A 144,179-nucleotide genomic window follows, 5' to 3' on the forward strand; every position below is an offset into this window, starting at 1 on the left:
ACCAGATTTAAAAAAAGGGGGACGAGAATTGTTATAAGGACTTGAGACATACAAATCAAATGCAATTTATGTACCTGGTTTGAATTCTAACTTTTAAAAAGACTTCTTTATCTCTTCATGACACACACGAAGAATCGACAGAATATGCTTTAAAATAAACCATCAGTAAGGTGTAGGGGGGTAAGGACAAATAAGATTGGCCATATCGATAATTGCAAAAGCTGGGTGATAGACATTTCAGTATAATAGTCTATTTTTCTGTATGTTATGAAATATTCCGGAAGTTAAAATAAATTCTTTAGGAAAAAGTGCTGTAGAATATAATTTCATGCAGTACTTCTCAACTTTTTAATATCATAGCACTATATTCAAAACGTTAATATTTTAGTGGGACACAGGGATAAATGGACAAGCTGGTTGTAGCCAGAAGCAACCAACTCGGGGACATAGGACTATCCAAGGACTCGTCTGGCAGCCCTGAAGACTAAGGGAATCAAAATTTGGGGGTCTCTACAATCCATCTGAGGACTGCTTGAGAAGTTCTGAATGGGGAAAGCTACTCATGGAGTAGTGTTATGTGAGAAAAGCAGGCCATTAACATAACATGCACCGTAAGAGCCCATTCTTTTGTGTGTGAACAGGATGGATGATCTAGCACATTTTAATAGTGGCTACCCACTGGTGTGGTCTTACGGGTCATTTTAACTTTCTCTTTTCACTTTTTTAAAGTAAATACTCTACAATGAAAAAAAACCTCCTAAGTTTCTTAATAGTAGTTCTTCACGATCTAGCCTCAATTTACCTCCTTTCCGGTTACATTTCCAATTATACTCTGTATGTACTCTAATCTTTCTCAGGCACTTCACAGCTCCGTTCAAGAGTTCCTTACGACAAGGAATGTCACTTCTCTCTTTTCTGTCACTCAAAAGAGTCCTCCCCTTCAGAACTGAACCGTGACTGGGCTCACACGTTATCTCCTCCATGAAACCTTCACGCCTCCATCCTCCCGCCCTCCCGTCCCCACAAGGTTCCATTCTAAGTGTTCCCGCGCTGAAGCAATGGGGAAACTTTAGACCTGGAGTCAAAACACACAGATTGGAGGTTGACACAGGCACTTTCTTGGCCATGAACACGGCTGGGAGTCTGTCCTGTTCACCAACTTATCCTTAGTGGCTACAGCGGTGCTTGGCATGTGGCTGGTGATAAAGACAGTTGAATAAACAAACGACCTCGGGCAAAGTTCTTAATCTCAAGTCCTGACATCCTTCTGGGAATCGAAGATGTCATCTCACAGGGCAGTTGTGAAACGTGTATGTTTTTAATTTAAACTAAGAAAAGTTATACAAATAACAGCAACCATTTAAAGGGGGTGGGTTTTGGATACCAATATAATGCTCTACATACATTATACGCCATTTGATCCTTACCACAACCTTATAAGTTGTTATGGACTCTCTTAGATGAGAAAGTCAAGGCTCAGAGAGGTTAAATAACTTGCCCCAAATCACAGAGCTGGTAGGACTGGGACCAAGACTCGAAGTCATGGCGGACTACAACGCATGCGGTCTTCTTCGCCAGGCTAACGACACGTGAACCTTTTTAGGGCATTGTACTTTCTGTCTGCATTGTGGACACTCCCCTGATCTCCTGAGTGCCATCACTTAACTGTCAAACCCCTCGTGGGCCGGGCCCCTCGTGGGCGCCCAATGGAGGCCCGTGGGCAGCGGCCTCGCCTCGGCCACACCCGCCGGACACTCCGCGCGCCTCCCGGCCCTCCCCCCCGGGACCCACCTGGTGGTGCACAGCTGTGTCTCCCCCATGAGGTAGCGGGGCAGCTGCTCCCGGAGCTGGATGCGGCCCCGCAGGGCCGCCTGACAGAAGGTGCCGTCCAGCAGGATCTGGTACGGCTCGCGGACGCCGAAATTGTTGCGGAAGAAGCCGAGATTCTTCTTGGCGTGTTTCTGCCTCGTGATCTTCATGCCTGGCTTACCCGGACCGAGGCCACGGGAGCAACGAAGGGGCAACAAACGCCTCCCGCTCCACCTGCTATTGGCAATGCCGGCTTCCCCCGGAAGTGAAGCACCTTTGGCCCCGGAAGCAAACGCCCCTATCTTCCGGGCCTGTCCGCTATTTACGTCATGCCCAGGCGAGCGCGCGCTTCACGTACAGTGCCCGCGCTTGAAGGGGCGCGCTCTTAGGGGCGGAGCCTGCCTCTAGGCAGGAAGAGCTCTGGGCGCGCGATTTCACGCAGGGGCGCGCATGCGCAGTCGTGGGCCAGAGTAAAACAAAACGGGCGCGCTGGATTTAGCGCGTTTCTCGGGCAGCCTCTCCAAGATTGGCGCTATAATGATCAATGGTAACCGTGAGCCTTAATATGTTCCAGGCGCTGTTTTAAGTAATTTGCCCCGTATTATTTCCTTTCCTATTTATAATTCCCAAGTGAGGGACGGAAAGGGACCAAAGTATACTGGACAACAGACTCGGCAGCTTTGTACTGGTTGCCTTTCTGTAAAGAAGTTAAACACGTTTTTACTAAGGGCATGTGGGTCTTTAGCGTCAGAGCTATCACTAGAACCCAGGTCGCCTGCCTAAAGTTCAAATGTTCTTGCTACCCACCCATAGGAACTACACTCATTTGGGAGCCAAATGTCAGGGTAGAGGATCCCACTGTTTTACATCTCCTCCCCGTAAGGTCATCCTAAATGATTCACACGGAGTGTTTTGTAAGGAACTCCCAAGAGCTTCGTTTTCTAAGTATCAGAATCCCAAAACTGGAGTCCTAGTTCTGCCCCTAAACCAAGCTGTTTGACCGTGAGCGATTTCCCAGGAAAGCTGAGTTCAGCTTCCTCACTGTCAAGCTGGTTGGCAAGACTAGATTATTTTAAGAACGCTTTTTATGTCGATAGTCTCTGAGGTAGGAAGACTACATACTGGGCTAGTAACAAAGCTGACTGAAAGTTTAGAAATTACTTGGTCAACTTGATTAATGAAAAGAGTGAATCAGAAAATTTTGGGGTTCCCAGCAGCTAATTGCCAAGTATCCACTTCAATTCAAGGCAAAATAATCAAACAATGGGGAGTTTGGGATTTTGCATTTTTGTCCTGGCCTGGAATTGGTCCCAGATCTAGTTTTGGCTAAAGATTGAGAGAAAGAACCAATACAGAAAAGTGATTTACAAAGTGATTGAGATGTATTAATTGCATCTGTGGTTTTATTAGAAAATATAGGCTTTTGGAATTGGAACTAAAATCTTCTGTAATGTTAGCCCTGTCCTGGTTCCCAGCACAACATCCCTTAGATGGCTGCTTTCATTTAACTGAGAATAGATTTAGGGAATTGGAAGCCATGAGGAGTTATTGTAGGATTGGATTCATGGTTCTTGAATGTAATTGCTCACTGCTTTCCAGTTTGAATTGTCTCTTCATGCCTGTGTGCCAACCCGTTACTCCAGCTATACTCCCATCACGAAGAAATTATACCACCCCAGCCTTGCAAACCAGTACAAACATTTTAAAAAATAGGCACATTTCACTACTAGGAAAAATGTGGTGCAAGTCTAGGGATTTGAGTCATATTCTAGTGGGGTTTTTTTAATTTACTAAACTACGTCATGATTCTTTTCAAGCTTTATATATATGACAGTGGTATTTGCACACCTGGCCCTTATTTTGCAAACATTAACAGTCTATAACGGTGATTATTAAGGTTAAACAAGTTTTCTATTACAGCAGTGTTTCTCAAAACATCATCCTGGGACATGCAGAAAAAGCTCTTAGTGTGCTTGTTTAAAATACCCATTTCTGATTCAGAACAAGTATTGAAGGAGAGGGATGCTATTCAGAGAGGAAATGACATTTATTACAATCTCCCCAAATCATTATTATGCATGTTAGTGTTCCTGAAGAGCCATTTGCAGTAAAGCATCATTGTTTATTGAATGCGATATTTTTAATAAGTGGTCCATGGAATACTTTTTGGCCTGATGCCAAATGACTAGTATCAGAAAATCAATATTTGGCCACAACCAAGGGGGAAGCAAAATATTGCCATTATTGGATGAACTATTTGGATATGCTTAAATCTGAAATTTTACTTTGAAAATTATTATAATATCATTATTAAAAGTTTTAATAGTCATTGAAAATTTTTTTGACCTTCTAATGCAGGAACAATGATGTCTTGCCATTGCTAGCCGCTAGCTTTTTTCTCCGGTTACTGCACTGGACATTTTCCATGCCAAATAGACATTCACCTGAGGTAGGTAGGGCATTAATTTATTTTTCTTTATTTTTCACACTCTTCATATTCTTTATTATGTCTGGATCAAATATAATTTATAATGTGATATTGTTGTACATGATTTTGAAGTTTTTTTCTTCATGAAATTTTGATGAAGCCAAGTTGACGTGAGAATGATTTATTCTTGCAAGGTGTGACTAATTCCCAAACAAGACATTCTCATGAAAGATTCATGGTCTAAATAGAATTAAACAAGTAAACATTAAATACAGTTCATAAAGGTTATTTTGTTTAATTTCATAAATGCTAGTATACCAGATAATTCTTCCAAGATATCTATGGTGATATTCTTCTGCTTTATATCCATGTTTAAATATTTATAAACATTAGTTAACATTCATTACCTTAAAAAGAATACAATGTTCTTCCTAACATTATCTAGCTAACATACTCTCTATATAAATAATTGCCTTAAATAAATCATTTAAAACAACTTAGGTAAACTGCTTCGTATTGAGGACCTATTAAGTTCTTCACCAAGATCCCTGGGGATAGACTCAGTTCTGTACTAGCTTGCTGTGAATTTTCATATAAGCATAAGGTGTTAGGAAGGTTGGATCTAGAGGCTGCCGCATTTTTTAAAAAAATTTTTATGTTTTTCAAATTGCAAAAATAACACATGCCTGGTGTATCAAGTGGAACAATGGAACAACACAAAGATATTCGCGCCCTCTCTCCTTGCCCAGATAACACATTAACCACCTCCTGTGTATCCTTCTGCAATTTTCCATATTCATATACTTATATATCATTTGCATACATATATGCATACATATGTAGAGATTTTTGTCACTATGTTACTCAAAAATGGAATCATATATTTTTTTGTAAAGATTGGCACCTGAGGGGCTGGCCCCGTGGCCGAGTGGTTAAGTTCGCGCGCTCCGCTGCAGGCGGCCCAGTGTTTCGTTGGTTCGAATCCTGGGCGCGGACATGGCACTGCTCATCAGACCACGCTGAGGCAGCGTCCCACATGCCACAACTAGAAGGACCCACAGCGAAGAATATACAACTATGTACCGGGGGGATTTGGGGAGAAAAAGGAAAAAATAAAATCTTTAAAAAAAAAAAAGATTGGCACCTGAGCTAACAACTGTGGCCAATCTTTTTTTTTTTTTTTCTGCTTTATCTCCCCAAATCCCCCCTGGTACATAGTTGTATATCCTAGTTGCAGGTCCTTCCAGTTGTGGCATATGGGACGCCACCTCAACGTGGCCTGAGGAGCGGTGCCATGTCTGCGCCCAGGATCCGAACCAGCGAAACCCTGGGCCGCCGCAGCGGAGCGCGCGAACTTAACCACTCTGCCACGGGGCCGGCCCCTGGAATCATATTTTATCACTTTTATACATTTTGCTTTTCTCACTCAACAATCCTTAGGGAAATCCTCCTCACACACACACACACAAACCCCCCCCCCCCCCCCCCGAGTCGATTGGCATAGCTCTCATTCATTGTTTTTGATGGTTGTATGAAATTTCCCACAAAATCATCACGTGTAACATAATAGATGTGGCACAGACTGTGAATTGCCGTCCAATATGTCTTCCCTTCTTTCTGGTAATGCAGTCTTGATTTTATTCTAGAGGGTAATGTGCCAGAGAAGATAATCTGTTTTCCAGTCTTCTGGGCAGTTAAGTCTCGTCATGTGATTAAGTTCTAGCCCAGGATATGGAAGTATAAGTACGACAAGGGATTTCTGGGAAGGCGGCTTAAAGGATGCTGACTTAGCTTGGTAATGGGCACTTTTGTTTTTTCCCACTCCTTCCTTTCTACTCCCTGAAATTTGGATGTGATTTATGGAACAGTAGCAGCCCATTGTAGACCATGAGGTACCCTTGTAGATGGAGGCTATGTGCTAAGCTGGCAAAGCAGATAGGAAGAGTCTGGGTCATTTGTAACTGTGCAATTACCTTTCCAAATCTAGACTTTCTACCTTTGGATTTGTTTTACGTGAAAAGAAAAATAAACTTCTATGTTGGTTTTAAAAAATATTATTTTAAGTTTCTTGTCATTTTTTTGAGAGTTTCTTTTTTTACAGTACTATTAGGTTTGCAACAAAATTGAAAGGAAGGTACAGAGATTCCCCATATATCCCCTGCCTCCACACATCCATAGCCTTCCCCATTATCAACATCCCTCACCAGAATGGTACTTTTTTTTTTTAGCAAGAATGAACGTACATTGATACATTAAGTTTTTTATATGCAGCCAAACCTGATCCCAACTGATAGAGTAAGTGAAAACTACCTGCCAGAATTAGAGACTTTTTTGTGGACAGATGTCTTTGATGAAACTTTGATGTTGGTTAGTGTTTGCCAATACAATTGCCCTTTCTTTGAACAGGTTCAAAATCCTAGTTTACAAGTTTTCCGTAAAAGGTAGAGTCCTTTTTCAAAGTAAAATAAACTGAATCCTTTTTACATGCTATAGAAGCCATCTTGACATTTGTTTCTTTTGAAAGTATAAACAATTTGATTTGAACTGGGTCTGTTAATGGCATGTATCTGCTATTGAGAAAAGTTAGTTAAACATGAAGAACCCCAGCTGCTTGGGCAAGAAACATAAAGGAAATGTTAGTGTCACCCAGTAGTCAGTTAAAGACAGTAAGCGGGATTTCTGTCTGTTGGCCCAGCTAGTACCAGCCAGCTCTTCCTCCTGGGTAAATGACCAAGGAGAAACCATCTCTTAGAAAGTTTCAAAGGATTTCTGTTTGTCAAGGAAATTTCTAAACCAGACAGTAATCAGGAAGTGTCCATCATTAGTTGTCAGATGGCTGTAAAATTAGACTAGCAAATTTGCTTGCTAAAATAGTTTATGCAAATGAAATCATACAGAGAACAAATACTGCCATGTGAGATAAGCCGAAAGGAACTCAGTATGTCACTGTAATAGATCAAAATAGTGCTCTCCAGTGGGATTTTACTACACAATGTTTAATGGTATTAATTGAAGTGGTAAAAACAAAAACTGGTAGAGAGGAATGAAAAGTCAAGAAGTGGCAGCAACCTGCAAAATGTTCTACTTTCATGCATAATGAACTGCCATTTGAGATTTAATTAAATCAGAACTGAAACTGGTAAAGAAGTTCATACTGCATGGGGTCTTTCATTTTAACTTCTCAAAGCATTTTAGAAGATTAATGAATCTTTATAAAATTACTCTAGGTAAGCAAATATTATTACTGTTACTTAAAGGACTTTAAAGATTGAAAATTATGTCAGATTACGGCATTAAAAGGATTTTCTCAAAACACTATTTATTTATATTAAACAAAGTGTTGAAGACAATCCTTTCACTCATGGTTTCATATATATATTTAAGTAGCGGGAGGACTTCAGGGCTGAAATTAAACTCCTGGTGGCAAGAAATTAAACAGCCTTCCAATAATTCAGTAGAATATTATTTCAAAGTCTTGTATTTATAATTGAATTACACCAATAAGAGGTATTAATTACATGATATTATACAAAATAAAAGTCACTCAGAATGTGTGCAAATGTTTTCAATGCAAGATTACTTTGTTTTAATATTAGTTGGTAAGTCATAAATCAAAATACTGGGATGAGAAGGTCAGATGTTGTTTTTAAAATTTTTATTATTTTAGCAAACATATAGAAAATACCACATGCTGAGTCATACGTATAAATGAATATTATTTTCTTTTTATTGGCTCTCACTTTACTCCCTCTATTGTTCCTTTCATAATACCGAACAAATCACTTAGCTCTTCAAAGAACAACCTCACATAGTCTTGTTCCACCTATGTACACAGAAGGAGGCATATGACTTAAATTGATCCTAATCAGACTGAAGAGAAAGGCTTTTTTTCCCATGGTTGGGGAGAGGTTTCTTTTTCCTGCAATAAACATAAAAAAAGAAGTTCATTAGGCCGGCCCAGTGGTGCAGCGGTTAAGTCTGCACATTCCTCTTTGGAGGCGCGGGGTTCGCTGGTTCAGATCCCGGGTGCAGACATGGCACCGCTTGTCAAGCCATGCTGTGGTAGGCGTCCATCAGGGCCAGTCTTCCTCAGCAAAAAGAAGAGGATTGGCAGCAGATGTTAGCTCAGGGTTAATCTTCCTCAAAAAAAAAAAAAGGTGATTGTATTCATTGCTACTGGCAGCTATTTTGAGATTACTAAGGTAGCCAGTCTGTGGACAGAACCAAAACATGGGAGAAGACAGTCAAGAGAATCATAAAGATATGGAAATGGAGTCTTTATGCGGCTTCGTTTGGAATATGCCACCTAGACATTTAGTTATGTGATTGACAAAGTACATTTCTTTCTTGTTTAAAATAATTAAAAAATTTTCTTTACTTGTTTGTTTTTAGTTACTTGTAGCCTAAAACGTCCTAACTGATGAAATATTTGTAAATCTAGGCAAAGAAAATGTATTTTAAAAGGAAAAATGATATTTTATCTGTATAATACCTTGCTTTAAAGAAGCAAGTTCTTGTTTTAACCTAGACAACATTGCAAAGAGGCTGACATGCAGAAGTAATGGTTGCCATTAGCTGCTCTCAACTCTCTCCCAAAGGCATCTTTTCCACTCCTGTTAAATATTAAGCAAAGTGTTTACTGTTTTAAGCCAAATGATTTTCTTTGGCCAAATGAATATTTTTGGACTTCTAAAAAGTGTACTAATTTAATCTGGAATATTAGTTTTCCCCTATTTAGATATTGTTTCTTCTGGCTTTGCTTGCATCTATTTTTTTAATCTTAGACATGGCTCATTAATTATTGATGGCACCATATATTCTCTTGTGCAGGGTGAGATGGGGCAGTGATTGCCCTTTCCTCCCATTTCCACGGAGTAGAGAGCTTCTGATCCCCTTCTCATGAGTGAGTAGTGTTAGAGGGTAGATTTCCTGTTTCTCTCTGTACCCTATTACTTGTGACTCCCCAAAGAAGGAGAAGCTAATCTGATGTTTTGGAAGATCCCATAACCATCACATAATGGTATCTCCTTCTCAAGTGAAAAAAAGATCTCTGTATTCCTTTCCTAGAAAATAACCTACATAGAAGAGATAAGAACATACACCCTTACAGAATCTTTTGCTGAAAACTTTGATTGAAAATGGTGCTTCCTTGCTTCCTTTGTTTCTAATGGATACTAGAGAAGAACCACCCCTCAGTCATGTGTCATGAATGAACAGTTACTTCCCAGAGGGACGGTAAATAGAAAGGTCAGATTACTTTCTGCCCTCTTTGTTCATACCAAGGCTAGAACAGACACTGAGTTGGCCTTATAGAGGTTGGCTGGGAGCCCTGAGCAGAAGTGCTCTTTGTCTAACCTACTCAATTACCACCAGCACTGCTCGGCTCAGGCCCAAGACTGTCAGATGTTCAAAGGAACCTTGCCTTCCACAGAGGTCTGGAAGCAGGCAACAGCTGAATAATAATAAATTGACACCAAAAAACTCCTGTGGCTCATCTAAATACTGAATAGGAATAAAGTATTTTAAGAAACCCTTTGGCTCATCTTTGTTGTCTTGACTCTTTCATTTTATTTCATTGAAAGGGATTCAAGTAAGTCTTTGCCAAGTGAGGGAAAGTAGTTCCAACGCTGGCTGGTTCTAAGGCATGGACTGGTCACAGTCTGACATTCACTGGGCTGTGTTTTCCTACTGGGTAGAGTTACTATGCCACCAAAGCAGAACTAGCCAGACTGTTTATTTTTTCACTTTTCCACTCAGGTATGGCAGGCTCTCCTTTTTTGCTTCCTGTCCCCATGCAGTAATCACCCATGGGCAGGGCCCACAGCTTGCTTTGGAAGGTCCTTACCATCTTCTCTCTTTTTGCCTCTGACTAAATTTGAAATATTTCCAGCAAATATAGAAGTATGTTAAAAATTTAGTTCCTGTGACAAAGAGAATGAAGAACATATTGTTGGGAAACAGGGTAAATTTATTTTATTCACTAAATGAACGTCTGCAATGAAATTAACACCCACAATACCAAATTGCTTTTTTGAGAGGCAGAAATACAACTTAATGCTTATGATCAACCCTCTTTGGGTGATTGAACATATTCAGTATTCTGCTTTAATCTATTAGTTTAGATTATTAGATTATTTAATCTTTTCGGCATATTTTAAGTTTATTTTGTTCTTATTTTTCTAGAGTCTTGAAGAGGGAGCTTAGCTTATTGATTTGAGACATTTTGTCTTTTATAATGTATATATTCAGCTATAAACTTCCCTCTCAGCACTGAAGTGGCTGTGTTGCACAAATTTTGACATTTTATATTTTCATATTCATTCAGTTCACTATGTGTGTTTGTTTTTAAAATTTACCTCAAGACTTTATCTTTGATCCATGGGTTATTAGAAGGGTGTTGTTATTTTCCACGTATTTGGAAATTTTCCTGTTACCTTTATGTTCTGACTTCTATTTGAATCCATTGTGGTTGGAGAACATATGCTGAATGATTTCAATTCTTTTAATTTGTTGAGGTTTGTTTTTGGCTCAGAGTATGATCTATATGTTCCATAGGCATTTGAAAACAACGTGTATTCTGTTGTTGTTGGGTGGAATGGTTTGTAAATGTTGATTAGATCCTATTGATTGATGTTGTTGCTTAGTTCCTTTGTATCCTTGATGATTTTCTCTCTTATTATTTTATCAATTGTTGAGAGAGGGGAGTTGACGTCTTCAACTATGATTGTGGATTTGTCTATCTGTCTTTTCAGTTCTACGAATTTTTCTTCATATAAATTCAGCTCTGTTGCTGGGGCATACACATTTAGAATTGCTGGACGTTTTTGGTGATTGACTACTTTATCACTGCAAAATGTCTCTCTTTGTCTCTGGTGATTTTCTTTGCTCTGAATTCTCCTTTATCTGATATTAATATAGCCACTCCTGCTTTCTTTTGATTAATGTTTAGATGATATTTTTTTCATCACTTTACTTTCAATATGCCTGTATCTTTATATTTGAAGTGAGTTTCTTTTAGACAGCCTATGGTCAGGTCATGTTTTTATCCATTCTACCAATAGTTGTCTTTTAATTGGTATATTTAGAACATTTATTTTAATCTAATTATTGCTATATTTAGGCTTAACACTGCCATTTTATGTGTTTTCTTTCCTATTTGCTCTCTATTTCTATTGAATATTCTTTAGAATTTCATATTGATTTATCTTTGGTGTTTTTTAGTGTACCCTTTGTAAAGATTTTTAGTGGTTTCTCTAGGTATTATATTAGATACTAAATTATTCATAATAAATTATCACAATTTACTGTTAAGTCATTTTACCAGTTAAAGTGGAATGTAGAAACCTTACCTTCCTATATTTCCCTTTACCAGCCCCTGTTAATAATGTAGTTGTTTTAAATATTTCTTCTACGTACATTTAGAACCACACTAAATAATGCTATAATTTTTGCTTTACCTCTCAAAAATAATTTTAAAAACTCAAGAGGAGAAATAAAGTCTATTGTAATTACCCATATTTTCGTTTGGTGTGCTCTTTCCTCCTTAATAATGTTCCAGGGTTCTTTCTTTTATTCTTTCTTTTCTTTTTAGAGAACTTCTTTTGATCATTCTTTTAGAGCAGGTTTGAGGGTGACAAATTCTTTTAGTTTTCCTTCATCCAAAAATGTCTTGATTTCCTTTTTATCCCTGAAGGATATTTTGCCTGGATATAGGTTTCTGGGCTGATAATTCTTTCTTTTAGCAGTTTAAAAATATTATGCAACTTCCTTCTGGTCTCTGTGGTTTCTGATAGAAATCCACTTTAATTCTAATTGTTTTTCTCTCACAAGTAAAGTGTAGGGATTTTGTTGCTGCTCTCAAGAGTTTTTCTTTGGTTTTCAAAAGTTTGACTCATATGTCTTGGTGTGAATTTCTTTGGATGTGTCCTGTTTGGAGTTTGCTCAGCCTTCTTGAATCTGTAGGTTATGACTTTCCTCCTATTTGGGAAGGTTTCAGTTATTATTTCTTCAGGTACCTTTTAGTCCCTGCTCTCTTTCTTTGCTCTTTGTGAAACTTCTATGACAGGATTGTTATATTTTTTTCTGATAGTTCCAAAGTTCCCCGAGGCTCTATTCACTTTTTTGTTTTAGTCTACTTTTTAAAAATTGTGGTAAAAACATACATAACATAAAATTTAACATTTAAACTCTTTTTTGAGTGTACAATTCAGTTCCTTTAAAAGCATTCACATTGTTGTGCGACCCTTGACCCTGTCCATCTCCAGAACTTTTCTGTCATCCAAATTGAATCTCTCTCCAGATTAAACAACACCTCTCTATCCCTCCCTCTTCCCGGGTGCTGGTAACCACTATTCCACTTTCTTTCTCTACAAATTTGATTATTCTAGGTACTCATATAAATGGAATCATACAATATTTGTTCTTTTGTCTGGCTTCTTTCATTTAGTGCAATCTTTTCAAGGTTCATCCACGTTGTAGCATATATCAGACTTTCATATCTTTTTAAGGTTGAATGATATTTTATTGTATGTATATACTACATTTTGTTTATTCATTCATCTGTTGAAGGACATTAGACTTGTTTCCACCTTTTGGCTATTATGAGTAATGCTGCTATGAAAATTGGTGTACGAATACCTGTTTTAGTCCCTGCTTTCAGTACTTTTAGGTATATACCTAGATATGAACTTGCTGGATCATTTGGTGGTTCTATGTTTAATTTTTTGAGGAACTGCCATACCATTTCCCACAGCAGCTGTACCATTTTATATTGTGTTAATCTGTGTATAGAATGGGTACTTTTCATGTTCCGTCTCCAGTCCACCGATTTCTTTTCTTTTGTCCTTTCCATTCTGCTGTTAAGCCCATTCACTGAGTTTTTTAAATTTTTGATTATTGTATTTTTTAAGTTCTAAGTTTCCATTTGATTCTTATTCATATCTTTTATATCTTGGCTGAGACTTTGAATTGCTTTGCTGAGACATTTTAAAAATTTATTTCAAGTGTGTTTGTAACTGTTCGCTGAAACATTGTATGGTGGCTGCCTTAAAATCTTTGTCAGGTAACTCTAACATCTCTGTTATCTCAGTGTTGGCATCTGTTGATTGTCTTTTTCTCATTCAGTCTGAGATCTTCCTGGTTCTTGAGATGAGGAGTGATTTTTAAACTGAAACAGACTTTTGGGCATTTTGCTATGGAACGCTGGATCCTGAGACCTTCTGGTTTAGCTGACTTCCTCTGACACAGCTCTAGCAATGGAATGAGGAGGGAGTCTTTCTTGTTACTGACCCTTGAGGATACAAACAGAAGTTCCACATTCAGCCTCCAGTGACTCCTTCAGGGGTGGGAATATAACTCTTTGGGAATTAGATAAGTAATGGGAGTTCCAGCTTCCACTAGGCCTCTCCTGGATAACATGGGTAGGAGTGCCTCATTATTGCACTCTTTGTTTCCTTTGCTGACACCACTGAGCAGGTGGCCTCATTACCATTGTGATGAAATCCTGACTTCCCACTAGGCCTTCTCTGACATCACTTGATTGGTGGACTGGATGGGTACTTCATTACTGTCTAGCGAAGGTGGAAGTTCAGTCTCCCCACATGGTCTCCACTGATAGAGTGCAGAGAATAGACTTTTGTTGGAGCTTTTTTGGTCTGTGCCTACTGGTGTTTCAGGTTGTTGGACTTAGCGTCAGCTAGACTTTAGCTCCAAGTCTGGGATATATGTGGATACATATAGAAACCTGGGAAATCACCAGTGTGTTGTTTTTGGGTCCCAATTAGCCTAGCCAGTATTCCTTCTTCTTTGCACCTTTCAGAATCTTCTTCTATTTTCTTTACAAATAACGTTCAGGGGTTTAGTTGTCCATTCTGGGAGGAATAGGGAAAAATATTTCTACTTCATCTTCCCAGAAGAAGTTTGGATTTAGAATACAGTTTTAAGATGGAGCCTATAGGATGGATCAGAGTGGGATGTGAGGGAAACAGAGGAGTCAGAGATGACTCCAAGGGTTTTGGTCTCATCAACTAGAAGAATAGAGCTGTCATCAAATGAGATAGGGAAGACTGTGGGAAGAACATTTTGGGGAGGGAAGGGGTGGTATTTGGAGCTCAATTTTGGAAAGGTTAAGTTGGAGGTGCCTGTTGGACATTTAAGTGGAGATGCTGAATAAGCAGGTGGACATGCTAGTGTGGAGTTCAGTGGAGAGGTCTGAACCTCTGAGACATAAATTTGGAAATCGTCAGCATACACATGGTGTTTAGAGCCTTGAGAATGGATGAGATCACCAAGATAGGGAGTAAAGAGAAGGAAATGAGGATATACAAGCACCGCGCTGTTAACATTTAAAGGTTGGAGAAGGGTAGAGAAATCAGCAATGGTGACTGAGAAGAAAGGAACAGCCAGTGAGACAGAAAGGAAACCAGAAATCCAAGTGAGGGAAGTGTCATTGCTTCTAGGCCCTCCCTTCCTAGTTAGGGTGATCATATTGATTTCCTATTTCAAATTCTACGTCATAAGTCTTGTCTCTCTCTCTCTGTATTTATACATCTTGGCTCTGGGATATTTCATGCAGAGGGCCCATGTGCACTGCCTTGGTTCAGATTAAAAGAACCCCTGTAGTGTGATTAGCACACATGACTGGAAAACTCTAGTAGAACATTTCTAAGGACAAAAAATTGAAAAGATATTTTAAACTTTACTTAGTTTTATTAGTGGTAGGATTGGCATTGTGATTTTGAAACAAGACTATGTTATATGTGTTGTAGGACAAAGCAATTAATAAATTTATTATTGTTTGCAAGTAAGCTGGATGTTTTCTGATGTTCATCATTCCAGCTATCCAATGATAGGCACACACCTCCAGTTTTGGTTCTTCCATGAGGGATTTTCTTTCTTTTTCCTTTTTCTTTTTGGTTATCTTCATATTACTGATTTCTAGTATAATTCTACTATAATCAACCTTCAATACTTCTAAAATTGTGGAGACTTTTCTGTGGCCCAGAATGTGGTCTATTTTGATATATATTTCATGTGCACTTGAAAAGAATGCATATTAACTTTTTATTTTGTATCATTAGGAATTTGTCAGGTGTAACTATTTTTGTTCCCGGATTGTAATACAACACCAGACACCGCCAACAAAAACAACAAAAAACTTTAGAGCAGGACATGCCCTTCATGGTGTAGCTACTTCATCAGTTCTGCAGATATTTATTGAATGAGTAAACATTTCAAAGCAACGAATAGGAAAAAAGTCATTTGGAAGCAGAGAAAGAATGTTTTAAACTCCTTATTTAAAACGGTTTTCTAAAGCTAAGAATTATTTTATAGACTCGAAATGTATATTTCAGAGAACCTGCGTCATAAGTCAATGTGATTTTTAGGTAATGTGTTCTGTAACATTCTTCAGCGTTTTACGTAAAATAACTTCTTTGGTACTTTACTCAGGTAAATCCTACATGAACCTAACAGCGACAAAGGGCTATTAGTTATGGGGATCCTTATCTAAGTTCTCATGTTTTAATTAATTTCTGTGTGATCTAAGAGTCTAGAGACCACTATCCAGAATTACATAAGACAAACTGCAATATCAGCTCGCCACTATTTAACCGAATGACGCTGGACAAATCACGTCTCAGTTTCCTAATACGTGTAATAGAAATTAGTACAGCCCTTCATAGTTTACAAAATTGTGAATGTGGCTTAACAAAAAATATTAGAAGTGGAAGCATTTTCACGCGTGAGACGCTAGAAAAATGCGACCTATAATGCTATTATGATCAACTGCCTAACGGAGACTGACTAAACATAAAATAGAAAATTTTTTTAAAAGTCTACTTTTTCTTAAAAAATTCGGTGGGAAAGCAGCCGCAAACGCATAATGCGCATGCGCCAAGGATTCTATCGGGCGGTAGAAGACGCGACGCGGAGAAAAGAAGGGAGGCAGGGCTCCACGCTAGCTTTTCTTCTCAGCTCCGCCCCTCGAACACCGGACCGCTCTTGACGTCAAGTGACGTTATACTTCCGCTTCCGGTTACTCACGTTTCTCTTTCTTCCTGTCCGGCTGAAAAGATGGCGTCCCGCAAGGAAGGCACCGGCTCTGCCACCCCATCTTCCAGCTCCACCTCCGGCCCGGCAGGGAAAGGCAAAGGCAAAGGCGGCTCCGGAGATTCGGCCGTGAAGCAAGTGCAGATCGATGGCTTGGTGAGTGGAGTTCTGTCTCCCCCGGCACACGTGGGCAGCTCAGTTCCCAGCCCCGTCCCGCCATCCGCGCTTCCAGGCAGCCTCTCCTCTGGACTTAGTGAGGCTGGGCCAAGGTTTTCCCCTAAAATCCTCCTCTTTTATCTTCTCGTTTTGTTCGGGAGACGCAACAGTCTTCTTTGTCTTCTGACGGGGGAGATAAGGGCTGAGAAAGGGGATAGAAGCTAGGGTTGTGTGTGACGGATTCTTGGGGTCTTGTTTTGAGATGTCAGGGAGGGGAGAGTTGGAGGAAGAGTCTTATGGAGACAGGTGGGTGACGGAGGTGTAGAGAAGAAGCGAGGACTCTAGTTTAGGGCTTTTGCGAGGAGAGAGTAAGGTGAACTTCATTGCTTCTCTGTTGGAATCTGACATGAGTAACTTCCCAAGTGGAGATGCACTTTGTAGCCACTCTTGAGCCTGTGTTGCAGCGCTTTACCTCAAACCGCGCGCTTGCAATAAACATCTTTTATGTTGGCTTTTCCTTTCCTTATCTGTGAATGTTGGCGTGCCTCAGGATTTGGGTTTCGTCTTCCTTCTGTCCACGCTCTGCTTGGCATAGTGTAACAAAGTATAAAAGCACACCTCCGGAGCCAGACTGCTTGAGTTTGAATCTCAGCTCTAAAATTAGCTGAGTAACATTGAGCAAGTTAGTTATTCTCTTTGAACGTCATTTTCTTCATCTGACTTGTGTTGAGGATTAAAATTCGCTGAATATGTCTTTATAACTAGTACAATATCTGGGACAAAGCAAGCTACCATTTTATTTTAGCTGTTGCTCTTACTGTTTGTAGTCGTTATAGGAGTAGACTCTCTTTAAGGTATCGTCATCCTTTCTCATGGCTTTAAATATTCTTTATATTCTCATAATTCTTAGGTTTATATTTCTTGCCAGACTTGGCTCTTCACTGCTGCTCTTGAATATGCAACTGTCTGCCTGACATCACTATTTGACTATTTTATCGGCACCTTAAATTTGACATGTCCAAAATAAAATTAGTGACTTCCCTTCCTCCTTCCTTTCTCCCCCTCCTTGGTCTTATCTCAGTCTTTCCCATCTTAGTAAGTGGAACTACCATCTATCCATTTGAACAAGTCAGAAAACCTAGGCCTTAACCTACAGTTGTTCTTGTTTTTTACCCTCAACTTCCAGTCCCTTAGCAAATCCTGTTGGTTCCACTTCCAAAATATATCAAATTCATCTGCTTTGCCTCTATATGCCACCAGCTGTATCCACTTACAATAAAATACAGACTTCTTACCACAGTTCAAGGTCCTGCTGTTCTTGTCTCTTTCCCCATACTCACCTTATACTTTCTTCTAGGTTCCAGTCACAATGACCTTTCACTTCTTTGTTTTCTCTGCCTGAAATACTTTCTCAAATATTTCTTCCTTCTCAGTGGCTTCTCTTGATCTTTTATGTCTTGGTCTAAAGGACACCATCTCAAGAAAGACATTGCCTAACAAACTTGTCAAAAGTAGACCCCTCCCCACCACTCTCCATCACGCCACCCTATATTTCCTTCATAGCAGTCTTCCCTGCCTGTAACTATCTTGTTTGTTTTCTTGTTTTTCTCTCCCACCAGAATGTAAGCAACTGAGGGCAGGCAGGGACTAAGCTTTCTCACCTGTTATGTTCCCAGTACTGAACCTGTTAACTGACATAGATGGGATAAATGAATGAATAAAAGATTTCATTTTATTTTTGTGTTATTCCTAGTTCATGTCTTGATATCTTCTTTTATAGATTATTTAAATGCATCTTGTCTTATTCTCTTAGCCCTCTTCAGTCCATCCTTCATACTTTTATTAAAACATTCACTTAATGTAGAAGTTCAGATCTTGTTAACTTCCTTCCTGAAATGTTTTCACTGACTTTGCAGTGAATTTAAGGCCCACCAAGATGTTGTCCTTGCTTTTGTGTTTAGGTTTATTTGCTACTATTTCCAACCTTCACAGGAACTATACATTCCAGCCGCACAGGACTATTTCCTTAGCCTGATGTTTAATCACATTTGTTCTTGGCACCTTGATAGTGGCCAGGACCAATTTTTCTTCTTGTATTTTTGAACTTTTCGTTTCCTGCCTTTGGTTCTGTTTCATCACTTCTTCTGTATCTTTAGTATTACCTTTCCCTTATCATATGAACATTGTCAGGACTTTCCTATATTAAAATGTTCAGTTCTGTCTCTTTTTACTTAGCACTCTGTGTTCCGTCTTAGTCCGCACTTTTTCCCTCTTGAAGTCAGTGGTTAGAGAATCATCTGTATTTGTTGTGGTCTGTTCTTTGTTTGATTCACTGCTATTAGAATCTGCCACCAATTCTCTGTCTTAGTTTTTAAAAAGATCATTGATAGCATTAGCAGAGAACAGTAAAAAGTTTCAAAATATATATGCAAAATATTGTCTAAAATACATAATTTAAGTAATCAGAAAATAAACATCCAGTTACCTATCATTCAACTTGCGAAATAGAATGTTATGAGTACCTTTGAAGCCCTTTCTCCTATTTCATTTTTTCCTCCCATCCCTTCTCCCCACCATATCATCACTGTTGTGAGCTTTGTTTCCATGATTTCTTGGTTTTCTTTGTAATTTCACCGCAGAGTATTCCTAAACAATTTGCTTAGCTTTGCCTTTTTTTTTAATCAGTAGTTAATTGCTCCAACATCACTTAATTGTCCATGTTTCCCTCTTGACTTAAAATCACATACATGAGTGTGTCTGTGTGTGGCATAGAATTTCTTACTCTCCTCCTTTAATCTATCTGCACTTTCCTAAGCCAATGCTGCGCTGCTTTATCTATCGTGACTTTATAACATGTCTTAATATCTGGTGGGATAAAACACCAATCAGACGAGGAACCACCTTTCAAATCTCTCTTGGCTATCTTTGTGCACATCCAGATGAATTTTGGAATTGTTATCTTGTCAAGATCTTCCCAAAGATTTTATTTTCTTATTTTCTAAACAGACACATTTTCCTTAACCAAATCGGGTGCTTAAAGGATCCTTCATGATTCAACTAGAAGCTCCTAAAATTGAGTTCTAGGGAGGAAATAAAAAGTAATAACAACAAAAACCCTCATCACAATCACTTTTCTTTCAAATGTTTAATAAACATGATCCCCTTTTTTCCTTTTAACAACGCTGCTAGCTGCTAGGGATGTTTTGCTAAGCTCATCTTAACGTTAAGAAAGTGAAGTTTAGGGAGCTTTATTGGCTGAGAAGTTACCCAGTTGGAAGGGGCGTGAAGCAGGGATTATAACACACTCTCAAACTGGAACTTTTAACCCCTTTAGTTTATCTCCAGAGCAGTGGTTCCCAAAGCAGTGGACCAGCAGCGTCAGAATCACCTGGAAACTTGTTAGAAATGCACATTCCCTGGCCCTTCCCCAGACCTACCAAGTCAGAAACTTTAGGGGATGGAGTCCAGCAATCTGAGTTATAAAAGCCTTCCAGTGGTTCTAATGCAGGTGAAGTTTGAGAACCACTGGTCTAGAATCTAAAGACGAAGGATTAATAAGAGGGTACAAGAAGTATTGTGTTGGGGGGACGCAAACCAGAAAAGAATAGCACTCATTGAAATGAGCAGGAAGAAATGCTACAGACATTCCACTTTCTATTAAGTGACTGTGGGGCTGTGATGACAACAGTCACTACGTGGTTCAGAGGATAAAGAGTAAAACAAAAAGTGCTTAGCTAAAGGAGTCCCTTTACTTTTCTGATGAGGAAAAACTGATTAACTATTGAACTAGAGTGTATAAACATCTGTTAAAAGAACAAAAATTCAACCAAGTAAGGCAGCATCTAGCTTTACCTGTTTATATTAATTAATATGAATGAAATTTGAATTAAATCATAGTATATGTTCTCCTGTGTCTTGAGTCATACATATGCATATCTCACACCACGATTTTGAGATTAGTCCATTCTAGAGTGAGTATCTCTGCTTTTTTGTTTTTTACTTATTTTCTTTACTTTATAGCATTTCATTGTATGAATATAACATAATTTTCCTCATCTGACTGTTCATGGACAATTACATGGCTTGTTTTCCTTGTGTGAAACAGTATCTCTCAATAACCTTTTGATTATTCATTCCAGTAGACTTGCGATTGTTTTTTTTTTAAAGATTTTTTAATTTTTTTCCTTTTTCTCCCCAAAGCCCCCCAGTACATAGTTGTGTATTCTTCGTTGTGGGTCCTTCTAGTTGTGACATGTGGGACGCTGCCTCAGTGTGGTTTGATGAGCAGTGCCATGTCCACGTCCAGGATTAGAATCAACGAAACACTGGGCCGCCTGCAGCGGAGCGCGAACTTAACCACTCGGCCACAGGGCCAGCCCTGCGAATGTGTTTTTTAATGTTCCCTGTAGAGCGTCAGGGCTCACTATATCCTTTTGGAATGGAGGAGTGGATCTTCATTGTAGTCATGTGGTCTCATTGTTCCTAGATAAGATCAAGCTAATTCTTCATGTTGAACTGGTAAAACCCACCTCTTTCCCTAAACCAGTTTGAATCTTACCTTTCTTATGTACAGCATACCTTTTATATGGTCCCTGGACCAGCTAGATAAGCAGAATTGGCCTCACTTTGTAGCTTTTTAGAATCGCAGAAATACAGTATTTCAGAGTCTCAAGCCCCTCTCCTGACCTACTGTATCAGGTGATTTATAGCAAATTAATGTTAGAGAAGTACTGCTCTGGTCCACGTTGATCTCTTCCTTTCTCTATTCTTTTTATGATGACAGCTTGTATTGCTTGTTTTGGCATGTGATCATAGACTGTTAACTAATGGTTTACTGTTTATGTGTTTTTCCTTACTTACTGAGATGATAATCGGAAGACTAAAGTGTAAAACATTTCTGTCTTCCATAGGTCCAGTGCTTAAAACCCATTGCCTTTGAAATTTATTACCTTTTAAATTTTGTTTTCACCTTTGTGTAAAACGTTATCTTACTATTTAAAATTGTTAGCTACCTCATTCCTCTTTTACTGGAAATAAAGTAGAGTATGTTGTTAAGAATGAAAAAGTCAGACTTACGTATACTTTTTTGTTATTCAGGTGTTAGCTCAGATGTTACCTTATAGGGACTTTCTGATTGATCTAAAGTGGCCCCATTAGCTTACTGACCCTTATATCACCCTGTTGGGCCCTTGTTACTGTCTGAAATTTTTGTTTGTTTGTCTTCTCACACTAAAATATCAACTTTCTGGGGCTGACCCCGTGGCCGAGTGGTTAAGTTCGCGCGCTCCGCTGCAGGCAGCCCAGTGTTTCGTTGGTTTGAATCCTGAACGCGGACATGGCACTACTCGTCAAATCACGCTGAGGCAGCGTCCCACATGCCACAACTAGAAAGACCCACAACGAAGAATATACAACTATGTACCGGGGGCTTTGGGGAGAAAAAGGAAAAAAAATAAAATCTTTAAAAAAAAAAAATCAACTTTCTGAGAGTAGGACCAATGTCAGGTTTGTTTACTGCCATATTTACAAGTGTCTAACAGTGAGTGACACATAGAAAGCACTCCAATGGGTGAATTAATTAATACACAAATTTTCTTGACTATGAATCATGAGGAAACTGGGTTAGTAAGTGCTGTGTAGAAATTACTTGTCTGTTGGTGAGAAAAGAGCACAGCAGTGAGACTGGGAGACCAGTTAGCTTTATAAACTTACTCATATTTCTTAGTCTGTTTAGGCATCACTGTCTCATCTTTAAGAAAAATCACTCATGTTAATCGAGCACCTACTATTTACAAGACCCTGTGCAGGAAAGTTTGGTTAGATTATGTCTGATCCTCACAACAGCTTTGAGCGTAGATGTTATCTCTGCCTTATTTACCTGATAGTTATTCAGATCCAACGAGAAAATGTTGGTGGAAGTTCTTTGTGAGCTGAAATGAATAATTCAGATTTGTAAAGGGCTTATACTGGGCTGTGACATGTACCACTGTATATATTTTTTGACACACTGTATGAAGTTACAGAGTCTAGATAACAGCTTGTTAAACTCCCTGAAATGGAAGCTTTTGTCTGAAACCCTAGTCTCAAGTGGAAGATAGTTTGGTCTTTTAATGTTTTAACAACAACACGATTGTATGGCTCTTGGCTCCTTTCAATTTTCTGACTTCAGTGGAGAATAAATCAGTTGCTTCACATGTGTGAATATTTCAGTCAGATAACTAGAAACTCTGTCAAGCTCCAAAACTTTTACATTTTAGCCATTTTTAATTATAAATCTTTCTAAAGTATATTACATAAATTTCTGCATCTTTAGTCAGAGAATATTGAACACAGCGTAACCATGTTTTGATGACTTAGTATTATTATTGAGAATGTAATTTATTGCCCCATACTAGACAGGAGTCCTCAAGAATCCCTTGGGGTATTTACTTCTGTTTATTTCTATAATCAGTGTCCCCTGTCTTTGAATTTTAGATGTCTTGAGTAATTTATCTTTCCAGTTGGCTGCCTTCTTTTATTCCTGTTGTTGTTAAATTTATGTCTTTTACCCCCTTGATTTCTAGCTTTTCATTTGCTAGGGACGCAAAACCAGAGAAGCAGTCTTGTTAGCATTATTTCTAACACAAGGCTAAGTACACTCTGAATGAGGATTAAATTAAATATGCACTATGACATTTTGATTGCTTATTTATATTTTGCTTTGGCAAGTAAGATGTATTGCTTATAAATAATATTTTGTCTTTATATAGTATAAAAAAACACTTGACATACATTATTATATCTGAGGAGCTCCAGGAGCAGATAGAACCAGTATTAGCTGGATTATACATGTGATTCAATCGCTCATAGAAACTGAGTGGCTTTTCTTTGTTGTTGTTTTGTGTGTGTGTGTGTGTTTTTGTGAGGAAGATTGGCCATGAACTAACATCCATCGCTAATCTTCCTCTATTTTATCTGGGATGCCACCACAGCATGGCTTGATGAGTGGTGCTAGGTCCATACCTGGGATCTGAACCTGTGAACCTTGGGCCACTGAAACAAAGTTCTCGAACTTAACTACTATACCACCAGGCCGGCTCCAGAAACTGGGTGGCTTTTCGAGGACATGAAGTGAATCTGTCTTAGAGCTTGAACTCAGATCATATCTTGCCGTCATTGATTCATTCTGCTTCCCATTATTAATACCTGCTGCTTACGTTGTAAGGACTCAATAGATGTTAGTTTTTATTATATGCCACATACTGTTCAAAGTACTTTATATATATTATATCTTTGAAGCCATATAACAGCTCTTTGATGCAGGAACCGTTATTATCCACATTTTACAAGTGAGGAAACTGGGGTACCTATAGATTATGTGACTTGATGAATGTCAGGATACGGGGAAATAGAAGTAAAGGTGTTCACAAAATAATTAAACCAATGTTCCTTGCTCAAGCATCTGGAAGTGTATTTTCCGAGACTTCGACCTTTTATAAACTTAGACCTTTAAAATGTACAAGAAAGCTAATATATCAGAATCTTTGTATTTAAAAATCTGTCATATTCTAGGAGAAGATTTGTAGATAAAAGAAGTCAATTTAGTAAATATTCTCAAGTTTGGAAAAAGGCAGCATTTAGCCTATGGGTCACACGTATTAAGATATTGGGGAGTCAACAGTGAAGAAAATAAGAGGTATATTAAGGAGAGTTGGGAGGAGTACTGGTAGGTATTCCTAAATAAGGTAGTTTAACTGTCTAAGGTAGGCAAACCTAGTCCACCTGACTTTTCCATCTCAGGATGCTTCCAAGATTTGGATAAAGACCTCCTGGGCATTATTCCCTTCCATTATTGTGGGAGGGCTCATTGAAATCCATTGCCTTTTTAAAAAAAACTTTTTGACAGTGCTTCCTGTATTTATGGCATATATACCAGTGATGACAAGCTGCATTAGTCTTTTTTGTAACTATTTTGAGATAATTTAAGGTGGCCAGCAAACACAGTATTTCTGTGGAGGAAATGATTTAATAAATCAATTAACATCTCTGGGACTTGATTTCTTCTGCTTTAAAGTGAGGATAATGCATGGCCTTTCTATTTTGATAATGGAAACTTAATATACATAATTTCCTGTTGATGTTTAATCATTGTCAATAACCGTTTTGGTAGTTGGTATTGATTTTAGTAGGTGGTATTGGCTGCAGTGGGATTCCAAACCGAGTACTTTACCAAGCAAATGGAATATAATGAGAAATTTCAACTTGAGTAGTTGTAGCATATCTGGCCTAGATGAAATGGCATACATTATTCCTCAAATGCCTATTTTGACATTAAAAGGTGTGGGTGCCCAGTACGTTTTATGTCAGATTACTGGTTTCTTATCTTTTGCTTTCTTGTCACTTTTGGCTTCAGCTAGCTCTGGTAATTATAAATTTTGATCTTCTGCTTAATATCAAGGATTTCATGAGTTTGGCTGAGCAACTCCAGGTATTAACTCTTGACAGCATTTTTCTGGACTTTTACCTCAGTCCTAGCCCCGATATTGGGGAGAAAAGCCTCTACAAAGCATTAGGCTTTTTCCCAGTTCTTATTTTTGTGGTGAAATATTCTCGCTTTTACTTTACCAAGTCTACTTTAGATTGTTTTTTAGATGAAAGCTTCTGATTTCAGCACTTAAATGAAAACTTGGTTGCATTTGCTTTTCTCTTAGAAATTACTTCATACTTTTGTTTTTGTAATATAGCATTTAAATTATGGTACTTGGATATTATTTCATTTGGCAAGCTATGAGAAAATATACTTAAAGAGAAAATAGCTGTATTTTTTCCTGTAAAATACCGTTTATAGATCATTCTATAAAATGGTTATATCCTGTAAAGATTAGATTTAATAGCAAAGTATAGTGTAATTTACATATCCATCTGTTTGATGACAAAATGTACTTGTTTCATCCAAACTGAATGGGCTGAAATGGATACTGCAAGAGTATATGCAAGAGTAGTAGTCTGTATTTTTGTTGATGTTGGTACTGAGCCCAAGCAAACAAGAAAAAAAATCAGTTCAGCAAAATAGTGGTAACTCAGTATTAGTAAAAGTATAAAACTTTTTTACCCTTAGAGTCTGAATATCAGCTGTATTTTGGCATAAAGTTTTAAGATTTTATTTTGCCGCTAAATAGTACCTAAGTGCCACAGGTATTCATTTTATCCTGGTGATTAATATGAGATTTTTTTGTCAATAACTTTTATACTTCAATCCCTGTCCCCAGCTAGTTTCATTTAATGTAAATAGAAAACATTTATCTATCTGTGGGACGGTAGTAATGTGCTAAAATATGATTTTTAAAAACAAAAACAATATACATTCATTGTAGGAAGTTTGGAGAAATCACTAGAAAACCACAAGTAAATTAGTTTATAAGCTCATAACATGGGGGTGGATAGCACCCTTAAGATTTTGGGGTTTACTTTTCTAGTGCTTTTCTTATGCTTTAATAAATATGTACACTTGAAGTTAATGGGTTAAAGGCTAATAAATACATACACTTGAAGTTAATGGGTTAAAGGCTATGCTTGTTTTTAAGCGTTTTAAGCATGTTGCCAAACTGCTCTCCAGAATAGTTGTATAGTACAGTTTACTTTCCCACCTACAAAGTATTGGAGTGCTGTTTCTTGGCAGCATTGCCAACTGAAAGTTATGATTTTTAAAAATCTACGTCTTTTTTTTTTAAATTAAGTATGCATGTTAGTATGCTTGTTACAATGATTCAATTCAATAAGTATTTCCTGTCTATCACTGATAGCACTATCTGCCCAAGTCTCCCAGGCTTCTGGTATCATCTTTGATTGTTCCTCAGGGTTTCTCTTGGGTTCTCTTAAGATCACTTACTTAGTTTTTGAGTTTATAACTGTATTGTCTGCACTGTTCGTTTCTTACTCTCCTTTCTGAACTTCCAAAATCCTCATGTGACTGGTCTTACAGATTCCGTTTTGTTCTTGGCCATCCCACACAACGCTGCTGAGTAAATAATCATCTTCAGGATAGCCGGAGTCCTAAAATGCAAAAACCCATTGGAAAATCCCCATTACACAAGTAAAATCAAACTCTATAGCATGGCTTTTAAGATCCTCTTTACCTTTTGTTTTTAGCCTCCAAAAAGGGGCTTGTAGATACTGTTTTCAAGTTTGCTTTAAGGGTAGCCTTTAAAACAGTTAGAACCAAAATCTTTTCCTTTTGGATAGAAGAAAACTCCTGTTTCACATTTTGTGCAGAAACGCGTAGTCTTCACTTTTGTTCCAAAGGACCTCTTGAGCAAGAAGGTTAATAATCACTTTCTCCTGGGATTATTATGGTATACTTTTTATACTGGAGGACTGAAGCCCTTTAAATTTATTAGCCTTGTTTAATTAAATGCAGTCATTACGCTGGGTACACATGGTACACAAATCAAAAGGCGAAAAAGAGTAGGTAGTGAAAAGCAACTCACTTTCATTCCTGTCTTCACGCACCCTCTTCCCAGAGGCAATCACAGTTCTTTTTCAGTGTTTCCTTCTGGACCTATTCTAGCAAGCGCTGCCTCCTGTTAAGGAAGCAGAAACGAACTGTAATTGAAGCACCCAAAAGTCACCTGAAGGCCTTCCAATTAAGCAGTGGTCCATGCTCCTGAATATAAGAAACTTAAAGTGTGTTAGGAAGTAGACAGCTCGTAACAGTTTTGAACTTTTTTTGTTTTGTGTGAGAGAGGAAATGAATTTTGTTCCACCTAAGCTTTTTTATCACTCATTTTACTTTAGAAAAATTACCTTCCAGCTACATGTGGCAAAACTTGCGGATTGGTTATATATATTGGATTGGTAAAGTAAAAACTTAATGTTGTAAATGAAACATCCTTATCAGTTAACACTAATTGTTGTTATACATTTGTATGTTTGATTACATCATTGTACTTTCTCATGACTAATTTTTATGATGAGAGCAGTGCCGTTCTGTTGAATTTCTTGAGGCTACATTGCCCTTCTCCTCCTTTTCCCAACAATTAGTAGTTAATTTAACTTTAAAACTATGGACCATCAATGAGCATTAGATCTAAGAGAATAATAATGAAATATGCTCTTTCAACTGAAATATTATAGAAGTGATATTGATTAAGTGTATTGGAGCATTGTAACTAATCCCATATGTGTCAGGAGCAAAATATCTTTTTTTCCTATTGAAGTTACTTAAATTTCTTTGACATCAAAACTTAACAGCAGTGATTTAAATCCTATTTATTATTTGACTCAGTCAGTTATGAAATGAAACTCCTATCCCACTTGAGCTATAAAATGTGTTAAATTTAAGACGAATGCTGCTTTCTGCTTTTTGAATTTACATTTTGGCAATAACTACCTTCTTTGTTCAGTGTTAGAAAAAATGATCTAGGCTTAACCAAATAAGAAAACTGCCAAGTTCACAGATCAGTCGGTGAAAGAAGCCAGAATTAAATGAAAGTCTAGGTATTGACTTTACAGAATATGCTAAGGGGAGATTCTGTGGCATTACAGTTTCTTTGAGACTAAAATTCTTCTACAGTAATAGCTGTTCCTTGACAATGATTGATGTGAGAAATTTGGGCTGTGGGCCTTACCTCCCAGAATCTACGAAACTGGAGCAAAGCCAGCTCAAAATCATGCATCCTGTTTGACCTCTTCTCCAACTGGCCTGCAACTGGTGTAGTTTGGGCTATGTCTTTTTATTTCAGATTTTCAAGAAACTTGTAGAGCGGATCTAATTTTTGTCTTTAGCATGGACAATAGCATTTTTAAGGAAACTTACACACACACACACACACACACACACACACACACACAGGCATAGGTAGACAAATATTTTGAGTAAATCAACTTAATCTCTTTAATGAGATTTACTGAGACTTTTTAATGCAGATTGAAAGAATCTTGTCATGAAACCCTGTGATATTGGTTGTTAAAAGTCCAGATGATTGATAAATCTTAACAAAAATAGATATTTGATGTCAGGTGGTTGATTTTTAATGTTATATTTATGTCTTGTTAGCCTGAAAAAAAAAAATGTCTGAGAAGTAGACGCTGAACATTCCAGGGAGACAAATATCAGTGCCATGAGGGTACTTGGCATATTCTGGTCACTCACTAAGTATTTGTTGGATAGATGGATGGATGAGTGAATGAGATTAGATGAAACGTATGTTGTTATAATAGTACTTGTAACAGTAGCTAAATTTACTGAGGATTTACTAGGCACTGTGTGCTAGGCGCTTTGGGTGGATTATTTTTTAATCCTGGCAACAATGCTAAGAGATAGGTGCTGAATTACCTCCACAGAAGATAGGTGAGGCTAGGATAGATAAGGTAAGGACAAAGACCTGGCACTCAAACTTTATTTTGGATTCTAGTGCCAAGCCTTTCAACAGCTGTGCTATGTGAGTTTTCTGTTTGTGCAGACCAAAGATTCACATTTGTGGATTTACTCAAAGAATTAATTTTTAAGCTTTTACTGAAGTTGTCTTTCTCACTTGACCATTATTTTTTTTCAAAGATATAAAGATTAGTTCTAGAGTTACTGTGTACTAGACAACAAATGGAAGACAGCAGATAGAGGTTTGAATGTTGGGGCTTTAGCTGGGTTCCCTCACTGGTAAGTAATTCAGTTTTACCTCTGTCTTACAGAGCTTGCAGTTCAAAGTGGGCTTCTGCTGCTGGAGTAAGTTTGTTTTTACCCTTCTTAAAAATACAATATGCAGAAGAGAATCAAAACTAAGGGAGCAGTGTGGTCTGACTGCCACTGCGGAGTATGCCTGTCCTCTCCTGTAGAAGCAGCAAGTGGGTGGTAGAGGAAACTGGGCTTGATAGCCACACAGTTTGCAGTTCACGTCTATTGAGACAGTGTTATGCTTTGAGAGACATATCAGTGAAATAAATTAAAAAATGTTTGATGATAAGGTCTGAATGTCCAACTTCTGGAGTTGGGAAGAGAACTGTCTACCTGCTTAATGTGTTACAGATGTTGTAAACCAGTGCTGCCCAAAATGTGGGATGTGGTTCGTGAACTGCTTTCTGGTCTGCGTGAGACAAACACAGGATCGAGACTGAGTGTTTAGAAACTTTCTAGCAGTTTGATACTGCTGTGCTAGCCAAGCCTGTGATCCCTGGGCTTATATTTTCTCTGTCTTTTTAAAAAATTCCAGTTTTCTAGTAAGTAATCTTTATTCTTTTACTAAAATATTCATCTGTGATGGACTGGAGGAAAATGAGCTCTTCATTACTGATAGCTTGAGAAGCACTGTTATAAACTATTTTCATACCTCTTTTAGCTAATAGCATCTTTTTATAACCAGAGTATACTAATATTTAATAGAACCATATCTAAAATACTATTGTGATCACTAACTACCACTAGATTTGCTTTTTTTATTATTAGTTTTAGTGGTAAAACTTTAATAATTTCAGCATTGTGTTATCTGTGAACTGTTTAAAAAGATAAATAGATAGATTCAGTGTTTGCTTATTCTGGCTGCACAAAACAGGCTGCAACCTCTGAGCTTTCCCTCTGAACCCAGCTTACAAAAGAAGGTTAAAAATGGTAGCTGGTATAGTTGACAATTTAAAACTTCTTATGTCCCTCATCATTTTAACTGGGCTTTCAACAGATCCTTTTTATGTCATTACAGGGACACTGGGAAACCTGCTGCTTTCTTGGTGAAGATTTATTGCCATAAATTTGCACAAAGTTTAAATGGGTAGTTTGCTGATTTGTAATTGGCTTAGGTTAGGCTTCTCTTACACAGATCTCTCTGCCTGTTGAAAACCAGTCGATATATTCAGAAGTTACCTCTTTCACTTTGATGGTGTGTACAAATGCATATTTTCTGGTAATTTGTATATGTGTATGTGTGCAGTGATGTCTTTGAATAGAGTTGAAGAGTAACCATTTCAACAAGAGATGAGAATTTAAAGTCAGCAGGTGCTCAGGCTTATAGTGGGTGGATTTTTTCTCTTTCTTCTCCTTTCAAAGTCATTTAACCATGCTTCATTCAGCCCATATTTTACTAACATACCCGAAAACATATGGTAAAGTCAACATATATTTTGTCCACATCATTCCCTCAACTCAGCAGCATTGTCAAAAAAGGAGATTGGTTTGTTCTTCTTTGTGGAACTACTTTCCATGCAGTAAATTGCAGTAATTGCTGTATTTTAAAATGTTTTCACTTAATTTTTTATTTGATGTTTTTTGAATTAAAAACAAATACATGCTTATTATAACTAAGTAAATAATACAAAGATTCAAAAAAGAAAATGTGTGTCTTTCCACATCATTCTTGTTTATACACACATAAAATCATAACTGCGTTATATAGTAGGTTTTTATTACTATTAATTTTTCAAACTGTTTCTAACCCTTTCTGTGTCCTGGGTCTGTTTCGGAATCTGACGAATACCACAGACCTTTTTTCCGGGAAAATGCCCTTAAGTACACAGATAGAAAATATTTCTTATGCTTTTAAGAGGTTCTTAGGTCTTTTCAAATTCATCTGTGGCCTTCAGGTTTGAATATTTCCTTTTAGGACTTACACACTTTGAGAAGTATACTTGTTAATGTAGAGTTTTGGGAAGTGTAGACTTTTTTTAACCATGTCTTTTTTGGGGGGGGCGGTGGTAGACTTTTAAACATTTATCCAATTTCTGGTGAATTAGTTTTACATAAGAACATTTTTCTAGGTAACTGAAATTATCTATTACGTAATTAATCTCATTAAATTCCAAAATACTTTAACATAGTAGAACAGTTCTAAATGTTATACTTTGACTTCTAAAACCATACAATTTAATTTCTTGATTACTTAGGCTTAAAACTTGAGTTATTGTAAGCTTGTTTGTATATAGCTGTATAATTATATATTATACATAATGTAGGGATATAGTAGTGGTTCTTAACCTAGTTCCTTGGACTTTATAGCATTTCAGGAGATCTTTGAACTCTGAAATTGAAAGTAAAATCGGGAGTGGATGCATATATGAATTATTTCATCAGACTTTTTAGAGTGTATAGTGTTTTTTAAAGTTATTATTTCTACACAACAAAATCCACTCATTTTAAATGTACAGTTTGATGCATTTTAATAGTTGTAAGCAGTTGTATAATCGACACCACGATCAAGATGTAAAATAAAATAGTTGCCTTGCCCTGAAGAGTGTTCCCTTCTGCCGTCAGTATCCTCCCCCTCAGTTGGCCCCAGGCAACCACTCATCAGCTATAGTTTTGCCTTTTCTAGAGTTCCATATAAAAGAAATACAGTAAGTAAGATTTTGTTTGACTTCTTTTACTTACTCATGTTTTGGAGATTCCTCCCTGTTGTATGCATTGATATTTTGTTTCATTTTGTTGCTGAGTAGCATTGCATAGAATGGATATACTGCAGTTTGTTTATCCATCTGTGTTTGGTGGACCTTTGGGTTGCTTCCAGTTTTTGGCTATTATGAATAGCGCTACTGCGAACATTTGTGAACACGTTCAGATATGGAGTTTTTTTTGTTGTTTTTTGTGGGTATGTTTTCATTTCTCTTGGTTAAATTCCTAGGAGTAGGAATTTGGGTCATGTAGTCAGTTTATATTTAACTATAAGATACTGCAATTACTGTTTTCTGCCTTTCACCAACAGTTTTCATGGAGCTCTAGGTTTTTGTAAAGGTCTCAGTTTCTGCTTCTGTAACTCAGACAAGTCCAAGACAACATCTCCTGACCCAGGACAGACATTGGGTCGCAGCCCAGCTCTTAGCTGTTGGGGTATACCTACGTTTGATGTACCTTGGGGCACTGCTGTATTAACTCATAGCGTTAATTCTCTGGTTGGGAGTTTTCTCATCTAGCTTGGTTGACTTTCTTTTTAAACTTTTTAGAAATGTAGTTTATTCAACATTTCTATATGTACACAGGAATAGAGGGGGTTGATGTACTTCACACTGGCATATTGCAAGGCCTGGAAGTCCCAGATTCTTTCTTTCTTTCTTCTTCTTTTTTGGTGAGGAAGATTTGCGCTGAGCTAACATCTGCTGGCACTCTTCCCCTTTTTTTGCTTGAGGAAGATTAGCCCCGAGCTAAGAGCTCTGCCAGTCTTCCTCCATTTTGTATGTGGGATGCCTCCGCATCATGGCTGATGAGTGGGGTAGGTCCATGCCTGGGATCAGAGCTTGCAGAGCACACAGAATTTGGCCAAATGGGCAGCCCCTAAATATATTTCTTAAATAGTTTACTTTTTAATTCTGACTTCATTAGAGTTGCTACCTTTATTAGAGGAATTTTTGGGGGTAGCTTCATAGACCGTATTTATTAGGTAAATATTCACCCTGACACTGGTATTAGAAATATTGCTGATTAGGGGCCGGCCCCATGACCCAGTGGTTAAGTTTGCATGCTCTGCTTTGGCAGCCTAGAGTTTTGCTGGTTCAGATCCTGGGTGTGGGTATGGCACTGCTCATCAGGCCATGTTGAGGCAGCGTCCCACATGCCACAACTAGAAGGACCCACAACTAAAAATATATAACTATATACTGGGGGGATTTGGGGAGAAAATCAGGGGGAAAAAAAAAGATTGGCAACAGTTGTCAGCTCAGGTGCCAATCTTTAAAAAAATAAAAGAAAGATTGCTGATTAAAAGCCATGGTAAACCTTTCCTGAAAGGATTTTGTTGATATATTGTGTTTCATAATTCCTCAACAAAAATTATGAAATTGATAGTCTTGAATTATGCAATGGTATCTTAAGATTTAACTGTTTCTGCCAATAGATTGGGTTTGTTATTTGTATGCCAGTGCTTTTAGTAAAAGCCTGAAAGTGTACCGCTCCCACCCTAGTGTTCATCCATCTCTAGGCCTTTTTATTCTGCTAAAATACAACTTGTATACCTTATGAAAAGTAAATATTAGCATTTTTATTTACAAGATTTAAAATCCATAGTTGGCAAGTATTCTCTTCACCCAGGTCTTCATAGGGCTGACTGCTTGTTCTTCAGTGCTCGGCTCAGGTGTCATCTCAGAGAGAGAGGCCTTTTCTGGGTCACCCCAGTTAAGGTTACCTCCCCATTACGTTCCCCTGTTTATTTTCTTCATAGCACTTTTCACAGTCAGTAATCACATTAATTTTCTTAATTGTCATTCTGGAATAGTGGTTCTTAAAGTGTGAGAATGCCCAACACTTTTTTAGAGGGTCCCCAAGGTCAAAATTATTTTCATAATAATATTTAAACATTATTTGTTATTTTTACTCTGTTTTTCATAAGTATTCAGTGGAGGTTTCCAGATGCTACATGATGTGTGATGTAAAAGATTGAATGCAGAAGCAGATTTGAGAATCCAGTTGTCTTCTATTAGGCTAAACATTAATAAGATTTACAAAAATTTAAAACTGTCTATTCTATCGCGATTAAAATTTCTTTTTGAAAATGTAAATGTTTTACAAAAATGTGAAACTCATTTTTGTATCCTAATTAATTTTTTTGTTTTGGAAAATATTTTTCATTAAAATGTAATTTATGTTAGCATATAATGCATTTGTTATAGTTGTAAAGTGACTAAATGTTTTGAACATTTTTCAATTTAATATCTAATATGTAAATATCAATGTAAAAGTTATTTGGGGTCCTCAATAATTTTTAAGAGTTTAAAAGGATCCTCTGACGAAAAAGTTTGACACTTACTCTTCTAAAATATGAGCCCCGTGAAAGTAGACCTTGTGTGTTTAATTTAGGTTCATATTCCCAGTGCCTGGCAGAGGTAATTGGCCTGTAGAAGTTACTGACCAGTTATCTAGGTGAATGGATTAATGAGTGAACAAAAGAAGCTGAAAATAAGAGAAGTCTGGTGATTCTGTGCAGGGCTTCCAGATCTTTCTGTAGTAACTGGTCTTTGTAGACATCATATTTGATTGAATGATTGATGATAGAAAATTATCCTAATTCGTCAGAAAGCACAATCTTTATTTTGGCCAGATTAAATTGTTCTCTGTTATGAAACTGCAAGTTTTTTTTTTAAATTTTTATTGAGTTAATGATAGGTTATAATCTTGTGAAATTTCAGTTGTACATTATTGTTTGTCAGTCGTGTTGTAGGTGCACCCCTTCACCCTTTGTGCCCACCCCCCACCCCATCTTTCCCCTGGTAGCCACTAATCTGTTCTCTTTGTTTACATTTTTAAATTCCTCATATGAGTGGAGTCATACAGAGATTGTCCTTCGCTAACTGGCTTATTTCACTTAACACAATTCCCTCAAGGTCCATCCATGTTATTGCAAATGGGATGATTTTGTTCTGTTTTACAGCTGAGTAGTATTCCATTGTATATATATACCATATCTTCTTTATCCACTCATCTGTTGATGGGCACTTAGGTTGCTTCCATGTTTTGGCTATTGTAAATAATGCTGCAATGAACATTGGGGTGCATAGGACTTTTGGAATTGCTGACTTCAAGCTCTTTGGATAGACACCCAGTAGTGGGATAGCTGGATCGTATGGTAGTTCTATTTTTAATTTTTTGAGGAATCTCCACACTGTTTTCCATAGTGGCTGCACCAGTGTGCATTCCCACCAGCAGTGTATGAGGGTTCCTTTTTCTCCACAACCTCTCCAACATTTGTTACTATTAGTTTTAGATATTTTTGTCATTCTAATGGCTGTAAGGTGATATCTTAATGTAGTTTTGATTTGCCTTTCCCTGATGATCAGTGATGATGAACATCTTTTCATGTGCCTATTGGCCATCTGTATATCTTCTTTGGAGAAATGTCTGTTCATGTCTCACCCCAGTTTTTGATTGGGTTGTTTGATTTTTTTGTTGTTGAGTTGTGAGAGTTCTTTATATATTATGGATATTAAGCCTTTGTCAGATATATGACTTGCAAATATTTTTTTCCCCAGTTAGTGGGTTGTTTTTTTGTTTCAATCCTGTTTTCATTTGCCTTGAAGAAACTCTTTAGTCTGATGAAGTCCCATTTGTTTATTCTTTCTATTGTTTCCCTTCTCTGAGAAGACATGGTGTCCAAAAAGATCCTTTTAATACTGATGTCAAAGAGTGTACTGCCTACATTTTATTCTAGAAGCCTTATGGTTTCAGGTCTCACCTTTAGGTCTTTGATCCCTTTTGAGTTTATTTTGGTGAATGGTGAGAAAGAATGGTCAGTTTTCATTCTTTTACATATGGCTTTCCAGTTTTCTCAGCACCATTTGTTGAAAAGACTGTCTTTTCTCCATTGTATGCCCTTAGCTCCTTTGTCGAAGATAAGCTTTCCATAGATGTGTGGTTTTATTTCTGGGCTTTCAATTCTGTTCCATTGATCTGTGCACCTGTTTTTGTACCAGTACCATGCTGTTTTGATTACTGTAGCTTTGTAGTATGTTTTGAAGTCAGGGATTGTGATGCCTCCCATTTTGTTCTTTTTTCTCAGGATTGCTTTAGCCATTCGGGGTCTTTTGTTGCCCCCTATGAATTTTAGGATTCTTTGTTCTAATTCTGTAAAGAATGTCATTGGGATTCTGATTGGGATAGCGTTGAATCTGTAGATTGCTTTAGGTAGACTGGACATTTTTACCTTCCAGATCTATCTGTACTAACTCGTCTTTGTAAACATCATATTTGATTGAATGATTGATGATAGAAAATTGTCCTAATTCATCAGAAAGCACAATCTTTATTTTGGCCAGATTAAATTATTTTCTGCTGTGGAACTGAAAGTTTTTGATAGGACTTTGAGAGAGAGGTCTTAGAGATTCTGCTAAGTCTTCCTTTTTAGGAAGGATGGAAGGTTTTACCCATCATGCTTATTATTAACTTTCAAATTTTAGGTTTATTACTTCTGGCATAATTAATTTGGATATTTTAGACTGTTAGTTATATTTTATCCCATAATATTGAGAATACTTTCTTAGAAATTAAGTTCTTTGTTGCTTTAACCCTTTTAGGCAGTTAGGTTTTCATTTTTTTAAAAGCCAGACTTTTTAAAAAACAGTATTATGTTCATTAGAGATTACAAAATAGTCTGCTTTGCTCTTTCAAATTATCTGCACTGGATAATAAACAATAGTAGGAAAAAATGGTTCCTCTAGGGTAATTTCTGCAGACAGGACATCTGTTTACTATCTCGCAAGTTGAGATTCTTTGCTAAGATGTGCCCAACTTAAAAGCGTGCAAACCTCAGAAAGCGAGGAGATGGTTGTAGAGACAGCTGACCTATTCAGAGAACAATTCTTACTGTGCAGGGCAAATCAAGTAGGTTAATAAGCATTTAAACCCAGAATGTGACAAAGATTGGGAGATGTAGAAGAATTTGGTAATTCAGGGTTCTGCTGACCAGTTTATTTCCATTCCTAGAGGCATAATTTATATAATAATCTTCATTTACCCACTAATTTATAGGATAAATTAGCACTAGTTCATAAGCAGTCTTAAATATGGGGTCAAGCCATAAAGCATAAGTCTTGTTCTGCTTCTAAGACGGTTTGCTGGCATTACCTTTTCTCTCATTTCTATACTGTAGAGATTTTCCAAGTAGGGTTTGAGTTCTTATTAGGGGTGATATTTATACTTCTGTAAATAAAATGCTCACTTTTGGATCTGTATTTCTCAGTGTACTCACTTTTCAGCGGCACAAGGAGTCTTAAAACAGGAAAGGAAACCTGTGGTTTAACCAGTTGTGTGCATTGCAATCACCTGAGGAGTTACAACAAAACAAAAAAGGAAGGCTGGCCCATACAACCTCGTTAAAAGTGGGAATGAAGTAGGATGTTAGAATAACTTGGAGTGGGGCCGGCCGAGTGGTTAAGTTCGTGTGCTCCACTTCAGCAGCCCAGGGTTTTTCTGGTTTGGATCCTGGGCGCGGACACAGCACCGCTCATCAGGCCATGCTGAGGCGGCATCCCACATAGCACAACCAGAAGGACCTACAACTAGAATCTACAACTATGTACTGGGGGACTTTGGGGAGAAGAAGAAGAAGGAAAAAAAGGAAACTTGGCAACAGATGTTAGCTCAGGTGCCAATCTTTAAGAAAAAAAGAATCACCTGGAGAACCTAAAAACAAAAATGGAAAAAACCAAAACTGAAAGAAAAAAAACCCAGCCCAGTAAAGGAGCCCCAGCCCAGACCAGTTAACTCTGAATTTCAGGGATTAGTTCCAGGCATCAGTATTTTTAAAATACCAATGGCTCTAATATGTAGCCAGGGTGAAGACCTTTCTTCATTTATTTAAAAAAGGTCCTTAGGTCATTTTGATAAGCTGAGAACAAGTGATAGAGAGTTCCTGAGTATGTGGGATCATTTGTGACACTTAATAAATATAATATAGGAGTATGTTTTTGTTTTGGAGAACTATTAAGCTTTCCTTGTATCTTTTTAAAAGTAAGGACAGGGAGCATGACATCAATAAACAGGATTAATTAAAAATACATCAGCACTGTTTTATGGACAGAGGCATATGGTTGGCTGGAGGGAGAGAAAATGAACGTCGGGTGAGCATATCTGAAACAGGACTTTTGTGGCAGAACATTCCCATCTTGTGGCTTGTGAGAATAGTGCTGCTACAGATTAAAAGCTGTATTGCATTCTTGCAACTAATGGTGGTTTTCTGTTGATGTTACTTCTAGTGATCAGGGCACAAAAAATTTAACCAGCGGCACCATTCCCTCACTGTCTTTTGCTGCCTGACCCTGTGATCCTACATTGAACTTTTCTGACCACTCCATGCGCTGAGCTCTGCTTCTGCAGCTAAATTACAGGGACTTCTTCCCGAACTGTTGCCACTGCATTGTTTCAACCTTGTTATTATAAACACATTTGGAGTACCTAGTTACTCAGTTATTGTGAAGTAATTAAAAGAACTTTGGAGTCAGAAGTCAGATCTCATCTCCCTGGTTTAATAATTCTGTGTCAGATTATCTCTGTTTGCTCATCTGTCAAATGGGAAATAATATTACCGATTTCATAGAGAGGTTATGAGGATTAAATGAGTAATTGCATGTGAGACACTTAGTGGCGTGCTTGACATGTAAGTGATGGATAAATGTTTACCGTTCATTCCTTTAGCAAATATGTTTTGAGTATCTTTTAAAAAGTGCCAGTTCCTGTGTTGAGTGTTGAAGATGTGGTGAGTAAAACAACTCTTCATTTTTATGAGCACACTTAAGAGGGAAAACCATGCACATAACGTGTATTCTGTATCACTTATAGATACCAGTAATCTATGGAACGTTTTTATATATACAGCAAATTCTTGGTTATTTATGTAGAATATCAAAAGCCTGTATGTCGGTTAGTTCTAATCAAAAACTTCTTTTGACATCTAAAAGGCTCATAGTCTCAAGTTTGTAATGCAATTCCACTACATTATTTTTTGAACTAAAGAATTGAGATTTTAGTGTGTATGTAGGAAATAGGAATGCCATAAAATTTCAAAATAAAGAATGAGTCAGCTTGGTTTTAATAAAAATGTTTTTTACTTTTCTTTTTTAAATATTTTGCTGCTTTTTTTTTTTTAAGATTGGCACCTGAGCTAACAACTGTTGCCAGTCTTCTTTTTTTTCCTGCTTATTCTCTCCAAATCCCCCTAGTACATAGTTGTATACTTTAGTTGTGGCATGTGGGACGCCGCCTCAGCATGGCCTGATGAGCTGTGCCATGTCTGCGTCAGGATCTGAACCGGCGAAACCCTGGGCTGCCGAAGCGGAGCGCGTGAACTTAACCACTTGGCCATGGGGCTGGCCCTGATAAAAATGTTTTTAAATTTTTTTCTGAATGCTTTATTTCATCAGATTATATTAAAATGACAAGATCGTAAATATTAGAGTTGGAAATTATTTTAAAGATTGCCAAGCTTTTCCTGAAGGCTTTCTATTTTGGACAGCCTTAAATGCTAGAGAGAATTCATCCTTAAAATTGAAATCTTCTTTCCTGAAACTATCTCCTGTGGTCCTTAGTTTGCCTTTCAAACTAAGATATATCCTCTAGTGCCTCACTGTTTGAAAAGTGCTCTTTGTCATTATCTCAAGCCTGGAGAGAGATTTGAATTCATTGAATTGGTCCTCACCCAGAGTTTTAAGCTTTCTCTCCTAAAATTACCCCTTTCTCTGTATACTTAACCATGTTGATTGTTTTTAGCAGATAGTTAAACCACCATGCTTTCCCATCTCTCAGTTGGGTACTGTTAACTGGTAAATTTTCTCTGGTTATCCTAGCAAACTGAATATAACAGGTCAGTGATGCACAGAAGAGTTAGATGACCATTTCTTTTACTTGGAGCACTGTACTTCTGTTGATGCTATGTAAAATTGTATTGACTCTTTGGGCAGGCATATCAAGCTACTGTGCTGTATGGTTACAATTCCCCCCCCCCCCCCCCAATCCTATTACAGTTCACTTTCGTTAGAGTTAAGACAGTGTTTTAATATAAGATATTTTTGAACTGTGATAACTCATTTTTGAATATATATATTTTTCTCATTCCTGTTTTCTTTGTAAAAGGAAATAAGATTATTTTGGCCTGCCTCCTTTGTGAATCTGTGCTGTCTCCTAGTCATCAATATTCCTTTTTGCACACATAGGAACCAGCTGTTTAGGAATCAGTTCTATAATTTGTGTGAATATCTACATTAAACTCATATGTCTTTTAGCATCTGTCATTTAACTTTGATTTCGATGGTGGTTCAGTGATCTCATTAATAGGGTTAAGTATCTAGGAACCTAGGTTGCCTTGACAAATGACAGGTGTTTGTAATAATTCTTTATCAGTTTTGCTTATCCCCTCTTAGTCATCCATGTTTCTTCTATTTTTTAATTGTGAAAATAATTTTCCTTGGCAGAGAGGCAAGTTGAATAGGAGTTAAATAGTTCTGCTTTCTTTTTATTGACAAAATCAATAGTAGTGATCATTATTGAACTTTTAGTACGTGGCAGACCCTGTGAAAAATATTTACTATACATGATCTCGTTTTTAGTAGTCAGAAATGCTATGAAACAGCTCCATTTTGCAAATTAGAAATCTAAGACCTAGAAAGCTTAAATAGCTTTCCCAAGGTCACAGCTAGCAATGCTGAAGCTGGAACTCATACCCATACCTTCAAGACTCTTAAAACCCATTTTGTGCCTTTCAGGAAGTGGAGAGATCTTTTATACAGGGAGGCGTAAGGTTTGTGTGCTTAATTCCTTTCACCCTATTGAAAGTCTGCCAATCCTATCGGTTGGTGTTTTTCCACATTAAGCTCTTTCCCTGCTAACTGCTTGCTACCCTTAGGGGGTCTGGATCTTACTGATGTAAAGTCTTTAGGTCCATTCATCACAAAGTCTTTGCTTCACATCTATTACTAACTCATTTTAATTTTTAATTGAGTTATTGATAGGAAAATCATCTTCTTGTTATTAATTATACACACGAGCTTTGGAGTTTGACTTGGTTTAAATCTTGGCTTTACCACTTCCTGGATGTGTGACCTTAGCCTTTACTTAGTATCTCTCTGCTTCAGGTTTCTTATTTGTAAAATGAGTAGAATAATGCCTTTCTCCTAAGGTAATTGTGAGAATTATGTGATTCGATAACACATGTAAAATAATTAGAATATTGCCTGGCTCATAATGTTCAGTAATTGTAACCTGTTGTTATTAATTGGTCATTGATGATTAATTTCTATCAGTAATATATTTGTTTTAAATGAAACACTAATCAATAAAATACTAATAACCATTTTGTTGTTAGATTTATTTTTTCCTCTGAGAACTTTCCATTATATTTTAGATAGTGTTGTCCTTTAGCCTTCAGGCCAAGGTCTTATACTAAATACCACCACTCCTACTACTATTAGTAAATACTGTGTGTCAAGCACTATTCAAAGCACCTATTAACCTCACATTGTAGGAATTCATAGTATTGATTACTGTTACTGTGAACTTTTAAATTAATTGGCTGTTCGACCATGCAGTGTTACCTCTTTATCTGTATGGAAATATTAAAGGAGAGAGTAATATAAGAGCTGGTTATTCCATTAGAGGTTATTTGACGTAGTCTTCACATTGAGGAAAATTAGTTAGTGCTGGAGACTAGGTTCTCTGTGTTAGGTAGTGCTGGAGACTAGGTTCTCTTTATGTTCTCTGTTACCAATCAGATTCTTGTTGGATACACGTTCCTGTTGTTGCTTCCTCTGACTAATGAGATGCTCTGTTCAGGAACCTTCTTGAGATGTTGAGAATTTGTCAGGGCGTTCTACTTTCAGGTGTCCAGGTAATTGAGGTCTTTATCTCTGTCTTGTTGATGGTTTTATCATCTATGTCGGGAAGTTATTTTCCTGTTACAAAGGTTAACGGGATCACTTCTTCTGTGATAACCTCAGGTTGAGGTGATAGTGTTTGATTTTACCAAAGGAACTCCTGGAGCCTAGATCTTTGGGGACCCTTGACCTGAAGGTCATGAGTGCTGGATGTGGCTGTTACTGAATTTTCAAACTCCAGGAGTTTCAGATGTACAGTTAGACTATGTGAGCTTTATTATTTATGTAAGGGTAAAGGAAATGATTTGTAAGAAATTTGATAGTGCTATTAAGTAATTTTGTGGTTTTGCAAACTGACTAGTATGGTGTATGATCCTTTTCTTTGAAATAAAGAAAATATAGTGACAAGCCTGGTGGCATAGCAGTTAGGTTTGCATGCTCGCTTCGGCAGCCCAGGGTTCACCAGTTTGGATCCCAGGCGTGGACCTATTCACTGCTTATCAAGCCATGTTGTGGCAGGCGTCCCACATATAAAATAAAGGAAGATGGGCACAGATGTTAGCTCAGGGCCAATCTTCCTCAGCAAAAAGAGAAGGATTGGTGGCAGATTAGCTCAGGGCTAATCTTCCTCAAACAAAAAAAAAAAAGAAAAAATGAAATTAAGAAAGTATAAACAACAAGAATAGTTTTTAAGCTCCCTTCTGTGTTTTTTTTTAGGTGGTGTTAAAGATAATAAAACATTATCAAGAAGAAGGACAAGGAACTGAGGTGGTTCAAGGAGTGCTTTTAGGCCTGGTTGTAGAAGATCGGCTTGAAATTACCAATTGCTTTCCTTTCCCCCAGCACACAGAAGATGATGCTGACTTTGACGAAGGTAAGGATACTCATCTCAGATGTGTCTTTGCAGTGCACACAGATTTTAATACAATTTTCACCATAACCTTTGACAATCTGTTATTGGGAATCTATCAGGCTAGCCTAGGTCATTTGATTTTCTGAGTTTGTTGAAAAAATTATACAAATTCTTTGAAGTGAGGATTTATGTGAAAAGTTTTATTAGTTTGGCCTTTACTTATTTGGAATTTGTGGTTCAGGTTTTAGTAATTTCCATAGTGGCTGTGCTGATGTTACCTTTCTCATTATGAAATCCACTTACCAAATAACTTTACATTATAAAGGACAGGGATCATGATTGTGTCCAACATCCACTTCTTTCTTAGTGTTTTAACTTAATGTTTAAGAGATGAGTTGAACTATCTACTACAGAAAGCAAACTCTCCTTAAGTATTTCAAGAGCGTTTTACTTTTGTGCTACAGGGGTAATTGCTTTGTTAGCAAAGGCCAGTAGTAGTTAAAAACCTCACACCAAAGGCTGAGATCAGCATTCTAAAAGATTTTTAAAAAAATTTAGTTGAAAATAATTTCTTGCTTGTCTGAACTCTCAGAGCTCTTTTTCTGTATAACTTTTAGGTTTTTTATTGATAAAAACACATAACATGAAATTTACTATCCTAACCATTTTTCAGTGTATAGTATAGTAGTGTTAACTTAATATGCACATTGCTGTGCAACAGATCTCTAGAACTTTTTCATCTTGCAAATACTGAAACTTTATATGTCCATTGACTAGCTCCTCCCTTTTTTCCCCTCCCCCAGCCCCTGGCAACCACTGTTTTATTTTCTAAGTGTTTACTGCTTTAAATACCTCATTTGTAAGTGGAATCATGTAGCATTTGTCTTTTTATGACTGGCTTGTTTCACATAGTTTAATGTCCTAAAGGTTCATCCGTGTTGTAACAAATGACAAGAATTCCTCTTTTAAGGCTGAGTAATATACCATTGTATTTATATACCACATTTTCTTTATCCATTTATTTGTTGATGGTTATTTAGATTGTTTCCACCTCTTGTTTATTGTGAATAATGCTACAAATACCTCTTTAAGATGCTGTTTTCTGTTCTCTTGGATATATACCCAGAAGTGGGATTTGCTGGATCATAGGGTAATTCTACATTTAATTTTTTGAAGAACTTCTATACTGTTGTTCATAGTGGCTGCAGCAGTTTACATTCCCACCAACAGTGGACAAGAGCTTCAATTTCTCCACATCCTCGCCGACACTACTTATTTTCTGTTTTTTTGATAGTGGCCCTCCTAGTGGGTATGTGGTGATATCTCATTGTGGTTTTAATTTGCAGTTTGCTGATGATTAGTGATGTTAAGCTTCTTTTCACATGCTTTTTGGCCATTTTTATGTCATTTTTGGAGAAATGTCTATTCAAGTCCTTTGCCCGTATTTTAGGATTTTGTTGTTGTTGAGTTGAAGGAGTTGTTTCTATATTCTGATTTTAACCTCTTATCATGTATATGGTTTGTAAATATTTTCCCCCATTCTGTAGGTTACCTTTTCACTCTATTGATTGATTTCTTTGCTGTGCAGAAGCTTCTTGGTTTGATGTGATCCAGATTGTCTGTTTCTGCTTTTGTTGCCTGTGCTTTTGGGGTGGGATCCGAGAAATCATTGCCAAGATCAACGTTATGAAGCATGTTCCCTAAATTTTCTCATAGGAATTTTATGCCAGTACTGTACTGTTTTGATTACTGTTGCTTTGTAATATGTTTTGAAATTAAGAAGTATGAGGCCTCTAGCTTTGGTTTTCTTTCTGAATATTATTTTGGGTATTTGGGGTCCTTTGAGGTTTCATCTAAGTTTTAAGATGGTTTTCTCTATTTCTGCAAAAAATGCCGTTAAGATTTTGACAGGGATTACAATGAATCTGTAGATTTCTTTGGGTAGGATAAACACTTTAACAATATTAAAGTCTTCCAATCCATGAACACAGGATGTCTTTCCATTTATTTGTGTCGTCTTTACTTTCAGCAGTGTTTTGTAGTTTTCAATGTATAGGTGTTTCACCTCCTTGGTTAGGTGTATTTCTATGTACTTTACTTTTCTTGGTGCTGTTGTAAATAAGCTTGTTTCTTAAATTTTATTTTCATCATTCATTTTCTATGTAACTTTTATCCTGATCACTTTAACTTTGATAAAACATTACTTATTTCATTTGACTTGACATTTCTTGGTAACTCGAACATATAATAGAGTATATTCTTGCCAAGGTTAATACCTTGATTTTGCAGTTTGGTCTACAAAAATTATTTTTTTATGAAAATAATACCTCTATAGAAACTAACCAAGGCTATTTTGTTCTAGGCTCTTGAGTATTTGAGTTTTTAAAAACTTTTGTGCAGTCTCCTTTTTAAAAACTGGCCAAGCTCTTCTTATTTCATCTGCACTACTGTAGTACATATACCTCACCCAGGGTTAAGGTTGGGATTTTTCTGCAGTCCATTCTGACGGTATTAGGATATCTCTGTTCCTCTATTTACCAGCATATCTGGAGATGCTTAATTATATTTCAGTAATAACTATTTTTAGAGCTGGAAGACAAGGGGAGAAAACAAGGGATTGTTAACAGCATTTCCTTGGTCTATAAGTGAGGGGCCTGAGAGGTTCACTTGAAGTGACTTATTCAGTTTCTGGGTTAGTAGCACAGTTGGAAGTGGAATTCATTCTTGAACAGGTTATATTGTCACAAGTTTTCTCAGGTAATTAATTTATTTTATAAAATTCTCAATTTAGAATATCAGCAAAAAATAATGTTCAGTGCAATTATATAAATGAACAAAGCAAAGTGTATTATTAATTTTATGTCTTAATCATTAGAAGTTAACTTCTCTTATGGCTTGAGGTGATTGACCATATGCTATTTCATTAACATATACTTTTAACAAGCTCATTAAAAAATATTTTAACAACACTGAAATAAGGAAAAACTTCAGTTTAGCATTAAATAATAAAAAATTCCTGGGCATCGTATGCAGTGTATTGTGTGTACATTGCTTATAATCTGTTGTTACTCTGCACAGTTGAAGGTTTTATCAGTCCCATGTTATGGATTAGGAAACTGATGCTCAGTAAGACAAATAACTTGTCCAAAATCATTTAACTGGGGATTGGTAGGATAAGGATTGAAATCTGTGGCTGCCTGGTTCTAAATCCCATGCTTTTTCTGTTACATGGTGTTGCTTTTAGACACTTAGTGAAGTGGAAGCCAGTGATTAAAGGGTGCTGAGTGTAGAGCATCATTATTGTGTATCTGAAATTGCTTTTTGGCTAAAACAACTACATTTATTTCACCTGTAGAACATTTTCCCGTTTTCTTATATGTGTGAAAAATCTAAGACAGTGCCCTATATTTTTTCACAGCCTCGTGTAGTCTTGAATTTTAAGTTTTCACCTAATCCGTTTATTTATCTGAATGGGCATTAGTATGTAGTCACCATTAGATTTTTATCAAACCGAGATAAAAGCTAAATTTTCCCATTATCTCGGTAAATCTTAGAATAGAATAATCCTGCAGGTTGATGATTTTAAGTCATGCTGAAACCTGGTCGTTTTGCTTACTGTTTTTCTGTTATTTTATGCCTGCTAAAACTAATATTTATTCAGGGAAGGATCTTTTCTTCTGCCTTCCACCTTCTACTTTACTTATAGAAGTAAAATATCAAATATTTCATAATTTTAGTGATTACATATTTTGAGTTGCTTTGGGTTTTTTGGGGGCGGTGGGGTGAGTTTCTTTGTTTTTGTTTTGGTGCCTGATGGAAAGTGGAGATTCCTAATTAGTGGTCCAAAAGTGAAATGTTTTGAGTCAGAGGTTGGCAAACTGTGATTCCTGGGCCTGCTTTTGCATGTAAAGTTTTATTGAAATATTGTCTTGCCCATTCGTTTATATATTTTCTGTGGCTGCGTTCCTGCTACAGTGGCATAGCTGAGTAGTTGTGACAGACCATATGGGCACCAAGCCTGAATTTTTTACTGTTTGGCTCTTTAAGAAAGTTTGACCACCCGTTTTTTATATAGCACTTTTTCTTGTTATTTTCCCTCATAAGAATGAAGAATAAGGCAATAGATTTTTTTTTTCATCAAAAAGTTGTGACTTTTTGTTTGTTGTTTGTTTTTTCTAGATGCCGTGTTTTACGCTGACTCTGAGTCTAGAATGTATTGTGGGCACTGTAAGAAAAATGCTGATATTATTGGGTGTTTGTTTCACTGGTACACCTGGAAGATAGCGGAATAGGTAGTTTTTGCTTTAATTTTAATGCATTTTTCCTTTAAAAAACTCCCCACATATTATATTGTTCATATTTTAGGGGAGCTGTCTGTAGATAATAGAGAAGAAAGGCATTCAATTCCTGCTTGTAGATTTGTGACCAGGTATTGTGGAAAGGTAATGGTCTGAGGTCTAAAAACTTGATTGGGAATTTCATCTCTTCTTAGGATCTGTGTGACTGAACAACTTCACATCTGAACTGTTTTTCTGACTCTAATATGTTTTATTTAGCACATTTTGATTGCTCACTTACTGAGTACTAGAAACTAGCTGAGAGACAATTTCCTTCTGTGATTAACTTTTTGTATTAGTGCTACCTTGGATTAGGTTACAATAGGTGATTCAAAACCAAGAAAACCATTGTGGCATAAAATAAATTTCTTGTTTGTTTCTTTCCAGAAATTCACATTTTGTTTTCGCACATGTGCTAACTCTCCTTTGAGTGGTTTAAATATTGATACACTTTTATCTTATAGAGCTTACTCCAGTTGAAAGTGAGACAGCTTGCTCATATTAGAGAATATATGCTTTTTTAAAAAATGATTGGAAAACTCATATTAAAATTCCCATTAGGGGGCACTATTATCAAGCTTAGGAGAACTGGAGACTAATTTGTTTTTTCAGACATGCAACCCGAGGCTTGCTAAAAGGGAAAAATATTTTCATCTGATAAGATTCAGATACTCTTTTATACAACTGAATTCCTTAAATATGTTATAAAGAGCACTGAATTAAACACAGATCCAATAACTCACTGTCTTGTTTTTCAGCAGACTAAATCAATTTAATATTGCAGGTGATATAAGAAGCTTACTTTATTCTCTGTCAGAGCCAAATCTGTAATTTTCGTATTTGGAGTGGACAGATTTTTTATTTTATTTTCTTTAAGTCAGTCACAAAGGATGATCCTTCGCTTTTAAATAAGTTTCTTTCAGAAATGAAGCATGAAGACTGTGTTTGAGTGTAAGTGCTAAAATGTACTTAGGGGAATGAAATGATGCCTAACTTAGACAGTGTTAACGTGTGCAGCATATAATTACCCAAGTAATTCCACACGTTGAAGTGATATATACACACACACACAAGCTTGTTTGTTCATTTCAGGTACTTCAAAGTTATTTTCTTTTTTATTTCTCAAGTTTGGTGTTAGAGCAGGAACTACTACTATGGACTGTTAGGCACAATTATTTTGTTATCGTTAAGCTTCCGAAAGAAAAGCAGTGGTGTAGAGACTTAGACTTTTCAAAGGCTAAAATATGAATTGGCAAAAATGTAATGAAAATAAAATGTGTTCAGAGTAATTTTTCACAGCATAGGTGTTATTTTTGTATCACTGGGTTCAGAGAGAATAGGTTTTTATAGTTACATTATTTACAATACTTTCTACGTAACAGCGCTATATTTTATGTTGGAGAAAACTGCTTAATTACTTGCTTCTTGAAGTCTCACCTTGCTTCTCTTTCTTCTTAGTTTGCCTGCAGCTTATACCCAGAGCACAAGTGCTTGACACCCAGCCCATGATTACTGTTTCGGCTTTGTACTGCTTTTGAGTTCAGGGAACAGTTGAGTCAGGATAGAGAAAGGTTTTCAGATTTTTTAGACAGATGGGAACATTTTGTGAAAAGACATGTTTACTTATTCTTTTGTATTATCTTCTATCTGTATGAATAGTCAGTGATCATTGTGATTTGTTCAACAGATTCATTTTTGTAAAAGTCCTATTTCATTGCATTTTTAAAGAGCTTTTCTTGGTAGACATATTCGAAATATATATAGATGGTTTTGGAGTGTGTTTTGAAACTTATTGGAGAAGTAGGAGCATGTTTACTTTGTGACCTAAAATCATTGAGAGGAGGTGTGATAAATGCTTCAAATATATATCTCAGAAAAAAAATAGTTCTCAGTAATTCATTTTAGCATTTCTCCAGCAAATTACATTGAGTGGGTGGTGAAAAAGATACAAAGATCGAAATCCTGGTTACTGTTTTGAAAGATTTTAAGTGGGAGAGACAAGTGTGTAAATAAAGAATTGTGAAACAGAGGAATTGATACAAGTCTAGCGTGAGGAAGGAAAAAAAATAATGGGGACACCCAGATACGAGCTACTGATTCCTTTTGGGGGATGACTTCACACGGGAGGCGAGGTTTGATTTTGTAGGTGGATGTCAGTTGCAATTTTAAGTAATTCTTAAGGAAGTTATATTTTCTGAGTTTGTTCTAATTATTCACATTTCTCGGTCCTCATAAATAAAACAAGCATCTCTGGAAATAAAGAAAAAACTATTTAATAATATTCAACTTGCATCTTTATTGTTCAGAGATAGTTATGTTCCTTGACAATATCTTTCAAATTTTGTTGCTGATTTTGTATCCAGGTAGAGAAGTTGTTGTTGACATTGTGGCTCTCTTGGTACATAAAAGGACTCCTGGTGATAATTTAGTGCCATATTTATAGAAACTTGGGGCCCGTGCTATACTTAGCTCTATTTAAAATATTTAATAAATATTTAAATAAGATATTTAATACATTTTGAATACTTAATACAATATTTCATACATGTTTCATTTTAAATGGAACATTGTGTAGGCAGGTAACTGGAGAGTATTTTTACATTGAATTATGATATAATTCTCCTGGGGTACTGATCTCTTTGTTGTTATTCATGGTAGTATTTTGAAAATGTTAAACCATTCACATTTAATGATTTATTGCTGAATATTCAGGGTAGTGAACTTTAGATTATTGCTTACTTAAATTATTTTGATCGTTCAGAAAGCTTATGGTTTGTGATTTGAAACTAATTTAAAAACCTTAAACTTATTCTGTATGTTTCTTTTTGGTTTATTAAGGTAATTAGAATATGAGAAGTAAAATCCAAATATGAAATATCAATCCCAATATTTTTATGCCTTTTTTTCTTTCAGTTTGAGTGTGTCAAGATTTTAAATACAAGAGTGGGAGCAAAGGCTAGCTTCATTTTAAAAGCTTGAAAAATATTTTTGCATTTGCTTCATGTTTTAAAATTTGTTTTTTTTTTTCCTTTTTAAATGAATTGAGAAACTTCTGTGCATAGAGGGATATACTATTGGAAATGTGGTCAAGGTAAAAGATTTTTCTGCTAGAAGAAATTAAAGCGCTTTACACTGTACCCTCCCTTGGTCCCTAAAGCGTAAGTGCTATGGTTTGGAAAGAAGCCAAGTAAAACCTGTTCAAATTTTGTGCAGACTTAAAGTAATACTTTAAGATTTGAAAATTACAGGTGGATACAGTACTTAAATAGTATTTAAAATTCCTAAGTTTCCCAAGTCTAAAAATGTAATCCTTAAATTACTATTCCCAGTGGTTTAAGTTTTAATTAAATAAAAATTGTCTTACTTTTGAACCACAGCAACTTTAGATATAGATATTTGAATTTACTACTAAACTTTAAGGTAATAACCATTAAAAATGAACTGTTTTGGCACTAATTAAAATGTCAAAAAGCCACAGTTACAATGTGTAACCCAAGATCTTTGCTATTTCTGTTTTTCCAAAAATTGTCCTAACCAACACGGTTCAAGCTTGCTTCCTATCTTGCTCAGGAGAAGTGCTACCCAGCGTCACTTCCCGCGATTAAATATGTTATCTGATCTGCAAGTTTTGTTAGGTTGATAAATTAATTAGATCTGATGTTTTGATGCTAATACTGAGTTTTCCAAACTGCTGTTTATATTAAAAGAGTGATATTTTGGTCATGCCTGTGAAGTGTTCTGTTTGTTTTATATTTCTCTCCCTATGTGAAATTCTCATAGCTCTTGAAATTTTTATCCGTTTGGGATTACTCTTCATGGCTTACCTATTATCCGTTTCAGAGTGGTGTTTTCATACCTTTATCTCCTTTCCACCATGAGGATTATTTGCTGCCTTTAATCAGTAATTTTTACTCAGTACATTTTAGATGCTTTCTGATATATTTGAAAACAAAGCCAATATTTATTTTGACCTAAGTAACAATATAATGGCATAGCTTTATAATGCAACCTGCATCTGCCCCACCCTCATCCCCATACACATTCACCCTTTGTTTTTCCTAACATTTAACCTGCAGACATTTTAATATACAGACAGGCTTTCTTCCCTGCTTGATTGGTGAGAGGATTACAAAATGATTCTGGTGGTCTTTGCAGAAATTTATCTGTCTTGTTTCTGTTTTGTAGGATTGGATAGGTGATGATGTCGTAGAGATATTGTTTGGTGGCAGGCTACTAACCCCCAACCAACAACAGTGGCTGTAAGAGTCCAGCAGCAGAGTCCTAGTTGGGGCTCTTTGGACTTGGGGCATACTGTTGATAACCCAGCAGGCAGCAATGGCAGCAGCAGCAGTCGCTCCACAAATACCAGTTGTCCTCCAGCTGCTGTGGCTTCCAGGCTCATCTGCTCTCACTTCACCTTGTCTTTTGTTTCTCTTTCTTTATTCCTTTGTTATTCATTCATCAAATCAATATTTCAGTGGGAACTATCTACCAGGCATTTCCACTGGCCCTTGCATACCTACATCTCTGCTAAGGATATTTTGTGAAGTGTTCGTTATTTAGAAAACTTAGCTGTTCTAAGCAATGTATTTGACTGGAAGCATAGGGAGACTTGTTAGCACATTATGTTAGTGAAATCAGATTATTAGTATAAAGTAAAGATTATGTTGCTATTGAAGTGAAAGTCTAGAAAATATTTTATCGTAGTTGGAGAATGACTTGGGTTTACAAACATCTGCAAATCTATACATCTCCAGGTTGGCAATTCATAGTGATTCCATTCTTCTGTAAAATAATTTTGTTCCTAAAAATTTATAAATTCATCATCTCTTTTTCATTTTTATATTGGAAATATTTTACTTTTATTTTTTATCTCACTTGGTAGTGACTCCCAAAACTTTACAGTTTCTCTGTCAGTAATTTAATCTGTAAATAAATATACTCAGTTTTTAAAGTCTATTACCAAGACTTTTGGTAATGTGAATTATTTCTCCTTAATTTTAAAATCTCTTCTCTTTTTCTTCCTACCACTCCCATCACCACTTCCACCCTGAAAACACAGATAAAACAAAACATTAAAAAGATTCAGTTCTAGAAGAGAGTGAAGGGTTGTATGAAGAGTGGTGATATAATAATACCTTGATAGGTATTAGCTGTTTTCTCTGGTGATAAAATGAGGAATGGGATGGTATAGATATGATGTGAAACGTTAAGATCACTCTAAGCCGTAGCTGGGGTACTTAGCTGCTACTTTAGGAGATATTTGACATGAGCAACAGTGAGACTGATGTTTTGTCAGAGTCCAGATTTGTATTTCTCTCCAAATTGTCTCCTTGTCCTTCGGGCAGCCTGATAAAAAATTACAGTAGCCAGTTCCACGTATATGAAAATCATGTGTATACACATATACCATTATAGCTCTTAGTTGAGAAAATTTCTAAAATCATTCATCTACAGATCTTGCAAACTTTCTGAAAGGCATAAAAGGAAGGAAATTTAGACTGAATTCTCGCTTACTGCTAATTGTAATTATGGGTCTCTCAGCCTCAGTTTTCACCTTTGGAGAGTGGATCACAACAGAAACTTTTGTAATTCTTTTAGCAGATGGAAAACTGAGGCCTAGAGAGACCCAACTTTAAAATGAGTGGCTAGTCCAGAACTAGAAACCCCGACATGCTCGTCTAATATGGAATCCGTCACAATGTAGGAGGATTGTCAGAAATCCCAGTAGTTGGTCAAAATTATCATGAGTGAGTGAGATAGATGCCTGCCTGCAGTTGTCACTTGTAGGCATGACGTATTTACCTGAAAGGCTACTTCTTAGTGTTATCATTTATTACTTGTACAGCTGGAATCAAATGATTCTTGAAAGGTTCCTAAGTTTCTGTATGTATACTAGGTATTAAATGAAAATAAAGGGCAATTCTAACCTTCAGGTCAACAGAAAATTATTGGTGATTGAATATATACAGTTAGCTCAGACACTAAACCCATTTAAATGCTGAAAGCACAGCTTCTAGTATTATGCTACATGGAATGGAGAAACTAATTAAAAGTATAGATTGATCTGGGTAGGTTAGGGAGGAAAAATACATTCTTATTAAATGCCTTTGAATGCAATTACAAACAATAGTTTGAATAGATGGTTTAATTTGACTGAGGAAATCAGTCCTGACTGATGACACAGGAAGACTTTCTAGAATATATTGCTTTGCAGATAACTTAAACAGACAGTACTGATAAAGCCTGTCGTGAATTTCCTTCTTTACTGAGTACACAGTATGGTTAAGTGGTCTGTGGTGCAATGCCTCCAATCTGCTGTGAGTGCCATCTGTGCAAGCAGAGTGAAAGAGAAGCTAGCATGGAAGGGAAGCAGATCAGCTAGCTGTAAGGAATCTGTGTGAACACTGGGTGCCACTCGTGAAACACTCAGCAGTTAGTGGTTTTCCTTTGTAACCAGTACAACTAGCTGTCTGTAAACTGGAGGTGCACAATACGTAGAAGTCTCACAATTCACCTTTTGGATGTCATGGGACCTGTGGTTGAGACTAACTAGAAAATCCAGGGACAGTAAGCATGATCTCGCTTTTTCTTATTTTTCTCTATTTTTTGATATTATCTTTTTCCTGCTTCAGTGTTTGGCAACAGTGTTGAGGTAGATTTAATGTCCTAACATTTTTGCTGTGCCTAAATAGTATCTTTTTGGAAACAAATTATGCTATAAAACAAGTTTTCTGAGAAACATTTAAGTACTTTTTAAAAAGTCAGTAAGGCCTATAGATGGGAAAATGGCTTCAAAATCTTACAAGTTGTGACCAACAGGGAATCATAGGACTGATGGAGAAGTTGTGTATGGCTAAGAGGAATTGACTGACAGACTCTGACCTGTATACCTTTGTCAGTAGATAAATCTCTTATTTGAATCTGAGGTTTATAACTTGTAAAACAGTTCTTTTCGTGTGCGTATGGTTACCTTTTTGATGTAAACATGGGAGCCTTATAAAGCTGTGTTAACCGTGAGTCATCTGGTACCTCCTTAGGAATTAACATAACCTTATATAGATGACTAATAATACAAAGCCACCGTGGTTTCTGTGGTTTTACCAACCATGGCTCCAGTTCTAAAACATTTAAAATGAGACACGCTCCTTCTTTTAAAATTTTTTTCGACAAAGAGTTGTCTTATCAGAAAACTGCAGTAACTTAAGCAGATCCATAACTGGGGGGAATTAATAACAGAAAGTTTTTGTTGACACCAGGAAGTAGATTAAATAGTGCAATTGTCGTAATGAGTACCATGTTTGATAAGCCTGAGCCACCTGGGTTTTATTAGGCTGCTTGATACTTTGATCACAATATTATTTCAAGGCTTGTCTATTTAAATTGCTAAGGTTTCTCGTCATCTTTGTGATTTAGACCATAATTTCTTTCACTGCAAAGAGATCTTTTACAAGAATGGCTCTGGCCAAGCCAGAATTCTAGGGAGGTGCAAGTTCAATAGCTAAGTGAACCTTAGAATGAGAAAACCTGTTAAACATAAAATTAAAATCTTGAAAGCACAGCAGTTGAATATCAAGTTCATTTGACCTTGCTTCTCTTTAGCTTTTTGCATGGATCATGATTACATTTGTTTATTATATGGTAGTGGAGCTCTATAAGGATGTTTGGTATAATTCAATTAATCATTGATTGATATAAATGTGTGCATTTAATTCATGTTTTGAGAATGCAGTGTTGCTGTTGGTTTCCCTTCAGTTGGTATTAAGAGTTTTTGATGAACATCTTTGAGAATTTATGGAAGGATTTTTAACTACTTCACCCATAATGAATGAATTATACTAATCACAGGATTTAATTTGTTTGATAAATTGTTTTGCTTTGTCTTTGAACTTGAAATTTTAAACTTTAGTTATCCTATTAACATAGATGAATGAAATTTTTAGCCATCAAAATCAACAGACTTTCCTTCTATTAATTTTAGAAATAGTCTTTTGTAGGTAGTTAATGGTATCTTTGTTATGTAGTTAAACAAATGTTTAGATTTGGGAAAATAAATATTCATTTCAACTAGTAAAGGGAGGACAGGGAAGATTTAATACTTTAAGATATTGTTGTCCTTAGCATAATAGAAATAATAATCATTATTAAGTGCTATTTTGAATATTTACGTAAAACGCTTTGTACGTTTATTCATGTGCTCATTAATTTTCACTGTTTTGATTTTTGAATACTCTTACAATTGTAATTTGGCCTGAAGTTTCCATGTCCCAGTATAACTTTTAAGCCTAGTTAAGGGCACTTAAGAATGTAATGATCTTCTTTTAATATACCTGATTTGCCCTTGGCAGTGAAGGGAGTATGTGGAAGTGATAATCAACATTTTTGTTTTCCTTGATAAGACGCAGGAGAAAAGTATTGAAAAATAGGAAAAGATTCAAACATTGGACAGGTTGTTTTCCAAGAGTTTGTAACATTCTTATTTTTGGAAAGTAGGGTAGTACTTTTTAAGTTTTAGAGATATGTATGACTTGTTGATTCAGGAAAGATGAACTCATATACAAGGCAGAGGCATAAACTTAGTAACAAGTGTGTGATACAAGCATAGAAAAGTGAGAAGATGTGTCACTTAGAGCGAAGACTTAGTTTAGGGGAATGGTCTACAATAATAATAGATAGGGTCAGATTATGGAAGACTGTGAATGCTTGAGAAAGAAGCTTAGACTTGAAGCAGTTGTGTGTCATTCTAGGTTCCCCAGCAGAGGTGTGATAGTATAAAATCAATATTTTGTGGCTAGAGGCGGGAAAAACAAATGAATGGATAATGAAGAGTTTGAATGAAATGTGGGCAGCAGCAATAAGAATACTAGAGAAAGATAGAAGAAATGGCAAAAAATTGAGTTCAGGGGTATACACACATCTTGAGAGTTTGACTTCGTGTATCAAATACCTTTAGTATCTGACATCCTCTAGAGAAATTCCTGTTGGCTCCCTTTCCCTCTTGAATAGTTTGTAAAAAGCTCCTGTTCCGTGATAAGAATATGTATGACAGAGCAGATGGGTACAATAAATGTAAGCTGTTTATAGCCAGGTAGGGGATTCCTGCACTTATAACGATAACCAGTTTTACTAAAATATCAAGTATTTAAGATTTTTCAATTCAGGGAGCTGTTGGGGCCATTTTGAAAGTACAGAGATTGTTTGGAATAGGCAGTGTGATATAGATGTGGACTGATATTTTTAGGGCTTTCTAAAGCAGAGAGGATTTATCTGTATTATGAAACTCTAAAGGTCAGAGCTAAGATCTACTAAAAATAGAAATGAGTGAAGTAAATCTTCCAACAGAATAGTCCATTCATGGGTTGGAATTCCTTAGACAATTGTGCCCTGTCTTAAGGATAGTTTTTGTAGCTTGGATTCATTCGTTCATGTAACAGGTATTTACTGAGTGCCAGCTATCTCAGGAACTTTGCCAGATATTGAGGGATAGCATAATGAACAAGTGAAGGAGAGACATGAGACAGTTATCCAAACAAAATAATTAGAAGTTGTGCTAAGTACTGTGGAAGAAATAAAAAGATGCTTTAACAGGTGGCGCCCTGCCTAAAACAGGTCCCTTCAGAGAGTTGCTGGCGTGGAGGTATATTCAGCTGAAGGATAAAGTGTATTCAGCTGAAGAGAAGGATAAGCAGGAGCTAGCTGTTTGAAGAGCCAGGAGTAGAGGAAAACCTCAAGTGCAAAGCCCTCTCCCCGTGAGGTGGGAATGAGCTTGGCATTGTTTAGCAACTCTCAGAAAGCTCCTCTGTCTGAATAAAGCCTGCTGAATGAGGAACAAGGGCTGTGTCTTTCAGAGCCTCATAGGAGTTTGTTGTTGTTTCATTATTAAGCAGCAAGAGAGTATTGAACTGAAAGCTTTTAAGTTGTATGTAGTAATCTAGTTGAATTGATGACTAGCATGTTCTTTATAATTCTGTGGCTTAGTCTAGGACTTGTCTTCTTGGTGTTAAACCTTTGAAATATTTGTGGAAACTCAGCTTGGTGATTGGATACATTGGTGATAGTGTTTATTCCAAGGAAGTTTATTTATAGCTACTAGATAACCTTCATAAAGAAGTTTGTTTACAGTCTTTATTCTTTATTAAATTTTTTATTTTGAAATAATTTTAGGTGTACTAAAAAGTTGCAAAGATAGTACAGAGAGTTTCCCTGTAGCTCTCAACCAGGTATTCCCGGGTGTTGTCTTCTTACGTTACTGTGATATGTTAGTCTAACTAAGAAACCAACATTGGTACGTTACTGTTCATGAAACTCCAGCCTTTATCCAGATTTCACCAGTTTTTCCATTAATGTCCTTTCCAGGATCCAGTGCAGGATACCACATTGCATTTAATTGTCCTATCTCCTTAGACCCCTCTATTCTGTGACCGTTTCTCAGTCTTCCATTGTTTTTCATGATCTGGTTAGTTTTGAGGGTTTCTGCTTAAGAATGTCCCTCAGGTTGGGTTTGTTGGATATTTCTTCGTGATTAGACTAGAGTTACAGGTTTTGAGGGAAAAACCCGCAGTGGTGAAGTGCCCGTCTTATTACTTTCTCTTAGAGAGTAGAATGATATCCACATGACATCACTAGTGATGTTAACTTTGCTCACTTGGGTAAGGTGGTGTCTGATGTCCTTTTGAATTATCACACTATCTTGGAAATCTTTATAACTCAAGGACATGAATATTTTCGTTGAAAAATTAGTTTCTCCCTTGGAAGAAACAACTTGAATAACTTTTCTCCTTACACTGTTTATTCCTAATAGTTTAATGTCTAAACAACATGGGTAAATGTTATATATTATGTGCCTAAATATGTAACTTTTCATACAGATTAAATGAAAATTTTGCTTTACTTATATACTATACCATCTCTGACAAAATATGAATTAGATCTTGGAGAACATTCAGTGTAGCTCATCAGCCCTTCAATATCAGGAATGTTTTCTACAGGAATGAACATTTCCCACGTGCGATGCTAAACAGAGTTTTTGGCATAGTTGTTTCTATTGCAAAGTGCCTTTTGTACAAAGGAACTCTCTGGACTTTTACATGTGGGGTAAATACAACTTTGACATCTGTCGTAGAGTATACTACCAATGTAAGAGCTACACACTAGAGTACAATCTATGAAATTATTTAAGAGATGGAGAAAAAATGCTTGAAATAATTTACTTAAAAATAACCTTAAGTAGCTTCTGTGTTCTCCCTGGGATGTTTGAAACATTTCAGCTTTTAAACTATTAAAGTTAAGAAAATAGGGAAGCATATATCGACATTTTAGGGACATCCCTTTGGTTTCCCTTTTATGCAGTTGTTCTTAAATTTTTATTTGATTATTAACTCCAAGGATCTCTTCATATTTGTTGACTGACCTTACTTTTCTGTGTATGGAATGAAAATGCCACTGTGCATCAAGATTTTGCTCTCTCTCAGTAATATAGATATTTTTTTCCTAGTTATTGGTAAGAATATAGCAGTAAGAAACTATCTTTTTCCTCTATCTTTTTTTTTTTTTTTAAAGATTTTATTTTTTCCTTTTTCTCCCCAAAGCCCCCCAGTACATAGTTGTGTATTCTTCGTTGTGGGTCCTTCTAGTTGTGGCATGTGGGATGCTGCCTCAGCGTGGTCTGATGAGCAGTGCCATGTCCGCGCCCAGGATTCGAACCAACGAAACACTGGGCCGCCTGCAGCGGAGCGCGCGAACTTAACCACTCGGCCACGGGGCCAGCCCTCCTCTATCTTTTTAACTGAGAAAAATCATTAAAAAGAAAAAGGCTTGAAAGTTAGCAGTGGGGAGGCAGTAATCTTTGAATGTTGTCCTCGTCATCGTTATTTTGGTGATGATAACGTTACAACCTCATTTGTAATTGTTAACACTTATTGAGCGCTTCTCATGTGCCATACATCGTGGTGTTGAGCACTTGGCATGCATTTATTTAATCCCCAGCTACTTTATGAAATAAGTACTCTACTGTTCCCAGGCAGTATGTGGTTATGGCCAAATGGCTGATACTAGGACATGGCTTCAGAAGAGGAAGTCACTTCAGCAGTAGGTGGTTGGACTAGTGGGATTTGAACTGGCTCTTGAAGATAGCTGGTTCTTGCTTTTCTCTCTCCCCTTATCCTTCGACACTATTCCGAATTCTTCCCCCATTATGCCAGCTGTACTAAGCCACTTGTTTCCCACCCAAACCACAGTCTGTCTTGTTCCTTGGTAGTGGATTATCCTGTTCTCTCTGTCCCCTTCCCCACACCAGCTGATTAATTCCTCATATTTCACCACTCAGTTTAGATCTTAGTCCCAGACCCCACACACATATCCCTGAGACAGGCCCTGGCTGCATGCTCTCATAGGTCATATGCTTATTCCCTGATGGTACTTATAAGACTATCTATATATAAATCTCTTAATTTAGAATAATTTAGGTTTACCGAAATTGCAAAGAGTTCCTACATACCCTTCAGTCAACTTCCCTTAATACAGTCATGTGTTGCTTAACAAGAGGGATATGTTCTGAGAAATGCGTTGTTAGGCAATGTCATCATTATGCGAACATCATAGAGTGTACTTTCACAAACCTAGATGGTATAGCCTACTACACATCTAGGCTGTATGGTACTAATTTTATGGGACCACGATCATATATGTGGTCCCTATTGATCAAAATGTTATGTAGCACATGACTGTATTAACATCGTATATAATCATGGTGCATTCGTCAAAACTAAGAATTGGTACAATACCGTTAACTAAACTACAGATTTTATTTAGATGTCTCCAGTTTTCCCACTCATGCTCTTTTTCTGTTTCAGGATCCAACCCAGGATACCATGTTGCGTTTAGTTGTCATGTCTCTATAGTCTCCTCCAATCTGAGTCTTTCCCTTGTTTGTCCTGACCGTGACACATTGGAAAAGTACTCTCAGCTATTTTGTCCCTTGTCTGTCAATTTGGGTTTGTCTGATATTTTCTCATGATTAGATTGAGGTTATGGATTTTGGGGAAGAATACAAATGAAGTGCCCTTCTCATCACATCATATCTGGGGTACGTCAGCTCAACATGTCTTAGTACTGAGATATTAACCTTGGTCACTTGGTTTAGGGGGTGACTGCCGGGTTTCTCCACTGACTTCTTACTATTTTTCCCTAGAAGTGAGTCACTAAGTTGACCCCATACTCAAGAGGAGGGGAGTTAACTTCTACCTCCTGGTAGGAGCAATATAAAAAAATTTCTGGAGATATGTGAAAAACACTCCAGTAATTAGTGAATATTATGAGGACTATGAGACTATATCTGAATTATCTTTTCAATTATTCACTTTTACTAGACTGGATGCTCACTGAGCTCAGGGGCGAGACCGATTTATTGTCTCCTTTGTATGTAGAACAGTGGCATATGGTACATGCTCAAATATTTGTTGAATGGCTATAACGGAAAGAGGGAGATTGTGAATTGCATACAAAGCTAAAGTAATTAAACTTGATCCTATGGGTAGTGGGACAGTGTTAACAGTGTTTGAATAATGTGACAAAAAAATTAACTGTTTTAGTTTCTTTTGCTTTAATTTTGTTTGTGATTAATGAACATACTCTTCTCTAATTTTAACATGATATTTAGAAAAAATATTTTTTCTTCTTAGCTTTGAAGGAGAACTGATTAGAGTAAAGCAAGCTAACAAAATAAATTTAGACCAGAAGTCTTATTTTATGATTAAAGATAGCTGGTTGAATGTTTTGAGCACACCCTATATTTAGAAGGATGGACTTAACTTGGGAAAGTATAATTACTTTCTAAGTAAATTAGCAGTGATAGAAAAATCCCTTCCCATTTCTCAAAAAAGGTGTTTAAAAGTACCAATGTTATGTTTAACCTAGCTTTTGCATTATAAATGGACTCTCTGAATGCCAAGCATGCTAAATTTAACTTCCATATTGGATGCCAGTTTTACTTATGGATACCTTTCTGACTTCCCTTCAAACTATATAAATGTTTCTTTTTTATTTTTTTAAAGAATGTCAGTTGATCCACTAGAAACAGAAACAATAAGCCATGCTTGCACTTGACCTTTGGCTTTTTCGCTAAGTAGTAGCTAAAAAGTGAAGAGGATTTTTCTCTACGAACTTGAAGACTTTAGGAGATTGATAATTCATTTTAATCTTTTGTTTCAGCTGCTATTGCCACCACCCCAGTGAGGATGAGTTTTCTCTCCATTTTTCTCTAGGCAGTTAAGCAGTTCTTGCTCCAGTGCCAGATTATCAGTGGCTACTTAAGACTGTTAAAATGCTGTCTTCTATTTCATTATTTCCATTTTAAAAAATCTGCATTGTCATTTAGTTGGAATGTATATGAAGGAATAGTTGGAAATGTGAATGAGTATCATCAAATCAGTATTTTTTTTTGTAATTCATCAAATGGTACAGTGGATGATTTATGAATGGTGGACCTATAACTCAGTGGGTTTAGGCATACATACCCAAGTAAATGTGTGTATATATGTAAAAGTTACATGTATAAGTTCTTAACAGCTCACCTCTGTCCATTGATAAGAAGAGCCACTGATATTAACAACGTCTTGCATCTTTAAGTACAAAAAATCTTAAACAATGAAATTTAGGGGTTGGCAGCATTAAAGTGGGAGTTTACATAAGAGATTAGGATTTCTCAGAATGGGGAAAGGTTGCTGGTGGGGAGAGATTTTTAAATAGAGGCTGTAGTGTGACCAAAGGTACTGAGAGAGATGCAGAGTGTCTTAAAAGTTAGTCGTTTAGCTTCAGTTGCCTCATCTGTAAGATGGAGACAATTGATACCTACAACATGGTGTATATTAGTTGTGACCATTTTGTTTAAAAGAGTTTGGCTTTTATGTCATTGACGGGGGCAACTATGAAGGCTTTCTGTGAGTATTATAACAATGTTCAGATCTGTTTTAAGAAAAAATACTAAACTACAGTAAGATCAGTTTGAGCATTCATGGTGGGAATGAAGAGAAGGGGTAGATATTGAGAAATATGATGTCTTCTGAGTAAAGGGGTAATTTGCATTAACAAGTGACAGCTAACTTGACCTATAGGCTAGGCTTATGAGGATCTGGAAATTGCAGCTTACACTCAATTTTGAGTGAAATGTATATAGTTTACTACTTTGAATAATCAGCCCTGTCAAATTTATTTTATTTCAGATTCATCAATTTGTTAAAGCTATGGTAAAAATAACTGCTATTTTAATTATTTGGTACGTGAAATCATAGCTACCTAGTAACCATGAGAGTGGCCGCCTGGTTGTAGTGGGTGAGTCATAGGCTCTGGAGTTAGACAGACTTGCCTTTGAATCTGATCATCTGATCTCTAGAGCTTGATAATACCGCTTAGCCTTTGGGGTTGTGCTGGGCATGAAGTAAGAATGCATGTAAAATATTAAGGCAGCGCCTTAACTCATAGTAAGCACTTAATGAGGAGTGGTAGATATGTTATGTTTCACAAAAGCACAACTTTGGGTGCATTCTGGGTAGAATTTTGGGTTCATTGTATGCCTGGAGGCATTGAAATATATAGGGTCTATCTCCCACTGTAGCATAATTTAACTTAGTCATTTGAGATTATGCTTATCAAATTTCAAGATCAAGCCTTATTGAGTAGACTAATTTACATTGTATAATTCAGAGTAATCAGGGCAAGTTGAAATTTAGAAGATTTTTAAACAGCGTGATATTTAATAGGAACAAATAAAGGGTTAGGCCCTGAGGGAAGAAACGTAAACCATTACTAATTCAGTGTGAGGAGGACAGGCTGAGCTAGAGGTTTCTGGTAAAGTGGGTAAAGAAATAAGTTTGCAACATAATGCAGTGGGACCCTCACCTCTTTGTAGTGGCTTTAAGGAATAGGGAGAGTGACTAGAATACAGACAGAGAAGGTTGTGGTGACCTGCAGTTTCAGTTGAATTCATAAGCTCACTTTGTTCCTGGTGTGTAGGAAGGTAGTTACTGGTAGTAGAACAGGAGGAAAGCCAGCAAATTTGCCAGCCTTTGGGTCGTGAAGGCAACAGTAGGTCTTCAGTATCCCATATGTATGCAAATAGGCGTGCCTTCTTTAAAAAATAGCTTTTCTAAAAACCTAAAAATCTATTTATTATTATTATTTTTAAAAAATTTCATCCAGGTCCAGTATTTCCCTTGGGGTGATCTGCAGCCCCTTGGTAAAGCCACAGTGAGACTACTACATCTGTGTCCTTATAGTATGACTTACTGTATTGCTAAGAGTTTGGTGTCCTAGCCTTTTTTGTTTGGCTGCATGTACTGCCTTAACTATTTTTATTTTATTTCATTTGTTTGTTACTTTTCTTTTTAAAAAAAATCTGGTTTCTATGCTTTTCATTCTGTTTTTGGAGCAAGGCTGTTCTGTCTTATATATTTTGTATTCAGATTCACACTTTATCAATTTTACCCTCACAAGTTATTTTGATTTTTTTCCTCAAGAAGACTAAGCATGATACAGGGATTAAAAATATGAGTATACAGTAGAAATTCAATATCGTGCCAAAAATAACTTTGTATTGTAAGTATTCTGAAGCCCTAGTCATTGAACCCTATATTTTAGGCAGAAATAAATTATTTTAGTAACAATTTGTGTAGTGCTTTCGAATCTGATCCTTGGTGTAGTTATGAAATACGCCTGTTTCTATCAAGTCTTAATCATTATTCATAATTATTAACTACATTACAGAGCTAGACGACTTTGAATAGTGTCAGGAAAGAAGTATTTCCAAGTATTTGGTGGCATTTTCCAAGTATTTAGGGATACTTTAAAACTTTGCAATTTTCCTATTTAAAAAACTTTCAGTTTAACCATGTCTCTCTCTCTCTATATTTATGGTTTCCCATTTTATCCAACATGTTACTATATGTTATCACTGTTTATTTTGATGTTCATTTCATCCCCAGTTTGATCAGTAGCTTCTCGTTTAAGATAGCTGTGTCGTTTTGAAATGTCCCATCACTTATTTGAGCATTTCCTTGCTCTATGGCATAACATGATGTTCCAGGCTCATTTTGTACTTGCCCTGTCACTGCTCTGGAATCACTTGTTTCTCAAAGGAACCTGTATCTTCCTAGAGAAGAGTGGCATTTAGAAGATAAGAACCGAGCCCTGAGTACTCATTGTTCTTGGAGTGTCACTACTCATGAGCTTTTTGAGCTGACAGAGATCTAGGGATTGTATGTATGCAAGTACACAGATAGCACACAGATAAACACATTTACATCTGTACTTCTGTATTTATCTATATTGAAAACTGAGTTCACACTGAAACCTCCAACTCCAGTGTACTGCGACAGAGTTTATTCTAGTTTTCTCTCTTTCTATATTTGAACTCCCTCCTCTGACAGTAAAAAGACTGGCCCATGTTATTCTTAGTACATTTACTTATTTGGTTAATTTCGCCTTTATGTAACGAATCTGTCTCTGCAGGCACACCTTTTCCTGTGCAGAAGCTCTTTTCGCCTTGCTCAGGCTCTGACTCCAGCTTCCATCCCCATCCCCCAGACCCATGATGCCTTTCTCGCCCCGCTTGGGCTCTGTACACCATGCCAGACCACTTGTCCATGGGTTGCCCTGCATTCCTTACAAACCTGCTCAAATGCTGCCTCTCCACGCTGTGCTGCTTCCCACCTCCGTCGCTGTACTGAGTCTCTGACTCCCCATGCCACCCATCCTCTTGTGAGTCCATCTTTCTTACCCTGTTTAGGCTCAGACACCTCCTCACCTGCTTGGGCTCCCACACTCTGTTCTGGGCCATTACACCCCTGCCTACCCTCAAGCTGTGGACCTTTTCTTTAGAAAAAATGTACCTCTGCACAGGTAGGCACAAGAATTTAGGAGATTGACACTAGTTTTTAAGACCTTTGCATTAGATGGGATTTTCTTTTTTTTTAAATGATTTTCTTTTCTTTTTTTCTTTTCTTTTGTGTTTTTTGAGGAAGATGAGCCCTGAGTTAACATCCGCTGCCAATCCTCCTCTTTTTTGCTGAGGAAGACTGGCCCTGAGCTAACATCCATGCCCATCTTCCTCCACTTTATGTGGGACGCCTGCCACAGCATGGCTTGATAAGCGGTGCATAGGTCCACGCCTGGGATCCAAACCAGCAAACCCTGGGCCACCATAGTGGAGCATGTGAACTTAACCACTACATCACTGGGCTGGCCCCAGATGAGATTTTCTTATTGCTAGTTTCTTTTCGGTGAGGAAGATTCACCCTGACCTAACATCTTTTGCCAATCTTCCTCTTTTTGCTTCAGGAGGATTGGCCCTGAGCTAACAACTGTGCCAGTCTTCCTCTATTTTGTGTATGGGATGCCACCACAGCATACATGGCTTGATGAGCAGTGTGTATCTGAACCTGTGAATCCCGGGGCACTGAAACAGAGCACACAAACTTAACCACTATGCCACCAGGCCGGCCCTATTGCTGTTTTGCTTTTAAAGACAGTGTGGGCACGATTATGGGGAATAAATAGAGGAAGCATGGAGAGAAACTTTTATTTTCTCATTCCCTGTTACTATATTGGAATAAATTTCCATGAGTCAGTTTTAGCTCATGCTTCCTTCTTTGAAGATGAAGCTAACTATCTGTATCACGTAGTGTCTCTATCTCATCTGAACATAATTTAGTTTTAGGGAAACTCTTTTAAGAAGAGGTTTTAGAAGTACTTCTCAAGAATAATGTACGTATAGGTCAAAAATTTCAATGTAATAAAAACAAATTGCAAGAACTAAAAACATGAGTGAATTGTTTAATATGCAGTCTCAGATTAGGTAAGACCTTTCTTTGTATGACACAGAATTTTATGCCTGGAAGGCATAAAATAAATGGTTGATGATTCAAAAATAAAAATAAAAACATCTATATGGCAAAGTCAAAGAAAATATTTGCCATTCAACATTGACAAAAGGCTGATTTCTTAATTATATAAAAAAGAGTTTTTACACATCAAATGTGGGGAAAAAAGGGAAACAAACAGGCCACTGGAAACAATGGACCAAAGATGGTTCAGATGGTTTATGGGAAAAGATAGACAAATAGCACTTAAATGTGTAAAAAGATTCTCAGCTTTGTTGTTAATGAAACAAATGCAGTTTCAAATTACAACAAAATACCAATTTTTGCCCTTCAGATTTGCAAAGTTTAAAAAGTTTTATAGCATATTGAATTTGACAGACACTGTGTAGGGAAACAGGCACACTCATCCAGTTCTGATGAGACTTTAGATTGGTGCAGACTGTGTGAAGAAAAATTTGGCAGTATCAAAAATGAAAATGTTTGCTCACAATTCTTTACCTTGCAGTTTCACTTCAAGGAATTTGATTTATGTATATTTACTGTTACCCCGGCCCCTGGCCCCATAAGACATTAACCACAACCCTGCTTAGAACAAGTCTAACATGTTATCGTTAGCTTGCAGGTACCACATGTGTGAATTGATGTACCAGCAAGAATATTTATTACAGGAATGTTTAAGATCAAAAGGTTGAAATAGCTTAATGCCCACCAGTAGGAGAATGATTAAAATATGGTTTATCTGTTCAGTGGGATGCCACACATGTAGACAAAAATATAACGAACTCTTTATGAAGAAGTGTGGAAAATCTCCCAGACATGTTTTTAAGGGAATAGGGTTTTTTTTGAGTATGCCACCATTTTTGTTGAAAATATGTGAATTTATGTATCTTTATGTGTAATAGGCTTGTTTATGCTTAGACTACCTCTTTAAGGATACATACATATCCTGGAAAGAGTGGTGATGTCTGAGGGCGATAGGAATGAGAGGGAGACCTACTTTTCACTTTATACTTCGTGATTTTGAAACGTAGGTTCATGTTACTTAGGGGAATAGTTAGGAAATTAATATATGTGCACAAATAATTTAATTTTAATTTTACATTGACCTACTCAGATGTTAATGCTCGCAGGCTGTTTCCTTGATAAGTTACTGCTGAGTGTCTATCTTCAGTGTAAATGACTTGCCAGTGGTTAGTTGCTCATTATTTTGAGCCTGTACCTTGGGAGGAGGGGTTCAATAGATAAGACAAATTTTATATTAAAAAATACAAAATTTAAACTGCACTATAATGGACTCTTGACATTCACAGATTTATTATTCTTTCTTCCAACTTGGGGTCAAAGTGTATACTCATTCTGAGGCTGGCCCAGGGGTGCAGCAATTAAGTTTGCACGTTCCACTTTGGTGGCCTGGAGTTTGCTGGTTCGGATCCCAGGTGCGGACCTATGCACTGCTTGTCAAGCCATGCTGTGGCAGGTGTCCCGCACATAAAGTAGAGGAAGATGGGCATGGATGTTAGCTCAGGGCCAGTCTTCCTCAGCAAAAAGAGGAGGATTGGCGGCAGATCTTAATTCAGAGCTAATCTTCCTCCCCCCCCCAAAAAAAGGATACTCCTTTGGTGAATTAGCCTAGCAGGCTGCCCAGTTGAGCATTCACCATCCACTTATCAGTGCAGCCATGTGATTCTTTATTCATTAACATGTTGTGGATGATGCCATTTGGAGAGTGGTTAAAACTTTGCTTATTTCTGGAAAAAATGGCCCTGAAAATAGCCACCCCTCACTCTTAGGGAGGCTGTTCTTTTAAGCTATTACTTACAGTCATGAACAAGCAGTTACTAAAATTTTTTCTGATGTCTGAATGATGCTAATTTAGTTACAAGATTAAAAATGTAGTTTCTTCAAAATTGAACATTCACTATATTTTTGGTTAGACTTTTGCTCTATTTGCTTATGTAACATAACCAAATTTAGTACTTTGAATTCCTAATGTATCCTTGCATCTTTGTTACTGAAGGCCAAAAACTGACCTAGTGTTCAAGAGACAACATTTTTGTTTAATCGTGTGCTTTTCTGGACATGAACTTTGAGTTTAAACATTTGGACCTTAAGGAATCTTCTCTGCAGACTTAGTTACTTTGGCATATAAATTAAATTCATTTTATTCCCAGGTAGAAAGAGATAAGCAGAAAGTATGCTGTTGACATAAAGATAAAATTAATTTAAGTTTTATGCCAGATAGAAGAATTTGGGATTTATTGAGAAGATACAGACTGTAAAAACCAGCTGAAGACCTATTGTTCTCTCAGTGTCTCTTAAATTTGATATTAAACTACTATTTTAATATTTTAGCTTGGAGAATAAGCTCATTTAGCATATTATTATGAACACGGCATTTCTAAATAAATGTCTCAGTGCCACAATATGAGATGAAAATGCAGAGGGGGTGTCAAGAAAAGGATTTCTTTTTTGAAGGTCAGATTGTACTTTTCCCCTACTCCACCTTAGTTGTGCTGTGGAACCCTGTCTTAAGTCTTAATCATTTATTGTGCCAGAACATTTCTCTAAGTGTTTTACCTAAGTTCTAGTTAGGTTAGATTTTAAGGCAACATTTACTTTTAGTCAAGGATAATAAGCTAGATGGTCTTTTCTGTACATTAGAAGACATAATTGGTCCTTACCATATTGATACCTTTTTTTTTTTTGTATAATCAGAGTCCTGGAAAAAGTATGTGGTTTGTACCTTTGTAAACCTTGTAATCTTTTCCATTGTACTGAGAATTTGCCAATAAGAGGAATCTTGGGTAAGTCTTTATAAAGAGGATGGATCTTTCTTCCAGTTTCTTTTAGTTTATTTCATATTTTTGAAATCATGGTAAACTTTTATTGGATTTAGGGAGCATTTCAGAGTGCTTGCAAAATTGTGTGTGTATTGGGGCTGGCCCCGTGGCCGAGTGGTTAAGTTCGCGCGCTCCGCTGCAGGCGGCCCAGTATTTCGTTAGTTCAAATCCTGGGCGCGGACATGGCACTGCTCATCAGACCACGCTGAGGCAGCATCCCACATGCCACAACTAGAAGAACCCACAACGAAGAATACACAACAATGTACCGGGGGGCTTTGGGGAGAAAAAGGAAAAAATAAAATCTTTAAAAAAAAAAAAAATTGTGTATGTATCTTTCTATGCTTATCCCTGTAGTCTATTAGATTTCGTTCAGTCCAGTAGATAAAGAAGTTAGTACTAGAGTGAGATGCTAAGATCTCACTTGAGAGGTGGTTAATCTAGAAAGCAGACCTTATCTGCCAGTGTAAAAAAGTGAGCGTTGGAAAGAGGGAATTTCCTATTACTGGTTTCACCAGCTATGAGAAAACGTCTGTTCCAAGAGAAATAATGTAAAAAGTAATCGTATCTAATCTACCAAACGTTAAAATTGAGAATAGAAACTTTATACGTTCCCCCCCCCCCTTTTAATTAAAAGGGCATTTCTTTTGTAGGTTTTTAATACTGTATATAGTTAGGGCTTCCTTGTGATGGTGTTTCCTGACAAAATTTAAATGACCAAAGAGTATAGTGTGGCAGACAGGAAATGCAAGATTCTTGGTACATGTTAAACAGTTGAAAGAATACTAGAGAGTATGTATATTTGGAGTGTCCTTGGGGCTTTTAAAGCACATTTTCCGCCCTATCAAAGACTAGGTTCCTGGAAGTTAGGGGAGGCAGTCAAAACCAAACGGTGGCATTGTGGTCTTAAACTGGAGTCTACTGTTAGCACTGTTAGGAGCCTTTCATTCAAAGTGTTGTGTGTGTGTCTATCATGGATGTGGTGTACAAATGGGTTGTTGTTTATAAATGGAAAATTAAAGTTATTCTTACCTTTCCCAACTTAATAGTTTAACCAACATTTGCTGTCATTAGGAGGTGCCATCAAACTTAGCGATGTAATAAAGTACGTTTGCACTAGGGCTGTTTATGCCCCTTTGATTGAAGAATACTGCTGGGAAACAGTTTTACCTGAACAGTAAGCATTGGGGTTGAATGTATTCTGAGAAATAAAACACTATCACTAATTTTGGTGAAAACTACTATGGACTTAGCCAGGATACATGTTCATATTGCTTTCACATTTTATTTGATTATCAGAGGCTTTAATAAGTTTTGAGAATAAATGGTTTCTTATTCACTTGCTTAATTTAGCAAATATATTTAAAGCATTTTCTATCTGTTTTTACTTTTCTCTTTATTTTGTTTGAAATGAATACAGAGAGCAGAACTAATCTTTGAATATTTGCTATATCTAATTATATTAGACATTTTTCTTCTACACACTGAGAATTATAGGAAAAGTAGGTTATAATTAGATCCCATTGTAAAGCAGCCTAGAAATGGTAGTTAGGATCAAAGTCACGTTACAGCAATGTGGAAAGATGAATAAATCCAGGACTCTCTTTCCTGGGCTTAAATGTCTGCTCCAGCAACCTTTCAGTAAGTTCCCTCAGCTCAGAACATCCTTTTGAACCTCTTGCTGTTGTTGTTTTCCTAGTATATTTCCAACAAGCGCTCTTACTGGTGGGGTTGAGGGATAAGGAAGAGAGGAGCTGTTTTTCTTTTTAATCGTATTAGCCGTCAATCTGATTGTTTTAGATTGCTATATTTTCAGTAATAGAGTAAGTGACTTCAGTAGTTACTGTTAGTGGTCCATGAGAGGTTTGTCAGCTCTGAGTTCTAGGCCAGTCCTTTGCTTTTGCTGAAGGCCAAATAGTAGGAAACAAAAAGGGAGTGGGAGGCCAATGACAAGAAGGACCTGGGACTTAGTATCTTCTAAGAACAGGTGTGACTGACTTAATAATTGTGAAAATAGAAATGATTTTAAACAATTATTCAAATGATAGTGATTATTATGGATAGGAATATATTATCATATGTGGGAGGAGTAGATATGGCATTATCACATCTACCAGATGTCAGACCCCTTGGATTTTCTGGGATATGTTCGTGTTATGTATGCTTTCCTATTGGTGCCATTCATTTTACCCATAATAGTTTAATTAAAATATGGGAGATCTGACTTTTCAATGTTACAGGGCCTCTGACTACATTTGAGTTTTTAATACAGACATACATAGTTTTCAGAGTGCTTGATGATTCTGTAATAGGAATACATTTGTTTTAGTACCATGTGTCGTCGACTAACACATATACAACCCATATTACTGAGCTCTTTTATATTATGCGTATTTTCTTTGGCCCAGTTGTTCTTTATTCTAAAAAATAATCATTGTAATTAATTGTTGGATGAAAGAATGAAACCTGTTCCCGCATTCAGCTGATGGGCATGTTTATTTAATTCAGAAACTTATAGTCATTTAAAAACATACTTTGGATTGTTCAACCATCTACATTATTATTTTAAGCAGATGAGGCTAGAAAACTTGTTCTTCCCTGTATTGATGCATTTTATACATTATTGATTTTTAACTTTCTTGAGATATTCCTATACCATACAATTCACCCATTTAAAGTGTACAGTTCAGTGATTTTTTTTAGTATATTCACTGATATATGCAGCTATCACTACTGTTAATTTTAGAATATTTTCATTACCTCAGAAAGAAACCCTGTACCCTTTAGCCATCACTGCCCTATCCCCTGCCCCCAATCTCTAATCTTAGGTAACCACTAATTTATTTTCTGTCTATAGATTTCTCTGTTTTGTACATTTCTTATGAATGGAGTAATGTATTGTGTGGTCTTTTGTGATTGACTTCTTTCGCTGAGTGTAATGTTTTCAAGGTTCATCCTTGTTGTAGCATATATCAATACTTAATTCTTTTTTTCTGTATACATCTTTTATTGTGGTGAAATATATACATATGTATAACAAAATTTGTCCTTTTAAGAATTTTCAGGCATACAATTAAGTGCCATTAATTATATTCATAATGTATCCACCCATCACCCCTATCTGTTTCCAAAACTCTCATTACCCCAGATGAAAACTCTTTACCTTTTAAGCAATAATGTCTCGCTCCTCCTCCCCTCAGCCCCTGGTAACCTTTCATCTACTTTGTGTCTCTATGAATTTGACTTTTTTAGGTGTAGTCACGGTTGCTTAATGATGGGGATATATTCTAAGAAATGCCTTGTTAGGGGGTTTTGTCATTGTGCAAACATCATTGTGTGTATTTACACAAACCTGGATGATACAGCCTACTACATACTTAGGCTGTGTGATACTAATCTTATGAGACCACTGTCATGTGTGCAGTCCATTGTTGACTAAGACATCGTTATATGGCACGTGACGGTACCCCATGAGTAGAACCATACAATATTTGTCCACTTGTGTCTACCCTATTTCATTTAGCATGTTTTCACGGTTCATCCCATATTGTAGCATTATCAAAACTTCATCCCTTATTATGGCTGAGTAATATTACACATTTTGTTTATCCCTTCATCAGTTGATGGACATTTGGCTATTAATAATGCTGTTATAAATATTTGTGTACAAGTTTCTATATGGACATGTTTTCATTTCTCTTGGCTCTATACTTAGGAGGGAATTGCTGGGTCATATCGTAACACTGTAATTGAGGAATGGCCAGACTTTTCCAAAGTAACTGAACCATTTATACATTTTTTTAAAAAAACCAAGATACTCATTAATTTTGAGCTGTTTGTATCATTTTAAAAATATTACTTCCTATATCCTATTTAAAACCATTTTTTATTGCAAAATATATTTACAGAGTAAGAAGTACATAAAACAGATGCAGTTTGATGACTAATTATAAAGCAAACATCCACATAACCACTACTTTGGTCAAGAAATAGGACATGGATAGCACCACGGACTCTCCCTGAGTGTTCATGCCTGATCACAGCTCCCTTGCATTCCCCCTAGAGGTAACTAGTATTCTGACTTCATGAAGCTTAATCATTACATAATTTTACCAACTATGTTTTTATGCATTATGAAGTTAATTTTGTCTCTTTTTGAACTTTTAAAAAATTTTATTGAAATCACATTGTGTAAATTTCAGGTGTACATCATTATATTTTGGCTTCTGCATAGACTGCATCCTGTTCACTACCAAAAGTCTGGTTTCCGCTGTCACCATACACTTATGCCCCTTTACCCCATTCGCCCTCCCCCCACCCTTTCCCCTCTGGTAACCACCAATCTGTTTTCTGTATCTGTGTGTTTTGTTTATCTTCCACATCTGAGTGAAATCATATGGTATTTGTCTTTGTCTGTCTGACTTATTTTGCTTAACTTTGTAAATGTAATGACAGTATGTTTTCTTTGTGTCTTGCTTCCTTTCTCAGCATTATATTTGTGAGGTTCATCCTCTGTAGTTCATTCGTTTTTCCTTGCTGTATTCTATTGTGTGAATATATCACGTTTACTCATTCTGTCCTCCGTTTGGGCATTTGTATCGTTTCCAGGTTTTCTGTGAAATTTGTAGATTTTTAAAATCACTGCACATCAGAACATTTTGTATGCTAATTTTGGCCATTTGCAACCCTTATTAGGTATGAATACCAGAGAGATTAGGCACTGTTCTTTGTTTGGAGCTAGTACTTGAGCATATTCAGAAGAAGGCATTTCACTGCTGTCTAATATGTTTGTGGTGAGACAGTAGTTGCTTGTTGTAAAGTTTTTGGAACTTTCCCCTTGGTATTCAAATATTGCCTTAATTTTTCCTTATAATGTCAATATCATATAGATAAAAGCGAGGGAAATTATGAGTTAAATTGGGCTGACTGAATATGGTATTTGTCTTTATATTTTTTTGCTTTGCATTGACAGTAACATTTTGTTGTGTTGCATTTAAGCTGTGGTTAGAATGTGTTTCTTGACCTTCTGAAGTACTTTATTTTTAACTGTCCCAAGCTTATATTCTAAGTAGATGAGGGCAGTAGTCAGACCTGATTCATTCTAGATTAGTGTCTTGGGCATTTTAGTTTCCCATTTGAATGAATGATTGCTTTTGTGACTGAGTTTCCGTTGTTAAATAAGTATCTTTAAAAGGAATCATGAAGTTAAGTACATAAATAACTTAGCAACCCTCATTGTTAGAGGTTTCTTTTGTTTTTTTTTTTAAGGTGGTTTTCAATAGATTTGAAAATTATTCCAGAATGGAAAACAGCCATGGGAAAAACAGTTTGGAAACGATGCAGTTTTAAAACCCTGTAAAAATGCCCCAGATTAAACAAATGTCTCCTGGCCCTTCTAATTTAAAAAAAAAATTGAGGCAAGTAGAAAACACTTCATAAAGCCTATTAAATGGCTGAATCAATTTCTCTTAAATTCCTATGTTTATTTGTCTTTAGATGATGTAGTAACAAAGTAATGTAATTATAAATTGCAACAGTTGTTTATTTGAAAACTTGCAGGTTGCGCTGTTGATTTGTGAATTTTATGATATCAGTTTGTGGTTTGTGTCTCTTCTGCTGGAGCTCCAAGGTTGAGACAAGCAGGATGTGGATTTCTAGTCCTTTTCTTGAATGTGTAAACTTTGTTGATTCTTACTAATTTGAAATTGTTTTGTAGTATTCCTTTAATACGGTGTACAACCTAAAATGCGTTTTGGAATTTACACAGCCCCCTGTAAAGGTAACATGTAAAGTTGTTGAGCAGATTCCGTTTGTCATGGTAACTGCCCAGTCTGTCCACATTACTGAACGCCAGGCTTTCGTTATCATCTCGTGCCTGAATTATTGTAGTAGCCTCTTAATAGGTTTCCTTGCCCAAGTCTTTGCCTTTTTAGTCCATGCTCCACTCTAAAGTTGTGTCTTAAAAGAGAAGTAAGTCTGAGTGTCACTCCCCTACTTAAAGCCTTTCTCTGGCACCTCCTCGCCTGCACAGTGAAGTCCAAGTCTCCTTGGCCTGCGGCTTTCTGAGATTTTGACTCAGCCCTATGTTTCCCCCTTATTTATTTATTTTTTCTCCTGTGCACAGTACATAGTATAAGATTGTTTATAGAGTTCCCTAAAAATTCTGACTCTTTCACACTTCTATGCCTTTGCATAGTGGTTTTCTCAAGCTGGAACACTGCTCTCACTTTTTCTGCCTGGCAGGCTCTTACCCATCCTTCAAAACCTAGTGCAGATTTTGAACTTCTGTAAAGCCTTTCTAATGCTCCTGCGCCCATAGTCCCCTTGGCATTAATTCTGCACCCCATGCCTCTATTGAATTTATCACCTGGTATTGTTAAGCTGGCTTTCTTACCTACTGTGAACTGCTTGAAGGCAAGGACTGTGTGTTAATTCAAGGCTGGCTGTCCGCTTTTAACACAGTGCCTAGAAGTAGAGAGAGGTGCTCAGGAAGTCCTGGCAGAAATCATCTGGAGCTGGAGTTGAGACTGACTCTGTAATGACTGAGTATCTTTTCACATCCTCCTATTTTTAATGTAATATGGATGGTCTGAGCCCATCTGCTCACCCATCTTTTATTTTTCAGGATTTGTAGACTGTATTATCCTTTCTGATGAGTAGGTAATCAAGATATCCACAGAACACCACAGATATCCAAATGCACTCCATAGGGCTTATCGTTGACTTTGAACTTGGTATAAAATCAATTCCTGATGTGATGCTAAATGTTTTATATTTTAAGTAATATGGTTTTAATTCAGAATATGGAACCCAAAATAAGCTTCATAAATAACACTTGTAAACTATTTCCTAAGGCTTTTGTGATTAGTTGTTTGGTCCAGTAGTGAAGCAGCAGAAATGTGCAGGCAAGTATTCTTTCTCTTCCTTGATGACTTCCTGTGTTTAATAGTAGAATTAGTCTGTAATTGTATTCTCTTTCCTACTGTCAGTAAAGTTTATTGTATTAAAATGCTGGGGAAAATCCAGTGTCTCTTTCGTGGGTACTAATGGAAGTAGCTGATAGTGTGAGGTGATGGAAACATTTTATTTCTAAACACTTTTCAGTTTGCAGTTGATTTCTATGACTCCAGGGACCTGATCCTTCACAGCTGTTAGAAAATGTTAGTGGGTTCCTTTCCTGCTGTGCAGATCTTTCCTTGTTTGGGAACCTTTCATGGCACAGTAGGGGCTTTTAAAAGTGTCACAAATGTTAGGCAATTTATACCGCAGTGAGCATAGAGTTTTGTTGTTGCTGTTTATGGCAGAAAATTGAAAGTTAAAAGTAAATGGAGGAGAAAGGCTGCTGAGCATGGTGTGCTTGTGAAAGCGGCCTCTTTTGGGTTAATAATGCCATCTCTTCTGGTCATCTGGACTTTCTCAGTTTTCCTTTCCTATTTCTTCTACTCCAGATTCCCTTATTGGTGAGTTGAAAATAGCAGCAGAATAGATTGATGAATCACAGACAAGAACTAGCATACATCCTGTTTTGATTAATGCCTAGGTTCATATACTTGGGGGAGGGATGTGATCAAGCAATCACATGGTAGAAACAGTCTGTCGAATAGGGACAGGATTTGAACTGAAGTGTGTTTATTACAGAAATATTTCTCCAGGTACTCTGTGAGGCCCGGTTAGCACATTGCTGAGAAAAAGAAAGCACTCTGTGGCTGAAGAAGGTGCCTTTTTAGTACCCTTTTTCTTCTCCGTTAGCCTTTACCACTTAGCAGGGAGATGCAGCCATCATGCTGGAATACTAACCTTAGCAGCAGCTGGGTTCCTGAAGCATGTTACACATTTCGCCAGATGTTCCATTTCTTTTTAGAGCAAACTTCTGGTTAGTTTCTTGTATCAAACACTATAAGAAATCAGAATTTGAAGTTTATTTTAGATACACTATGGTTGTTTATAGATAAGAGGGGGAGAAGGCACAGTCTTGTGTAACCTGAAAGACTGGATAATTTGCATAATATAAAATAAGTTGTGCTGGATCTACATTTTGTAAATATTTTTCTAGTTGATGTTGCATCTACATTCTCTATTTAAAAGTTTGGGAAATAGATATATTTCGAGAAGGACCTCTTATGAAACCAATGGTAAAGTAGTAGTCTTTGCCAATTGTACAACAGATATTTATGATTTACATACTCCTTCCAAAAAAGCATTTGAAGCAGATATATGAGTTTCTTGCTAATTTGACAATTTAAAACATTTTATAATTGAACAAATTGTGGGTATTCTTAATCATAACATCTGCAGGATGTTGATTTATAAACACTGTAAAATGCTGTGTTGTTTTCATGCTATGCATACTTCCTGTAGTGTATGCTTACAGTTCAAAAGAATTATTTTCTTATCTCTTTCCTTCAATCTTTGAATTTTAGCACTAGTCATAATTCAGAGTCTGGAAGAGATTTCACGATATTCCAAATTTCTGTGTTTTTCCTTCCCATCAGTAATAGTCTAGCAGTTTTACGTAACATTAAGGAGTGTTGCTTTGTAAAAATAGCAGTAGTAGCTAAGGAGAAATGCATCACCTTGTTTTTTTGGACTAATAAAAATAGAATAGCCACAAGGTAATTTTAAATATATATTAATTGAAGAAAGGGAAGAATTACGGTGTCTTTTCTTTTAGAAACTTTGCTTTATTTGTGTTCATTCTACATCTTCACCTTGGTGGGGCGATCCAGCAAACAGTTTTTTTAATAGTGGATGTATTTCGGAAGATACATTCTCTGTTCTTCCTACTTGCAATCAAATATTTTGGAAAAAGCCCTCCTGTCTGCAGGACTTCCATCTGGTGAGAACTTGATCCTTTCCGCCCAGTTTCATCTTGGCTCTCTTCAGTGGTTGTGGCATAATAGCTTCTCTTTAAGATAAAAACACAGAACAAAGACAGGCTCTTTTTATTAATAGTCAGATGAAAGACTACAGATTGATTAGTCCTTTTTCCAGATAGGGAATTGTTAGAGACAGGTCTTCTTTTCTCCTTTTAAACACTATTTTAAAATCGTACTACTGTAGTGAACAATTTTTACATTTTCCTCATCTATAAAATGGGCATAATAAGTACCTACATCATAGAACTGTTGGGAGGATTGTCATAAATATATGTGAAGTGTGTAAGCTAACAATAAGTGTAGGTTATTATTAGTCATCTTGTAGCTTAAAAAAATAAAAATAGCTAAAGTTTTAAAAAGAATTCAACATATGTAACCTGCCTGGGTTATGTAAATCACTCAGTGCTCAAATGACCTTCGCATTTACAAAACAGCATCTTCATAATAACCAGATTATGTTTTTTGCTTTGGCCCAGTTTTGGTATTGTTTTCTTATAGTCCTTTCTGTGAATATTACTGTCAACCATTTCTTCATTGAAAAAATTTTATGATTTAAATAAAAATTTTTAGCTTATGTCATCGATCTCTATGCACACGTCTTTGCCAAATTGAGAAAGTAAAATAGGAGTTGTTCTGGACTGAATGCTTGTGTATCTCAAGGGTCATATGTTGAATCCCTAACTCCTCGTGTGGTGGTACTTGGAGATGGGGCCTTTGGGAGGTAACTAGAGTTAGATGAAATTGTGAGGGTGGGGCCCTTTCAGGTAGGATTAGTGTCCTTACAAGAAGGGACGCCAGAGGGCTCTCCCCAGGAACCTAATGAACCAGCAGAAGGAACTTCGATCTTCGACTTCAGCTTCTAGAACTGTGAGAAAATGAATTTCTGTTATTTAAGCTACCCAGTCTGTGGTATTTTGTTTTGGCAGCCAAGCAGACTAATACACAAATGAAGCTCCAAACTGGAATAAATAGGTATGAAGTAGGTTGATCTCTCTCATGCTAAGCAGATAAATTCATTATATAGGGCATTGCGACAATGAAAAGACGTTCTGCCTAATGTGTGGGGTACAGCTCTGTCTGCTTTTATTCTTGATAGGAGAGCAGATGTCTATTGAAATTTTTGTTTTATGACGCCATCTGTAAAATGTTATTGTTTAGTAGATGGTAGGTATTCTGAGATGTTTTGACCTTAAACATTCATGGAAGTTTAGTTGATTTTCCCTGGATAGGAACTTAATGTACTAGTCATAATTCAGTGTCAGATGATTATCATCTAAGCAGAGGTCTCTATGGACAAGTTCATGCATCACAACCATAGCAAACAACATATCACAACATTTCATTTTTATATATTCTGTTGATTAGGTTGTTGATTAGAAGTAGCAGGCATTTGGAAGGTAAGACTTTTACTCCAAGAAATTAAACATTTCCTGCTCAAGTGGCTTTATACCACTCTGCATATTCTTAATAAAATTCCGTTTTAATTTCGTAGGGAAGGTAAATTTATTAGGTACAGACCAAGCACTTAGAATTGTTTTTATTTTTTACCTCTTGTGAGTAATCCAGCTAGAGTATGCATCTCCTACCTCTGGAAGTGTGATCTGTGAAGTGTTTTGTAGGGGCATTTGAACTGTGCTGCCTCTGAAGACGGGAATATCCTTTTAAAGAGCTTTTCACCTGGTTTTGAGAAGTCCTTGGAGAAAGTGTATTTATCATTGCCTAATCTATATAAAAGTAAAGTGGGAGAGATACTTGGAGAGAAAGGCATGATGGTGTCAGTGAAAGCAAATAAAATGGATATGTGCTAGTTACTGTTAGTAACTTAACTTTACTTTTACAGCCTCCAATGAGACACTGGTAATTATGTTATGCTTTTGACCTCTGTGTTTTGATCTGATTGCCAAGCTTCCTTTTCCCAATGAAATACTTGAAGAAGCAGTCTTCTCATCTTTCCAGTACTTTCTTACTCAACAGCCTTCAACTAATTTTAATTCTGAGTTTTGCTGAGAGTTTAGTGTGACTTGATCCCTTCAGTGTAATGGACAATTCTGTAGCAAATGGGCCCTACTTTTATGCTCTTTGATCTGAATATAGCCTTTGGCATTATGAATTTCTGTCTCCCAGACCCTCTGCTGCAGTTCCATAGGAACATCTGGTTTACCTCTTGAAATGCTTCCATTGCTGAACTCCTCAAATTCTTGCATCTCTCTTTTGCTTTTTCTCTCCCTATCTTATCTATATCTTTAAACTTAACTATCACTTTTGTGAGCATGTGAATTTTGTTATGAATTAGAGAACAGAGTGTACTCTATTTGAACTTTTAGCCCTTGCTAAGTTTTTCTTTTTTAAGTATGTTTTTTGAATTATAAAAAATTAATTTCAGGGAATTTGGAAAAGAGGAACGATTATCCATGTTGTATCTTTAACACAATGATGGTTAATAATTTAGTATATTTCCTTCTAAGTTTTTAAAATATGCTTTAAAATTTTAATTTTTAAGGCGTTTTTACTTTTTTTATCTGTTTCACATTATATTACATATTGTGTTATTGAATGATCTTCACCATCGTTAAGCTGTACTGTAAACTCTTAAAGGCATGAACGTATCACAGTTGACATCTTTGTGTCATCAAACATATTAGGTAGTTTGTAATTTTTTGCTGTTACAATTTTTGATGACCACTTAAAAACATAACTTTTTTCCCTCAAGTTTTGAATTAAAACCTTTGTGTTGATTTCCAGGAGAAGAATCAGAGTTACAGGACATAAACGTTTTTATGGTGTATTGGAAGAATGTGGGCTTGGCAGCTGGGAAAGTATAGCTTTGAGTCCTGGTGGTCACTTACCTGTTACATGGGCAAGTTACTCATGAGAAAAATGGACAAACTAGTACCTGTCTTACATGTGAAATATGGGGTGTCTCTGATTTATTGATTGAAATATAATAGTTGCCCAGTAATTGGAAGCTATTCTTAGTGCCCAGCCTTTTCCCTTAAAGGTTGTTGTTCTTAGTAGTATACGAGAGTGCCATTTAACTGTGACCATGTATTTTACCATACAAACTGGGACACTTTAGTCCCAAACCATGTGAAATCATGTGGGACATGTGAAATCATGTGGGACATCAGGACAAGTATAAACTGGAACCCAGCCACATTGAAACGTATGTCACCCTATAATTAGACCGCATCTTCACCATCATTAGCCTTTTGTTCTTTTCCCTGAGGAAGATTCACTTGAGCTAAGATCTGTTGCCGGTCTTCTTCTTTTTGTGTGTGAGCCACCACCACAGCATGGCCACTGACACATGAGTGGTGTAGTTCTATGCCTGAGAACTGAACCCAGGCTACCAAAGCAGAGCACACCAGACTTAACCACTAGGCTGCTGGGGCTGGACCAGGGCATATTTTTTTAAGTTACACATTTTTTAGGTAGGTGAAAATTACATATCTTAGTTCACATTTATTTGATTATAAATAATGTTGAATTATGGACTGCTTAGTTTACCAATGGAGTAAAATTCTCCACTTAAGCATAATCTTAAATATTATCTTTATTTTCCCACAATGTATTCTTCTGAAAAATATGTAAGTAAAATTAGCTGTATAATGTCGATTCATCCTTTCTAAATATAGGGACAGTCTTATACAGTGCTCATTGAGGCTTCTAATAACTTGGAATGTTTGCAGTGTTCCCAGTTGCCTTCAGAATTTTTTTCACTTTCCTTGATATTAGTTACTCTGAATAAATTTACATATGTTACTCCTTTTGTACCATAAAGGTCGCTATCTTAAGATTCATCTGAATCTTTTTAACAAGGACTTACTAAAGCAGCCACTTGAGCCCAGTAGTCTGCTTGATGCTGGGGACACAGTGGTTTTATTGGGAAAAGGTAGACATGAGACAATTACAGCATAGTGAAATAATCTTATGAAAGCAGAAGTATGTGCACAAAGTAGAGGCGCTTAACCTGTACTTGAGGAGCTAGAAAGTTTCCAGAAAGAAGGGACTTCTGATCTAAGACCCAAAAGGGGAGTAATATATGTCTAGCCTTACTCTTGCCTGCCATGTATATTAGTACTGCTGTATTAATTACTATTAGTAAATCTGATTAGTATTAGTAAATAGTATTATACCAAGAGACAAGTTCTGAGAAGGCATGATTGCTGTAATTGGCCCCAGCTTCAAGATCTGAACTGCAGGTGTAGCTGTTATTAGTTTTTCTAAACCTTTTAAAAGTCCTGCATGTTCCTGGTCTATATCATATTTTGGTAGGAGTGAATTATATAATTTAAATACTTAAAGTAGCAGATGAGCAGTTTTTAAAAATTTAATCTTTACTTTCTACCCTCAAATTTTGATGTTTTCAGAGGAGAAGGAAACAGTTGTGTTCACACATATTTGATATATTGAAGTGTAAGATTGATTGTGACTTTCCTAGAAGACTCTTCTACATTCTTAATACTTGTTAGATTCTTAAAGGTCAGATGTGTACCATAAAGCATAGTTGGTTCATCGGTGTGTCTCGGGTAATAGTCAGTTAATAGGATAGCTTGTTTTGCTTACCATTTTTACATCAATTACATGTTTTTGTTTGTTGAATTTGGATTTTTCATTCTTATTATGTTGTAATCCCATCTCAAAAATGGGGGGGAGCAGTTATTCAGTTATAAAAATAGTAGCATAATCACTGTGTCTCAGAATAATATAAATGTGACCGTTGAACAGGACTCCCATGCCTAAATCCATGTTCTGGGGAGAATTGGGGATCAGTCCCCAGGATCATTGGGCAGCATTTGGAGGCATTTTTGGTTGTCACCACTTGGGGGGGGGGTGGTACTGGCATCTAGTGGGTAGAGGCCAGGGGTGCTGCGAAACATCCTAGAATGCACAGGATAGCCCCCTGCAACAAAGAATTACCTGGCCTAAAAAAGTCAGTAGTGCCCAGGTTGAGAAACCCTGGCCTAAATGGAGTGTGAATCTGCATATGCTGGGAATGAGAATCTAGGAATGGGATGATTTACACAAGCAAATGAAAAAGAAAAGTGTGAACAGGATTGCCATGACACATGCCTGAAAGAGGTTTTATTGACTTCTTGAGTCCTTTGCCCCAGTCCCTAGAGTTTTTGGTTATTTATGAAGCTTTGTCAAGTGGTGGCATATTGCCATCAAAACATTTGTGTGGAGGCTGGACTGGTGGCATAGTGGTTAAGTTTGCACACTCCACTTCAGTAGCCTGGGGTTTGCCAGTTCAGATCCCAGGTGTGGAGCTATGCACCGCTTATCCAGCCATGCTGTGGTGGCAGCCCCCATATAAAAAATGGAGGCGGATGGGCACAGATGTTAGCTCAGAGCCACTCTTCCTCAGCAAAAAGAGGAGGATTGGTGGTGGATGTTAGCTCAGGGCTAATCTTCTTCAAAAAACCGCACAAAACACATTTGTGTGATTAAAAATAAACTACAGTGACATTTTTTTAGATCAATAAAGTTTTCCCAGAACAAATGGAAAATAATACTTTCCAAAGAATTATTCCAAAAATACTGAATCTGGTTACTAAAGATATACAAGAGTCCCAGCTTCCAAAGCGTCATTCAAAGTAGCAGAACTCTTTTTTTTTTTAACATAAACAAGCAGAACTTACGCTTTGCAGAGAATCTTGTAAAACCAGCTGCAAAGTTAATGACAAATAGTATGGTTGGAGAGAAAGCAGAGTAGCTATGTCGTTTCCTGTAAAAAATGACTGTTGGATAATATTGCCTTGTATCAATCATATACAGTATGCAAAAGCACTTACTATTAAATGTGCACGTACAGCTCTGCAGTTGATGTGTACAGAAGCGTTCATTCTCAGCATATGTGTTCTTGTGTGAAGGAGAAATGCTGGGTGATTTTTTTGATCATCATGGAAAATCCATGATACAAGAGAATCGAGTTTTTATTTAACAATTATTTTGTTAATTTTTTTGTGAACTATGATATAGACTGGAAAAAGTGTGTTGAGATCATTCTTGATAGAATACAATTGTGCTTTTAGCAAGAAAAAGGCATTGCTACCGCAGTGCCTGCCCACACACTTTATTTATAGGGAACAGCTTCATTGGCTCTAGACTTGTCCTCCTCTCCTCTCCTTTTTTGCACCTGAACATCTCTGAAATTGGGATGCATTTTTTAACCCATGGTGCTTTAAAATTAAAATTGCCATCCTTCTTTCCTTTCTGATACTCAGTGGAGTTTTAGACTTGATGAAATAATGTTATTATGCTTTCTAATGTTAGTATGGAAGGAAATAGTGAAGGTGATAAAATTTCAATCCCTGAGTATTTATCTTTAGAATATACTGAAGGAAGAATTGTGTGGCAGGAGGGTATCTGATCCTGCTTTTTCATACTACTTGTGAGGAGAAAGATCCCTGCGTGAATCTTTAACGTGAGAGAAGAGATTACATTTTTATACCTTCTTTATGACACAGTGCCGGTAAAAGCTATATCCATTCCTTTGAATAGTTTGCTACAGTGGCATGTTTTAGCTGAACATATAGTATGCTGAGTAGCTTTATAGTATTACTTTTACATAAAGATATCACAGCTTTTAACATTGAGATTATGACACTGGGGTGAGTAAAGTGTTCCTACTTTAGTAAACCTTGTTAATTTTAATTTATCAGCGAAGAATTTGATGAAATTGCTGGGCGTATTTTAAAAACTGCATGTAAATGTTGCAGTAGGATATGCATGGCTCCTGAGCTTAATGAAATCAAGGATTAGAATCTAGTCCCCCAAATTTCCCCAGTTAAAATACTAGCATTTAGCTATAGCGTGTTCCTTGGACAGAGATTTAATGAAAACTCTCTCTAATTTGGAGTCTCTATTTCATCCTTATATGCAGGATCATCTGAAGTAACAAAAGTGCTTGCTTGCTTTTCCTGATGATCTATAAGTGTGAGTAAGGAGCTTCTAATTTAGTAGAAAGAGAATGAGAAGAGCAGCTTCCTAGATAGACAACTGATAATCCAATCATCCATCTCCAGGCTGTATATTTAAACTCTGGAGATAGATGCAAATCATAGCTGTCACTGGTATACAGTAGTTTTGTTTTTAATTTTATTAAAATTTTTATTTATATAATTAAAATTAGGATAACAACTTTTTAAAAGTTTGAGATCGGTGGTTTTCATGAGTGCCAAATGTCCATTAAATGACCTGGAGATGATACAAGTTTGAGAGAGACTCTTCCAGTGCTGAAATGTAATTAAGCCTTGGCAGAAAAATCTAATGACATCTTTCGAACCTCTTCCTCCTCCTTCAGGGTTAGCCTGAGGCCTGTTTTCTGTGTGAGGAACCCACATATGCTCTTTAGTCTAGAACTCTTGTCACTTCTCAAACTGTGATCCTTGTAACTGCTTCCCCTCTTCTGACCACTCTTGTAGGGTTTCTAGCCCATATTTGTTAGTCAAACTGACTTTTTTCATTTACCTCTGTGGAATATAAGCATCTGAAGGCCAAATAGAGATAATTAATTCTAGTTTCAAAACTTAGCAAAGAAACACATGAAATTTTATTCCTGGAGGATTTTTTTGTCTGATCGATCCATGCTTTAAATCTTTTAAAATGTCAGATTTCTCTCAAGGGTTATCATTGCCATTTTACTATTAAAAATACTGTTATCACTGTTATGACGTAATGAGCATTAAACCACATCATTTTTTCACTTGAGATAAATTAAAAATTAGATGATTTCAAAACTATACTTTTAAAGGCAGTTTGGTTATTTGGAGGTTTTCCTCTGCTTTATTTTATTGTATTTAATAGCAAAGCCAAAATTGCAGTTCAGTTCTGTTTTCTCAACCTGCAGCTATTCTGTTGTACTGTATTATTTTGCAAGGTAAGAAGCCAGGCATTTGACTCCCAAGCTTGATTTCCTGGTTGTTATTAGCAGAGATAGTTTGTTTACTTTAAAGGCCCAGAGTACTGTATGGGATTACCTACATATTTTCTTTAGGGAACATTAAGCGTTTGAGTAGGCCCAGGAACGCTGGCTGTCACCCTGTGTGTTGTATCTGCTCCTCTCCACTAGAATGTCAGCTGCAGGAACCTTTCTGTCTTCATCGCCCTAAGCTGGACAGCACCTAAAAGTCTGGCACATTGTAGCTCGGAGTAAATCATTGTTGCATGGATATATGAAGAAATGAATGTATGAATTTGCTGTTTAAGATTTTCTCCCCCAAAATAGAAGGAGGAAGCATCTGTAAGCCATTTGTAATGCTTTTATCTAACTGAATATTGTAATCTTTTCTGCAAGGAAAAGATATATATCCTTTGGGGATAAAGGAGGGTTTTGTTGTTGTTAAGGTGATATTACCTGGTTTGAAAATGCTTTGAAACGTTGAAAACACTCTGATTAAACTTAGTTTTTTAAGCAGGTATTGTTTGATCTGCCTCTGGCACATTTTCAAAAGCCTCGGCATGCACTGCTGGCTCAGTATCTGTGGACACTGCGGTGAGGGACAATTTGGGGAGGGCAGGGGGCGAGGGGAGGGAGAAAATCTGAAACAAGTTCAGGGAAAGTAAAACAAAGATAGCTCTACTCTAGATAGTTATTTATGCTTCCCTAGATATTTATTTATTTATAGTTGTGCAGTTTATTTCTATCAGTGTAGCCCATAGAGGTTAATTCTATTTCAAACATCTGGCAGGATCTTGCCTGCCAATTGCGGAAGAAAATTATTTGGTCTGTTTTGTAGCCTTCCAACATCTTTCTGTAGTAATTTTCTTGCCTTTCAATGATTTTTACTTCCCCCCTGTAGACTGTATTTCATTTTCCTCTCTAATCCAAGAGGCCCTCCATAGAAAAGCATCTTCAGGAGCTTCAGATTACATAATGACAACTGATTAGACAGGTCTCGGTAATGGCTTCTGAGAGCTCTGTAAAAACTCCAAAAGATAACAGGATTACTGAGTTGCCTGAGGATGGTTTTTAGTCTGTAACTGTAGAGCTGTATACCTCCAAGGTACAATCGTAGCATAGCAGGATATGATCTGTGCTAAGCATATTTTTATAATGTAACATTTTTGCTAGAGACCAACTTTTCCCCAAAATGTGTATTCTGAAATACAGAAAGATTCTCTATTAGGATGACTACTCCCAGTCATATCACCTTGTGGATAAGGGCATGTATTTTCTCATGTCCACCTTGGGAATTACTAATCTTGATCACAGAGTGGTTTAAGTGCAGCCTCCATCCAGCTTTCCCCATGATGGACTTCTGTTGGGTCTCCTGCTGAAAGCTGGGGTTTTCTCTGGACCTCTGGCCTGTCTTTCTTACTCTTCCTGATGGCATATGTTTGGTGATATCAGTGCTATCTGTGCTACCTGCCGTTTGGCTGTTGCTGAACTGAATTGATTATACTGCCTCATACCAAGCCTGTCCCCTGCCATACACACAGAGAAATGGAAGTTCCCTCAGAGCCAGGACCACGTTTGGCTTGTTCTCCATTCATCTCAGTGCTTTTTACTCTCTTTTGGATCTTGAGCTCCTTTGAGAGTTTGGTGAAAGCTTTGGACCCTCTCTTCACAGAAGTGCCTATGTACATGATTCTGGGAAAAGGCGATTGCAACAGAAATGGTAACACGGCCTTGTTAAAAACAAGCCAGGAGTTTTCTAACCTCAGATTTATTGTGGCTGCCATGAGGATTTCTACTTGATCATTTTCTCAGCATAGAACTCTGTATTCTTTGTCCTATAGAAATAGGTTTGGACGAAGTAGAGCATGTAGGGAAAGAGGTGGGGACAAGAAAGGGTAGTTGGAGAGTGTGGTTATAAGTACTTCTGTTTCTCTGGCTTAAATAATCCGTAGGACATTATTTGCTCTTCCTAACCTTTTTTTCCCCTATAACTCCTGTCACTTTCCATTCTTTCTAGCTTTCCCTTCTTTAGGTTACAGTTAAGAATTTTTTTTTTTTTTTTTTTTTTAAGATTGGCACCTGAGCTAACAGCTGTTGCCTATCTTCCTTTTTTTTTTCCCTTTCTGCTTTTTCTCCCCCCACCCCCCCCCCCCAGTACATAGTTGTATATTTTAGTTGTGGGTCCTTCTAGTTGTGGCACGTGGGATGCTGCCTCAGTGTGGCCTGATGAGTGGTGCCATGTCTGCGCCCAGGATCCAAACCAGCGAAAACCCTGGGCCACCGAAATAGAGCGCGCGAACTTAACCACTTGGCCATGGGGCCGGCCCCAAGGATATTCTTAAAAGATTGTGTCCCCCAGGCTTTCTTCTCATTGCATCTTGAGTACTGATTTTCTAATCTAAATTGTCTTGATGTTCAAAGGTAAAGGAAACTGTCTTTGGACAGTTGAGGCTGCCGGAGTGAATCATCCCAGTAAGCGATAGATGGCGCATTATAATGCTGTTTCCTGTGTCTGATTGAGTTCAGCTACTTCACTTGGGTGGGCAATATTTCCGGTAACCTTTCCCCAGTCCCCTGCGTAAGCTGGTGCTGCTGCTCATTCCTCCTTCCCATCCCCACACCCCATTCTTAGTATTGTTTTTGAAATCGCCTGCTGGGGAGGGGGCAGAAAGCTTATTTCCTTTCTTTGGAAGAGTTATAAATGGAATCAGGAGATAGAAACTTATATAATATAATGCAATTATATTGTTATATACACAGTAATAATAGAACACCCAAGATTACCTTTTCTTGAAATCTAATTTCTGTAGCTTGTCTCTTTCTTTATTGAATCTGTTCTTTATTGTACTGAACATAATTAGCTTATAGTTTTAGTATCTAAGAAGTATTTTTTCCTTTTGTATTCCTTTTCATGGTTGATTGTTTTTTGATCATGTTCATATTTGTACATATGAATTCTGTCATGAAATGGATGTTACAAATTCATAGACTGCCTTTGTTATAGTCACACATACAACTTCTAATCCCCTTCCCCATTTTCCTGATTTTCCCTTACTCTTGATGTAGAGATGGAAAAAGGGGAGTTTACACAACATTTGGCAACCAAGTTAATCTAACCCAATTTTCCAAAAACTTTTCCTTTGACCCAGATCAATACCATAACCTCTGGATTCTAAATAGCATTTCTGAATTGTAACTAATAGTGAAAACCTGTTGAGCTCTTCTTGAGATTATTCAGTGCACCAAGCTCTTGTTGTGAATGATTTCATTTAATACTCTTAACTACCTTATGAAGTAGGCACTGTTTTTTCCTCCCATTTTACAACAGAGTAAGACCTAGGGTGAGATAGTTTGTCATAGGTTACAGAATTAATATGTCATGGAGATCGTGTCTTAGTTCAAGCTGCCATAACAAAATATAGATAGACTAGGTGGTTTAAACAATCGGAATTTAGTTCTCACAGCTTTGGAAACTGGAAGTCCAAGATCAAGGTACCAGCAGAGTTGGCACTTCTCACTGTGTTTTCACATGGTCTGAGTACTCAGTACTGCCTGTGGATGGAGAGAGAGGAAGCAAGCTCTGTGGTGTCTGTTATAAGGACACTAATCCCATTGTGAGGGCCCCACCGCATGACTTCAGCTAAACCTAATTACTTCCCAAAGACCCCATCTCTAAATACCGTCACATTGGGGATTAGGGCTTTAACATGGGAATTTGGGGTGGTTCACAATTTAGTCCATATCAGATGGTATTCAGACCAGTTGGGCTACTTTAGATTCTGGGTAGCTGGCACCCCATCTGTTCCCAGCTCCCACAATTTAGGAGCACTGGTACCCAGGTTATTTGGTGACCATGGTAAATATAGGCAAGTTAGCCAGCAATAGAAAATTCTGTCGATAATGTGTGTATCTACTCCTTTAATGTCATATGTTTTGCACAATTCTTTTGCCAAAAAACATGGAAAATAAGGGTAAGAATAAGAGACCAAAAATTATCTATGATCTCACACCCTGGAGAACTATTGCCATTACATTTTAGCATATTTCTTTCCAGTCTTTTGCCTTATGAGGAGAGAGCAACCCATGTTGTTTACATATTGGCATTTATATGGTTAATAGTTTTATATTGTGCCGTTTTTTTTCTTTTAGCATCTCATGAGCATGTTCCTATACCATTTAAATTTTTAAAGAACATTCTAAATACCTTGGAGAAAACAAATTTGAGAGCTGCTCAGAAGGTAGGTGACTCTATGAGCTGAGAGTGGGAGAAGCAGTCAAGATTGGTGACTCAGAGTGCCCCTTACTGAGCGAGAAAATGTAGAAGTAGTAGGCTTGGAGAGTGGGATATGTAGTCGGTGTGTCCCTTTATAGGGTGCACTATCTCTGAGACTTCCCCCTGAAAATGCTCATTAAGCAAAGAAACATCTAGACTGCAGGTAAATTTTTAAAATTGCCATCATGATATGGTTGGAAGTTGAAACTACCATTTTCTAGGTGAGGAAGTTAAGACTCAGAGAGATAAATGCATTAACTGCCACCAGCTCCTTGGGAAGCCATACTGAAGAGGGCACCTTTTAGAGAATGATGTCACTGGAACTTTATCAGGCTGCCAGCACAGGTGGTGCTCAGTAAGTGGGTTCAGAATGAACAGTTTTGTTTGTACACTGCAAACAGTACCTCCAAAAAGTTATCGTTTGTTCTCTATTTTGAATGTTTAATGCTTACTACTGATGCATCCCATTCTCTTTTTTGGACAACTGGATTTTGAATTGATAGGTAGTTTCTTACACGATAAAAACTATTAATTGATTTGGTAGTCCTTTATTTCTTTTTTTTGATAACTTGTACAGACTATTTCCTGTATTATGAAAAATACTCATGAGGCTATTCTCTCCTTGTTTTACGTTAAAAACCCAGATTTATAAGAAAGGTAATTCTATTACAGAAATGTCTTGTGTTTCTCAGAAAGTTGCACAATAGTTTTTCTTTGAAACCTCACATGGAAACTTTATTTTGGGGTTAAGTACTAGGGAAAGTCTTAGCTACTTTGAGAGCTGATGTTTTTCTCCCTTTGGATAATATAAATGACCATGTTTACCTTTTCGCTTTGATTGCCAGAATACTCGGAGAGAAATTTGTATATTTTAATCAAAATATCTATGGCTTACTTCACTTTGTTCAGGTCTTTGCCTCACTTCACTTTCTACTTGCTGTGTTCTAGTTTATACTTTCCCTAGTCCTGATTTTACTGATTATCTTATGTGTTTTAATGCAAGCTATTTCATGTCCTTTATGAACACGATAAAATGGATTTATATATAATTTCCTAATAATTGACCTTTCACTAGAATGATCACATTTTTGAAACATTCCATTCTTTCAGAATACCTTTCAGCACATAACTCTAAGCCAGCATTAATCTAGTGCCTGATATATAGCTGTAAATATGACAGAGGTGTTACCTGTGTCCTCGTGAAAGAGCTTGTTGCATGGTGTGAAGGGTATTTTTTTTAAATCCAGAGATTCCCATTTGGTCTTCTAACATGTCCTGCTCTTAATTGTAGTAAGATAGCAGTGGTCAGTAGGTTATTCTTTAAGTGCGAATTCTTCATGGTGAGGGGTAAGGGGTCTACAGCCCTTGGTTCTGTCCAGGTGAATTCACTTTGTATGAACAGCTTTCAGATGACATAGAATTAACTTAGTAGCTGCTCTCTATCATCCACTTACGTGCCTGTGTTTTCATGACTAAGGGCATAAATGTGTATAGACTTTAGATTCACACAACCTCAAAGAAATAGGATCACTTGGCTGTGTTTCATGATTTGGTTAAGAAGATGGTAATAGGAGTTTGTTACGAGATATACACATTGTTTTCTGTGAAGAATCCAATTTATTTCATAGAAGACTTCCTGAGACACATTAAAACCTCTCAGAAAAACCCTGATTTCCAGTAATTTTCAAAGCCCTTACTAGTTTTAAAAGAAGGAGTGATGACCCCCACCCACCGCCCAATTCCCTTATCTCCAGCTTGGTATTGAGAAGAACTTGTTTGTCAGAGCTCATAAGCGCTTTAGAGAAGTTGTTAAATCACCCAGGACAAATGAAGTATTTTAAAAAATATTCCTGTAAGATTATTAAGAAAGGCAGTATCTTTATTTCTTTTTAAATAGAGCAGATTAGTTTCTAGGTAGAGCAGAATTTATATTGGACACTTTATTGTGAAAAATTGAATTGGTACCAAAATCCTTAAGCAGTCACAGGGGTGGCCTTAATAACAGATGTATTAATTGAAAAAAAAGATGAACACGTGATACAGACGGGATGAAGAGAACATGGAAATTTTAAGAAATGTATGTTCCATGGTTCTCTCCACCCAAAGTAGACTCTTAATTCTTTTTTCAAATGCACATTCTGTTTGCTTAAATCTACGTCTGCTCCCAGCTTTGAACATTGCCTGAAACATATGTGCAGCTTGGCAGAAAGTCTGATATGAAGAGGAAAGCACGAAATAGTGTGTCTTGTTAAATGGTGGGGCAGAGCCTTCCCAGTTCATAGCCTGTCGGTGCCCATGGTGTCCCGTGGTGCTGCTGGGAGGGAGGCTTGTGATGATTTTCTTAAAAGCCCTGCTTAGGTGAGCCCTCGTGCTGGAGCAGAGAGGAGATTTTGATGTATTCCACTTCCTTGTCATGTTTGTTGAAATCATTGATTTGTTTCACAGTTGTGGGGTTTTGTTTGTGTGTTTGCTTTTAAAGCCATTTGCATCTCTTGATTGAGCTTAGTTTGTTTCTTTGCTGGAAAGAGCATGTGCTAGATCTGGTCTCTGTTTGTTCCCTCACTTGATGTGTCTGTGCAGGTCGTCTTTGATCAGAGCCAGTTCTTAGTCACAGCGTAGTCCTGGCGTGAGTTTCAAATAGTAACACAGAATGCAGCGTTTTAGGAGTTTGATTGTGTATTTGTGATAATTATCAACTGTGACATTTAAAAATCTTTGAAGGTAGTTTTATCACTTAAAATCTTACTGGTAGTACTAAATTACTGGTTAATTTAGGGATCAAACATACACAAACTGTGGTTTCTGAAAACCCAGAGGTTGTATATTTCTGTGTCTTTGTGTTATGCTTTATTGATTCAGAAATAATTTACTCTACGCTTTACCAATAAGAAGAGTTGAAATTCTGTAAATGGGTGGTTGCATTGGCTTTGGAGTCAGAGAGTCTGAAGTCAAATTGAGTCCTGTCACTTTGCAAGCTGTGGTGAACAGTTTTTCTAAAAGGATTTCAATAATCGTGATTAGCTCATTAGAGTTATTGTGAGGAACAAAGTCAGATAACATATGTTGACCACTCAGCAGGAAGTCTAACATAATAACTGCTCACGAAGTGCTAGTTTTCTTCCTGGTGCTTAGCTCTATCCTTTCTCTCCAGGCTGTATCTATGTATATATTTTTAATATAATTTCATTATAATGTATTTTTAAATAACTTAGATTTATTTGATACGATATAGTGATTAAATAAGACAGTGGGTCCATTCAATTGTTTTTAATTTTTAAAATTTAAATTAGGTTGCTTTGTCCTTTAACCGTTCCCTGATATGACATCTGGTTTTTTTCTTCCTTTGCCAGACAGATCTCAAGTTTTAGAGTATGTTGCAGCTTTAACTTTCTACTTCCAGCTTATCCAGCCTAGCAACTTGTGGCAATTCTTTGTTCCTGTTTTTCAGTGATAAATTGTGTTTCATGAGGACTGACTTAAAATAATAAAATCAAAAAGATGATTTTAAAAATGTGAGGAAGTGAAGATGCAAAGAATGCTGGTTAATTATTCTACTGAAGCAAAAAGCTTCTAATTCATTGTCCTTCCCAGTGATCTTCAGGAGAACTCAAATTTCAAACTCTGGTTGTTTGCCAGTGTAACTACAGATATAGCATTTAAGTATAAGACAACATATTATTTTCAGTGTTTTCATATTTGGAGATAAAACAAGAGAAAGCCCAGCGAATGTGGTAGATTTTTGAAAGGAATAGTTAGTTATTGGGCAGCCTGCCTCAGTTAAGACAGATTTAGCTCTAGGCAATTTAAAATTGACTGTTTTGTAAAGAAGATATCTGGAAAAAGTGAATGTGAATATATGGGTGCCAAACTTCGAGCAGTTGTTCAGTGTTGTAAAGCGGGCGCTCCTCTGCTTGGGACAGGCTTAACCAATTAAGACAATTGTAGAGGTTGAAGAGATTTATAAAACTTCAGCTCAATTCTATAATCCTTCCAAATTGTGTAGCACCACCTCAATTGCACCTAAGTGTAGCTTTTGTATTAGTAATTTGAATTGGCTTAGTAGTAACTACCACTTTGTCTTTGAAATTCATTTGCTTTCAGTGTTTCTCCTTAGTCAGTAGGGTGTTTGCTTTATAAAACTAAGAATGTTTAAAAGGTTTTTTCCTGAACTTTTCCCTACACAATTCTGAGCTCTTCTGTTGAATATTACCATAAATTTTAAAACAGTCCCCCCTCCAAAAATTTTTTTCTCTTGCTATTCATCTTTGGGGAAATTCCCCAGGAATATTTAGCCGTTAACTCAGAAGTGAATGTCATTGGTTGAAATTGCTGCTTGGGCTTCTGTTAAATATGTGAACATTAGAACAAAAATGAAAGTGTGTCTAACCCTGGACCAGCTCCACAAAGTTGTCAATAAATGCCTGTTTCTTACTTCATTGATCTGCATTAACTCAGCAATATGGAGTAATGGAGCTTTCTGTCAAGGAGTCTGATTCTTTTCTTTTCCATCTTCTTTTTCCCTGTGTTTCTTTTGCCTTGATTCTCTTTGTTCTGAGGTATGAGGCACTCTCTAGATAAGACCTTATCTCTATCTGGCCACATCTTTTACACCCTCCTATTAAAACTCCAGCCCAGGAAACTGAGGCCTGGCTGGGCATAAGAAGGCAAATAGAACTACCTCCCGCTCACCCAGACCTGTAGCTGGGACAAGGCATCTTCACAGCCACTTCCAGATAGCATGAACCTCCTCCCTTGTTACCTTAGTGTTGTAACTAAATTGGATCTCTTGTATGTGCCTTACCTTCCCACCCCGAAATACTCCCCTCCATCCCCAGTAGAACTCCTGAAAGGGACTAGCATAGCCATAAAAGCAGTGGCATTCACCTGGGAGATTAAAATCCTTATTTCCTGTGTAAAATTTACTGGCATGTCACCATTTCGTGATTCTTTTTGTTGTCTCTTCCATTGGCCAAAGAGATAAATAGGTGTCAGCTGGTGTGGCGGCCCGGATCAGTTGATGAATGATGGCTGGGAACGTGGTTTGAGCAGTTTAGTGGGCCAGTCTGCTATGCATTTCTTATCTCTACTTAGGCTTACCTGGACGCTTTTGCAGGGTTTGGTTTTGTGCTTTTTGAAAGCTTGGGTTGGAAGAAGAGGAAAAACCGTGTGGGTGAAGGGAGATGAGGGTCATGTGTCTGTGTCGCCATTAGAAGGAGGACAGACACCTAAAAGTCTGCAGAGAGAAAGCAACTCACCTGTCTGTTTGTGAGTTGTCTCTTGTTCCTTGGTTTGTATATAATAGAAAAAAAAATCGCTTTTTTTTTAAATTTTATTGAACCAAAGTGACTCCTTTGAGTCATGCATTTATTGGAGCCTCGTATGACTAGTCTGGGCGAGGACCGGGCCTCAGTGCACCCCACCTCCACTTTGGGCCTCTACTACCCCCATCCCCATCTTTTCAAGGATCACTTGCAGTCCTTTTAGATCCTCTCTTTCTTTGTGTGATGCCTCTAAGAGGACATTCATTTTTTGTTTTTTAAGGTTGTGTTTTTTTAAAGTTGGGGTAGTAAGTCCACACCAAGATAGAGAATGTCTGGAAATTTCACATAGAATAGGCCCAGCACATTTTTTTATGTGTAATAGTGAAATTCCAGTGCATTGTAGATTTTCAAAAGCAATTTTATCAACTCACCTGTCATTGCTCTTAACCCTTAAATTTTTATATTTGTCTATCATATTTAGGTCAAATGAAAACTCTTATGACCCTAACAGTAAGTTTTTATTAAAGCCTTGCAAAATCTTGTGTGTCCTGATTTTCTAAGCTCTAGAAGAGGAAAATGGAAGTGCTCCCCCCCCCACACACCCGAATAATATAGAAGCTCGTCTCTCCACTTCTCATTCCCCAGAAATAAATACATTGGAGCAGTGGTAACTCCACAGGGCAACAGGCCTTATATCCCTTAGTCTCTTCCTTAGCTGAGAGAAACACTTCGTTTTCATTCTTATCCTTACCCAAGGGCCTGTAAGGTATACCGGTAAGATTCTGGATGAAGAAGGAATTTGGAGGTTTGCTACTGATCATAGAGTTTTTTGCCTTATGCATCCTGAAAATACTATTATAAAATCTATTGTATTCAGGTTATTTGAGAGGAAACTTAGTAAGATTACAGAATACTTTTCAGAGAATTGCATTTTTTATTTTATTATAATGCATGCTGGAGGCCCTTCTTTAGTTTATAGAAAAATCATTTCTTACAATGAGCATATCCAGTGAACAATGTGAAGTCATAGCATTTTGACGGGGGATGAGCTCTCAGATCTTTTTGGAGATGGGACCACTAAGCATCAGAGAAGGATCTTTAACTCCATGGCAAGATCCCCCACGAGAGAAATCTCAGAGCAGGCATGAGAATCCAGATGTCAAGTTTTTTCTTCTTTCCTACTATTGCAAGTTGGTAGAATCTCACCTCTGCTTATATAATAGCTAAATTATACATTAACAGATGTTTTGGAAGTACTGATTTTTAAAAAATAATCCTATGAAATCACATTTGTACTGTCAGTTGCTTGGTACTCTCTCCCCATCCCCTCTTCCCTGTCCCTTGAAAATAAATAATAAATTTAATCTGGCTTCTAGTTCACTTGTGATATTGGGACTTTTCATTTGTAAGTTAAATTTGATTAAATTTTGTTAGCGAAATAAGTGATTTTAGTTGAACTTTAAAAGAGTTACAGAATTTTAAAGTGGAAGGAGACCATAGCAATATGTTTATCATATTAATTTTATACTGTTTCTTCTTGAGGGCCATCATATGCATATAAAAAGAAAAACTCAAAAAACCCACGTAATTCTTGAGTAGTTGGTGAGTTGGCTGCTGTCTTTTATCATGAGAAATATAACCTTCCTTGGAATAAGCAGATTTATAATTTCTTTGCCTAGTTACAAGTATTGAAAATAAGACCACGTTCATCTGAGGCAGGTTCTTTTATACTTTATGATCCTGAATCCTATTTGCTCTGTAAAACCATACCGTTGCAACAAGGAAATGACAGATATATAACTTAACTTTTGCTAACACCTGATTGAGTTTTTTAGGTATTTGTTACTCATTATTGGACTATATTCCTTTTTTAAATGTTTTATTTATTATATTGTCAGTTTGTACCTATTTTTCTATTAATACTGCTTTAAGTTAATAATATACTTTAGTCATTAATTTGACAAAATTACAAGTCATCCAGACTTTTCATTCTATACAGTGTGATTACAATATAACTCCATTCTAATGAAGAAGTAGTATCTATTACTTAACACAAAGGAACACACAGACAAGAAAAAAAGATTTCTTTTTTAAATTTAGCATATGCAGCAGGGGGCACCAGATGAAGGCAAAAATGAATTCTTATATTTTAAATCAGCTGCAGCTTGTATCCTGTTCATATTTAAATAATGTGGTAGTTAATTGTTTTCCCATTAGTTTTCTTGATGGTTTTAACTTCTCAGTTCTAAAAGCTGTGTTAAAGAAGACATTGATAACTATTCTCACTCGTTAATTCGAATGAAACTTCTTAGAACCAACCTGTTTATTAATTACACACATTTTTTCCTTAAACATTTACTATTTTTAGAGTCTTAAAAAGGGGAGTGGAAACTACATTTAATAAATAATTCCTTGTTTAGAACAGGGCATTGTTATTGTGTTTTTAATACCTTTTCTACAAAATGTTTTTTCATTAATGAAAAAAGGAAAGCCCCAGTGATTCGAAGTGATTTGAAAACTTAATTTTATTTTCTTCATATGTGAGCTGAATGACTTTAAAATCTGGAAACCTGTTCCCTTTAGCTAATAAATAGTTGTGTTGAAATTTGTTTCCAGAAAGGCTTGTTTTTACTATTGGTGACATCATTAAATAATTTTTCTTTTATCTTCCTCCTCGCCATCATCCAGTCCAGTATCAGATGGAAATGATGCGGAGCCTTCGCCATGTAAACATCGATCATCTCCACGTGGGCTGGTACCAGTCCACGTACTATGGCTCGTTCGTCACCCGGGCGCTTCTGGACTCTCAGTTCAGTTACCAGCATGCCATTGAAGAATCTGTCGTTCTCATTTACGGTTAGTAGGAGTTTCCTTTATTATTCTTTTCTTCCCTTAATATTATTACTACTATTTTTGCTTTCTGTCTTTTTGCCTCTAAGAGCAGCCTGGCAGGCCTTTTCAAGTAAATACCAGCCCTGTTTCTGCAGCAGCCTCAGCAGCAGCTAAGTCTAGACAGGGTTTCCTTCTTTCTGTTTATTTTTCTTGCTATCAGAGCCCTGATGTGTACGTTTTGGAATGCTGGAGTAGCTGCTTCATTTTTATTCCTCCATCTCCCCTCCCTCATTTGAAGGGGCTGGTGGAACTGGACCAGATGTCTAACAAACCTCGATTGCTAAAGTGTCTGGCTCTGTACGTGACTGACCAATCATAACACAGCGTGCCAAGTTTTTTTTATACCTCTGACAGCAGCGTACAAAACCTGGACTGTTTCTTAGCACAAAGATTTTTTTCTTTTCGGCCTATTTAATGGTGTTTCCTCAAGCTCTCCAGACCAGATGTTCTGTGCTGTATCAGAACTGTAGGCAATTTAACAGCTTTATAGCCTTCCCCCTCCCCAAACACTCACAGTTTGCCATATCTGGCAGACTTGCATATAGTTTCCAGCTGAGAAGTAAATGTAACGTCCTGAGTATCTGTCAGAAAAAATACTAATGAATACGATCAATCTTATGAGCTGCCCCAAAATTGTTTCAGTATGTTAACAATTGGATTACAGTAAAGAACAAGTTGTTAAAGTGTACTTATATTGGCTGGAAACATTGCATCATCAGACCTTGATGAATTTTCCACTTGTTTCAATCTATTTTGGTTTTCATTTTATCACCTATTGCTAAAAGTTTCACTGTGTTAAGTTTCAGACAACATGAATGTTAACACAGGTTTTAGGCGAATATTGGCATGCTGGAGCCGTTATCATGCAGCAAGTGCTAAGCTCCCTTACTCGTGGAGTGTTTAAGCAGTTAGTTTTGACAAAATTAGTTTCTCTAAAACTGAAAAGACACTTTTGTGATAGCACTTTGACTTCAGCGGTTTTGTTTTTAAAATGTGTTTTAACTAAGAAATTTGAACAGTGATTATTAGGATGGGTAAATTTTGTTTGCAGGGCTATTCATTTAAATTAGTTGACTGAAGAACTACATGCATGCATGCAGTGAATTTTCATATTTAAACTTCATCAATATTTTCCTTCTAAGTATACAAGATGTATATAGCGTATATAGCACATATGATATATTTAATTTTCATCAGGATTACTGGTTCTAGCTGAGGAATAGTTTTGAAAATAACTGTATTTTGAATCTTCTGTTTTTCCTTTAGGAAGTTATTCTGCCTATTATAAATAGGATGATAGGTTCCTACATTGTCACTTACTGTTTGCTGTACTGGTTTGAATCTGTTTCAAATCGTGTTCTGATTATTTATTTTGATTTTCATTTTGTAAAAGTTGTATGATAAATAGCAGAATGCACCTAGAACCAATGTCATTTGAGCACTAGTAATGGCAAAAGTCTTAGTAATTTTTTTCTCTTTTCCTTATTTGAGATCCCATAAAAACTGCCCAAGGATCTCTATCGCTGAAGGCATACAGACTGACTCCTAAACTGATGGAAGTTTGTAAAGAGAAGGATTTTTCTCCTGAAGCGTAAGTGTTTGGGGGCCAATGAGGCATATAGTAAAGGATAGGTATTTTCTTTTAAGATTTTAGTTTGCCACATTATTGAATCTTCGGTGGTGGTGTGGTAATGCTTTTGCCATGTGGCCGGTAGAAGTTTGTGCATGGCTGAGTGCCACTTGATTTCTCCCTTTTCTTGTTTAAATGATTCTTTATGGAACGTCTCATCTGTTGTTCTCACCAACGGTGAATTCAGTTAGAGTGGGACTTAATTAGCTACTGGACTTGAAGAAATAAATGATTAAATAAAGGGAGATGGAACAAGTGATCAGCGCTGTCAGATTGTAAGTTCCATGTCAGAACGGTTGAGAGCTGTATGTGTTATTTTCTGAGCTCCTGTTTCATGGATGGGGGTGGGAAAGCTGTAAACGTTTTAAGTATTCAGTAAGGAGTGTGGCTTACTGGAAATTTTATGAGTGATAAGTATGCATAGAAGTAATTGATAAAGTTGTTTTGTGATCCTACATAATGGCATTGGAATATTTACATTAAAATTTTTTTTAAAAAATTCAGTATTCTTTCATTTTCTGTTAATTATAGGAATTTTTATTTTGTATTAAATTAAAGTTAGTGGCTTTGACTTCATATAGGACAGAGTTCATTGCTAGTTTCCCCTTTGGCTCCTAAAGAAGCTAAGGTGCAAAGAATTTTGCAAGAAAAGCTAACTTATAAACAATTCCTGGATATGGTAGTTGTAACTAAGCTATGAGAAGCTGCATTCTTGCTGTGTTCTGAACCACTGTACGGGGAGTGTCCTGTGAGCGTTCTGTTAGGTGTCAGTCTCTTTAGTTCAGTAGGCTTTTAAAATGAACTTTCCAAAAACTAGAATATTTCTCTTTTCTAGCTATATTTTATGTGTTTTGGATATAGATTATATAGCATAACTACCCATGACATTTACATTTTAGTATCAATGAAGTTTTGAAGATAACTGATTACAGAGAAAGAAGTTTCTTTTACCAAGAATCTTAACTTTCTGGGTTATAGATCAAACTCAAGTCATTTTCAAAGTTATTCACATCACTTGATTTAATGCTTGACTCTGCAAAACTCTAGTTTCTCTCCCTTTTGTAAAGAATGCTAACAAAACAAACAAAGATGTTGGGGAGGGCCTGGAATTAGGGAAAATGTATGAAATAGTCACTTACTTCTGACCACCAGACTAAAGTATTTTTAACATGCTTCACAGATTGAAAAAGGGAAATATCACCTTTGAGCACATGTTTGAAGAAGTGCCGATTGTAATTAAAAACTCACATCTGATCAACGTCCTAATGTGGGAGCTTGAGAAGAAGTCGGCTGTAGCAGATAAACATGAATTGCTCAGTCTTGCTAGCAGGTAAGAGGCCTTGCCTAACGAAAAGTCCCTTTTTTATCACCTTCTGCAAAAGATTCTTTTACTTAGGCTTTAACCTGTGAAGGAAGAAAAAAATTATTTAAGCTGTTTTGAGGTTACTAAGACATATGTAACAACATGTAGTGCTTGTCCGGCCTGCTAAGATCCCAGGAAAAACGCCAAACTGATAAAGTGAAACAGTGTTTGAATACTAATAGCTCCTATTATAAGAACCCTCTGCTGCCTTTGCTGTATCATTTTTGCTTTGATACGGTAAATGCTAATGGGAGAGGGTTTTTTTATTTGGCTCAGCTTTATTTATTGTACACTGTCCTTAGAGGCTTATGATATTATGGCTGGATATTTAATAATGCTTTGGAGAAAAACAAATACGCTTTTTTGTTTTACTGGTGGTACTTGCCCTTGTTCAGATGCAGACTCTATTAGTAGTAACCTTCCAGTTTGAATTTTCAATTAAAATTAGAATTTTCTGAACCTGACACTGGCTTTTGCTATCTTAGACAGTAGTGAGATAATTTCCTCCACTGTGACTGCTTTAGTTATCTGGTTGCTAAGATATTATTTATTGTATTGGTAAAATGCCGACTGAGGTGTCCCAAAACAGATAGATTGTTTCCTTTATGGAATTAATATTTCTTTCTCCGCATTTATTGCTCTTAACAGAAATATGAACAGAGTCATGTATATAGCTTCTCTCATATGCCCACTAAGCGAGTGATTGTTTTGTGGTGGGAGAAGGCTAACAGCAGACTGTGGAATGAAATGAAATGGACAGAGGCAGTAACCATTCAGTATGCATTTGTTGAATGGCTGAAAGAAACAAGGTGCATTTTCTTAAGCAACCAGTTTGGGACAGAAGCTCAATTATTATCAAATTTCTCAAATTTCTAGTTATCTGAGATAAAGCTTGTATGAAAGAACGTACAGACTTAGTTCTTCTTCAGTATAAGACAAGTGGGATAAACGCAGAAGGACCGGAGAGCCCCATGTTCTTCTCCATGCCTCGAGATGGGTAGAATTGTGGTTCAGATGCCACCTTCCATTGCGTGAATCCATCACGGGCCACCAGAAAGTCTTTACAGGGGAAGGAGATGGAAATTGGATGGTAAACGGAGTGCTAAATGATATAGCCAGGTTGCAAGGCTAATTTGGCACTAAAGAGTGTACTGTTTAACTAGAAACATATATTCATAATGGTCTTTTAATTTGTCTCTTTTAGAAGGTCGTATTTTTCTTTATGGCTTTTACAAACACACTTGGCACACCTGTATTTAAAGCATTGCGCTAAGAACCTTTTTCAGCATGCAAGGTTAAAATTTGATGTATTAAGTATGTAGTTATATAATAATTTTAAATTTACTATGTGAAAGTTTTTGCTTATATAATTTATGTCTTCACCTTTTCCCAAGCTTCATTTATTGAGCATACAAAACAAATATAGCCCTTCTGTGCTTTCACATTACCAATGAGCTGGTCTGTAATGCCTGTTTGTCCAAAGCAGCATTTATAATAGCCAAGAAAATGTTCCCAGTTCTCCATAGCAACTAAGATCTAGACAAATATTTTATTATAGTTTTTATCTTCTGCATTTTATGTGAAATGGAAGAGAGGCCCTTTGCTTTCCATGTGAAGTTATTTAAAGGGCAAATTGGTGTTTCAGTTGGGAGGAAAAAATGAAGCAACCTTGAAGCAGTGCTTATACTACTGGACTATACCATTGACTCAAATTGATAATACTATTTTAAAAGACTGAAATATAACCTTTGTACATATCAAATTTTAATTTCTAAATTAATAGTGTGATGCTGCTAATCAGGCCAGTTGCCATAAAAATTTTTCTCAAAATTATATCAAAAATCATTGTTAAGCAGCTCCTTAAACATTTTGCTTCGTCTTGCTTTTCACAACCCGTATGTGGGTACCAGTTCTTTGATTTGCCAGATAAATTTATTCTGTGCTGTGAATAAACTATACTACATTCCCTTTCATTTAAAAAAATTCTAATTTTTAATTTTATTAGATGGTAGTTCTGTTAATGGTTACTTCGTAACAGCCTTTATTCATTTTTGAAAATGTATTATACAAGCCTTCAGCTTTTCACATGTGAAAAAAGAATTCTGTTTTTATTTCCTCTTTAAAAAAGTAAACTAAGTGTGGGCATCCTACATACATTAAGGATAATAAGAGCACATTGGTATTGTAGCCAGACCAGCTTATCACTGCGCGTCTTGATTCACATCTAAGTTATCTGTTTTCAGTTCTTTGTTTCCTTGGCAGTAAAAGAAAAGGCTATATTATTGAAACTCCTAACAATATCTCCCTGTTTCAGTATTCCAGTTGAACTGGTACTGAAAAGATCCTCTTAAATTTGCTGTTGGTAATGGGCCTGATTTCCTGTGAATGTTATCTGTGAAACAGTTGTGTATGATTGTTAATTCCTTTTGACCTTCAAGGCCTATACTGTCCAGAGTTTTGAGTATTTCTTATTGGATATATTTCTGAAGAGCATTATAATACTGTAAATGTTATGAAATGTTTGAAGTCTGTATATCTATGCTTGTCTTCTTTCACTATAATCACATATACCTATAACACATAATATTAGTACTTTATGTTAAAGACGTTTTTTGGTGGAGAGGGAGGGTCTATTCTAGTAGTACCTTCCTCATTGCTAAAGTCAGGGTAATCAGTCTCCAAGATTTAAGGTCAGGGAACGAATAATAGAATAGATCTTTCTCTGCATATGGCGGGACCTGTCCTTTATGGATTTCTCTAGTGTCACTCCCTGCCCCGGCCCCCTCCCCGCCAATTGCCCAGTCATAAGATTGCTGGTGATCTTCCCCTTCTCTGAATTCCTTTGCACTTAAAGACATCAATGATTTATTTAACAGCTAATCATGTGGTTAATTCTGGCATTTCTTGTAGCTCTTTGGACCTCAATTCTTCCATTGGTGGAAATGGAAGGATCGGTGTCTCCCCTTAGGGCAGTCCCGTCTCTACCCCTCTTGCTTTCTCAGGATCTCACTGTTTGTCTCTGCACTCCTTCCTCAGATAGCTTCAGTGCCTCTCTATTCTGGTCCTTTCCTGTTATGTTTATTGACTTGTTTTTCCCATATTTAAAAAAAATTTGAAAATGTTCAACTCTTGAGAAAAATTCAAAGAATAGTAACACAATGAATACCCATAAGCCTTTTAGTTGGATTCACCAGTTGTGTCTTGCCATATTTGCACATGCTCTCTTGCTATTTATGTACATAAGGGTGTACCTTTTTTTTTCTGAACCATTTAAAGCAAATTGCAGATACGACTCTTAACCCCTAAATACTTGAGCATTCATCTCCTAAGAATAAGGGCGTTTAAACTTAAGTCTCCATCATCTTAAAAAAACCAACAAAGTTACAAAAAGAACACCGTTTGATCTCATGCCGTTATTATCCATCTCCTTTCAGCTTTTACTTCGTTTTCTCCTTTTTTATAGTCAAACTTATTAATAGATGTTACCGTTTGTATTTCTTCATTCCCCACTTGTCCTCAACACTTAGCAGTGTTCTACCTATTCTCTGTGGTTAGAGGTCTCACTAAAGTCAGAGAAGACTGGATATTGTAGACTCTTAAACATTTAATATTTGATAACCCCTTCTTCTGAAATTCTTTCTCTGGAGTCTATGAAACGACATCTCTTCTGGGTTACTTCTCATTCTACACAGCACGCTCTCCTCTGCTCCCCCCTCAACATCAGTGTTGCTCAGGGTCCGTCTTCCTCTGTGTACATTCCCGGGATGATTTCATTTTACGTCTCTCTTTTGCTACCTTAGGTCCAGGGCCTCGTTATTTCTATTCCTGATTACTTTTGCAGTCTCCTAACTTCCTACTTTTAACCTTTTCCTCTTTCCTTATAGTGATCTTGCTAAATGCAAATTGTATGATCATATTACTCCTTTACTTAAAATTTTTGGCTGGTTCCCCATTGTCCTTAGAATAGAATCCAAACTTACAATCCTAGCTTCCGAGAGTCTTTGCACAGTGACTGTCGTCTGTCTCTTTAGTTTCATTGCTCTTTTTTCCCAGTCTTGCCCCTCTCCTGTGCTCTTGGTGTACTGAATTACTTGCACTTCTTCAAATGTGTCAGGCTTTTCATGCCAGAGTCTCTGAACATGCTTCCTGTGCCCAGAATATGTGGTGTCCCTTCCCACCTTCCATGTCTTCAACTTCTCTTCAAAAACTCAAAATTCAGCTGTCAGATAATCTGGAAAGTCTCATCTGATCCTACCAAACTATCTTTTATGCTGTAGGTCTGTTAGAGCAGTTACCACCACTGGGTTGTATTTATCTATTTGCATTCCTCTCCTTGCATTAGAATGAGTTAAGTGCAGCAATGTCTTATATAGTTTAATCCTTAGTCTCTTAACAGAGTGACTGGCAAAGTAAGTACGTACTCAGTAATGTGTGTTGAAAGGATGCATGTGAGACTACACAGTATTGTTAAATTTTAATCCTGAAGTTATTTGGAAAGCAGTGTGACTATATTTGGACATTTAATTAGCTACTGGAAAAAATCATTTTAGTTTTCACCTTGCATCGTTGGCCCAAACACGTAAATTATGGGTGAATTAAACTATTAAGAAACTAGAGGAATACAGAAACAAATACTTAGTCTGGTTTCCAAAGAAGAAGAAATATTTTAAAGTGAGTGATTCACAGAATTACAATGAAATAAGATAAATATGAAATAAAATTTAAGCTGGAAAAAACACTTGATTCCTGGACAGGTTGAGTCATTAGGCCAAGTCACTTGGTCAAGGTTATGTGGGTAGTGCCAGACCTAGGATTAAAAGATAAATTTATTTACACACACACACTCACATAAGCAGACACACTTAGTTTCATGCTCTTTCCACTATTTGAGAAAGAGCCAAAACTATCTAATTTTCTTCAGCTTATAGATGGAATCCATAAAGAATCCTTATTTTAACTGAATTTAGTTTCATTCATTCCCAATCTGTTTCTTCCTCAGCCTTCCACTCCTCTCTGTAAATACTGTGACCTACCAGTCAGCTACTTAAGCCAGGAAACTGGGAGTCACCCTTGGTTCCTCTTGCAGTTCTGCTCTCTTCTCTCTATGCTCCCTGCCACCGTCTAGTACAAGCCACCACTATTTCTCTGGAATACCACAATAGATTTTGTGTGTATGTGTTTGTAGTCTAAGTAGAGATAAAATTCTTATAATGTAAAATCCACCATTTTAAAGAGTACAATTCATTAGTTTTTAGTATATTCACAATGTTGTGCAACCATTACCACTAATTCTGGAACATTTTCATCACTGCAAACAGAAGCTCCATACCCATTAAGCAGTCATTCCTCCTTCCGCCATCCCCTGGCAGCCACTCATTGCTTTCTGTCTCTATGGATTTGCCTATTCTGGACATTGTATATAAATGCAACCATACAGTTAAGTGGCCTTTTGTATCTAGCTTATTTTACTTAGTATAATGTTTTTAGGTTTCATTCATGTGTTAGTCCTTTATTCTTTTTTATGACTCAATAGTATTCCATTGTATAGATATACCAAAATTTATTTATCTGTTCATCCTTGGATAAACATTTGTGTTTTTTCCACTTTTTGGCTATTATAAGTAATGCAACTATTAACATATGTGTGGAAGTTTTTGTGTGAGCATATGTTTTTAGTTGTCTTGAGTATATACCTAAGAGTGGCATTGCTGGGTCATATGGTAACTTGGTGTTTAACTTTTGAGGAACCACCAAACTGTTTTCCACAGCAGCTGCACCATTTTACTTTGCAAACTACTGCAATGTGTGAGTGTTCCAATTTCTCCGTATCCTCACCAGCATTCCGCAGTTGACTCTTAACTGATCTCCAGGCTATTCTCTGCATTGCAGCCAGACTGGTCGTTTTAAAATTTAAGGCAAAACATGTCACAAACATAGACAACTCCAGGATACCATTCACATTGGAGTTGAGGGGTCTCAGTCATTCTGTGTTATTGGGGTGTTGTGTGGTGCAGCTGATGGCTTCCCATATATGCTTGTCTGGCCTCCCTAACCTATCACTGTGCTCCAGCCTGCTGGGTGTTTTCTTTTTATCTGCCTAGTTCTTGCCTATCTCAGGCCTCTAGCACTTGAGCTTTCTTCTGCCTAGAATACTTTTTGCATGACTGATACTTTCTGCTCTTTTGCTTTCAGGCTGTCATCTCCTTAAAGAGAGAATTCCCGCCATACTATCTAAAATGTCCGTCTACCACCTTCTTCCCCGCTCTCCACCCCCAGTCAGTTGTAAGCTCAATAAGATGGAGATCACGAATGTCTCATTCACTGTTGTTTCCCTGTTTGCTAACACTTAGGCTGAAACATAATAGGTGTTTAGTAAATATCTCTTTGAAATGAATGAATGAGTACTGTTTGTCAGCTAGTTATTTTTAGAATGCATATGTGTAGTAGCAGGCTTTACCAATATAGGAGATAGTTGCAGGCAGAAAGCAATGGGTATGGTGGTCATTGTACTAACCATTAGCATGACTTTATAAGAAGATTTTAGTAAATGAGCTTCAATAAATATTTCTGGAGAAGTAAAGAAGTATGAAAGACCAAAACACAGATTCTAGGAAGGGCAAGAGGAAAGGAGCCCTCTTTCTTTCTTCATCTGGCTTTGCAGAATAAATGCTGTGGTTGCTCTTTCAGAACCTGCTAGATAGAGAAATCATAGATCAGAGAAATCTAGTGCCAGAAGTCTTAGTCTGTTTGCATGAATCTTCTGTTCCTATGACTACTGATTTAAATGCTTTGGAGTATAGTTTGGGTGCGGGGAGGGTGCTCAGGAAAATGATTTCGGAACTCTGAGCTTAGGTTAAACTTGGTTGTTCAGAAAACGTACATTATAGATATCCCACGAGGTATGTTCAGCATGTCGTATCCTGACATATGTATGCTCTGACAGTAAGCACCTGAGCTATTTCAGATAGCCTTGTGTTATAGTTGTGCGCTCGGTATGGAAAGTTTGATAACAAGCTGACTTGGATTCTTTCCCTTACCCTTGCTCTTATGTGTATGTGCACTCTCATTCTTTTAGCAAATGGCAGATCAATTTAATATCTCAGAACTGTTTAGAGCAGTGGTAGAACCATAACATTAAAATATGACTTACCAGCATATTTACTTTACATTTCAGCAATCATTTGGGGAAGAATCTACAGTTGCTGATGGACAGAGTGGATGAAATGAGCCAAGACATAGTTAAATATAACACATACATGAGGAATACAAGTAAACAGCAGCAGCAGAAACATCAGGTTGGTATTATGGAAAAATTCAACAAACAGAATTCATTTCTAAGTATGGTGTTTCGAGAGTCATCTTCAAAGTGATGTAAATCATCTTTGATAAGGTATTGACTGTTAGCTAGTAACTATATATCATATTTAAAAAGATTATTCTTTATATAGTTTGTTCCTAATATATTATTTACAAGTTGTACTTAAAAATACCTGCCTTAAAGAGAGTTTTTATATTAAGCTCAGATTGTAATGCCAAGGTTATGGAAATAAGAGATCCATTTATTGAGAAAATCAGAAGCAAAGAGATTCTAGAGTGTCACAGCTCATTTCTTTACTAACTATAATTGGTTTGGTAGTGGCTCATTGCAGCATAGTTAGCAATCTTCAGTTCATTTAAAAAACTGAGCAATTGTGATTAAGAGCAAGCAATTTTGATAGTAAATAATAGACCAACTACTGTGAAATAGATAGTATAATACAGATAAAAACTCTAGAATTACCTGAATATTCTCATATGCACATATATACTGCTATGTCCATTTAACCTGTTCTTTATTAGTGTTACCTAAAGGCCACATGATTTTCACAGTTTCTGGAGTGCTGTTTTTGGACTATATTGCTCTGAACTGTTCTTAACATTTGATTCATAGATAAATTGATTCCAGAATGTTTATCTGTGAAAGTGTTTGTATATAACTAGTCTGTGTTCATTAAAATTTTCTTTAAACTAGGTATTGTAACTATAGAATTCTAAGCACAACTAAGTGGTTCTGAGAATAGTGTATTTAAAAAAGTTTTTTAGCATCAGCGTTCATATATTTAGTGAAATTTAAAATACTTTGATTCTACCATGATTAGAATTTTAGAAACACATATAAATCTATAAAGTATCTTTTTTAGCTGAAAAGGTGCTGGTGAAGATGGGGATGGTGAAAATCTCTGACAAACTTTTAGGAAAAACACCCCAACAAACCCAGCTTGATTCTGTTCTCCTGCTTCTTCCTTTAGGTGAAGGACTCAACCTCAGGTATCAAATTGAAAATATCACACCTATGAGATGATTGATTCTGGAAAACAGTCTTTTAGATATTTTTTCAGAATTTTAATGTCTTAAAATTGTGTATTTGATGTGTATTCTTACCAGTGCCATTCATATCCCTTTTTAGATTTGTCTCACTTCTACTCTCATACCCCATACTAAGTATAGGAATCTTTGCAAAGCAAGTTACTCCCCTACTTTAGGAAGAACTATCATTGCTCTTGGTTTTTATAAGAATCCAAGCACTAGAATTTTTACTCTCCCACTTTGGTTTCTCACGACCTGACCTTTTAAGGCTGTGGGTGAGGTGATTTCCTCCACTATTGTAAGCAATCCACAAATATTAGCTCTTTACCATAATTTGATCTGTAAGTTTGTAGTTGACCTATACCTTTATATGTATCCCCATCTTCTCTTCAGAAAGTCATAGGAATCCAAAGTTTGAAGGTTTTTGAAGCATTATCTGAAGTTAATATTCATTCTTAGCTATAGAGCTAAAGCATAGATCTGTTGTCAAGAACAGTAATAGTATTTACTATTATAATAGTGATGATGATGATATATATGTGTATATATATATCAGTATTATTGTTCTTTTGGTTAATAGGGATAAAGTTGAAAGAATTCCCCAGTGTGTTAGTTCATTACTTAGTTATTAAGGTTAAGATGGATTGTATGTCTAATGCTGTCATGTACCTCATTGTCATAAATGGTAAAGTTACTTCCTTTCACTCACCGACCATGAACAACTTTACCTTTTAAGCTTCTTATTTCTCATGTAATCAGTTTTGTTTTTCTGAATCATTTGTTATAGACTCTTAGAGCTCAAAGTGACGCTAGAGTTTACAACAAAGGAATTTTCTTCTGTTGTTGCCATATTTAACTTCTTAGAAGCAAGAGTTACCAAGGGTTATCATTTATAAAACTAAGATTGGAATTCAGAGCAGTTAGGTTTTTGCTGGTTGCATAAGTGAGGAATGTCCTTTTTTCTCCTCAGGTAGAGAAAAATAACCAAATCATTTTCCCTCTGAATTTTAGTATCAGCAGCGTCGCCAGCAGGAGAACATGCAGCGCCAGAGTCGAGGAGAACCCCCACTCCCTGAAGAGGATCTGTCCAAACTCTTCAAGCCACCCCAGCCCCCTGCCAGGATGGATTCTCTGCTCATTGCAGGTATCCTTAGCCAGTGCAAAACATGGCTGGTTTTCTGTGTTCTTTAGGAAGAAGAAGACAATGAGAGATTTACAAAGAGAAAAATAGGTCATAAAAGCTAGTGTATTTAAAATGGTTAAACAGTGAATTTGAATCTAGCACCTGTAATTTCTGAAATTTAAGAATTTGTCAGTCTTTGTTATTTCTAAAGTCTTTTCAGTGCTTCATTCTGTTTATCTAAACATTTTTGAGATGGCATTATAAACTTTCTAAAATGGAAAGGTTTTATTTGAGTCATCTTTCATGGAAACCAAGAAAAAATGTTTACAGTCTCATAATGTGAAAGATCATTTAACTGAAACCCCTTACTTTTCATGTTCTAGCCTAGCACTGAGCCCAAATTTGTACGTGGGTGTTTGAATTGAGTTAAATTTTCTGACTTGAAGAAGTCCTTTCCTTACTTTGACTTAAATTATAACAACATAAATATAATTCTGGATGACTTTCCTTGGAGATACTTAACATTTAACACCACCTTCAAGTGGTAGAGATCTTGTACCCTATGCTAGGACTTGAATTTTGAATATGTAATTGTCGTGCTTTATTTAGCTATAATTATCCTATTTCCTTGTAAATGTTATTGTTAAATACTGTTTGAGTCAGTCAGCCAGTTGTCTGTGAGAGATTTATTAGAGTGAAAATCCTACTCAAAGAAAAGGTGATCTTTCACAATTTCTCAGTTCTCTTGGTATATTTTTAGTGTGAGGGAAAAATCCAAATTCCGTAAAAGTTTCTAGTATACATACATACAGATTAACTTTGGGGAACTGAAACAGTTTCCTTACTTCAGGTCCAATTCAAAAAATGTGTCGCCATTGCATCAGATTAGATCCTTAGTTTCAAGACTTAGAAGCAGTGATGGAGCTCTTTCTTCATGTGGACGCTCTGCTCCTGCTCTGTCTTGGCTTGGGGGAGCAGCCCTTAATATTCCCAGATCGTGGACTGAAAACAGCTTACTTGTTCACATCAGGGTCAGGAGAGTCGGGTTAGTTTGCAGTTCTGTGACTTGGTATCTCTTTTCTACCTGGCTAAGAAGAGGCTGTGCTGTTTTCTCGCTTGTCTCAGTGCAGTGTAGGTCTAATTTGCAGAGTCAGTACGTTTTGATTGACATACAATATGTACCTAACTGCTGATAACCTTTTAAAAAGCCGTAGTTTTTCTAAGGCTGGCCTCGTGGCATAGTGGTTAAGTTCGCACTCTTGGCTTCGGTGGCCCAGGGTTTGCAGGTTTGGATTCCAGGTGTGGACCTGCATACTGCTCATCAAGTCATACTGTGGCAGCATCCCATCTACAAAAAAATAGAGGAAGATTGGCACCAATGTTAACTCAGGGCCAATCTTCCTCACCCAAAAAAAACAAAAAACTACACACACCAAAAAAGTTGTAGTTTTTCTTTCTTCTCCATGTAACCAAGAGTGGAAGATGGCTTAAGAACTTACAGTCTTTTTTTATCTCCTATAGAAAAATAGAATTGATTCTCATACCCTCTTGATTTAAAACAAAAAAAATACTGGTGATTCTGTATTATGCTGATTTTCTTGTTTGACTAGTGTTTTAGGTCCTTTTATAATTTGTGGAACGTTTTGACTCTCTTTCTCACTTTTCCAATTGCACAGGCCAGATTAATACTTACTGCCAGAACATCAAGGAATTCACTGCCCAAAACTTAGGCAAACTCTTCATGGCCCAGGCTCTTCAAGAATACAACAACTGAGAAAAGGAAGTTTCCAGAAAAGGAGTTAACATGGACTCTTAAGATCACAAGGGGCGACTCTTGGAAGAAATACATTTGCGTATTGCAAAGTCTTTCTAGCCAATAATAAAATAAAAATAAAACAATCTTGACTGCTTGCTCAGTGGTTTTGGACATATTATGTCTAGCTTCTTGTTTTTGTTTTCCTTATACCTATTTATTTTCAAAAGAAAACAGCCTTGACCAGAAGCTTCACCAGGCTCAGACCTGTAGGGTCCATAACCTTTGCTATCTCTGAAGTGCCACATTTCAACCAGTCTAGTGCTGCTTGTCCCGGCTCCTGACCCAGACGTCCTGGCGCCTACTGTGAGTTCTAGTTCTTCATTGCTCTCACATGAGCCCCCTAGAGGCCCAGGCTTCATGCACTTGCCCAGGCACCGGTGGTCCCCAGGCCTGGAATCACTTGGTGTGCTTCCTGCAGATCCACCTTTTCATTTCTTCAGGTGATGGTTGACCATTCCCCATTCTCATAGGCCACTGGGCACAGGAATTTAAAAAAAAAAAATTTCATTTCACCAAAGGACTATATTTTGTATGAAAATGAAATTCCTTCTGTGTGTATTTTTTTATTTAGGACTTCATGTTGATCTTTTCCATACTATGAAATAAAATTTTGCTAATAGCAAGTTTTGTGAGTGGAGAAAGAGTTGGAAGAACACTAGTACGTTGGGGAAAAAAACACTTTTAATAATTTTGTATTTGAGAGATTATCAGAGATCCTGCTATTCACGTAATGCCAAAATCAGGGAAATCTGCCAGCTGGTGGAGATGTGCCTGTGAGACTCGTTTGGTGACTTTCACTTTGAAGATAGAACTTAGGGAGGATAGTCGGAAGGAACAGATAAAGGGTAAGGAGAGTTGGGAAATCCTTTCTTCAACATTGTTTTGGAGGCATCACTGGGACTCTGGGATTACACAGCCGGGTTGAAACCTGGCTCTGTTCCCTTTAGTGTGTCCTTAGACAAGTTACTTAACCTCCCTGTGCCTCCTTTCGTCATCCAGGTGAGAAGAGAAAAGGGGATGAGCATATATAGGGTGGGCATGAGTGTTAAAGAAGTTCCCTGGGGATTGGGGTAAGGCACACGGAACAGTGGATGGCATGTGGCAGGCACTAAGTAGTATGATGAGGTATACACTCCAGGCCATCTATTTAGGATATCGGACTGTTAGCAGGTTTTTGCTTTTAAAAAGCTCAGGGCCTTGAACATTCTAGAATCCAAGTACTTGCTCACATATGTAATTATTTCCCTAGGATACATTCTTAGAAATGGACTTAATGGTCAAAGGGTAAATAAAATTCTCTATTGCCAAATTGCCTTCAAGAAAGGTTATACTGATTTGCACTCCCACCCGTGGTGATTCCTTATTTATGTTAATACATGTTTGAGTGTGACTGTTTGGCAGAGCGGATGTATTGATAAGCACAACTGGCCATGGCCTCTGCCCTTTTGGATTGCATACTCTATTGGTTCACTTCCCTGCATTCTGACTGCCTAGATTTGGAATTTTGTGGAGTTAAACAAAGCACTCTTGAAGTATCCAAGAGCAAAGTGATAGGAAGGAAAGTCAGTTCAAACATAACCTTAATTACTGTTCTCCTCATGGTGTAAGATTAACAGAATTCAATTATATTTTTTAAAGGTGTTATTCTTTCATAAATCCCATATGACTGTTTAGATACTCATAACTCAGAGTAAGACGTGAGTACACACTTAACAGAAGATTTCAGTAGTTTTTGAGTTAGGAATTACTGTAGTGGGAAAAACTGTTTAGGAAAACATGTCAATGGAAATTAAATCTGCAGTATGTAGTGTTAGGGAATAGCTTCTGTTCGGCATTTGATTTGAGTGCTATATTCTGACATTTTTCAGGAACAAATACATGTGGTTCATCTTCTATAAATATTTGCAGTTTCAAGTTGAAATGAGAAAAGCTCATAAACTGAGTACCAGGTCTAATAAATCATTCATTTACCCAAGAACAAAAAGAAAAACCTAGCACGTTAATCGAATGGAAAATTAAATGTTATGAACCAAGAAAGTAAAAATTTGACATCAACCCTATAATCATTGATAATACTTTATAAGGTTCTAGAAAACATAGCATTATTATTGAAAATACCTGAGAGAATGAATCTTTAGCCTACCCAAAATACCTTATTCTTTTAATATCAAGGTAAACTAAACTTTTTTCCTTCATTTTTGCAAGCTTAGAAATTGAGATGGGGTTATCTAATGTTGATCTAATTAATGGAGCTTGGTGTGGTTTCTCATTTACAGCATCTAAATACTTAAATTTTAGTGTCTTCTAAAATGTTACTACATTGTTCACAGTGTTTTGGTATCATTCTTTAGAAAATCTGTGTCACCTTCACTTTTACCCCTCCTGGCATTGAACTCTGGTATGGATATCAGAATGTTATCAAAGATTTTTTTTTTATTTGAGTTGTAAACTCCATTTTTTTAGTAAACATTTCTCTTTCAAACTAAATATGCAACATACCATTTATCAGAGGTTTTTTTCCTTCCCTTGTCACCGGTCATCTTTTTCTATAATAGTTTGATCTCGGAGTGGAGCAAGGGTGCTTAAAGGGATAGTGCTAACCCGGGGGTCAACCCGAATGGCTCTAGGGCTTATTTTAGCAAATGACTCAAGTACCCATCTGTAGAAAGCAGGATCAAGTCGTCAGTGCCTTGGAGAGTGCTTTGGTCCATCCCAACAGACAGTCCCGTCCTTATTTGGGATGTTTGGAATGGATGACAGTGGTTAGTAGATAAATAATGAAGGGAAGGACGAAGATCTGGGTCTGTTAAAGCAAAGGGGAGGGAAAAGCAGTGGGTGATCTCTGCATCCCACAGGCTGCGTGCTGTGTTGGGGGAGTTAGCAGCTGCTTATTAGGTGCTGACTCACAAATTGGAGTCTGAACATCTTTGGATGGATTTGAATAGGGGTTGCTCTGATTCCAAGTTAGTAGAGAACGGGGAGTGAGGGGATGGGGAGCCAGAGCTACTGGGAAATTGCAGTTAGCTGGAGCAAATAGCTGTAGCCTAATACCCATTGCCTTGAGCCTTTTTTAACATAGATGGACCCTCCCTATAATGCACCTTAAGCCTATTTGGGTCCACAGCTCCTGGCAGGGTCCGGAATAGCTATACTGAAGCCTCATTAGTGATTTTACGGTTACAATCCATGGATGCAGAAATGGTTTCCAAGAGCCGCCACCCCCACCTTGGGGAATTTGGGCCATTCTGTAAGGGTTTGGCCTATCCCAGTCGTTTCTTTCTCTGAGTAGCTGTGTCCTCTTTGTTCTCAGAGGCTGTTAAGCACTCACATCCATTGTCATATGATCAGTTTATTAGAGTCACAATTTGATTCCATGGGATTGATGTTGACGTCAATTGCATTTTCTTAGGACTGTGAGTTAGGCAACCCATTTTCAATCCTCTCATTGAGTCAATGGCAAGCAGTCTACCAAAGATTGGATACAGCCTCAGAGTTTTACTAATTTAGGTGTTCCCTGGAACCTTCGTGAGCTGAGGGGATAGGAAATGAGGTGCTGAATCCATGCTTCCTCTAAGACTTGCTGGAAGTCCTTTTCAGTAGGTTGCAGATACACATTTAGTTTCTATCCCTGTGTATCCTCGCTCCCCTCCAAAAAAATGCATAAGAAAATTCTAATCCACTGATGTACTATAAAGAAAGGTAAAGATGACTTTCTCTTCTTTTAATCCAAAAATTACTGGTTTTTGCGTTTGAACCAAAGGTAAAGGACTACCACTTCTCCATCAGACCTTTAATGCAGGGTGGCCCATTTACAACTGTCCTTATTTGAAGTTGAGGTGATTGCAGTAGGAAAATATTCTTACTGCTTCTGGCATTTGTGTCAACCTCAAGACATAAACTGAGGTGTCACTTCTATTTCCTTCAGGAATTTTTTTTTCATTGACCCTTCTCCAGGGCACAGCCATTTCTGGCACCTTCTATCTTTCTTTGTGGACATGGAGGCAAAGGATTTGTTTAACTTTCAGCAGTGTTTACTGCTTTTGACGGTAAATGATCCTTGCCTTTTCTTCTTGGACCGGAGTCTCTCTTGCCAGTGTTTTACTCTGTGTGTGTTGGAAACGGTTCTTATTTTGTCAGATCCCCTGGGGAATCTTTCCCCACCTTTGTTTATCTTGTCATTTGGCTTTCACTTGCTTAACTCATTCATAGATCAATCTGCCTGTGATTCTTTAGTTTTGATTCTTGCCCTTCTCCATTTTGAGGTTTTTAAATTGCATTTCGTTTTTTAAAACAGTCACAAAGATTGTAATTTTGTCGCTCGTCGAATCATGCATCTCTGAATGGCATAATTCTCCAATCAGGCAGGCAAGTGTCCCAACAACCTCATCTCCCAGATCACAATGGTGAGGGTCTATTTTTCTCTTTAATGCATCCAGCTCCCATTATTGCTAATGAAAGGTCTTCATGTGCATTAAGGGGAAACTAGACCTCTAATGAGATACAGGGAGGAATTGCAGCTGATCGTTTCTACTTCTGGCCCACTGTACTAGCACAGAAATGCACTCTCAGGAGGCAATGGGCCAAAGAAACACAAAATGCATGTGCTGCCTACATAAAATATCTAGTCTGGTCCTAATGGACGGACAGTATTGTTTCGGCTTGTAGTCTCTGATGTTCCATATCTTCTGAAGGGGATCCCTATTATGGAGGCGAAAGACCCAGATACTTGGAGAAGAAAGTGAATAGACTAATTACATTGCGTTTGAAACAGCTTTTAAGAACGATCTGCATTAATATATTATTTTACAGTTCACAAAGTACTTGCTCGTGTATTTTCTCATTTGGAATGGGAAAGGAGTATAAATGTGTTATGAAGCCAGTGTGCTCAGTACTGAGAATCCTAAGGGAATGAAAAACATACAATTCCTGCTCAGGGATCATGAAACCAAACTTCAAAAGGTTCTGATTAAAACTAATACGTTCCTCGGAGGCAGAACCAGGGCTGCAGCTCAGGTCTTGAGTCCGCTTACTCATATGTGGCACAACCTCCCTTCTCAATACAATTCTAGGAAAATAGTTCCTGCTTCAAAAGAGCTTCCTGTTTGTGTGATATCTTCACTTCCATGGTGAACTACTCTCTTCCCTACCCCTGCCAAGTTCAGAGAACTATTTCACCTGCTAATTCACCCCCACCCCCGAAATACATAGGATCCTAGTGGTGAGTCCCAAGGTCCATGTTGGGCCAGTGTGGACACGTCACCCAATTAGCGATCCCTTTCTGATAAACAAGAATCGAGATTAAGGGATTCCAGTGTCCATTTGGATCCATTTCTTGACTAGAGCATATCTAACTTCTTGTTAACCATTTTATAACGCAGGGCTGAGTAGCAGAGAAGAGCATAGGGGAAGAAGCAGAGAGGAGCAAAGATGAAGAATGCTTCTGGGTTCCTAATACTTGGATTTTCTGTTTCCAGTCCCTTTCTGAGGCCCGTTTGTGTTCCTGCCCTCGAGTCTCACAAAAGCACATTTGAATCTTCTTCATAATACTGCCCTTTTTCCCAGCAGCTTTGAGTTGGTTTCTTTTGCTTTCAGCCTCAGAAATACCTAACCCAACTTGTGTATATGCCAAGGCTTATTTGCTATTAGGCCTCAGTAGATATGAGAAAGTGCAACGTTAAGAGGCAATAGGAAAATAGAGGTTACTTTGCAAGTATGTTAATAGAATTTTAGAGCAGGAGGGGACCAATCTCTTGGCCACCACTAGCACATTCACAGATGTGGAAACAGGCACCAAGAACTTTAAATGTTGTTTCCCAAATAGCCTAGATCATTCCTTCTCCTTTTGTGTGGTTTTGTGTCTCAGCGTTTCTTAAAGAGCTCGAATATTGCCCCTTGTATACTGAGCCTGTCCATCTGCAAGATGCCCCCTGAGGCACCGTGGAGTTGAGGTGTGCTCTCCGCAGCCTTTGGAGCACAAAGGTTGCACTCTCTCGAGAAGGAACAAGGAGTTAGGTGCAAACTAAAGACCTCTTACCTCTTGCTGTCACCCTGACTCTTCCAACTGGGAGTGGATGGAAGAGGTGCCTTTCACTGCTGTGCGGGAGGTTGGTGCTGTAAACAGGTGGTGGGGTGTTCTAAATTTGGTCTGAGATGAAAACACTTCAAGCAAACAAAATTAAACTAGATTCTTTTGACAGTGAAGTATTTCTTTAGAGATGCAGTTGTCAGTTTTATTAAAGTACAAATCGGCACTGGAAAAAGAATACGTGTGTGTGTGTGTGTGTGTGTGTGTGTGTAAGAGCTACTGATAAAACAATTTAGAACACTAGAACTCACCTTTGCCACTGCCGTCCAAACTTAGGGTGAAATGGTATGTGGAACCCATTCCCTCCCTCTCCCAAACTTAGAGAAGGGGAGCTGGAGCAATTTGTTAGAAACAAAGCCATTTGCATTTGTGATGTTCATGTCATTCTGTTCATGCTTCTGTGAATTCACAAATGTACAGAAATTCAGAAATCATCTGGGGTAGGAGAGGGAGAAAGAGAAGGTGTTGATTTTGCATTTTGATAAAGCCCTGATGTGGCAAATCTCAGATGACAGTCTCATCTTGTATCGATAGACTATAGCAATTGTGGGGCCTTCTGCTGAAAGCGATTAGGGGCTGGCCGTGCAAATCCTCCGTGGATTCTGAATATATTCAGTGTTAGCAGTAAGTCATTGCTCCTGATTTAAAGCACACTTGGACAGAAAGATGATTTTCTCTGGACGCTCTTATGTACTAGGAGCTTGCTTCTCATTATCGCTAGGAAGAAAACTCAACCAACAAACCAGCCAACCAATAAGAGTGGCATTTTTCCTTAAAAGAATTGAATGTAGCTTGCCCTGTCAATTCAGCACTTCTGAGTCTCTATGTCTAACTTGGCAAGTGGGTTTTAGCTTTGCAAATGGAGCATCATCACTGGGGTGAAAGCAGAATCACAAACTTACACTTTCAAAATGGTGATCACTGGGTTTTCCTCTGTGCTATGTTAACGTTAGAGCCCCTTCTGGTGGCCATTCAGCAAAGAAATGTGCCAAACACTTCTCAACACTGGGAATGAGAGGGTAGGAAGTCCTGACCCTACAAGGGGTTACCCAAGAGCAGCGATTCTCTAAGTGTGGCCCCTGGGAGAGCATCACCTATGAGCTTGTCAGAGATGCAAATTCCTGGGCCTCAACTTGGACTTACTGAATCAGCAGCTTTGAGGGTACAGCCTAATGCCCTGTGCTTCGACAGGCACCCCAGGTGGTTCTCATACTTGCTGAGGTTTTCTCTGGAACGGTCGTTCCTGAATCGGGCCATGTGTCATTGCTGCCCGGGGAATTTTTTAAAAATCAGATCTGAAATAAGGCCTGGGAATCTTTTCCTTTCTTTCTTTTTAAGTTTCCAGAGATGATTTTTGCGAAGCTATTAAGGCAATAATCATTATAGAGTAGCCACCTCTTTTAGAAGTTACAAGTAATAGTTATGTCAGGTCATGGAGAAGGAAAAGGATTCCAGACACAAAAAGCACCCAGGCCTGGAGGCCTGCCTGGCCAGAACAAGCACAAGCAGGGAGGAGGAAAAGGGGAAAGAGGAGGCAGGGGAAGAGGGAGGAAGCAGGAGACAAAAGGCTGAAAGGATCCACAGGTCCGGAGAGCCTTGTATGCAGGAGCTGGGGAACCTTCTCTTGGAGAGTCTCCAGCATTTCCAGCCAGGTGCACAGGGAGCCGGAGACAACAGCAAGGCTTTGTGAACCTGACTGCTGAGGGCGGTGGCCACCCAGAGGCACTGGTGTAATGCACCGCAGCGAAAAGAACAGCAAGTGTGTGCCACTTCACAACCTTGGTGACACGAGTTCTGTTTTGAATCTATATTGAATCCCGGCCATGAGAGGAAGAGGAATTGTGACAATCTACCTCCTACCTTCACCCTCAACTCCCCCTAATTAGGGTCAAGGAGTCAGGTTTAAAAAAAAAACAACCAGAGACGATTCAGATACGTATTATTTTTCTAGCAAAAATGTGATTGTTAAACATAAGCCCCGTAATGTATGGTGAAAAGCATGTTGATGTTAACAAAAGAAAATCACCCTGTTCTCTGCCTTCACATTCAGTCAGAGTTGTGTGCAATTCTTTTAGCACTGATATCCCCCAAATATGACCCATTAAGTCTTTTGAGAGATGTCTTGTGTATCTGGGCACCATTGATAGTGTTAAAGCAGAGCACGAAAGATACTCAGCATTCTCTGACGGGATTTCTTCTTGAGCACCTTTATAAAATTGGCAGGGAGAAGTGCATCTTTATTAAACTGCAAAGTCTTGGCGCTCAGAGCCTGTTCAGAGCGGAGACTGCACGGACGCTGGGGGAAGGCGGATCTGCATACCTTGAGGCAATTGAAACAAATCATTGGAAGCACTGAAAATAGAATTCTCATCTTTCTTGCTGCCAATATTCCTTTCTTCCTCTCTACTTCAACTTATTTTGTGCAGTGTTTTCTGAAATTGTCTTTTTTTTAAAGAGCGTATAGAAATTTAGATTTAATTTGTTACAGCTTGCATTTAAAACTCTGGAAAAAGAGAAGTAATTGGAAGATAACAGTAGCAGCTGCCTAACCAGTTGTTTCAAAATATGGCAATAAAATGTTAAACTTGAGGCTTGCTATTTTTGTGCACGGATGTCTGTCATTGGTTATGATAGATTTCTGATCTTCCTACCAAGTTAATATTTTAGGAGGGGGTAGGGGAGGACGCTTAGGACCAGTTATGGACTTAAATTTATTCCTGAAGAAAATTTGTAATAAATGAGGGCCTGACGATAAATTTCACGTATACTAGCAATTGCTCTCTTTTTTAAAAAGGGGAAAAAAACAGCTAAGCATATACCACATTGCTGAATTGACCTAGACCGTAAGGCACCCTCAGATTTTGGATACTACCATTGGAAAAAAGCCTGTAACTGATTCGGCACATAAATCCTAAGAAGAATTTGGACTTAGAGAGAGTGAGCAGTTTATTTTTTATTATTATTTTTTTTTGAGGAAGACTAGCCCTGAGCTAACATCTGCTGCCAATCCTCCTCTTTTTGCTGAGAAAGGCTAGCCCTGAGCTAACATCCGTGCCCATCTTCCTCTACTTTATACGTGAGACGCCTACCACAGCATGGCTTGCTAAGCAGTGCCATGTCTGCACCCGGGATCTGAACCAGCAAACCCTGTTCCGCCGAAGTGGAATGTGCGAGCTTAACCGCTGCGCCACTGGGCCAGTCCCAAGAGACTGAGCAGTTTTGATGGAAGATGAAGTTTATTTGCATTACAAATGGGAGGTATGGGATGGTTAAAGTGTATTAAATGAACATCCAATGCCACACAAGGATAGAGCTTCATTAGTCCTGTAAATGGAGTTAGCCCGCGGCAACAGCATGAACTGTTCAGGTTACTTTAGTGAAAATGGAGTTCCATTTGCCCGTGGAGCAAGGTATAGTGTGTCTCAAATTGGGCATGCCCCGAGCAGTGGTGTGGGCATTCTGGGGAGGCAGGAGATGACTGCCACCAGGGGACCAGGGATGGCGGTGCCTAGGAAATGCCGCAGGCTCTTTGACGTGGATGGAGAGAGTGGAGGTGTTTCCCAAAATGCGCTCCAAGGAAGGCTGGTTTTAGAGATATGCATAGGTGCTACTTGGGGAAAAAAAACCCAGAACTTTTCTGGTCAGATAAATTTGAGAAAGGCTTGCTTAAACATCATTAGACTGGGTTCTTCAAGATTAGCATAACTTTTAGTACAGAAAGTGAAGTGTAAAGTTTTAAGAAGAAACAATACAGCTAGTGGCTGCCCTAAGCACAGAGCTGACTAGTGTCTGAGCACTTTCACTTAACTGAGCGCCCACGGGTCAGTTGCTCCTGTGTTCTCATTTTTAAAATGGAGATAATAGTATTAGCATGGTCTACGTGAAACTGCCAGTATTTGACTTTCAAAAAATAGCAGTTTCCTTTGGCTCAGCTCAATGCTATTAGCACACTATGTATGTGCATAATCATGCATACCTCCTAGGACTGTTGGGAGAATTAAGATGATGTGGGCAAAGCTCTTTGCACTCACAGTAGCAAGCATTCCTGATGTGGTAGTTGACTGTGTAGGCTGGATGACCCAAACAACGTAACCACAGAGCCCTTGGCTCTATCAATAGCTCTGGGACCGATAGAGGATTCCATGAGCAAGTTGCTAGAGAGCAAGGGTGCACAAGCTTTTTTCTGTAAAGGACAAGATAGTATCTATTTTAGGCTCTGTGGGCCATGTGGTCTCTGGGGCAACTACTCAACTCTGTCGTTGTAGTGGGAAAGCAGCCGCAGACAATATGTAAAGGAATGGGTATGGCCGTGTTCCAATAAAACTTTATTTACAAAAATCAGGCGATGGTCCGGATTTGGCCCCCAGGCCATAGTTTTCTGACCTTTACTTTAGACAAAGGAGAACAGTGAGTTGTAAAGGCAGAAAGACCTGAATTGAGTGTTTGGAGACCTAAGTTTTGTTTTCAGATCTGCCACTGACTGCATCAAGTTGACTTCTTTGAGCCTTAACTGGTTTATCAAGTGGCTTAGTATTTTCTGCCCTAATAAACTCATAAACTGAGGGGAGCATGGAAGGAAGTGCTATAAAGGCAGTCTACAACCTACGCAAAAATATAGTATTATTTTTCTAGGGCTATTAGCTGTTCATTTATTTGTTTGTTCAACAAGTTCTTTTTTAGTATCCTCTATGAATCAGTACTGCGGGGGTATGGTGGTGAATAAGACAGACCTTGTCCATTTGAAGCATACATTCTCTTGGGGGTATTCATTTTTGGAGTGTTGTTACATGATTTAAATGGAAAGTGGTGCTATAAGAACTATTGATTCCTCCACTTTTTACAGAAAACCCTTTGTCCTGAGTAGAATAGAGCAAGGTAAATGAGAAGGTGAGTTCTTCAAATATAACCTAGTCTAGAGGAGAAGAGATTGACTTTTCCCAAGATACTTACCAAACAGGACTTAGGATGGAGTCTGGCTTAGGTGGTATTTGAGCTTTTGCTGCAGTCTTGTGTATAAGAATACTATATTCTGTTTATACAGCAGACTCTGCTTCCAGCCACAGATGTTTCCGGCACCTGGTTAATTTATCCAGGAAAGGCCAATGTTCATTAAGACTCCCAATTCCCAGAGCTAAATTTTATGGGTGGGGAAACTGAGGTACTGAAATTGGTTATGGGATTGACTCAGATTACAACTCGCTCTATTTAGGACTCTGGCCAACACAACTGGCGGGGCCTACGAATGGGACCAAGGTCTCCCTCCCTGGGAATACCTGACTCTCAAGAGTGGCTGAGACTTCTCAGACCCCCGACTCCAATTAGGCTTAAGAAGTATTAGAGGGACTCGAGATCCTGGTGGGAGAGACAACCCCTTTTGACAAAAGAGGGGCTCGAATCAGGAAACCAGATGCTGTTTCAGGGCGAAAGAACTTTGGCAGCATCAGAGCTGTGAGTTGGGAGGCTGCAGTCTGTCAGAGACAAGTAGGACCATGTGCAAACAGGGTCTCTCCACTTCCTTTCACGAGCTGGTTTCTTCTGTCCCTTGAGTGGCCCATAGTGTCCCTCAGTGGAGAAGTGTCCAGAACCAAAATGGATTCCTGTCTAAGATGGTTGTGACATCATTTGTCACTTTCAGTTTTATTAAGCACGTCCAGAGTTGGGGCAAAATGTCTTATCCCTTCACTCCAGTCTATGGCGGTGGGTACCAACTGGGTGGGCACATCAGAATTCGCAAGTGTCCCCAATAGCATCGGGAGAGTAGGAGTCTTAGGTATGATTTGAATAAGCTTGTTTAATGTTAATTTTGTATTTTGGAAATTAAAAAAAAAAAGAGAATCTGTTGGTTTTGTAATTTGCCTATCTTGGCATTTCCCATAAGTGAACTATCAAAGTGAGTCTCTATCGAATTTTTTTGGCCACTTGGGAAAACCAATCATTTTAAAAATTGGTGGAAGACTAGGAGATTTTAATGTTTATCAAAAGGGAACACGAATTTTTTTTGTTTTAAAGATGAAGGAGGAGATAAGAATATATTCATTTCTAGTTGCCTGGCTGAAACAGCAAGCCCAGCGCAGGGGGTTCCAGACACGGTCACAGCGATAACGTTAAGACTAGAAATAATAAAATACTGTGTCTTTGAAAGAGCTGAGTGCCAGCTTTCTTCAGGGGAAGAATGGCTGGCGGTGGGCTTTGCACTGTGTATGGAAAGCCAATGGATTTGGCTTTGCCAGGAAGGTAGGAGCCGGGAGTGTCAGTGCACCAGCAAATCTACGGCTGTGACCTCAGGTCCCTGAAGCTTGACTCCAGCAAACACGTCACAGATGTTCCTGGGTGATGCGGGTTCCAAGCTGAGCAGGCCCTCACCAGCTCAGGATGTGGAGGCCAAGCTTAGCATCTGACTCTGTTCTGTTTATTAGCTCCATCGTTGAAAGGCTAGAAGGAGGTGCAGGATGTCAGCTCTTGGGGGTTTTTGTTACCACAGCAAAACTTAAACTATCCTCAATTTTTACCCTCAATTAAACGTAAACTAAGCCTCAATTTTCTCCTCTGTAAAATGGGAGGAAGATTAACCTCATGCTGCTATTGTGAGAATATAATAAATTAATGTTTGTCAATTGCATAGTCAGTGCCTAACACAGACGAGGTGCTCGATAAAAGGTAGCTATGTTGACGCCAGGGTTGCAGTGTTGAGAACAGCTTGTTTCTGCAGCCATCGGTATGGTCACTCTTGTAGAACCCAGGCTCTGAGGGGTGAGGCATTCGTATCCATCCTGTTGGGCGTGTCCCTGAAGTTGGTTTCCCCGAGGATGAGTTTGATTTGCTCTGATTCATCCACAATCTCTCAACTGTTCTTCACCATGTCTCCAAGTATTTATTCATTTACACATATTAATTGAGCACTTGTTATACACCAGGCCTTGGACCAGGCCCTGGGAAACAGTGGGGAATAAGCAGGAATTACTGCCGGCATCTGTGCCACTCCTCCAGGTCCTCAGGGAAACAAGTGCCTTTGGAGAGAAAAAGGGGATGGGTGGGGAGCCTTTGGCTGGCCCTGTAAAGGAGAAGCCAGGAAGGAATAGCGGGTGGCAAGGGTCTCCGACTGCAGCCCAGTTCTAAGAAAGTTTTGGCCAGGTGAATAGGGAGCCCTTGATGTGAGCTGGTTTGTCGGAGAGTCCCACATCCTGCAGGAATGGCCTGCATTCAGTCCTCTCCTCAGTTGGTGGCTGCGAATAGCCCATGGGAAGTGAGCCACAGCCTTGGCAAACGCAGGGCTGGATGCAGAGCACAGCAGCCGGGGCCGGTTGTCACTTACCTTCCCTGTTGCAGGAGACCTGGCAGCACATTTTTAGGGCTGGCACACTGCCTTCAGGGAGTTCACAGTCTGCAGGGGGAGACAGGCAAGAAACAAATAATCCCATAGGCAATCAGTGATTTGCAATTGTGATCAGAGCCGTGGAGGAGAAGTACAGGAGGTGACAAGATGAGATCACAGAGAGCCTGCTACTGTGAAATGTTCAGAAAGCTTCCTGGAGGAAGGGATTTCCTGGGGCTGAGGTCGGAAAGATAAGCAGGAGTTGGCCAGGTGAAGAGGGGCTGGAAGACGATTCCAGAGAGAGTGAGAGGCTGGAGTTAGAGACATTCCAGGGAGAGAGAGAGAGCGAAAAATAGAGAGAGAGAGGGAGAGATAGCAGAGTTGATGTCAGACAAATTGTCAAAGAAATTCTGGGGGGTAAAAAAGGATTAATTCTTTTCTTTCCTGAGGTTCTTTCCTTTGGGATTCAATGGTTACATTTTTTGGGGGAGTCGGGGCAAGAACCATCCCCTTACACCCAATGCGTACACTCTAAGGAGACCCAGCTGAGACCTTGTACATAAAATGTCCAGGAAGTCTGGATTTATCTGTTCCTTGGGGGACATCGGGACATGCTGGCCATATTGATGAAGACTGTATCAAGTCACTGATATCAGGGACCTCACAGTGTTGAGGAGAGGTCCCAGTCGTCTCCACTGTATTCCAAAATGATGAAATGCCAAAACAGGTTATCAAATGAGTCCTGTGAGTGCATCTCCAGGACACAACATGTCACATTAATGTTTGGAGACTGACAGTAACCGTCTAAGCACGAGGCCGATGGTGTCCCATCGCCCGGACCGCTGCTGCCTCCCGGCCATGGGCCCTGCTGAGTCCTCAGTGTGTGGATGGCTCTGCGCAGGTTACGGTGGAGATGGCAGAGCATGGCTGCGTGCCCCGACAAACACAGATTTGTGCCGGTTGGTGTTGAGTGAGAGGGACCAGGAGAGAGAATCTTCTGAATTTCCTGTGACCCTTTTTCTGAAATCCACGGCTTTTTGTAAACACTGGAAGCCCTAGCCGATCCCTAAAATAGGCCAGTGTCCTTGAAACCTGTTTCCCTTCACCTAACCGCCCCCTTTGGACCCTCTGTCCCGGATAATGAAGGACACCCGTCGTAAGAGCATCTCAGACGATTCCTGGCCTCTCAGGACCGGAGGCCTAGTTGAGCTCTGACATTGTCAGCTTCCTTTTAGCTCCTGTGCCCCTGCTGGAGACTGTTGTCTTTTCCTCTTCTGCCTTAAATATATTAACAACATGTATAAATCTCAGCGGCCTTCTCTTGGAGGAGAACAACATTTCTAATATCATTTAAAAGAAACCCGTTCTGCGTGATGAAGCGTTCCATTCTGTTTTCTGCCCGTCTGTGCACCTGAAGAATGATTTTTATTGGGTTAGGATTTGTCTTAGGCTGTATTAGCATTAGGTATTTTATCTGCTCTTTCTCGGGAGAGGAATGCTCCCTCCCACGCACCCTCCACAGCTCATTTCCAAGTGTGTACACCTCATTGTGCATCTGCTGTTGCTTTACCCAGGCCTGAGTAGCCGCTGACAGTGATTGGCAGAAAAGTGTTTCCAAGAACATTAAAAGAAAAAGAAAAAGAAAGGGAAGAGAAAAGAGAGGGAGAAAAGCACACCAACTAAAGAGAGAGAGAGAGAGAGAGAGAGAGAGACAGGGAGGTTTTGCTGAAGAACAACAAAGAGCAAATAGGCCTCTGCCTGCTTTATGGAATTGATTGGACAGACCAAGATGCTGGCCCTTTGAGTTACAGCCACCAGCTGGCACTTGCTGGCTCGCCCATATGACACCCTTATTTGGAACCGATAAATCCTGCGTTCAAAGTGCTGACTGGGGAGTTTCTGGCCTGCGTTTTCCCAGTCCTACTGTTCTTGGCTTTTAAGCACCAGAATCCGAGGTGTGCAAGAGGAAGAGGGATGGATATGTGGACGCTGGAGTTTCCGTAGCATGACCTACCACGTAAATTGTGGTTTAGACACAATGTGGGAGCCAGAATGCCTAGATCCAGAGAGGATGGGAGAACCAGCTCTCGCCTTCTGTTCATTTTCTTGTCTCTTCTCTCCTTCCTACTATCCTTCCTTTTGGAAGAGATGTCTTGGGCAGTGTCTACACAGCTTTAGAGAAACCATGTGGAAAATGTAAGCCCCATCGAAGAATTCTCCAGGTGCTGCAGGAAGATGCTTTTTATGACATGATCTTTCTAAAATGGGGCTCTGAAAATATCCCTCCCTCTGCTGAAAATGCCTCCGTGTCGGCTCCCCCTGATCCTCTGGACATGCCCCTTCTCGAGCTCTGACATTGCCCCCTGAAATTTGATGGTGAGGAATTTGGTGAACTGGCCCCTGCAATACCCTTTAACGCCCTTGAGCACTACTTCCCTCACACACACCTTAGGTGCCACGTGAGGTGTCAAGCAGAGTCCAACCAGGAAAACAGGACCCCTGCGAGTTCTCAAAACAGGGGGGAATGAATGCAGGGAATTGATTGGTCAGACAGGTAAAGAACTGCTGGGCGACCAGCAGAGGATGATGCGGACGCCCGGAGGTTAACAAGCAGAAAGGCATGGGTGTAGGGACAAAGGCCACTTTGGGTTCTGCGTCACCTAGCAGAAGCAGGGACCACGTGGGCCTGTCCAGCAGGAGCCACCAATGAGACAGTGAAGCAGCTGCCTGGGTCAGGGAAGAGGGGAGAGAAATATTCTGGCTTTTTCTTTCTCTTTCCTTCCTGTGTTAGTCAGCCTGGCTGCCCTAACAGAACCACAGACTGGGGGCTTAAACAACAGACACTGATTTTCTCACAGTCCTGGAGGCTAGAAGTGCAAGACCAAGGTGGCTTGAGGGCGGTTCCTGCTGAGGCCTCTCTTCCTGGCTTGCAAACAGCTGCCGTCTTGCGGTGTCTTCACACCGCCTTTCCTCTGTGTGTGCAGAGAGAGCTCTCTGATGTCTCTTCCTCTTCTTATAAGGACACCAGTCCTATCAGATTCAAGCCTTACCCTTTGATCTCATTTAACCTTAATTACCTCTTTAAAGGCCCCATCTCCACTACAGTCACACTGGGGGCTAGGGCTTCAACATATGGATTTGGAGGGAACGTCAGTCCGTAACACTTCCTCCCGTGGGTCAAACTTATGCCTGACATGGGATTCTGGGAAATGCAGTCTACAGGATCAGGGCCTGGCTGATAAAGAACAAAGCATGGAAGCATGGGGTCAGTGTCTCCTGTGTTATGTTGGGGGGGGTGTGTCTGTGAGTGGTGAGTATATGATCAAAATTGGGGTTCTATTATAAGAGGAATGGAGGAATGGATGCTGATCAGGCAACCAACAGCGTCCACCTCAGAGTGATACTGAATCTCTTTCTCTTTCTGGAACTTACCATGTTTCTTGCCTTGTTCATGTTTTCTCTTTGCCTGGAGCCCTCCCCACCCCCTTTTTCTCTTTATAATCCCTTTGCCCGGCTGAGTTTCCATCATCAATGCCATCTCATCTTTACGTCATGTTCTTTCATTTATGTGACAAATATTTTTTGAGTACTTACTAAGTGCCAGATACTATTCTAGGCTCTGGTGACTTAAGCGTCAACCAAGCACCCACCTTCATGGAACTTACATTCTAGTAGGGGGAGGGAATAAAGAAATATATGAGCAAATAATAGTATTTCAGGTGGGGATAAAAAAATGGACAAAAATAATCATCATAAGGAAGACAGGGAGTGCCGGTGGTATGGGTGGTATGTTTATGAGATGTTAGATTGGCCAGAGAGGCCTCAGAAATAAGGAATGTCTAAGCTGGGAATTTTTTTCCTGGTTTTATTGAGATGTAATTGACATACATCACATTGTATAAGTTTAAAGTGTACAGCATAATGGTTTGACTTACACATATTGTGAAATGATTACCGCAATAAGTTTAGTTAGCATCCATCATCTCACATAGATACAATAAAAAGAAAAAGCAACAAAATAAAATTTTTTTCCCTTGTGATGAGAACTCTTAGAATCTACTCTCTTAACAACTTTCCTATATATCATACAGCAGAGTTAACTATAGTTGTCATGTTGTATGTTACATCCCTAGTGCTTATTTATCTTATAACTGGAAGTTTGTACCTTTTGACCCCTTTCCTCCAATTCCCCTTCACCCTACCCCCCACCTCTGGTAAGCACAAGTTTGATCTCTTTTTCTGTAAATTTGGGGGTGTTTTCTAGATTCTACCTATAAGTAAGATCATACAGTATTTGTCTCTCTCTGCCTGACTTATTACACTTAATATGATGCCCTTAAGGTCCAAACACATTGTCACAAATGGTAGGATTTGCTAGGTTTTTCTTTCTTTTTTTTGGTGAGGAAGATTGGCCCTAAGCTAACATCTGTGCCAATCTTCCTCTATTTTGTATGTGGGATGCCGCCACAGCATGGCTTGATGAACAGTGCTAGGTCTGCACCCTGAATCTGAACCTACGAACCCCAGGTCACCAAAGTGGAGTGTGTGAACTTAACCACTATGCCACCTGGCTGGCCCCTGCCAGTTTTTTATAGCTGCATTACTCCATTGCATATGTACACTACAACTTCTTTATCCATTCATCTGTTGATGGACACTTAGGCTGTTTCCATGTCGTCTCATTGTAAATAATAAGCAGAGAATTTAAGGGCAGGAGTCATGAAGGTTTCCATAGGCTGAATAATGGCCCCTCTATATGTCCATATTTTAGTCCCCAGAACCTGTGACTATGTTACCTCACATGCTAAAAGGAACTTTGCAGATGTGATTAAATTAAAGATTTGCGATGGGAAGATTATCTTGTATTCTTTTGGTGGACAACATGTCATCACGAGAGTCCTTAGAAGGGGGAGGGAAAAAGGTCAGAGTCAATAGTAGGAGATATGAGGGCCAAAGTAAGAAGTTGGAGTGACATGAGGAAGGGCCAGGAGTCAAGGAAGCCGGCTGCACCTCTAGGAGCTGGTAAAGGTAAAGAGGCAGATTCTCCTCTGAAGCTTCCAGAAGAAACACAGCCCTGCTGATTCCTTGATTTTTGGTTTCTGCCCTCTAGAATGGTAAGAGAATACGTTTGTGTTGTTTTAAGCTGCTAAGTCTATGGTAATTGGTTAGAGTGACAACAAGAAACTCATACACCATTAACTGGGGAAAGAGTGTTCCAGACAGGAGCAACAAGTGCAAATGTCCTGTGGTGGAAGGTACCAGGTGTATTGATTCCATTTGTTGATTATTTCCACAATTAACAAATTTATTTACACTAAGTGTTTTATCAAGCACCTGGCACATTATAAGCACTTTTCACCTCTCCCACCTCCCACACCCTGGGCTTACCTCACTGTTAAAATTGCTTGTTTGTTTGTGTTTCTCACCCTTTGACTATGAACTCCTTGAGAGCTGGGGCCTCTGACCTCGACTTTTTCATTACTTCATCCCCATTGCTGGCACAAAGTGAGCACTTAAAAAAAATGCTACATTTTGAAAGTTGAAGACTCTTCAGGAAGCTTCCCTCCATGCAGATAAACCCATGGGATCACAAGATGACCTGTAGTGTGGTCTCCTTGGGTATTTATCTACCCACTGTTGTCTGGATGGTGGATTGTGCAAAGAAAGCTGTGATGGGAGGCATGGACTGACTGTTCTTGTGCTTTTCAGAGCACTGAGCTGAGGTTATGACATATTTGATCAGTCTCCCTCCTCGTCCAGGGGGCAGTAAGGTCTGTTCTTTGTGTGAGGGTTATTAGTGGGGTCACTCATTGACGGCGATGGGGATCAAGGGACCACTGTTGCTGGTGAGGGGAGACCTAGGCCCTCAAGGTCACCACCTCATTAAACAGTTGCTGCTTTGTGCCTGTGTGATCCTTTCTGAGTGCAGCTGCCATGGTAACTGGAGAAGTTATCACAATCCTTCTGTAGGTCTGAGGATGCTCTCGCCCTGCCGCGCGTCTCCCCCGGGTGGTCTGTGGCTATTGTCTGCCTCCCAGCTCAAGCACAGGCCTCACCAGCTGGGGAGAGATGCTTTCATCAGAACCCTTGGAAGCTGTTCAGGGGAGTTGTACGCTGATTTTCAGGCTGTCTGCTCACCAGCGTCTTCATTATTTCACACTCCAAATACTTGAAACTGCCATTGGGTCACCCTCAGCTCCCTGCAATTAACCATTGGCTTTGAAAATCCAGCTGTGCTCAGCATCTCAGAGATGATTACAGATGCAGGGAAGGAGGTCGAGGCTCTCAAGGAAGACAGTTGGTGCTGGAGGAGGGAGGAAGGGAAGGCGTCAGAAGGAAGATGAGTGTCTGAGTGTGCGTGCAGAGGACAGCGGGGCACTGGGAAGAGAGAAGGGCAACAGGAGAGAAAGGGCAGGAGTGTAGAGGAGCACAAGGGTTGGTCTGAACACTGGTCATGAGGACCAGAAGAAAGGACTCACAAGGAATGGGAAATGCAATGAGAACTGGGAGGAGGTATGCGTGTGTGCAAGGGTACACACACGTTTGTGTGTTGGGATGTTAGAGATGGAAAAATGTTGGGGGGATATATATAGAACAACAGAAACAGAGCGAGGGCCTCTACCTGTGTTAGCTTGTTTAGACCTCACCTCAAATGTTTGTGTGGTAGACATTGTTCTTCTCATTTTTATAGATGAGGAAGTGAAGGCTCAGACAGGTTAAGCAGCTTGCCTGGGTGGCACACGGCAAGGTTGTGAATGTCAAGGTCACGACTGAAACCCAACTCAAGCTGACTGTAGACTGTTGGCCCACTCTAGTGTTTATCATAAATTCAAGAAGATAACAAATGTCGGGCAGTGGATCTGTCCCTTGGAGTTTCAGAGCCCTGAATAGGCTAGGTCCTGCTGCTTGGCCTGACCTGGTGACAAATGACCCCATCTCAGTGATCGATGAGCCTATGGTTTATCTTGCACTCCTGCTTCATATTCGTTGTGGATAGCTTCCCTCCACAACCCAGGCTGACGGAACAGCCTCTCCCTTGAAAGTTGTGCTGTTTGTAGTGAAAGGAAGACAGAATATGGCCCACTCTCAGCTGGCTTTTAAAGTCTCTGCTTTGGAAATGTCACACATCAACTCTGCTCATGTTTCTCTGGCAAAATCATGTCCCAAAGCCAAGGCTGCTGCCAATGGGGCAGGGAAGTGACTCTCCCCTCAAAGAGAGCATTAGATGCTTTTGGATATCAATATGGTCAAACACAGGCAGCTGGCAGAAATCCATGGGGCGTCAGCATTCCCTGAGACCATTCCAGTTCTTGGGCATAGCAGGTGTCGGGCAGTCTATACTGGGACTGGAGCATGTAGTAGTAAGACAGCCAGAAAGACTCTGCTAAGACCAGCAACTCTCTTAGGGTTACCTAACCTCTGTGATCCTGTTTCCTCATTGGTAAAATGGGGGTAATAATATGTTCCTCTCAAGATTGTTGAGGATCAAGGGAAATTATAGATATAGGCCTGCACCTATTAAGCAGTCAATAAATGTTACGTTGCTTCCCTTCCTCCTGAATCAGAGTTATACTTTTTTGTATTTTGTTTTTCCTGAGGAAGATTGGCCCCGACCTAACATCTGTTGCCAATCTTCCTCTTTTTGCTTGAGGAAGATTTGCCCTGAGCTAACATCCATGCCAGTATTCCTCTATTTTGTATGTGGGTTGCTGCCACAGCATGGCTGCCAACAAGTGGTATAGGTCTGCACCCAGGGAACTGAACCCTGGCTGCTGAAGCGGAGCACACTGAACTTAACCACTAGGCCATGAGGCTGGCCTCTACTTTTCTCAATTTTCAGAACATGTATTAAGTTTGGATAAAACCATTAGGAGAAATGATATAGTAATGAACTTGAGCTGTGTTACATTCAAAAATTGTTTAAAAACAATAACCAAAAAATGAAAATAATCTCTTACCTTGCTTCGCTGTACCTTTCCTTAGTTATTTGTCTGCTCATTTGGAAGGCTATCAGCTGGACCAAAGGTTTTTACAGTAGAAAAGAATTGAGGATTATACATTTCTTTTGTGCACAGGCTTATTTCCTATGTGTTTTGGAGCAGATATGATAGGAGAATATTTAAGCTGTTATTGGGGTGTGGTTGAAAACTACTGGTCCCAAGCAGTGTAATTACATATCAAAAATTTATCTGAAAATGAATTAGACTAGGGTTTCCCAAAACGGGTTTCACAAAATATAGGTACTGGGGCATGTTTATAGCTATACCATGATACAGTAGAGTATAGACATGGCCATAATTCTTTACTCCTCCCTCTATCATATCCTTTGCAATGTGACTTTGCAGCTTCTCCCATCAAGAGATGAAGTGTATTTCCCCTCCCTTTGAGTCTGGACTGGATGTCTGGCTTGCTTTGTCACTAGAATGCAGGAGAAGTGAGGTTGTCTCAAGAGCTCTTGCACACTTTCACTTGCTCAGTCAGAACTCTGCCCAGCTGTCTGCTGCAGCTTACTGGAAGATGAGAGACCACGTGGAGGAAAGATACGCTGTTCCCCCGGAGGTCATCGGCCAGACCCCTGCCCACCTGGCAGGTAACCATAGACCCATGAGCTAGCTCAATGCAACTGGAAGAACCACCCATTGGAGCCCAGCCCAAATCACTGATGTCCAGAATCATGAGCTAAATGAATGGTTTTCATTTAAAAATGTCACTTTGGGGATGATTTGTTATGCATCAAAGCTAACTGGTGTTCAAGGGAGAAAAGAGTTCTGTGGACAAATAAATCAGAGAAATGCTGGATGAGACCAAGCAAAGCCTGTTTCATTTCTGTCACACTTTTCATAGTCTTTTTATGCTAACCTGTCCTGAGAAGCTCCAGGAGGGGGTGGATGTGGTATACTATGTTTACAAATATATTTTCCATGAAAATCTGCCTCCCCACCTTTTTCGTGTATTAAGATTTCAGGAAATATTTTTGGGGTTGTAGATTTAAAAAAAAAATTGGTTGGCAGAGGGCTTTTAATCATTTTTGGTTTAGTTATCAATGTTTAAAAATCAGAGGGCTAGCCCCAGGGCCAAGTGGTTAAAGGTTTGGTGTGCTCCACTTCAGCGGCCTGGGTTCGCAGGTTTGGATCCTGGTCATGGACCCACACCACTTGTCAGCCATGCTGTGGGGGCATCCCACATACAAAGTAGAGGAAGACTGGCACAGATGGTAGCTCAGGGCTAACCTTCCCCAGCAAGAAAAAAAAAAAAGAAAAAAGAAAAAATCAGGAATTAGACACAGAAGCCTAATATTTGAAACTTCAAGCTCTCTGAGGGCAGAGGCCATCTCTTGTCATGAGTGAGAGAAGAATGGGGCTGGGAACAAGGGGGAATAAAATGGGTGGGATTTGCTATCTGGGAGGGGACTTAGGCCTCAGGGCAGAATGAGCATCATAAACGGAGAACCATGCTATTTTCAGAACGAGCTTATCTGTCTATTACCATTAGACCTAAAGTCGCATCCTGTGCTGGGGATTTGGTGCTCTGTACTGACAGAGGTGCTCTGTACTGTGCCTAGGGCTGCTTGGCAGCTATTGCCACTAAATGCCAGCAATCTAAAGTTCCTAACTAGTGTAGATTTGTGGGGTTTTCTTCCAGCTTTATTGAAGTATAATTAACAAATAAAATCTTAAGATATTTAAAGCGTACATCGTGGTGATTTGATGTATATATATATATGTTGTGAAAGGGTTCCCCCGTCTAGTTCATGAACACATCCATCACCTCACATATTTGTCTTTTTTTGTCAGATGTGTATTATTTGACCTGCAAAATACTTTTAAACTTTTTGACCTTGTCACAAATATTTAAACATCAAGAGATGGCCCATAAACATTTGGCTTCTCTTGAAATAGCAAGAGATATGGCAGCATCAGACCAGGAAACTATTTGTTAGGGGCTAAAGTCTATGGAAATACACATTTCAGTAATGCTCACATGTGCCAGGCACTGTTCTGAGCTCTCTACACAGGGTAACACGTTTATTTCTTACAACAGCCTCATGAGGTAGGCACTATTACCGTAAGGGATCCACAGGGCTTTTATGTTCTTAGACTTCGTCATCAATATTTAAAATGAGGAATTAGATAGATGAGGAAACTGAGGCAAGGAGAAGTTAAGTGACTTGCCTGTGCTCACACAGCTGGTCAGTTGCAGAGCTGGGTCCAACCCAGGAGCTTGAGTTGCAGAATGTTTATGCTCAACCAGCCATTCATTCCCGCTCAACGAGGACTTCACAAGCGAGGAGGTAAGAGTTGTACTTTGAAGGTGAAGGCGTTTGCAAGATATACCAGCAACTGAAAGCCCTTAGAGGCAAAGAGATGAAACTGAAAGGAACTAAGGGTTAGAGTACACGGCAGTTGGATCAGCAGCCTTATGGATAACGTGTTGCTCATTTGTACGTGGTCGCTGGTGATGCTGCAGAGCTCGTTGTACAGTATGAACTTCCTCCATACGGCTCAGTAGAAATAAATAATGGCACATCTGCCTGTATTTCTGGAGACAGACTTCCTTGCAAGACTGGTGAATGGACAGCATGGGACTGGAAGATGAGTGCAAGGTGGAGGCCTCTTTTAAACTGTCACATCTGTGAGGACAATCTTGAAGCAGAAATAAAGCTCCAAGAGACAATGGGAGTTTGTATATTAATCCCTTCCTCGGAGGAGAGCCCCAAGATTCGCTAGATTTTGCACTGCGGTGGATGATCCCAGCGTCATCAGAGGCTCATAGTTGGCAGTTGAATGGAGCTTCTTTCACAAAATCCACAGAACTCAAATGAACTCTGCAGCTACCCACAGCTTCATGTATTATAAACGGCAAGAGCTTGGCTTGCTCCTCTGTCTGTGCTTTCAAACTGTAGTTGTTGATGTATTTCCTTTGGCCAGCAAGATCTTCTGGCATCCATCGTCCAAGAGTTTTGAATAACTAGCATCACTCCACCATCCTTCAAGGTCCTCTCAGTTACTGTCATCATGACGCCTTCCCACCACCATTGCTAGAAACGCTTTCTCTTTCTTGAGGCTGTGGAGCAATTTATCTGGACTTTTCTGAGGGTGGCCCTGAAAAAACTGCTTACTCTCTATCCCATTTCTTTATTTACAAAATTTTCATAATTAACAGTAGCTAGGGTTGTTGTAAGGATGACACGAGATGATCTTTAAGTTCTCAGCGTGGTGTCTGGCGCACAATAAACCCTCAATCGCTGCTTTCTTCTCCTTCTCTCCCTCACTCCATGTCTCTTTCCTCCTCCATTTCCTCCTCCTTCTCTTCCTCCTCCTCCTGCTCCTCCCCCTCATTCTCCTCTTCCTCTTCCTCCTCTCCGCCTCCTCTTCCTCCTCATTCTCCTTCATGTCTTTCTTCTCCTCCTCCTTTTCTTCTGCCTCCTTCTCTTCTTCCTTCCTTCCACGCTTCTTTTTCTTTTTCTTGCTGTTTATTGTTAGAGTTTGCGAAGCATTATTCTGTATCAAGCCTCTTTGTGATTTCTTCTAATATTCTCAGCTTTAAACATGACCTATAGCAGTCAGGGTCTCAGCAAGAAACAGGTGACATGATCAAATTAGGTAAATTGAGATGTCTTTAATAAAGGAATGATTTATAAAGGCTTGGGAAGGGTTAGGGAAACCACAAGGGGTCCAGGAAATCTCTGAACCTGGTAGCCATGGGTGCCAGTAATACCCCTGGGTCTGAAGGGTCAATGAGAATGTGTAAGTTGACTTTTGCTGTAACAACAAACAGCTTCAATATCTCAATGTTACCTGAGGGCTGTAGGTTGGCTGTGTTTCTGCCTCACTCTGCTGGGCTCAGTTGGGTTCAGCTGGGTGGAACTGGGCTTAGCTCGGCTTAGCCGGCTGGGCTGAGCTCCACGTCTTCTCATTTGAGGATCTGCCAGTTATTCTCAAAAGCCCTGATTTGAAGGCTGGCAGTAGTCTCTCACCGGGACATGGTGTTCTTGCGATGGAGGGCAGGCTAAGAGGTGCAGAGTCAAACCATGCAAGGGCACATATAAAGCTTTCACTCTAATGAGATGAATATCACATGTGCTCGTGTTCCATTGACCAAAGCAAGTCAAATGACCAAGTCCAAAATCTGTGGGATGGGGGTTATGTTCTGCCTTGAGAGAGAAGATAAAAATTTGTGAACAAATGATATAATCTATCACAGGAAGAGAGTGGTTACTGGAATCTGGAAGCACAGAGGGCTGTTTCCTGGGACAAACACAGCGTGGAAAATGTGAGTGAATCTGGAGAGGCAAACGGAAGATGATTTGGTTCCTACTCAAGGCATCATAATCTGCTTCATAATAAGGATATTAACAATGCAGAAAATGCACCACAAAGCGTTTCTTAAAAACAAGCAACTCCTCATTCCTAAATGACTAAGGAAGAATTCCAGGCTGACTCTTCGTAAAGTTAAAATGAGGGAAAAAATTAAGATGGCAATAAATCTTCCTTGAGATCATGCTATAAATCTAGGAGAAAACTCTTTTGGGTGACATAAGGCATAACCTTTAGCAGCTAATAGTCTAGAAACTGTTTGCATTTGACCATTCGGAGTCCCTAAGTAGTTTCCATTCCAAGATTGTCATTTATCTTGTGATATTTACTTTATTGTGGTAAGTTGTGACTTTTTTTTTCTCAGTGAGTCTGTGATAAAATAAACTCACCAGAGTAAGATGAATGCTAACTTATTAACAAGTGTCACTTAGAAGGGAATGGAGCCAAGCTGGTCCAGCAAGAGCTGTAAGAGTTTTGCATCCCTCAACATTAATCTGGAGGAGATGCCCATCTATGCGTTTATGTGTTGTTACAGCAACATTGATGTAAGAGCTCTAAATTCTGAAAGATTCTTGAGCAAGATGGTGAAGCAGGGTAAGGGGTCTCCGCAGTGCCCTGCATCTCTCTGTTAACCTTTCTTTCCTCAAATTCTTTCTAATTCTTCCAGAACATGGTACCCTCAAGTGTCCCTGGTTTTTCAGATACCCTAGACTCTAGGACCTGGAGTTCCCCATTAGAAGTGCTTTCTCTAGGGGGAGGAGAATGTTCAAGATCTTCTCCCCATATTCTCACCTCTGCCCAAAGCGGGTGAAGAATTCTGCCTGCCCTTCCATTGCTTTCTCCACTCATTTTCTAGCTTCCTTTTCCTCACCCCAATACAAGAGAAAGAGCTACCAATCTGGGTGGTCAGGACCTGAGACATCAATGGAACGCATTCTCTATTCTCTCTCTACCTGATTCCCATGTGTGTGGTAAGTTCTCCTGTGGGTCCTGCACCCGTGTGGTAACCCCACCCAAGGGTCCCTGTTACAGGTTGGACATGTTCATCCATTTGGCTCCTCAGGTCAGAAGCTTGGGATCTGTTCACAGATCTCACCATCTCTGTTGAAATGGGAAGAAGCCTAAATTTCATGATCCTTCCCAATTTACCTTAGAAGCCCACTTTATGGGAGTGTCAGAGGCTTCTTCTGCTTTTAAAAGGATAGTGTTTTGTTTCTCTTTGATATTTGTTCCTTGTGTGAATGCTTCCTTCGCCAAGGACGCTAAAGGAGAGGGGGAGCTTGGGAGGAAGACTGGGCACCAGACCTCATCCCAAACCTAAGCTCTTTCCTTGCGCTTAATATCATTCTCTCTTTCCATTCCTGCAAAAATGTAGTTGAGCGGATACTGGACGGCACAGAAGACTTAGTGTTGAAAGAACTGGGTTCAAGTACCAGCCTTGCGGGAATTCAAGTCCAGGATGAGACGTTAGGTGAATCATTGAATGCCTCTGAATATTTTCCATTATTAGACAGGATTTCGTTGCAGCTAACGTAAACGACTTTAGCTATTTTTAATCAGAAAGAGAATGAGGTGGAAGGCTGAAGGGTTGGAAGAGTGGGCTGAGATTTCAGGAGTGACTTCCAGAACACTACAGAATCACCCCACTTGGGGAGCTGCCACCTGGGCCACAATCATGAAGCTGGAGAATCAGGAAGCTGACATGCAACTGATGGGTCCAGGAATACACTGTCTGGGTACAAGGGCAGCCACTGCTTCCGAAACTGTGTCACAGCTTCCAGATCCACATCTGCAAAATATGGGCCCCCATCTTCTGTCACTTACCTCCATGAAGTCAGCGACTGGACACTGGGACTTCTGGATTTGTTACTAAAGGAAAGCCAGTGCCCCCGTGAACAAATCAGTCAACAGCAACACCAGAAGGACCCGACATGAGACATTTACTTTCATTACACTTAACAGATTTCATGCAATTGTGTATGGTTGGCCAACCTGAATCATGTTCAAATTTTAACTATAAGAGATTATGAGAAATACCACTTTTAGTTTTTCAGTCTTTGCAGTTTGGGAAGCCATGCCAAGATAGTGGATATAGCACTTCTTTTTTTGTGGAACCCAAAGTTAAAAATATGTTTTCAGGGGCTGGCCAGGTAGTGTAGTGGTTAAGTTTGTGCACTCTGCTTCGGTGGCCCAAGGTTTGCAGGTTTGGATCCTGGGCACAGACCTACACACTGCTCATCAAGCCATGCTGTGGTGGCATCCCACATAGAGGAACTAGAAGGACTTGCAACTAAGCTATACAACGATGTACTGGGGCTTTGGGGAGGGGAAAAAAACAGTGGGGAGGAAGATTGGCAATAAATGTTGGCTCAGGGCCAATCTTCCTCAACAAAAAAAGCATACTTAAAAAAAAAAACAACATTTTAATCAAAACTCAGATTGTGTGTTTGTGTGTGTATATGTGTGCACACATGGGTTCACAATGTTTTACAGAACAATATTAACTTTACCGTGTGTAATGCACTCTAATATTTTCTGTTCTATTCTATTCTGTTCTGTTCTGTTCAATCCTATTCCATGCCTTTCACCATGTTCCATTCTGCCCCATTCCATTCTATTTCATGTTTTAAAACAGCTGGTTGTGATCACTGACTTTTAGATTTCTTAAGTGACCATAATCTCAAGTTGCTAGAGATTATGCACTGCACTAGAGGAGGAGTGGTTGCTGGGGGCCAGTGCACCATCACCACTGCATATAGGCTGGCCTGGAAAGACCTTGCTATATTGCAGTGTTCTAGATTCTGTAAGACGGTACTGTCTTGAGGCCTGTTTCCGGAGAACCTCCTCCACTTTCACAAACTGTTGCAATAATTTAATATGACAAATTACTGGATATGTGTTAATTGGTTGGATGGCCGTTCTTCTCGGGGAGCATGTAGGAATTTTCATGCAGGTCTACTCCAATTAATTCTTTACTCCAACTCGGTATTCTGAATGGTGGGGATTATGGAAGTGGGAGCACATTTCTGGTCACACTGTGGAGGAGGTAGCTGTCGCTTCGGTGCCAAGGACACCTCTAGCTACCAGGTGCTTGGTGGGACTGGGTTTTTACATGGATCTCTGATACCTGCGGTGGGAAGACGCTTTAACTGTGAGTCTTTTCATGACATGGGCCTTTTCAGTCTGCTAGCAAGGGCTCGAACCACACAGGTAATAACTCAGCCCCTGTGGTATTACCTAGTGAGGGGCAAACTACCTTTGGCACCACCGTGGCTTCTAAACCACAAAGTAGGAGAGAGAGACATCATGGCCACAATCCCCATTCATACGCCGTTCTAACTAGAAGAGATTCTATCTGCTGATTTGATGCATTAACCAAACCTTCTCTCTTGATTATTCATGATTTCTAGATCTAATACTTAAAGTAAGTTACTGATCTCTCCTCCTCTCTCTAGTAAACTCTTATTCATCCCTCAAAACACCAACTCAAACTGAACCTTTTTTGTGAAGCTCTGACTCTTCTGGGCATCCTTGGCCACTCATCTGAGCTCCTACAGCACTATTCCCATTTCTTTTTTTGCAGCTATTATTGCGTCTTATGATATCTTCAGTCTGCGCCTCCTCTTAGATTTATCATCTGTAATACAGAGCTGAGTCATTTTCATTTTTGTGTCTTCAATGCTCGGTCTTCAAATAAATGTTGAACAAATGAACAAACAAATAGCTATTCTAGCAGTTCCCTTTCAAACCTGTTTGTATTTTGTTAAACATAGTTTCTTTCTGCATGTAGCTTGAAAAATGTTAAATGGTACACAACTAGGTTTTTTAATGGAAAGATAATTTTTTGAAAAAAAAGGAGGAGACACTAAGAAGCAGACATTCTTCCTCTCTGGGAACCTCCACACAGCAGTAGAGACCAGAAAAAACAAATCCTGTACATGAGCTGGACCTGCAGTAGATGCTTTTCAAACATTATTATCATTTTTATTTTTATTCTTTTAAAAAAATTTTTTTTTGAGGAAGATTAGCCCTGAGCTAACATCTGCTGCCAATCCTCCTCTTCTTGCCAAGGAAGCCTGGCCCTGACCCCATATCTGCACCCATCTTTCTGTACCCTATATGTGGGACTCCCACCACAGCATGGCTTGCCAAGCGGTGCCTTGTCCGCACCCAGAATCCGAACCGGCTAACCCCAGGCCACTGAAGCGGGACGTGTGCACTTAACCGCTGCACCACCGGGCCGGCCCCTCAAACATTATTGTTAATCCTCGTAGTAGCCCATCCTGGCAGGCTTTAGCATCTCCATGCTGCAGGGGAAAAACATGAGGCCCAGGGAATCCTCATAACAACAGTATCTCACTCACTGGTGGTGGAGGAGGAGGTGGGAGAGGGTGTGCAGAGAACCATGTCCCCACCTCTAACATCACAAAGCTGGCCCCACCGTGTTGCAACTTTATGTCTTGACTCCCAGAGAAAGCATTTTAAAAATGTGAATCATAAGTAATATAACATAATAATATTTTATAAATGAAATAAAAAGGGACTTGAATTAGCTACGAATATTGTACAATGTAAGTCCTGCTCGTACTTGTTCTTAGATAAAGCAAGTATTGCCAATTTTATTTTAGTTATGATAAAAATTTGATCCAAATGCAAACTATGACCCCACAGCTTGTGAGGGGTCTGTCTTCTCCACGTCAGATTCATTCCCCTTCTCTGTGAGCTCTTTCTTCCCACTCCTCCAGGTGTGTTTTCCCATCAGTCTCTGTGGTATAAACTTCTAATTACTTCCTAGCATCCAATTCCTCTTCACTCTTGGTAATAAGGATCCTGATTTTTAGCTGACCACATTGCAACCAACTGAAAGACTGTATTCTCCAGAATTCCTTGCAGCTAAGTAAAGCTATGGTGACTATATTTTGGCCAATAATATAGATGCAACTGGAAGTATTGGTGAAAATTATAGGAAATGTGTTTAAATATAGAAAATGTCCCTTCTTCTGTTTTCCACCCTTTAGTCTGGAATTCAGATGTGACAGCTGGAGCTCTAGCAGCCGTCTTGGACAAAAAGATAGTGGAGTAGAAAAGTGGATGGAACCTAGGTCCTTTATGACTTTGTGGAATCACTCTATCAACCCTGGACTGTCTACCTCTGGACTTCTTTTTTTTTGTGAAAGAGCAAAATCTAGAGTGTTTAAGGCACTTTTAATTTGGATTTTCTCTCACAGATGGCCTTTGTCCTAGCTGATGTAACCACTCCCTGGCTCACTGATGATTTTAACTTATAGCTGTCAGATCCCAAGGTCTTTGTGAGGTACGTGTGCCAAGAGCCTGGAGATAGGTCTGACACAGGGTTGGAGGGTTTCAGAAGGGGACCCATCTCATCAATTCCTGTGGTGGATAGAATCTCTTCAAGCTGAATAGCATACCAATGCTCTGGTTTCAAGGCAAGCTCCTGGCCTTGAGACTCACGCAGCAACTTGAACTACAAAATGTTGGTTCCACTCACTCAATTTTCTAGGGGGACCCAGCCCAAGGACAACCTTACACCACCTGCTGACGGGTTGGCCACCTCTTCGCTTTCTCTTAGCAGGGGCAGTGTGTAGGAATGTGACTCCTCACTTGAGACATCACCACCCTGACAGACGCTCTCTACTAGGATGGCGGTAACTCTGTGGTCATAAATGGCAGGATGGGAGCTATAGAATCCGAGATGTTGGGGCCAGAAGAGAACTTAGATACCTAATCCAGCTAATTCATTTGGCAGATGAGGAAATTAGGTTTTTAGAAGTGAACTGACACACTAAAAATCGAAGCGCTGAGACAATGGTCTGGGTTTCCTACTTTCCAGCTTGCTGTTCTTTCCTGGACGTGGTACTCGATGTCGGCTGGTGTGTTAGTCCAGATTCCCCAGGAAGCGGATTCCAAGACAGGATTAAATGTACAAGAATTTTCTTAGGAGAAATACCTGCCTGTGTTTGAGAAAATGGGGAGGGGGCTGGAAGAGCTTAAGGGTTGGCAGAACGTGTTGCAAGTCTGACTGCAAGTGAAGGGGAGAGGGAGGGAAGGTCGCGTGGAAACATTCTAGACCGCTGTGTAGCCTATGGAAGCCCTAGCAAGACTATTGTTAAGTCTTTGGATCATGCTTGGCTAGCTCAGGAGTCCTGTGTCTCCCAGAAATAGGTTGGCTTTGGTGTCCTTGATCCATGGGAGCAGCCCATGGGAAGCGTGGCCTTGGCAAAAATGCAGTAATGGATTTCAGAGCTGGGTCCCTTGGTGAAGTATGCTCCCTGTAATTAGAGGTCTACGAGGTACGTTCTCATGGCTGCCACAGCTGGCGTTGATCCTCTGCCAACTCTTTTTTTTTTTTTTTTGAGGAAGATTAACCCTGAGCTAA

The 144,179-nt window shown here is 38.4% G+C and overlaps 2 protein-coding genes across 2 annotated transcripts in view; one reads left to right on the forward strand and one right to left on the reverse strand.

Annotated features, from left to right (window-relative positions):
* UTP23 (UTP23 small subunit processome component) overlaps nt 1–2,065 on the reverse strand; it is a 6,677-nt gene extending 4,612 nt beyond the window's left edge. Inside the window, exon 1 of the mRNA XM_046641615.1 lies at nt 1,792–2,065. Coding sequence (XP_046497571.1) covers nt 1,792–1,979 — 188 coding nt within the window. The 5' untranslated portion in view covers nt 1,980–2,065. The remainder of the gene's footprint in view (nt 1–1,791) is intronic.
* A 14,217-nt stretch (nt 2,066–16,282) lies between these two features.
* Nucleotides 16,283–112,163, forward strand: EIF3H (eukaryotic translation initiation factor 3 subunit H). The gene is made up of 8 exons (XM_046642647.1): nt 16,283–16,441; nt 42,401–42,557; nt 97,587–97,754; nt 99,282–99,381; nt 100,601–100,750; nt 107,958–108,078; nt 110,141–110,273; nt 111,929–112,163. The coding sequence occupies exons 1-8, from the start codon at nt 16,310–16,312 to the stop codon at nt 112,024–112,026; spliced, it is 1,059 nt and encodes a 352-aa protein (XP_046498603.1). The 5' UTR covers nt 16,283–16,309; the 3' UTR covers nt 112,027–112,163.
* Nucleotides 112,164–144,179: the final 32,016 nt, after the last annotated feature.

The sequence above is a fragment of the Equus quagga genome, chromosome 16 (assembly GCF_021613505.1).
Source record: "Equus quagga isolate Etosha38 chromosome 16, UCLA_HA_Equagga_1.0, whole genome shotgun sequence".
In the NCBI taxonomy this organism is placed as follows: Eukaryota; Metazoa; Chordata; class Mammalia; order Perissodactyla; family Equidae; genus Equus; species Equus quagga.

Excerpts from the sequence above, each read along its gene's own strand:
- EIF3H (XM_046642647.1), top strand. The coding sequence starts at position 16,310 with ATGGCGTCCCGCAAGGAAGGCACCGGCTCTGCCACCCCATCTTCCAGC. Across the intron at positions 16,442-42,400 it reads AAGTGCAGATCGATGGCTTG|GTGGTGTTAAAGATAATAAA; the intron begins GTGAGTGGAGTT and ends GTTTTTTTTTAG. Across the intron at positions 108,079-110,140 it reads AGCAGCAGCAGAAACATCAG|TATCAGCAGCGTCGCCAGCA; the intron begins GTTGGTATTATG and ends TCTGAATTTTAG.